A 144,179-nucleotide genomic window follows, 5' to 3' on the forward strand; every position below is an offset into this window, starting at 1 on the left:
TCATATGGCTTTTGCCATTGAATGAAAAATTATTTCTCCCATCCTTACGTGCAATGGATCTGAATTTTAACCACATAGCTCCACTGCCTTTCCCTATTTCTGGACTCTCTCACTCCCTAATTCTATACTTTTCTTATTTGCTGAACCCAGACCCTAAGGTTGATTCCTTCAGCACATTTTACCATCCTCTGTAGCTAACTCGTGCATGTGTTTGGTCAACTAACTGCATTGGACATTTTCCTTCTGGATCAGTCAAACAATTTGCCTTTTCACTCTTAGAGTGAAGCAGTTCAATGCCCCTAGGTTAGAGCACAAAACTCAAAGGATGAAGACATGAATTAATGATATCTAATTCTAGCTGACCACACAAGGCAAAATACCATGTTTTTAGTTTTTCCCTTAATAGTACTCTCTTTCCATTCACTGCTACAATTCTAAAATGACAACACTCACATCAAATCCTCAGCATGGTCTTCAGTTCAGTCCAGTCACTCAGTCATGTCCAGTGCTTTGCGACCCCATGGATTGCAGCACACCAGGCTTCCATGTCCATCACCAACTCCTGGAGCTTGCTCAAACACATGTCCATCAAGTCAGTGATGCCATTCTCTGTCATCCCCTTCTCCTCCTGCCTTCAGACTTTCCCAGCATCAGGTCTTCATCAGTGCAGTCTTCAGCTTCCTTAATCTTGGATGTTTATTTGCATGATAGTTCATCGAGAAGACTGAAGCCACACATATACATGTAGGCGGTACAGTGGTGAAGAGTCTGCCTGCCAATGCTGAAGACGCAGGAGGCATGGGTTCAAAGCCCGGGCTGGGAAGATGCCCTGAAGGAGGAAATGGCAACCCGCTCCAGTGTTCTTGCCTGGGAAACCCCACAGACAGAGGAGCCTTGGCAGGCTGCAATCTACGGGGTTGCAAAGAATTGGACACAACTTAGTGACTACGCACACCACATATATACACACAAAGACATTATATTTATATAGATAGATAGATGGATGGATATTACATATATATACACATGGGTTTCCGTGGCTCAGGTGGTAAAGAATCCGCTGCCAATTCAGGAGATGCAAGAGACAAGGGTTCAGTCCCTGGGTCAGGAAGATCTCCTGGAGAAGGAAATGGCAACCCAGTCCAGTATTCTTGCTTGGAGAATCCCATGGACAGAGGAGCCTGGTGGGCTACTGTCCATGGAGTTGCAAAGAGTCAGACAGGATTTAGAGACACTAACACTTTCACTATTCATATATACAAACTCCGTTAATCCAGCCATCCTCATTTTACCATTTTCCTCTTTACCTCCTTACTTGTCTGAGATGTTTTCCTTTCAGTACTCATCTGTACTATTTATTCTATCTTATTCTGATTACTTTGGACTCTTGTTTCATTAGATATGCCTTTATGTGCCTGCTCAGTCGCTTCAGTTGTGTCCAATGGACTTTGCAATTCCATGAACTGTAGACTGTAGCCCACGAGGCTCCTCTGTCTGGAGAATTATCCAGGCCAGAATACTAGAGTGGGTAGCCTTTCCCTTCTCCAGGGAATCTTCCCAACCCAGGAATCAAACCTGGGTCTCCTGCATTGCAGGCAGATTCTTTACCATCTGAGCTACCAGGGAAGCCCAGATATGCCTTATCGCTCCATAGTTTTTATAATTATTATCATTTTTAACATTTTAATAAACTTTTATTCTAGAATAGTTTTAGATTTTTAGGAAAATTATGAAGATGGTTCAGAGTTCCCATATGCTGCACACCAAGTTTCCTCTCTTATCATCATCTTACATTCAGTTCAGTTCAGTTCAGTCACTCAGTCGTGTCCAACTCTTTGCGACCCCATGAATCGCTGCACGCCAGGCCTCCCTGTCCATCACCAACTCCCGGAGTTCACTCAGATTCACGTTCATCGAGTCAGTGATGCCATCCAGCCATCTCATCCTCTGTCATCCCCTTCTTCTCCTGCCCCCAATCCCTCCCAGCATCAGAGTCTTTTCCAATGAGTCAACTCTTCGCATGAGGTGGCCAAAGTACTGGAGTTTCAGCTTTAACATCTTTCCCTCCAAGGAAATCCCAGGGCTGATCTCCTTCAGAATGGACTGGTTGGATCTCCTTGAGTCCAAGGGATTCTCAAGAGTCTTCTCCAACACCACAGTTCAAAAGCATCAATTATTCAGTGCTCAGCTTTCTTCACAGTCCAACTCTCACATCCATACATGACCACTGGAAAAAGCATAGCCTTGACTAGACGGACCTTAGTCGGCAAAGTAATGTCTCTGCTTTTGAATATGCTATCTAGGTTGGTCATAACTTTTCTTCCAAGGAGTAAGCATCTTTTAATTTCATGGCTGCAGCCACCATCTGCAGTGATTAGATTAGTGTGGTACATTTGTCACGTTTAATGAGATGATATTGATACATTGACATCAATTAAAACCCATAGCTTATTCAGATTTCCTTAGTTTTCATCTAACGGTCTTTTTCTATTCCACAGCTACATGCAAGAAACTACATAATATTTGATCATTATTTCTCCATAACCTCCTCTGGTTGTGACAGTTTCTTGAAATTTCTCATCACTGTGGGTTTTTTATTTTTTAACTTTTAACTTTTAAACTTCCTGGCACTGTAAGATGTTTTAGGTTCAAATGTGTATTTCATGCCCCAGTCCTGAAATCAGCCATTTTTCCAACAAGGCTTAGTTCTTTAGACTGAAAAACAGAATTAGATACCAAGATCTAGGCACGAGGTATGCTTGCTGCTGCTGGAATGTCATTGCTTATAGGATCTCTAAACTGTCAAAACCAGGAAATATATGTGTATGTGCTATCCAATGTATATACACATATCTCACATCTACATATACATTTTCCTTTATTGAATTATCTGTATCTACTTTAGGCTAAATATATATCCATACTGATGTCCTCAATTCTAATTCATGGATTATTCCATCACATGGATTATTCTAGACTTCTTCCCTTGCTAATTTGTAATCTCCTACTCCAAGAACAAGACACTTGGCTTAACACACTAACCTGTTACTTAATTTGTTCATTTACAGAATGTATATGTGGTTATTTCAGAATTATTAATCTATACCCCAATGGGAAAGAACATTACTACTGAAGTACAATGCTTATGAGCAGTTCCTTTTGCCTTTGATTTTACAGATTCTACCTACTCCCAAAGTTACTTAGGTCAGCACCTTCCCCTCTTCCCTTCAATGAGGCTTTTTCAAACATTTCTAAAAAAAATAAAAGGGTTTGTGAATTTTATCCTGGTGTTTCAGGAAGGGGGACCCCTTCCAGGGCCCAAAACTGGGCTCTTGTCTAACACTCAGAAATGAATTGTCCAAGGAGACATATATGCTGACAAAGCAAGATATTTTATTGGGAAAGGGCACCCAGGTGGAGAGCAATAGAGTAAGAGAACCCAGGAGAACAGCTCTGACGTGTGGCTCGCAATGTCAGGTTTTATGGTTATGGGATTAGTTTCCGGGTGGTCTTTGACCAATCATTCTAATTCAGAGTCTTTCCTGGTGGTGCAGGCATCACTCAGCCAAGATGGATGCTGGCGAGAGGGATTCTGGGAAGTGGACGGGCACGCGGTGTCTTCTTTCGACCTTTCCCGAACTCTTATGGTTGGTGGTGGCTTATTAGTTCTGTATTCTTTATCAGGGTCTCCTGTCATAAAACAACTCATGCAAACGGTTACTGCGGTGCCTGGCCAGGGTGGGCGGTTTCAATCAGCGTGCTTCCCCTAACAACTCCCCCCTGGGAGACTTCATACTCAGGATACTTCTTGGGAATTGGGGTGGAGGTGTCTTTCTTCTGTAACCTCTTCTTATCAGTGTGCTTCCCCTAACACTGGGATCTCCTGACCACCTCAGTGATTTCTTGAATTGGCATACATTAATGGTCTCTCTTTTTGTTGTAAAGTTTTATAATTTTTGACAAATATATATATTGCTGTGTATTAGCCATTATGAGCATGCTAAATCATTTCAGTCGTGTCTGACTCTTTGCAGCCCAGTGGACTGCAGCTTGCCACGCTCCTCAGTCCATGGGATTCTCCAGGCAAGAGTACTGGAGTGGGTTGCCATGTCTTCCTCCAGGGACTCTTCCTGACCCAGGAATCAAATCTGTGTCTCCCGTGGTTCCTGCATTGCAGGCAGATTCTTTACTGCTGAGCCACCAGCGAAGCCCATTAGTCATTACAGTATCACACAAAAATAACTTCATCATTCTTCAGATACCCCCAGTATATCACTTATTTAACCTAACTACCCTAGAGCCCCGTGAAACCACTGAACTGTACCAATGTCTGTAGTTCTGTCTTTTCCAGAATATCATGGAAATAGAATTATACAGCCTTTTAGACTTCTCTCATTCCTCGATATGCATTTAGATTCATCTGATGTAGGTAGAACAGTTTGCTTTTCTCACTGTATATGAAAGGGTATTTTGATTGCCTCCAGTTTTTGGCATTTATCAAAGAAGCTGTTATAAACAGTCACAGGCATGTTTTGGTGTGTACATAAGTTTTCTAATCAGTTGAGTAAATACCCAGGAACAGAATTGCTAGATAATATGGTAAGACTATGTTTATTTGCTAAAAACTGTCAGACTCTTCCAACGTGGTTTTACCCCTTTGCATTCCCACAAGAAATAAATGAACCTTTTTGTTTCTCTGCATTGTTGCCAGCATTTGGTGTTGACACTTGATTTGGGGAGGTGAATAAGGCAAGCCATTCTACCAGTTGCATACTGGTATCTCATTATTGTTATACTATGCATTTCTCTAAGGGCAAATGTTGAGTATTGTTTCTTATGCTTGTCTACCATCAGTATACCCTTTACGGTAAGGCATCTATCTGTTCAGATCTTGTGCTCATTTTAATTGGGTGTTTGTTTGCTAATTGTTGAGTTTTAAGAGTTCTTTGTTTATATTGGATACAAGTTTAACAAAAGTCTTTTTTACCTAAGGTCAGTGGGTCTTTTGTCATTATATCTGTATATATAACAAGCTTCTCAATAGCATATATACTTTTTATTATCAGTTAGTGTATTATTACATCATTACAATAACAGATCATGGATATCATTTAAGTTTCTGAGTGGACATCAAGGAAAAGAAAAGATTGGGGTACTTTTCCCATCAGAGATTTGGATTGGAAGCTGAGAGTGAGCATGACTAGTAATAATTCTTTACATTTGCCTCTTGTTTGTAATTTTGTGAATAGTTTCACACACATTATCTCATTAAGGTCCCATTTGCTTTCTCTCTTCCATAGCCTTATTAGTGAATATACTTCTTTTCCTCTGTGTTTCAGCCCCCGTGGTCACATGGGAAAAATATTGATAAACAAATTGAACCTGCACAGGAGTCTCATGATTTCATAGCAACTAGGAAATTCTTGTTACAACAGAAGAACATGAAAAGCCCTACATAAAGTATCACTCCAAACACTAGAATTGACTTGCATAATTACTGCTATAACTTAAAAATATTCAGATTTAAATTTAAAATTGAATTATAGAATTTTGATAAAAAGTTGTTATCTGTTTGGTGAGAGGATATTGCTTGGAATTTGATATTCCCTGTGGGCTTGTTGATCTCTTGGTTCTCCAAGAAATAAAATAACCCATGAGCAAATTTAATAATCCCTGATATTGATCAATGCCTACTAAGCAAGTATTAAGATTTGTACTAATTTCTAAATAATTACCTAGAAATAATAATTGCTCTTTGAGTTTCTCAAGAATATCACAGCCTCTTCAAAATAAGCAATTGCTATTGAAGTATCCACTTTTTTTTTTTTATTCAATTCAGTTCAGTTCAGTTGCTCCGTTGTGTCTGACTCCTTGTGACCCCCATGGACTGCGGCACGCCAGGCTTCCCTGTCCATCACCAACTCCAGGAGCCTCCTCAAACTCATGTCCATTGAGTCGGTGATGCCATCCAACCATCTCATCCTCTGTCATCCCCTTCTCCTTTGCCTTCAATCTTTCCCAGCAACAGGGTCTTTGCAAATGAGTCAGTTTTTCACATCAGGTGGCCAAAGTATTGGAGTTACAGCTTCAATATCAATCCTTCCAATGAATATTCAGGATTGATTTCCTTTAGGATGAACAGGTTGGATTCCCTGGCTGTCCAAGGGACTCTCAAGAGTGTTCTCCAATGCCACAGTTCAAAAGCATCAATTCTTCATTGCTCAGCTTGCTTTATAGTCCAACTCTCAGATCCATACATGACTGCTGGAAAAACCAAAGCTCTGACTAGGCAGACCTTTGTTGGCAAAGTAATGTCTCTGTTTTTTAATATGCTGTCTAGGTTGGTCATAACTTTTCTTCCAAGGAGCAAGTGTCTTTTAATTTCATGGCTGCAGTCACCATCTGCAGTGATTTTGGAGCCCCAAAATATAAAGTTTCTGACTGTTTCCATTGTTTCCCCATCTATTTGCCATGAAGTGATGGAACCAGATGCCATGATCTTAGTTTTCTGAATGTTGAGTTTTAAGCCAACTTTTTCACTCTCCTCTTTCATCAAGAGGTTCTTCGTTTTCTGCCTTATGTGTAGTGTCATCTGCATATCTGAAGTTATTGATATTTTTCCTGGAAATCTTGATGCCAGCTTGTGTTTCATCCAGCTTGGCATTTCACATGTAGTACTCTGCATATAAGTTAAATAAGCAGAATGACAAAATACAGTAATGACATACTCCTTTCCCAATTTGGAACCTGTCTATTGTTCCATGTCCAGTTCTAACTGTTGCTTCTTAACCTGCATACAGATTTCTCAGGAGGCAGTTCAGATGGTCTGGTATTCCCATCTCTTGAAGAATTTCCCACAGTTTGTTGTGATCCACACAGACAAAGGCTTTGGCATAGTCAATAAAGCAGAAGTCAATGTTTTTTCTGGAACTCTCTTGCTTTTTTTGATGATCCAATGGATGTTGGCAATTTGATCTCTGGTTCCTCTGCCTTTTCTAAATCCAGCTTGAACATCTAGAAGTTCATGGTTCACGTACTATTGAAGCTTGGCTTACTGCATGGCAAATAGAAGGGGAAGCGGTAGAGGTAGTGACAGATTTCCTCTTCTTGGACTCCAAAATCACCGCTGATGGTGACCACAGCCATGAAATCAGAAAACGATTGATTATTTTGATTGCTTCATGAAAGCTATGACAAATCTAGACAGTGTGTTGAAAAGCAGAGACATTACTCTACCAACAAAGTTCTGTATGGTCAAGGGAGATCAACCCTGAATATTTACCAGAAGGACTGATGCTGAAGCTGAAGCTCCAGTATTTTGGTCATCTGATGTGAACAGATGACTTATTGGAAAAGTCTCTGATGTTGGAAAAGACTGAAGGCAAAAGGAGACTTGGGCAGCAGAGGATGAGATGGCTAGATGGCAATGAACATAAACTTGGGCAAAGTCCAGGAGATGGTGAGGGACAGGGAGGCCTGGCATGCTGCCTACCGTGGGGTCACAAAGAGGCAGACATGACTAGGTGACTAACCAACAGCAACAACTGAAGTATACTGTAATTAAAAAAAATCTAGTAACTCTACGGTCATTATAAGCCCACAGCTTCTTGACACTTGAAGACTGTGCTTCTCTGCATGGCAAGGTCATCTCTGGTGGTGATTCAGTCACACTTAGGCTGAATTAATCATCTTTCTGAAATACAAATAAGCAAGGAGTATCTTATTTTGTTATAGCCATGAAGCACATCACTGATGCTTCAGCATTTAAAATAGTGAATGCCAATGATAATAATCAAGAATTACCTCAAAATTAAAGAGAGATTTCAAAAGCTAACTAATCCTATGGTCAATATCCCTCTAATATGTTAACTTGAAGAAAAGGAAAAAAATAATTTGAATAAACCCTAGAGATGATTGCAAGTGAGGAGATTACATACTCAAGACTAGAACTTTAAAAGCAGAAAAATTGCAGATGGATCTTGAGTGTTTAAGATGTAAAAGAAAATCAAGTGAATAAGATTTAATTTAGATAGACAAAATGCATTTATAAGAAGAATAATGCCAAAGGGATTTATAAATCATGTGAATACCAATTAGAAACCAAAATAAAAGAGAAGAACCACAGAAAACTGGTTTTAATGTCAAAGGGTATAACTCAAGATTTATATTTTGGAAAAATTTCACTCTTCATAAGAGCAGATAATTTGAAACAGGTTTTTATTTTTGATATAAAAGGTGAAACTTTTACATTTGAAAGGGAGAATACACTAACCTAATATACTCACTCAGGACCTAGAATAATTCAGTTTTAGTTCAAAAAATGAATTAAGAGTTTACTGACTGTCAGGCATTGGGCCAGATACCAGGGGTTAAAATATTAGTGAAATATAATCACTAATTTTGATGAGTTTAGAGTCTAATTAGTGAAACTGACAGGCAATTAGACAGTCTCAATATATTGTTGTAAACATTAAGTAAATTATATACGCTAAATGACATTAGAGTTTAAATAGGGTTTCAGAGATGAAGCAACAGTATTTAGAAATGTTAGATTGCTTTACCTGAATCAAATACACCTCTTGCAGCATTTTCAGTCAGTTCAGTCTCTCAGTTGTGTCTGACTCTTTGCGACCCCATGAATCACAGCATGCCAGGCCTCCCTGTCCATCACCAATTCCCAGAGTTCACTCAAATTCATGTGCATCGAGTCGGTGACGCCATCCAGCCATCTCATCCTCTGTCATTCCCTTCTCCTCCTGCCCCCAATCCCTCCCAGCATCAGGGTCTTTTCCAGTGAGTCAACTCTTCACATGAGGTAGCCAAAGTATTAGAGTTTCAGCTTCAGCATCAGTCCTTCCAATGAACACCCAGGACTGGTCTCCTTTAGGATGGATTGGTTGGATTTCCTTGCCATCCAAGGGACTCACAAGAGTCTTCTCCAGCACCACAGTTCAAAAGCATTTTCAAGGGTTCCCTTAATCCCAGGCTTTATGGAACAAAGTTTGGCTGATGAAAGCTATAAATAAATAATAAACAAAAAACTGTAAGCAAAATGTAACCAATGGCTAATCACTGACATAAGTTTAACTAGGAACAAATAACAAATTTCACATATTGTTTTCCTTTGTGTTTTTGTACAAGGTCTTCTATAAATTGCTAAGCACATATGGTTATAAAGTAGTAACTTAAAAGAATTTCTAAATTACTCTCATTAAATGAAAATTTATGACTTCTTCATATGACCAAAATGGAATACCTAAGATCAGATTTACCCTCAAATGAAAACAAGTTAAAAATTGGACAAATATATGAAATGACAGCTTTCAAGGGACTGGATCTCAGGCAGTGAAGGACTGTGATCAAAGAGACTGGAAACAAACAAAATTGGCATATGGCTATTCCAGCTTACCACCTTGATATATGGAGAGGGAAAAAAAGTATTAGCCACTGGGAGAATGAAAATACAAAATGCAGTGATATATTTCTACAGACTTTTATAAATGTTAAAAATGAAAAGCTGTCTGATGTGGCAGGTTATGACGATCTTATGGAGGACAAGCGTTCTCTTACACTGTGGTAGGAAAATAAAAATGGTTTAGCACTATGTAAAACAGTTTGACAGTTTCTTAAAAAGATAAACATATACCTGTCATATGATCCAGCCATTCCACTTTTAGGTATTTATCCTAGGAAATCAAAACATATGCCCACACAAAGACTAGTACACAAATGTTCATAATTGTTTTATTTGTAACAACTCCAAACCGGAAATCACTCACAAGTTCATCAAATAGTAAATGGATAAATAAACCGTGGTTCTTCCATATAGTGGAATACTACCAAGCAATAATACTACCAAAGAAAGGCAATGCCAAAGAATGCTCAAACTACCGAACAATTGCACTCATCTCACACGCTAGTAAAGTAATGCTCAAAATTCTCCAAGCCAGTCTTCAGTAATATGTGAACCGTGAAATTCCTGATGTTCAAGCTGGTTTTAGAAAAGGCAGAGGAACCAGAGATCAAATTGCCAGCATCTGCTAGATCATGGAAAAAGCAAGAGAGTTCCAGAAAAACATCTATTTCTGCTTTATTGACTATGCCAAAGCCTTTGACTGTGTGGATCACAATAAAGTGTGGAAAATTCTTCAAGAGATGGGAATACCAGACCACCTGATGTGCCTCTTGAGAAACCTATATGCAGATCAGGAAGCAACAGTTAGAACTGGACATGGAACAACAGACTGGTTCCAAATAGGAAAAGGAGTACAACAAGGTTGTATATTGTCACCCTGCTTATTTAACTTATATGCCAAGTACATCATGAGAAACGCTGGACTGGAAGAAACACAAGCTGGAATCAAGATTGCTGGGAGAAATATCAATAACCTCAGATATGCAGATGACACCACCCTTATGGCAGAAAGTGAAGAGGAACTAAAAACCTTCCTGATGAAAGTGAAAGAGGAGAGTGAAAAAGTTGGCTTAAAGCTCAACATTCAGAAAACAAAGATCATGGCATCCAGTCCCATCACTTCATGGGAAATAGATGGGGAAATAGTGGAAACAGTGTCAGATCTTATTTTGGGGGGGCTCCAAAATCACTGCAGATGGTGACTGCAGCCATGAAATTAAAAGACGCTTACTCCTGGAAGGAAAGTTATGACCAACCTAGATAGCATATTCAAAAGCAGAGACATTACTTTGCCGACTAAGGTCCGTCTAGTCAAGGCTATGGTTTTTCCTGTGGTCGTGTATGGATGTGAGAGTTGGACTGTGAAGAAGGCTGAGCACCGAAGAATTGATGCTTTTGAATTGTGGTGTTGGAGAAGACTCTTGAGAGTCCCTTGGACTGCAAGGAGATCCAACCAGTCCATTCTGAAGGAGATCAGCCCTGGGATTTCTTTGGAAGGAATGATGCTGAAGCTGAAACTCCAGTACTTTGGCCACCTCATGCAAAGAGTTGACTCATTGGAAAAGACTCTGATGCTGGGAGGGATTGAGGGCAGGAGGAGAAGGGGACGACAGAGGATGAGATGGCTGGATGGCATCACTGACTCGATGGACATGAATCTGAGTGAACTCCGGGAGATGGTGATGGACAGGGAGTCCTGGCGTGCTGGGATTCATGGGGTCGCAAAGAGTTGGACATGACTGAGCCACTGAACTGAACTGAACTGAACCAAGCAATAAAAAGGACAGACTACTGATACACACAACAAACAACATGGGTGAATTTCAGATTAATTATACTGAGCCAAAGAAGCCAGATTAAAGATCCTACAAACTGCATTACTCCATAATTAAACATTTCAGAAAATGCTACTAATGTATAGGGACTGAAATTATATCATCAGCTGTCAGGAGACAGGGAGAAAGTGGTGAGGTGAGATTATAAAAAGGCATGATAAATCTTTTGAGGGGTTATGTGTCTATTTACTCTCAACTCTTGTGATGGTTTCATGAAAAAAAAACTTACTGAATTGAAAAATTTTAATGCATAGCTTATTATTGCAAAATATCTTTAAGTCAACTACTAATTTTTAAAATATATTTGAAGCTAACAAATTATAAGACTTTAAAAAATAATTTATGTAAGCTTAACTTTGCACTGAGAATTGTTTGAGGCTGTTATAGATTTATCGGAAAAATTAGCCCCTGAGCCTAGTAGCATCTGGAAAACTTTCTTTTTTAATATTCTGTGAAGAGCTTGTTAATACCTTGTGTGTGGTTCCAATGGCGAAGGAAATGGCAACTCACTCCAGTATTCTTACCTGGAGAATCCCATGGACAGAGGAGCCTCGCAGGCTACAGTCTATGTGGTTCCAAGAGAAAAGAAGCAATCACTGGTTTCAAATTTCTCATAATTTGGAGAAAGGTTGTACATGTATGTCAACACAAACTCTATGGCATTGAAACATGTATAATATCATATAAGAAACTAATCGCCAGTCTAGGTTCAATGCAGGATACAGGATGCTTGCGGCTGGTGCACTGGGATGACCCAGAGAGATGGTATGGGGAGGGAGGTGGGAGGTGGGTTCGGGATTGGGAACACGTGGTGGATTCATGTTGATGTATGGCAAAACCAATACAGTTGTGTAAAGTAAAATAATAAAAAAAAATCAACACAAACTCTAATGCTAACAAGAACAGCTTAGAAAAAGATATTATCCATTAATCTAATTACCATTTGAAAACACTGTGTAATGTTATTTTGTTAAACATATTATAGTTGAGTTTTTAAATTTGAATGTTCTGCTTCTTTGACTGAACCTGAATGGACAGATATAGATGTAGATGCAGAATAGATGTAGAGTATATATCTAGAATTTCTCTGGTGGCTCAGAAAATAAAGAACCCAACTGCCAGTGCAGGAAACACAGTTTCCATCCCTGGGTCAGGAAGATCCCCCAGAGGAGGGAATGGTAGCCCACTCCACTATTTTTTACTGGAGAATACCATGGAAAGAGGAGCCTGGTGGGCTGCAGTCCATGGGGTCACAGAGTCAACCATGACTGAGCAACTAACTCTTCCATAGCTACATATGCGTCTGTGCTTAGTTGCTCAGTCATGGCTGACTCTTTTGTGACTCATGGGCTGGAGCCCACCAGACTCTTTTGTCTATGGGATTCTTCAGGCAAGACTCAGTACTGGAGTTAGTAGCCATTCCGTCCTCCAGGGGATCTTCCCAACCAAGGAATTGAACCTGTGTCTCCTGCATTGCAGGCAGATGCTTTACTGTCTGAGGCACTAAAGAAGCCTATAGCTCTATATAGAATACTGCAAAAGAAACTAATTCATCCTTGAGCACCCCACCTGGCAACACTCTTTCTAGGCAGAATCAATGGTTCCCTTTGCCTCTCCATGGTCCTTAGACATATTCTGTTACAGGAGTTATTGGCTAGCAAATCCCTCTTCCCCATTTGATTACGAGCCTTTCGAATTCATCCTTACTCCAAGATGGGCATAATAAAGGACAGAAATGGTATGGACCTAATAGAAGCAGAAGATATTAAGAAGAGGTAGCAAGAATAGACAGAAGAACTATACAAAAAAGATCTTCATGACCCAGATAATCAAGATAGTGTGATCACTCAACTACAGCCAGACATCCTGGAATACAAAGTCAAGTGGACCTTAGGAAGCATCACTACGAACAAAGCTAATGGAGGTGATGAAATCCCAGTTGAGCTATTTCAAATCCTAAAAGATGATGCTGTGAAAGTGCTTCAATCAGTATGTCAGCAAATTTGGAAAACTCAGCAGTGGCCACAGGCCTGGAAAAAGTCAGTTTTCATTCCAATCACAAGAAAGGCAATGTCAAAGAATGCTCAAACTACTGTACAGTTGCACTCATCTCACACACTAGCAAAATAATGCTCAAAATTTCCAAGCCAGTCTTCAACAGTACATGAACCATGAATTTCCAGATGTTCAAGCTGGTTTTAGCAAAGGCAGAGGAACCAGAGATCAAATTGCCAACATCCGCTGGATCATGGAAAAAGCAAGAGAGTTCCAGAAAAACATCTATTTCTGCTTTATTGACTATGTCATAGCCTTTGACGGTGTGGATCACAAGAAACTGTGGAAAATTCTGAAAGAGATGGGAATACCAGACCACATGACCTGCCTCCTGAGAAACCTGCATGTAGGTCAAGAAGCAACAGTTAGAACTGGACATGGAACAACAGACTGGATCCAAATAGGAAAAGGAGTACGTCAAGGCTGTATATTGTCACCCTACTTATTTAAATTATATGCAGAGTACCTCATGCAAAATGCCAGGCTGGATGAACCACAAGCTGGAATCAAGATTGCTGGGAGAAATATCAGTAACCTCAGATATGCAAATGTCACCACACTTATGGCAGAAAGTGAAGAAAAACTAAAGAGCCTCTTGATGAAAGTGAAAGAGGAGAGCAAAAAGTTGGCTTAAAACCCAACATTCAGAAAATTAAGGTAATGGCAGCTGGTCCCATCACTTCATGGCAAATAGATGGAGGAACAATGGAAACAGTGAGAGACTTTATTTTGGGGGGCTCCAAAATCACTGCAGTTGATGACGGCAGCCATGAAATTAAAAGATGCTTGCTCCTTGGAAGAAAAGTTATGACCAACCTAGACAGCCTATTAAAAAACAGAGACATTACTTTGCCAACAAAGGCCCGTCTAGTCAAAACTTTGGTTTTTCCCAGTAGTCATGTTTGAATGTGAGAGTTGGACTATAAAGAAAGCTGAGCATTGAAGAATTGATGCTTTTGAACTGTGGTGTTGGAGAAAATTCTTGAGTCCCTTGGACAGCAAGGAGATCCAACCAGTCCATCCTGAAGGAAATCAATCCTGAATATTGACTGGCGGGGACTGATGCCAAAGCTGAAACTCCAATACTTTGGCTACCTGATGCGAAGAACTGACTCATTTGCAAAGACCCTGATGCTGGAAAGAGTGAAGGTGAGAGGAGAAGGGGATGACAGAGGATGAGATGGTTGGATGGCATCAACAACTCACTGGACATGAGCATGAGTATACTCCAGGAGTTGGTGATGGACAGGGATGCCTGGCGTGCTGCAGTCCATGGGGTCGCAAAAATTCAGACATGACTAAGTGACTGAACTGAACTGAACTGAACTGAACTGAACTGAGAGTAAGTTCACTTACTCTCCCAGAAACTAAGAAATTCGTATCGAGAATTAATTAATTAATGCAAATCTATGTATAAAAATAAGTGACTCAGCACATCACTATCATCTCTCTCACAGGGTATTTGACTTTCATTTTTTGCAAAGACAACTATGTTTGAATACAAGCTCCAAAAAAAATCATTTGTTTCTGTGTGACAATCAAAATCTACATTTTAAAAGATCACTCAAAATTCAAATTAGCTCTGCTACTTGGTTACAGTTACTTAATAATTCTGAGCTGAAGTACACAGTGTGCTCAAAACACCTGTGCTAGCATTCACTCCAAAAATACATACAGCACCACACATTGCCAAGGACTTGCTACAACATAAATTTTAGAACATTCCTGTACTGATTCCAGGTCACTATGTAATTCTTACTTTGCTAATGGTAAACTTTGCCTTTGAACTTTGCCACAACAACACAACCCGAAGTCTTCAAAAACATTTAGACAGTAGTTGTGAAAACTGGGAATGGCCCAGAGGCATTTTGTACCACCAAATAAACATGCTTCTTATCAGAGTCTGTATTTATCCTTTGGGGGATGGTAAGTAAGACAGCAAGAGAGACACAACGTTTGAGCCTAACGGCACCTTCAGCGGCCGGAGCTGTGACTGCCTGTAGGCAAATGCTTGTGCTCTCAAGTCTCAACCACATTTGAGATATTCCAGCATGTTTATTGATTTAAACTAGAAAACCTTTGACTCAGGGCAGAGGTGATTTTACTAGTCAAGTTAATGTCTAGAGAATACTAGGAGGAAAATTTTATTTGTAATGAACTTGCTTTTCTATGCCTTTTTAAGAGCTATTATAATAATGAGGAAAATTTTAGTTTTTATTACATGACATTGAAAAACAAAACAGTGCCAATGTGAATCTTTTATACTTTATTTCTATCACTCTTTCACTCAATCCAGTTCTTCCCGTGTGTGTGTGTGGGTGGGTGTGTGTGTGTGTGTGTGTGTGTGTGTGTGACTATTGTGCTTATTTGCTGAACTGAGACACTTTTTACAAATTTTCTAAGCAGATAGCCACATGGAAATCAATAGGAATTTTCTGTATTATATTTCAAAAAGTAAAAAGTCCAACAGAGTATATTTCTTACAGAGCTGATCTAAGAAAAGTTGGCCAGATCTCTTTTGTCATCAATGTCACATCTGAAAATCTTTACAATCTTTACATTATTGTAACTGCCGTACCAGGTCTTAGCAAATATATATATATATGTGTATATATATATATATGTGTGTGTATGTATATATATATATATGTAAATATATATGTGTGTGTAAATATATGTAAATATATATGTATATATATATATGAAGGGTAGTGAGTATATATATATGTAAATATATATATATATATCCGAAGGGTAGTGAGTACTGAGTGTCACAAAAGGACATCCACATAGATTGCTACATCCTATAATTAAATTTTGTCTTTCAAAACAATTTACAAGTTTATTTATTTAAACTTGTCCTAACACATTATTTAAAAATGCTGTCATTTTCACTTAATTTTTCCTGTCAGGGAAATGACAGTTGTCCCACTGAGACCCACCTGGTTTCTATGCTTTATTTCTCATCTAAGAAAATCTGCAAATAACTCAGGTTAATGGATTGTGTGTGTGTGTGTGTGTGTGTGTAACAGTGAGGGTTTATTTTTGTGAACCTCAGGAAGTGACTCATTAAGATCTACAGTGGAAAGGCGGTGATGTTATAAATGACTAAGTCCCTATTTTCCCAAGTGATATGTAATTCTTATAATTTCCAGGAAGGATAATTGTGTATCATGTATTCATCCTGATTTATGAGGCAGAAATATAAACTCATTGCTTTTACTTGAAAGGGTGTGCATTGACGGCTTGACTGTGTTTGAACTGAGAAAACTTAAAACTGTCCAGGGGCAAGAGCAGCTAACCCACCGAGAATTCAGGATAAATGGGCATCATCATAACGAGTACTAATTATCGGTGGACAGGATCATTACATTCATTAGTGAATTAAAGAAAGACAATGGTAAGATCTCTGGCCTCTGGTTTTATCAGTTTGAGTCAGAAAGCCATACATCAAAAGTCGAGGGTGCTTTCAAATATTTCACTATCAAAGAGCAACTTTGGAGCACAGAGTAAATTGACTTGATACCAAATTCCTATCTGTACCCTTCTATTTAAATAGGTCTCACTGCGATAGCAATGACAACAAATATCAACAATTTGCTGTTTCCGATATCATTCCTTTTTTCTTTTATATTTCTCTTCTTTGGTCTTTCTCCCCTTTGCCCAAGCAATTCTGCAGTGCACAGGCACTTTTTCTTAGCTCTTTATCACACAGTCATTGTGATAAACACACAGCAAATATCTCCTGTGGACATAACACTTTACAGAACACTACAGACACATAATTCAAAATAGAGAGGATTTCACCCTTGACTCCTAGGAACTCAGCTTATAACTAAAGATTCCAGATAAAAATCATTAATAAGAGCTGAAGCAACAGGATATATTCCAAACACAGATCGGTTCCTTCCATGCTAAGAGGAGCCTGGTGGTCAAATGACGGGCGAGTAGCTGTAAGAAGTGCCCTATGATTTGATAAGTTGTTATGCTTCTGCGCTCATTTTATAAGAAGCATTGAACTTTTTTCTATAAAATACGCACCAAGAAAAGCTCTCCGCAAGCTTACCGACCAATTGTTTCACCTCTGTTAGTCCTAAATTTCTAACTGCTTGATAAATCCTTGATCACTTGGTCACAGGTATTTCTATGGATCAGTGATTAAGTGTCCTGAACACATAGAAGATATTCAATAAAGTGTGCTGAATGAAAACTGAATAACCTTGTTCTGCTCCAGACATTTCACTTGCCTTAGTCATCTTGAAGGGAAAATGTGCACACACATATATGCACACATATGCACACTCACACACACATGCATACAAACATACATAGCCAATGTCCACAGATGTATTTAAAATAAATTGCATACATTTAAAGAAGGTAAAGGAATCGGGTGTTTATAATGTGGATCATATATAATTCAGTTGGAGAAGATCCTATTGAAAATGTGAGTTGTGAGCAACAGTTTAAAATGATGAATTGACCACAGTCTTCCAGAGAGGATGAGGGAAACGGCTCCAGGTACTACTTCTTCATTTCCTTCTTTATCAGTGGAGTTTTTCAATCAACCTAATCTAGCAGAACATTTCTCTGAGGCTACTGAGATATATTTGCAGGAAACAACTTTCCCCTCACTTAAAGAAATAGGTTTAACTCCTTCACTCCTAGAACTCTATAATTCAGGGGGAAAAGTGAGTTTTCCATAGAGCACGTAAAGGAGCAAAGAGAGATGAAACTGTGTGGAAAATTAGATGAAGGAGTGGAAAATTGCATCTGCCATATAAGTCCAACTACATATAGACATATTCCTCCATGAAAAACTGGAAATTTCATTTAAAAATGGTACTTGCAAAGTCAGCAACAATTCTTAACAGTGTCTTTCCTGCTGCTGACATCATATTTTTTTTTCCCCGTAATAATGGATAATTTGGAGACATTCTCCTTTTCATTACAAGCTGTCCCTTTCCTTATTGCATTTCTTCCACTACTTTTCCCATGTAAGAGGTAACTGTGTTACTTGCGGAATATGATGAATCACTTCAACAAGAAATACGTGGCATCTGGCAAAGGCTCTTTCTAGCATATAAATTAAGCTTGAATGGCAACTTGGTCAAAAATGTCCTTTGAATCTGGTCCCTGTGTGGAAGATAGAATCAAGCATTATCATTTTGTTGGCAGGAGGTTTTTCCCAGCTAACTGATATCTCTAACCTTTATTAGAGAGAAGTGGGTCACCCCCATCTCTGAAAAGAATCAATGAGATGAAAAGAGAGATCCGGGTGAGGAAACTGGAGAGATGTATTTAATAACTAGGATGGGATGAGAATTGCTAAAAGAAAAGAAGCACTGATAACACTAAATGATTTTGCATAAAGGATAACTCTGACTACAAAATAATATCCCAAGGAAGTGGTAAAATAAAGTGTAACCATTCGATCAGTTGAGGCAGACTTGTAAATATTTTCCCAATTAAAAACAAAGTCCCCAGGGGAATAAAGAGGGACTATACAAAAGATATTATGCATCTCTAGTTTGTGGTTTTTTCCCTTAGTTGGAAGATTTCTTTTCCACTTAAATCTGTATTAAATCTGGGAAAGGTAGAACCAAAATTATCAATTTTAATCTTTTTGAAATCCCTTCACTTTGCTTTCCTCAAGATTTTTAAGCATTTTATTTGTGGTAATACTAATAAAAATCACTCTTCTGTCAGGAAATTCAATGTATTTCATGGAAAAGCCAGTAAAAGAACAAAACATCAGAAAAGGGAAGATTCTCCGACATTCCACACGATGGCAGAAGATCTTTTCCTTATTAAGTAGTCAAAGCTTGCAGCTTCGTATTATTCTATTAAATATAGTAAGATAAACAATCTCCCTTATTCTCTAAGCCATTTTAGAGTAATTTGTTCTCAGGACAAACCAGAAGGGAGGATGTGTTTTCTCATGTGAAAAACAAACAGCCTCAGGAAAAAAGAATTTCCAAAGCCATCTTCCTCAAGTTTTCCTAAATAACGTTGATATTACAAAAAGTGCCTTCAAAAGCACGCTTCCACTGTGTCTTTTAGACCACATTCTCCCAGTGTCAATGATCATTTCTATATTGTTTATATTGTTAATCACAGTAGACAAATCCTGTAAATGCACTTACGGAACACGCTGCTTTGCACAATCCTCTTTGCTGGTGGAGAGCTTCTTAGAGGCTGAACCTCTTTTTGTAGAAAATCTTTCTCTGATTTGCAGCATGGCTCTTGTCCACTCGGAACCTCAGAAAAGCGGTGGGTATCTTGCCCCACAACTCGATTTCTAGGCTGAACTAATCCAACAATTCGGTCAGCCCTAGAAAGATGGTGATAATTCCTGTCTCATGGTGAGCATTTAGAAAACATGGGCTATAAAGCTAAATTTCTCTACAGTTTATAAGTAGAGTGCCTCCTCTTTTTTTACATGTCTTTTGGCTATCTAGTTTATTGTCTCCTCACTTTGTTTCTTGTTTGTTTTTCGTTAACAGTGATGGTAAGATAAGGAAACTCCGGTTTCACTAGTCCTCTATCTTTCTCAGCTTCCTAAATTCAAATTATAGCCTGTTCCCATAGTTTGTGCTCATGGAGGCAAGTGATGTCTCCTGTACAAAGAGAAGATTATTATGAACGTAATGTGCACAATGTAACTTATCGACCTAAGTGTGACATTCACAAAATAGTAAATGAGCAAAGCTTAGCAGGGCAATGGTTTACACTGATGCCTTCATTTAAACATGAGAAGAAACCAGCCAGGGAAAATAATAATACCTTTCATTTTTAAAAATTGCCCCTAGAGCACTTACAACGGAGTCATACATCAATTATAGCATCTTATTTTCAAATACACCTTATGCCACAGCAGCAATTGTCAATTTACATGTTTTGTAACTGAGAAGCTGACTTCTTCCTAAGATCATGGAGCTAGTATTTGAAAGGAGAGGGACTGAAAACTGAAATTCTAGCTACTATTTCCACTATGGCCATTGAAGAGAATAAAAAATCACATTATAGATAGTGGTATATTAAGTCATGATTTCAGTTTTGTGTTAACAATAATATTTGGCCAAGTTTATTGTCAGGGGACCTTATGGTGGAAATCAAGTATCCTACAGTCAATTTGCTTCCTTGTGGCAATGTTACTTTCGGGTCATGTTTATACCTGGATTGTGGAGATAGTAACATACATATATGTGTATATATATATATATATATATATCTCCAAATATTAATTAGGAACAGATTTTGATGCTAATAGTAAAGAACCAATAGTAATTAAAAAACTAGGCTCTTTTGGTAAAGAATCCTCCTGCCAACGCAGGAGACATAAGAGACATGGGTTTGATCCCTGGGTCAGGAAGACCCCCTGGAGGAGGGCGTGGCAACCCACTCCAGGATTCTTGCCTGGGGAATCCCCTGGACAGAGGAGCCTGGCAGGCTACAGTCCATGGGGTCGCAAAGAGTTGGACACAACTGAAGCGACTTAAGAGGCACACAATTCCTCAATATAAGGTGAAAGAAAAAGTCTTTGAAATTTTAAATTATTTTCAAATAATTTCATTGAAATGATAAATAGAAAAATTTGAAAATAGAGATGAATTAAGACATCAAAATTAAAAAGGTCACACTGTTTACGATGTGAACACAGTCACGATGCATAACTATTCACAGTTGCTCTCTGCTGGAATGTTTGACATGATAGCTGTGTCAGTCTCACAAAATATCAATCTTAGGTTGATCTTAGTGTCAATCTTATTGAAACAACAGGAAGCCAATCTTAGTGGGCCCACCAGTAACGGCTCAGGGGCCATTTCCAACAGTTCACTATGAAAAAGAATTTATGGCATGATCTTACCCTCAATGCGTGTGACAGATAAAAAGTCTGGGGGAAGAAAAAACTCACTACTCAGTGATGACATGAGAACAAATCTATGAATACTTATTGAGTGGCTCTTTCTTAGTAGGCAGCATCAAGTTATTTGGCTAAGCTGCTATGAGATATCAGATACTATGCTGATCGACTTTAACATTGTCTTAATAAAGTGCTAACATAACAAGTTCAGAGAAGGCAATGGCACCCCACTCCAATACTCTTGCCTGGAAAAGCCCATGGACGGAGGAGCCTGGTAGGCTGCAGTCCATGGGGTCGCGAAGAGTCGGACACGACTGAGCGACTTCACTTTCCCTTTTCACTTTCATGCATTGGAGAAGGAAATGGCAACCCACTCCAGTGTTCTTGACTGAAGAGTCCCGGGGACGGAGGAGCCTGGTGGGCTGCCGTCTATGGGGTCGCCCAGAGTCGGACACGACTGAAGTGACTTAGCAGCAGCAGCAGCAGCAACATAACAAATTACACAAGGCAGCACAATTAACATTAGTATTAATGTCAACAGAGCTGAGTGATATTGAAATTTTGAAAAGTATACCTTCCCCATGTGTTCCTAAAAGCAGTATAAATGCCAGAGGAGGATAACCAACTTACTATTTATGCTTGTGTTAGTCACTCAGTTGTGTCAGACTCTTTGCAACCCCATGCTCTGTAGCTTGCCAGGATCATCTGTCTGTGGAATTCTCCAGGCAAGAATACTGGAGTAGGTTTCCATTCCCTTCTCCAGGAGATCTTTCCAACCCAGAGATCAAACCCCGGGTCTCCTGCATTGCAAGCAGATTCATCTGAGCCGCCTGGGAAACTCACTATTTATGTATTTACACATAAAAAAGAAAATTCAGGATTCATACAGGTAGATGGGCCAAACCATACCTGCCCAAATAGTATGGTGTTTCTTATTTACTCCTAGACTTCTAAAGCTAAAGATTCTTTAAGACCAGTCCAACAGTCAGTCCAACTAAGATTTTCTATTGAGAAGAATATAACCAGAATCACAGACTTGCTCAGGCGAAACTGAGGCTAGAATCCCACTCTTCTGACAACTAGCAAATTGTTTTATCACTAGGTTATTTCACACACATTTTCAAATTTATAGCCTAGGAATAACCCAAGTATCATAGTGACATATTAGAATAAAGCTCAGAAAATTTTATCATCAGTCATGAAATTGTTGCCCAAACCAAGCCAAATTAATCAAAACACAATGATAACACTGGTTTCTGTCTGCAGTTGTGATACTTGAATAAATCCTTCCAGACCTGGGGGTGGGGAGTGAAGTAGGAGGGCTTCCCTGGTAGTTCAGCTGGTAAAGAATATGCCTGCAATGCAGGAAACATGAGTTTGATTCCTGAATCAGGAAGATCCCCTGGAGAAGGGGTAGGCTACCCACTCCAGTATTCTTGGGCTTCCCTGGTGGTTCAGATGGTAAAGAATCCACCTGCAATGCAGGAAACCTGGGTTCGATCCCTGGGTTGGGAAGATCCCCTGGAGGAGGGCATGGGAACCCACTCCAGTATTCTTGCCCAGAAAATCCCTGTGGACATAGGAGCCTGGCGGGCTACAGTCCATGGGGTCCCAAAGAGTTGGACATGACTGAATGACTAAGGAAGCACAGCACAGCGGAGTAGGAAAATAGAAAGCAAGTTAGAAGATGGGAAACAGCATATTGAAGGTTTTCTTCAGTCAACTGGTTGATGAGAAAAAGTATTTGCATGGAAATATGGGAGATGGTTTCTCAGTCACTGTCTCTGAGATTATAGACTTTAGTGTAAGACTGGATGACTTTGCACTCAGAGTTTTTTAGTTGGCTGGTAAAGAGATCTCAAGGATTTCTTAAGGGTTATGTCTCAGAGCCATGAATCCTTCTGACAATCCTGTATAGATGTCCCATTTTACAGAGAGGAAAGTGAGTCAGAAAGTATCACGGTCACTTAGATAGCTAGGATGCAGTGATTAATTCCATGACATTTCATGTTCTGTTTGCCAAACCAGCATCAAAATAAGATTGTGCCTTTGATGGTATCCTTTGGGTTTTAAGTATAATGTCATAAATATTTTAAATAATTTTGAATTAATTATTATTTCCTTAATTAAAAACAGAGCTATACTAATACCTTGATCAGATATAAAATGTCCCTTGTACTTGTCTTTCTCTTTTTCTTCCACACCTATTAGATGTTGAATTTATCATTAGGATACAGAATAGAGATGGGGATGGCTACAGTTCTGTGATAATTTAAATTATGCAGTTTGGGATTTTTTTTCCAGCTCTGCTAATTTTCTTGAGGTCTGTTGACTAAAACTACACGTTCCAGACATTTTGTGGCTTTATATATGGTGGTTAATAACCAGTTTTAAAATTTTAAATTACTTCTCTAAATAAATTTGATAGTTTGAAATCCAAATTTTCCTTAAAATAAAGAACAGGACTTATTTATTTTTCCAGACACTAATAAATTTTAAACAACCTTTGATTCACAAAACTTCCATGCTTCATTTTGGGTGTCTGCAGAAATCAATGGGCAACTGTATCTTTCTTTACAATTGTCACTTAATTTTTTTCATCTTAGACTATGTTTCCCAATTTGCATTGATGTTCCATTGCACTCTGTTGGCAGGCAGGTCCTTTTAAGGGCTTCTCTGGTGACACAGTCTGTAAAGAATCCACCTGAAATGTAGGAAACTGCCTGCAATGCAGGAGATGCTGTTTGACCCTTGGGTCTAGACGATCCCCTGGATAAGGAAATGGCAACCCGCTCCAGTATTCTTGCCTGGGAAATCTCATGGACACTGGAGCCTGGCGGGCTACAATCCATGGGGTCACAAAGGATTGGACATGACTTACTGACTAAACCACAGATCATACCAATGTAATTTAAGATATATTGACTGATAGAGTACAACCTCAATGGGAGATGAGAGGAGGGCACAGGAATGAAAAGGAAAAGAGAAAATTTTATGACCTGGGATTTTTGTAACATACTTGATATGTTGCCCTTAAATGTATTATATGCCAAATTTGTTTCAAGAAATTTGCCAATATTTGGGGGTTTATTTCAAACTATGAGAAGCAGAGGCTATCATCAGCTTGGAGTAGTAGTGGAGTAGCACCCTTTTTAAACACCATTTTGGAATATATTTTTCCATGCCATACATCTAAACTCAACTGTTGTGTGTAATTATGAACTTAAGAATTCTCATGGATCCATGGGTTCTTGACCTGAAAAGGACCTTCAAAGCATGCAGAGCTCCTGTCTTTAGGCAAAAAAGGTGATAATTATATCCACATTTAAGATGACGCACTAAGGAATCACATGTGTAAGTGGGTCCCAGAATAACTCTACTGCCATCTGTGACACGGTTCTATAGGTGTTCATGTCAACAAACTATACTTTCAGTAGAACTCTATTGAAGTGTGTATCTTCAGCATGAAGCAGGTATCTGATTTAACTCTCTTGATTTGTGAGATTGACTTTTAATATGTTAAATATCATGGCCCAAATTACTCAGAATAAGAAGTAAAGTCAAGGTCTCCTGATTTCCACCGGGTGCTTTTTTCCCTTACTTCACGTATGAATTTGAAATGGGATTTATACACAAGAGAAAACAATAATGTGGTTAGGGGAGGATGGGTTTGATGTTTTTTGAATTCTGTCTCTGCATGTAGTTATTTGTTTCTGATTTCTCCAGCATATATTGTCTATTCCATTCCTGAACCACCCATTTTTTTTTTCTTGGTTATCTTTTTACGGCTTTTATGACATTGTCTTGTCTTTCAATGTGAGTTTTTTGGTCTGAGCACAAGGTATTAAATCAACTTGAATTACACCTAATAACTGATGCAATGCTTTGTGCATAAAAATACTTAAAATGGATTAGGAATTTGATAAAATGTCATTATATACAATACCGAACTTAGAATAAAATATTCAGTTCTCAAAATATTTAGATTGAGTACCCTTAAAAAATGCTATTGTGACAATAAAGAATTAAACAAAATCAAAAGTGATTTTGATTAACAAAGTCATTTGTAAAAAAAAAAATGTCTCCTGTGTCTGAAACTATTTCCCATATAATTGTAAGAATTTTGATTAACATTTATATTCACAAAAGAAAACAATGGATTACATGGGAAAATAAATGGAATAAAGTAAAACGGGCTTCCTCAATGGTTCAGCAGGTAAAGAATCTCCATGCAAGACAGCAGTGCAGGAGATGCAGGTTCAATGCCTGGTCTAGGAAGATCCCCTTCAGAAGGAAATGGCAAGCCATCCAGCATCAACAGAGGAGCCTGGTGGGCTACAGTCCACAGGGTCGCAAAGAGTTGACACAACTGAGGTGACTGAGCATAGCACACAGCACATAAAGTAAAATACTGGCTAGCTAAAACTCTTGGAGAATAACCTTTTGGCATAATAGCTTTCCCAAATAATAGTTTGCCCCTTATAAGCAACATTCAAGAAAATCATTTTGATTAAAATATTTTAAAAATACATCAAGCATTTCTTAATTTCTAAAATGGAAGACTTCTAAATGGAATTTAACTTTCTCACTAAAAGGCCCAGAAGACTTCATTCTTAGTGCCTACTTCTCATTTTTATGACTATTTCCCTTACTTTGAACTAAGATAAGCACTGATGACTCAGTTTAGTAAAGATAACCAGTCCCTGGGCTGCTGAGTTGTTGGCATTATTGCAAACAGTCAAGACCCATGAGAATATGCACCTACACTTGAGAAGGAGTCAATTCAGTTCAGTCTCTCAGTTGTGTCTGACTCTTTGCGACCCCATGGGCTGCAGCACGCCAGTCCTCCCTATCCATCACCAACTCCCGGAGCTTGCTCAAACTCATGTCCATCAGGTTGGTAATGCCCTCCAACCATCTCATCCTCTGTCACCCCCTTCTCCTCCCGCCCTCAATCTTTTCCAGCATCAGGGTATTTTCCAATGAGTTAGCTCTTTGCATCAGGTGGCCAAAGTATTGGAGCCACAGCCTCAATCCTTCCAATGAATATTCAAGGTTGATTATAGGACTGACTGGTTTGATCTCCTTAATAGAGACTTCTAATATTGATCCTTACTCCTTTTCAACCTAGACAGCATATTAAAAAGCAGAGACATGACTTTGCTGATGAAAGTCCATATAGTCAAAGCTATGGTTTTTCCTATAGTCATGTATGGATGTGAGAGTCAGACCATAAAGAAAGCTGAGCACCAAAGAATTGATGCTTTTGAACTGTGGTGTTGGAGAAGACTCTTGAGAGTCCCTTGGACTCCAAAGAGATCCAACCAGTCAATCCTAAAGGAAATCAGTACTGAATATTCATTGGAAGCACTGATGCTGAAGCTCAAGCTCCAATGCTTTGGTTACCTGAGTGAAGAACTGACTCATTGGAAAAGACTCTGATGCTGAGAAAGATTGAAGGCAAGAAGAGAAGGGGACAACAAAAGATGAAATCATTGGATGTCATCACTGACGGTGGTCATGAGTTTGAGCAAGCTCCGGGAGTTGGTGATAGACAAGGAGGCCTGGCGTGCTACAGCCCATGGGGTCACAAAGAGTCAGACACAACTGAGAGACTGAACTGAACTGACTCCTCAAGTGTAGGGTGCATATTCTCATAGGTCTTGGCTGATTGCAAGTAATGCCAACAACTCAGCAGCCCAGGTACACGTCACATTTACTAAACTGCCCCACTAGTGCTGATCAGTTTCTAACCATGTGCTTTTCCTCACCTCTCCCAAACTCTCCCACTTCTCAATTTTCATCATCCAATAAGCCCTCCCTCCTTATTTTGCTGCAAGTTTGTAGGATTGCTGCTGCTGCTGCTGCTAAATCACTTCAGTCGTGTCCAACTATGTGCGACACCATAGACGGCAGCCCACCGGGCTCCCCCATCCCTGGGATTCTCTAGGCAAGAACACTGGAGTGGGTTGCCATTTCCTTCTCCTGTAGGATTGCTACTGTCAGTTTAAACATTTCCTCTACTCTGCTCTTATAGGGTAGGTCAGGGAGGGCTGATAGAATGGGTTGTTTGTTTGTGTGGAGGAATTATAGATTCATAATCATGTTAGACATGGTGTAAGGGTGAAAGGTATGGATCAAAATTTACTATTTATTTGCACATGAATATCCAAGCTAAAGGCAAAGGAGAAAAGGAAAGATATACACATTTGAATGTAGAGTTCCAAAGAATAGCAAGGAGAGATAAGAAAGCCTTCCTCAGTGATCAGTGCAAAGAAATAGAGGGAAATAATAGAACGGGAAAGACTAGAGATCTCTTCAAAAAAAATTACAGATATCAAGGGACCATTTCATGCAAAGATGGGCACAATAAAGGACAGAAATGGTATGGACCTAACAGAAGCAGAAGATATTAAGAAGAGGTAGCAAGAATGCACAGAAGAACTATACGAAAAAGATCTTCATGACCCAGATGACCGTGATGGTGTGATCACTAACCTAGAGCCAGACATCCTGAAATGTGAAGTCAAGTGGACCTTAGAAGCATCACTATGAACAAAGCTAGAGGAGATGGTGAAATTCTAGTTGAGCTATTTCAAATCCTAAAAGATGATGCTCTGAAAGTGCTTCAATCAATATGCCAGCAAATTTGGAAAACTCAGCAGTGGCCACAGGACTGGAAAAGGTCAGTTTTCATTCCAATCACAGAAAAGGCAATGCCAAAGAATATTCAAACTACTGCACTATTGCACTCATCTCACATGCTAGCAAAGTAATACTTAAAATTCTCCAAGCCAGGCTTCAACAGTATGTGAACTTCCAGATGTTCAAGCTAGATTTAGAAAAGGTAGAGGAACCAGAGATCAAATTGCCAACACCCGTTGGATCATAATAAAAGCAAGAGAATTCCTGAAAAACATCTACTTCTGCTTCATTGACTCCACTAAAGCCTTTGACTGTGTGGATCACAACAAACTGTGGGAAATTCTTCAAGAGATGGGAATACTAAACCACACAACCTACCTCCTGAGAAATCTGTATGCAGGTCAAGAAGCAGCAGTGAGAACAAGACATGGAACAATGGACTGATTCCAAATAGGGAAAGGAGTACATCAAGGCTGTATATTGTCACCCTGCTTATTTAGCTTACATGCAGAGTACATCATGAGAAATGCTGGGCTGGAAGAAACACAAGCTGGAATCAAGATTGCCAGGAGAAATATCAATAACCTCAGATACACAGATGACACCACCCTTATGGCAGAAAGTGAAGAGGTGCTAAAGAGCCTCTTGATGAAAGTGAAAGAGGAGAGTGAAAAAGTTGGCTTAAAGCTCAACATTCAGAAAAGTAAAATCATGACATCTGGTCCCATCACTCATGGAAAATAGATGGGGAAACAATGGAAACAGTGAAAGACTTTATTTTGGGGGACTCCAAAATCACTGCAGATGGTGACTGCAGCCATGAAATTAAAAGACATTTGCTCCCTGGAAGAAAAGTTATGACCAACCTAAACAGCATATTAGAAAGCAGAGACATTACTTTGTCAATAAAGGTCCATCTAATCAAGGCTATGGTTTTTCCAGTGGTTATGTACGGATGTGAGAATTGGGCTATAAAGAGAGCTGAGCACCAAAGAATTGATGCTTTTAAACTGTGGTGTTGGGAAGGACTCTTAAGAGTCCCTTGGGCAGCAACAAAATCCAACCAGTGCATGCTAAAGGAGATCAGTCCTGGGTGTTCACTGGAAGGACTAATGCTGAAGCTGAAACTCTAATACTTTGGCCATCTAATGTAAAAAAAAAAAAAAAGATTCATTTGAAAAGATCCTAATGCTGGGATAGATTTAAGATGGGAGGAGAAGGGGACAACAGATGATGAGATGATTGGATGGCATCACCAACTGAATGGACATGAGTTTGAGTAAGCTCCAGAATTGGTAATGTACAGGGAAGCCTGGCATGCTGCAGTCCATGGGGTCACAAAGAGTCAGACATGACTGAGCAACAGAACTAAACTGAACTGATCCAATTTTTCCAGTACATTCGGTGGAAGATAATTCTTTCTTCACTGAACTGACCTTACATTGTTGTCAAAAATCCCTATATGGAGGAATTTATTTCCTGGCTATCTACTCTGTTCTATGATCTAGTAGTCTGTCAAAATATGAGAATGGTGGTTTCCAGTTTTTAATGAATATGACAAAGTCCCTCAAGCTCAAAGCTGTGATTCTCTTCCCACACAGGTAATATCAACAAACCTGTTTTGAAGTTCTGCCTTTAATTATTTGCCCCAGGTCTGGATTTTCTTAAAGTTGTTTATATATTAAGTGTTTAATACTGTTGACACTCAGGGCTCCCCTCAGAAAGCATCATAAACCTCTTTTCTATTCAATTCTTTAGAAGTAAGTATGGAAATATATGTTGAGAGAAGGAAATGTGGAAATTCTAGCTTCAGGTAAATGCTTCTGGGTTTCTTTAAACTTCCCTCAAAGTTCAGCAGGAGATAGAGATGGATATTCAAATGAAATTAAGGAGCTGGACAGAAATTTGAGATAACATCTTTTAACATGTAATAGACCATGGCTAAATGTTAGGATCCCAAATGTTTAAAGATGTGTTGAATTTGGAATATCATTTGCAATGAAACTCTGAACACCATATTTTCTAAAGAAAAGCCAATTAGAATCCATTCATAATATTTTGTGAATATTATTATGTGTGTATATTAAAATTTATTGCATATATGTTATTTCAGCATGTATTAGCATATATACTTAATTCAGTTCAGTTCAGTCACTCAATTGTGTCTGACTCTTTGCGACCCCATGAACCACAGCCTGCCAGGCCTCCCTGTCCATCACCAACTCCCAGAGTTCACTCAAACTCATGTCCATCTGCCAGTGATGCCATCCAGCCATCTCATCCTCTGTCATCCCCTTCTCCTGTCCCCAATCCCTTCCAGCATCAGGGTCTTTTCCAATGAGTCAACTCTTCACATGAAGCGGCCAAAGTACTGGAGTTTCAGCTTTAGATTCAGTCCTTCCAAAGAAATCCCAGGGCTGATCTCCTTCAGAATGGACTGGTTGGATCTCCTTGCAGTCCAAGGGACTCTCAAGAGTCTTCTCCAACACCACACTTCAAAAGCATCAATTCTTCGGTGCTCAGCTTTCTTCACAGTCTAACTCTCGCATCCATACATGACCACTGGAAAAACCATAGCCTTGACTAGACGGACCTTTGTTGGCAAAGTAATGTCTCTGCTTTTGAATATGCTATTTAGGTTGGTCATAACTTTTCTTCCAAGGAGTAAGCATCTTTTAATTTCATGACTGCAGTCACCATCTGCAGTGATTTTGGAGCCCCCCAAAATAAAGTCTGACACTGTTTCCACTGTCTCCCCAAATATTTCCCATGAAGTGATGGGGCCAGATGTCATGATCTTCGTTTTCTGAGTGTTGAGCTTTAAGCCAACTTTTTCACTCTCCTCTTTCACTCTCATCAAGAGGCTTTTTAGTTCCTCTTCACTTTCTACCATAAGGGTGGTGTCATCTGCATAGCTGAGGTTATTGATATTTCTCCTGGCAATCTTGATTCCAGCTTGTGCTTCTTCCAGTCCAGCATTTCTCTCAAATTTGGTTAATTCAGGAATTATTAAATACAAAGAAAAATAGAAAAATTACCTTCAATGTTTAATATAAATTCAAAATTTATGTAATAAATAATAAGCCAAAAATACATAGTTCTCTTCTGCCCAAATTATAGTTCTTTTCTTCTAGTTCTATTAAACTATTTTCCATTAAACTCTTCTATTTCATTTCTATTAAACAATAATCCATTCTGAAGGAGATCAACTCTGGGGTTTCTTTGGAAGGAATGATGCTAAAGCTGAAGCTCCAGTACTTTGACCACCTCATGTGAAGAGTTGACTCATTGGAAAAGACTCTGATGCTGGGAGGGATTGGGGGCAGGAGGAGAAGGGGACGACCAAGGATGAGATGTCTGGATGGCATCACAGACTCGATGGACGTGAGTCTGAGTGAACCCTGGGAGATGGTGATGGACAGGGAGGCCTGGCGTGCTGCGATTCATGGGGTCGCAAAGAGTCGGACACGACTGAGCGACTGAACTGAACTGAACTGAACTGATGAAAACTTTTAGGTGGCTTGGGGATAGCACTGTACTTTGAAAAGACCAAATAAAATAAGTATACAATATCAGATCATACAATATTAGTTACTTAAAGGTATGGGATAATTGGAGAAGGAAATGGCAACCCACTTCAGTATTCTTGCCTGGAGAATCCCGTGGACAGAGGAGCCTGGTGGGCTGCCCTCCGTGGGGTCGCACAGAGTCGGACACGACTGAAGCGACTTAGTCGGAGCAGCAGCATGGGATAATACTGTTTACAATGAAGGCACTAGGGACCAGGATCATCGATGACTTGCTGAAAGATATATTTTGCTAATGAATTGCTGGGATGAGTACACTTCCACCCCACTTTCCCTGTTCTTCCAAATGAAGACAATGAGTAATGGTTAAAAACCAATGTGTAAAAAGTCCCCTACTTACCACTTAGAACTGCAAAGATTGGAAGAATCTATCTCCACCCGCAAGAAGTTTAGCAGGAGCTAAAAAGTGATATATACATAAACATAGAGCATTCATGCTTGCTTGCTCAGTCATGTCTGACTCTTTGAAACCCCATGGACTGCAGCCCACCAGGCTCCTCTGTCCATGGGGATTCTCCAGGCCAGAATACTGGTGCGGGTAGCCCTTTCCTTCTCCAGGGGATCTTCCCAACCCAGAGTTTGAACCCAGGTCTCCCAAATTGCAGGAGGATTCTTTACTATCTGAGCCACTAGGGAAGCCCAATAACACTGGAGTGGGTAGCCGATCCCTTCTCCAGGGGATCTTCCTGGCCCAGGAATCAAACTGGGGGTCTCCTGCAATGCAAGTGGATTCTTTAGCAGCTGAGCTACTAGGGAAGCCCAAATATAGAGCATATATGTTTGCTATTTAGGGTCTGGGAAAGGGTCCAAATTGAACTGAGTTCAAGTCCTGATAGAAGAAGGAAAAGAAGAAGGACAGGAGAGGATGGGGAAGTAACAGAAGCAAACTCTCCTCAGGTTGAGCTGATCAGTAGAGGCCCTCAAGGTGGTCCTTGCAAGAGGGAATTTAAAAACTGAAGGTAGAGAAGGAAAAGGAGCAGGAAAAGCCTGTAAATATGAGGACACAAGGAAGTCAGATGGGAAGACATCACATTCTTCTTTGCCACAGCCCTCCATGCATAGACCTGCATTCCCTGAAATGCTCTGCCTTTGTGAAGACTATCTCTGCTTCAATCGCATGACTGCAGCTGGTACATGGCAGCAAGCATTTCCTCAAGCTGGTGTGTACCTTAAGAGAGGGCCATCCTTGTGTGCACTGTTCCACTGCAATCCACATGGGACAAGATGGAAAAAAACGTGATTGCTTTGTGATCAGCATGCATGAGAAACAAGCTTTGTGTCCCATTCCAACACTTTGATACTTTTCTTTAACTAAAGGTGGAGAAGGCTTTCAATAAAAGTAATCCACACCCCAAGCCTCATAACTTTCACGTTATGGCCTGGCTACTTTCCAACTCCTCCATGACAGGAAAAAAGCACCCTCCAATTTAATAACTAAATTAATTTTTTCCTCTCACAACAGCATGTGCAATTATTAAAGTCAGAAAGATCTTGGCAGCCTCTTGCACCAGTAAATAGAATGTTGCATTCTCATCATATGATTAATTAATATTCCTGATTCAAGGAGATATGGAATCGCTTTACGTTCCTTCTGTTATTGAATAACCCCATGTGTATTATTACCCAGGCACTATTTTACATCCATGTAATTAAATCCTTAGTAATTGGCCACAAAAGCTTAAGTTTCTTTGGAAGCTCTGTGTGAGTGACGAAAAACAGAAGCTGAGAGTGTGCCTGAATGTGAGAGAAAGGAAAGGAAAAGAAGGAAAGTCTGTATTAGCCAGTCGATCATGTCAGAGAATCCGTGTTATTCCTTTCTTGTCCATGGTTTGCAGTCTTATTTAGTGTTTTCTTACTAATGATATTTCCTTATTCACACATCAGAAATGCTTAAAAAAATATATATATATATATATATACACATACCAGCAGACAGTCAAGAAACCTGCCTATGTGATCCTTGAAAGTTATAACTGATTGGTCCCTTTATCAATGGTTTCAAACCATAAAAGCTATTCTCCAGGGTCAAGGGAGTATGAACAGGCTGTTTGGGGAATCCAACGAGGAGATGTTATGGAACCAACTGTATTCTGCTCTCATTCCTTCATATTCGGGATCCAATTAGAAAGAGACACATTGCATCTTCTAACAAGCTGTCTCAAATACTGCAAAACACAAACCAAAAGGACAAACTTATGCCATACCTGCCACTTGGCTTTTCTTCTTAAAGGAGCCAATGTCTTTCTCACAGTTAATTGATGTAATGAGCTATTCAGGTGAAATGACTGCATCTTTTGAGAAACGTCTGCATCATTAACAAGTCAGGATTTTATCCCTTCAAGCTACCTTTGGGATTTCTAGGGCATCAGAACACTCCAGAGAAGGCTGGGTCCCCAGTGAAGAGCTCATCAAACATAGGAAATAACTTTGTCATGTTGAACAATTTCCCCCAGTGAAAGGTTAGTGGAGAAAGTAAAGGAGAAAAAAAAAAATTGTGCCACAAACATAGACTGAAAAAAAAAAAAGTCAGAAAATTGTTAGGAAGTAGTAACCAACGTATTTAATGTAAGAATAAGAAGATGCATTTATCTATTTAAAAAATACTTTCCCAGTCTGCCTTCAAGAAAATACACATCATAGAATCAATCTGTTTGCTCTTCTACTGAATTGAGATGCTTTCAAAAGGAAGAAAATACCCATATATAGGTGATAGGGAAGAAATATCTACTGACACTCTTGAATAATTCAGGAATCTGCTGAAAAGATTTTGAGAATTCTACTTTCACAAAACCCCAACATTTAGATCCTTAATCTTGCTTTCCAGTTAAACTCCTGGAGTACTGATGAGAATTATTGAATTGAGCTAAGGTAATTGGCAACAGTCATGGAAGGAAAAATGATTCTGGGTAAAAGAAAATGACAGTCTCAGTGTTTCTCCTTCATTTCTTAGTTAGGTTATACCTAGCAAAAGCACAGACTCTTATAACCACATGGGCTTTACTGAAATATTATGTTTCTCAATCCTCAAATATACTTTGCTTTTTATTTCTATTTTCTTCTAATCCCTATATATTTTGTTTGCCTTTCTCTCTAGAGCTTATTTTATTTCTGAACCTTCTCAAATCACTAATGCATTTATCACTCAGTAAATTTTAATTAAACATGGAAGTAAAAATAAAATCCACAAATTAATATTTATTTTCTACTATTTTTTAAAATTTACATGGCTTTTCAAGTGTCAGTCAAAACCAAAAATTCTAGGGAATACAGGTTCTCTAAATTTGAACCCAGAATCGCTGTGTGGTTGGACAGGACTTAAATTGTTCTGGACTCACATTCTCCCTATTAAAGAAAGTCATTCTTCACAGGAAAGTCAGAAAAGTAACATTATCCTAGAAAAGGTTTGTTTTTTTAAATAAAGTGTTCTCAGAATTCAAAGTATTGTGCTCCTGAAAGCTATTATGAGAACAGAAGATATTATGTTTAAATTTTTCTTAGATTTTCCTCAAAAAGGCATTTAAACTATAGCTGTAGCTACAAGTTATAGCTTGTCAAATAATTATTATTTTTAAAAAAGACAAAAACAAGAAAATAAAAGAATTAAGACCAAAAAAGCAAGACATAAATAGTCAGTTAAATATGTATTTGTAATATCACTCTTTATTTTTATTCTCTAGAAAATGCCTTCAATTTTAAATATACAGTATCAGTATTAGCAAAGTATGTTAGATTATTGTGTAGCTTATTATGGATCCAAAGTGGTTCTGAAAACAAAATTTCATTAAACAGAATCAATCATACCTATAGTATGAAAATTTGGGTTTGGATATAGTTCCCAGTTCACCAAAAAGTTCGGTGTTCACTGAGAAAATAATAAAAAATAAAACCACACAGGGGAAAATTCTGTTCCCTTTAGTATGCAGAGAGCACATAGGCTGGAAGTAGCTTCACCTGCCAGTTGTGATTAATTTGCTATTTCTTACAACGTCTCACTTTGATTATTAATGATAATGATTTGATTTATGAGTTCTGTTCACTGAATATTCTCAATTTCCAAAGATGTTCTCTTTTGGGGAAAGAAAAGGAGGGGGGAGAAAAAGCTATTGGGGAGATAGTGACTCAGGTAATGCAATGTGGCATCATTTACCTCTAGATGCTGGTTCAATCCATCTCCCCACATTTTCCTGAGGTGTACAGGGAAATCTAAAGGCCAAGGCAGAGATACTGTATATAATGAATGAGCGAGGAATATCGTGATCCACCTCTGTTCTGAGGTTTTGTCTCCTCATGTGTTATGAGAATAGAGAACATTTGGGACCAGGGCTTCTGTATTTTAAGGCTTTTTTTCGGTGCAGAATTATCACATGTAAACCCTGCAACATGAATTGCATATTAACATTTTGTCATTCATGCATATATTAAGAAGCTGAGATGTTTAAAGCTGTATAAAAAGATGCCATTTCTCAGAATAGAATTATAGAGAATTAAGGCAATTAGAACTCTGAGGGGCTGTACATAGCACTAGTTTAGAATATCATAGCTTCTACTGGCTGACCTCTTCGTTGATCACAGAAAAGAAAATTCAGTAGAAATTAATTTGGAGCTTTTCACATATGCAGAATAACTCAGAAATAATTGATTTTTAAAGGTTGAAAATACAAAGGCTCTCATCTGCCTTGAGAAATATCTTCTAGGAAAATAACTGTAAGACAGAAAAATAATGTAATCATCTTTGCCCAGATCACACCCTCCACTGGGGATCTGAGGACCTGAAAAATTTCAGAGTCCTCAGCACTGCCTCAGTGAAATACTCACTGAAAGTTGATGAGCCTCTGGCCTCACTAAGTTTCCACAGAAAAAAAAAGCATTGATAATAGCTTATCTTATTATTCGTAGAGCTTTCCAGAGGCTAGAGCCTTAGATACATAATCTCATTTAGTCCTCACAAGAAGACAATAAAACAATTATGGTTACCCCTTTTACAGATGTGGAAAGTAAGGCTCAGAGAGATTGACTGTCCCAGGTCATACAGCCGGGATGTGGTGCTGACTGAGGCAGTGTGATCCCATTAGATCATCATGGCACCCTCCCTCTTCTTTATCCTTCCCTTTGTTGTTGTTCAGTCATGTCTGACACTTAGTAACCCCGTGGACTACAGCCTGCCAAGCTTCCCTGCCCTTCACTAATCTCCCAGAGATTGCTCAAACTCATGTCCATTGAGTCGATGATGCTATCCAGCGGTCTCATCCTCTGTTGCCCTCTTCTCCTCCTGCCTTCAATCAAGGTATTGGAGCTTCTGCTTTAGCATCAATCCTCCCAATGCATGTTCAGGGTTCATTTCCTTTAGTATTGACTGGCTTGATCTTCCCTGAGTTAGGCTGAAATGAAGCAGAGACCCTAGAAGATTATGTGGGACATCCCCTAAACCTCTCTGGCCAGTTGTCTTTTACTTCTTTGAGTCTGACATAATGGTTCCAAAGTTTCATTATTCTGTACTCGCAAAAAACCAATCTCTTCACCCTCTTAGTCTCAACTGTCCATGGATACACTGGTGATTTCCAAGTTTATCTTTCCATTATAGACCCCTGGCTCAGTTTCAGACTCATATGCAATTGCTAAATGGTCAATTTCTCTTGGGAAACCAAGTGAATACTCAACTTCACTTGGATATCACTGGAATCTCATGACCATGTTTTCAAAATCCACACTGTTCTTCCTAAAATTCTTCTTACTCCTATACTATGCTTTACTGCACCTTGATAACCCTTTTCTATCTAGATATCTGAATATCTTACTGTCTTTTCCCTTGCCACCTACAGCAAATTAGTCACATTTATGCTAGTATGAGAGAGATACCCCATGTCCAAGGTGAGAGAAAACCAAGTAAGATGGTAGGCACTGAGAGAGGGCATCAGAGGGCAGACAGACTAAAACCACAATCACAGACAACGTGCCAATCTGATCACACAGACCACAGCCTTGGCTAACTCAATGAAACCAAGCCATGCCGTGTGGGGCCACCCAAGATGGACAGGTCATGGTGGAAAGGTCTGACAGATTGTGGTCCACTGGAGAAGGGAATGGCAAACCACTTCAGTATTCTTGCCTTGAGAACCCCATGAACAGTATGAAAAAGCAAAAAGATAGGATACTGAAAGAGGAACTCCCCAGGTCAGTAGGTGCCCAACACGCTACTGGAGATCAGTGGAGAAGTAACTCCAGAAAGAATGAAGGGATGGAGCCAAAGCAACAACAACACCCAGTTGTGGATGTGACTGGTGATAGACACAAGGTTCAATGCTGTAAAGAGCAATATTGCATAGGAACCTGGAATGTCAGGTCCATGAATCAAGGTAAATTGGAAGTGGTCAAACAGGAGGTGGCAAGAGTGAACATAGACATTCTAGGGATCAGCAAACTAAAATGGACTGGAATGGGTGAATTTAACTCAGATGACCATTATATCTACTACTGCGGGCAGGAATCCCTCAGAAGAAATGTAGTAGCCATCATGGTCAACAAAAGAGTCTCAAATGCAGTACCTGGATGCAATCTCAAAAACAACAGAATGATCTCTGTTCATTTCCAAGGCAAACCATTCAATATCATGGTAATCCAAGTCTATGCCCCAACCAGTAACACTGAAGAAGCTGAAGTTGAACAGTTCTATGAAGACCTCCAAGGCCTTCTAGAATTAACACCCCAAAAAGATGTCCTTTTCATTATGGGGGACTGGAATGCAAAAGTAGAAAGTCAAGAAACACCTGGACTAACAGGCAAATTTGGCCTTGCAGTACAGAATGAAGCAGGGCAAAGGCTAATAGAGTTCTGCCAAGAGAACGCACTGGTCATAGCAAAAACCCTCTTCCAACAACACAAGAGAAGACTCTACACATGGACATCACCAGATGGTCAACATCAAAATCAGATTGATTATGTTCTTTGCAGCCAAAGATGGAGAAGCTCTATACAGTCAGCAAAAACAAGACCTGGAGCTGACTGTGGCTCAGATCATGAACTCCTTATTGCCAAATTCAGACTGAAATTGAAGACAGTGGAGACAACCACTAGATCATTCAGGTATGACCTAAATCAAATCCCTTATGACTGACTATACAGTGGAAGTGAGAAATATATTTAAGGGACTAGATCTGATAGCCACAGTGTCTGATGAACTATGAATGGAGATTCATGACATTGTACAAGAGACAGGAATCAAGACAATCCCCAAGAAAAAGAAATGAAAAAAACCAAAATGATTGCCTGAGGAGGGCTTACAAATAGCTGTGAAAAGAAGGGAAGCAAAAAGCAAAGGGGAAAAGGAAAGATATATCGTTTGAATGCAGAGTTCCAAAGAATAGCAAGGAGAGATAAGAAAACTTTGCACTCAGTGATCAGTGCAAAGAAATAGAGGAAAACAGTAGAATGGGAAAGACTAGAGATCTCTTCAAGAAAGTTAGAGATACCAAGCGAATATTTTATGCAAAGATGGACTCAATAAAGGACAGAAATGGTAGGGACCTAACAGAAGCAGAAGATATTAAGAAGAGGTGGCAAGAATACACAAAAGAACTGTACAAGAAAGATCTTCACGATCCAGATAATCACGATGGTGTGATCACTCACCTAGAGCCAGACATCCTGGAATGTGAAGTCAAGTGGGCCTTAGAAAGCATCACTATGAACAAAGCTAGTGGAGGTGATGGAATTCCAGTTGAGCTATTTCAAATCCTGAACGATGTTGCTGTGAATGTGCTACACTCAATATGCCAGCAAGTTTGGAAAACTCAGCAGTGGCCACAGGACTGGAAAAGGTCAGTTTTCATTCCAATCCCAAAGAAAGATAATGCCAAAGAATACTCAGACTACCACACAATTGCACTCATCTCACACGCTAGTAAAGTAATGCTCAAAATTCTCCAAGCCAGGCTTCAGCAATACATGAACTGTGAATTTCCAGATGTTTAAGCTGGTTTTAGAAAAGGCAGAGGAACCAGAGATCAAATTGCCAACATCTGCTGGATCATGGAAAAAGCAAGAGAGTTCCAGAAAAACATCTATTTCTGCTTTATTGACTATGCCAAAGCCTTTGACTATGTGGATCACAATAAACAGTGGAAAAGTCTTGGAGAGATGGGAATACCAGACCACCTGACCTGCCTCCTGAGAAATCTGTATGCAGGTCAGGAAGCAACAGCTAGAACTAGACATGGAACAGCAGGCTGATTCCAAATAGGAAAAGGATTATGTCAAGGCTATAGATTGTCACGCCACTTATTTAACTTACATGCAGAGTACATCATGAGAATTGCTGGGCTGGAAGAAGCACAAGCTGGAATCAAGATTGCCAGGAGAAATATCAATAACCTCAGATATGGAGATGACACCGCCCCGTGGCAGAAAGTGAAGAGGAACTAAACAGCCTCTTGATGAGAGTGAAAGAGGAGAGTGAAAAAGTTGGCTTAAAGCTCAACATTCAGAAAATGAAGATCATGGCATCCGGTCCCATCACTTCATGGGAAATAGATGGGGAAACAGTGGAAACAGTGTCAGACTTTATTTTGGGGGCTCCAAAATCACTGCAGATGGTGACTGAAGCCATGAAATTAAAAGACGCTTACTCCTTGGAAGAAAAGTTATGACCAACCTAGATAGTATATTGAAGAGCAGAGATATTACTTTGTCAACAAAGGTCCGTCTAGTCAAGGCTTGGTTTTTCCTGTGGTCACGTATGGACTGTGAAGAAAGCTAAGCGTAGAAGAATTGATGCTTTTGAACTGTGGTGTTGGAGAAGACTCTTAAGAATCCTTTGGACTGCAAGGAGATCCAACCAGTCCATCCTAAAGGAGATCAGTCCTGGGAGTTCATTGGATGGACTGATGTTGAAGCTGAAGCTCCAATACTCTGGCCACCTGATGTAAAGGGCTTACTCATTGGAAAAGACCCTGATGCTGGGAAAGATTGAGGGCAGGAGGAGAAGGGGATGACAGAGGATGAGCGATTGGATGGCATCACTGACTCAATGGGCATGGGTTTGGGTGGACTCCAGGAGTTGTTAATTGACAGGGAGGCTGGCGTGCTGCGGTTCACGGGGTGGCAAAGAGATGGACACTACTGAGCGACTGAACTGAACTGAACTGATGCCAATGTTTGGGCTTCCCAGGTAGCTCAGTGGTAAAGAATCTACCTGCTAAGGCAGGAGACACTTGTTCAACCCTGGATTAGTACAATCCCCTGAAGGAGGATGTGGCAACCCACTCCAGTATTCTTGCAAGAATAATCCCATGGACAGAGGGCTGTAGTAGAGTCATGAGTCACTGTGGAGAAGTCATATGTTCAAACAAAACAAATAAAATAATCTCTAATATATTCATATAATATTCATAAAAAATACATTTATTTATTTAAAGTAACTTAAAACCAAAAATAGACTTACTCTGTTCTTAACATCAAAGGCAAGATTAAATAGTCAAGCACTGGTGTTTCTTCTGCAGTCTTTGGTGCATGAGAGTTCCTGTTGGGTTGTTCTTTTTACTCCTGGCAGCATTGTGAATGGTTAGAACAGAGACCTCCAGAGAGTACTGTGAAGGACTCCAGGGACACTTTGATTTAGGTGTGCTCTCTGAATCTACAGCACAGACACACTTAGGCAGATTACCCTGGGTTGTCTGATGTCCTTCAGACCCTGCAGTCCTGACAGCCTCAGGAGAGTCAGGAGGCCAGGAAGTGCAGGAGGCCTGCAGAAAAATTTCCCCAGCCAGGCTCCCTGGAGATCTGGAATGACAATCAGGACACAGCAGTGGTTTCAGCCATCTGACTTCACGGCTCCATCCTTCATTACACCTCCTCTCTACCTGCTTCAGAAACCCAACTGCCCCCTGTCATATATAGGAGAACATGATTTAATCAGCGTTCTCATGCCAGGCACCTCAGGGCTGATGGCCAGGTTAAGGAAGACAACTTTGGGGACAGAGGCCAACTCCTGGATAGATGGGGCTCCATGTCACCTGATCACATCCAGTCATTCCGGTCACTTTGTTCTATTCTTAAGAGGGCCATGTGGGTGATAAGTGCTGGGAGCTTCCAAGGCTGTTCTCCAGTTGGAATTAGTTTTGGTTACATAGCACAGAAAACCCAGGAAAAAATGCCTTAAAGCCCTGAATTTCCCACTGTAGACTCCTTTGGTTCCTGACAGTACGATCAAGGAAAGAGTGTTGTTCAAACACATAATCTTAGGGAGACTGTTCTTAGTGTTCTTCAAACACACACTCCCTACCCCTCTTTTAGGGAGACATTTCTGGGTGCCCTGCATGCTTCTGCTTATGTCTTATTAGTGACATGTAGTCCTCATGTTGCAAGGGAGGCTGAGAAACAAGTTTTTACCAGGACAGACTCAGGACCTTCTGAAAAAGAATCACAGATACTTCTGCAGAGAACTAGCCAACTCTCATAGGCCAGTATAGCCCCTACAGCCCCGTCCCTCCAATTCATTTCCAGTCAGCTATTCAATACTCATATCACTCAGAGTAGAATATGGAAGAAAACAACTTTAAAAACTCAAAACATTGCCTTTCAGAGGTAATGAGCTAAATGAAATTCAAGCCCAAGAACCTTAACTAAATTTATTATATCTGATTAACTGGTTATTCCATTCACTATCTTCTGAAAAAAAATCAGCCACAAGATAGATTAAAAAGTAAAGGGCCTCCAACTGTTGACTTTCAAGTGGAGACTCAGACAAGCAGGTTGAAACATCAGGGTGTCCAGTGCAAGCAGCCCACAACTGATCCCTGAACCCTAAAATAAGGATTTTTTGCATCATTGTTTCTTTGTGTGTGTGAAGATCAAAGTTGACAATACCCAGCATAATGGTGAGCACAAAACACATTCTTATATCTGAAACAATTCCTAGGACCAACTCTAGACAAAAGTGTGGATGAAGCCAATTTCATCACCAGGATACTAATCTCTCACACAACAGCCTCTAGATAGTTCTCTTCTTTTATCTCTTTTTCAGGTGACAAATTACAATGCCTCTGGCCAACCAGAAGTCCCTCCTAGACCTGCTCTGCCAAAGCAGCCCCATAACTGGGCTCCAAAGCTTCCATTTCCTCTTTTAGTTCTATTAGCTTTTGATCTCATGGCTTTAGGACACTGTCAAAATACAGAAGAAGGGGTGGATAAACTCCCTTATGGCAAAATTGTTATTGCATATAAGAATTTTTTCCTATAGCATTTATATTTATATTTTAATTTAAAACAAGCCCTTTGAGCCAAAAAATGTATATTGGAAGGTATATTTTAAACATCAACATAGATGGGGAATATTTTCAATCTGGAACCTTTCTAGCATGCTTTAAGTTTTCCCACACAGGAATACATTCTTCTTTCAACTTTTCTAGAGTATAGTTAATATACAAAGTTGCTTGATGAGTTTGGACATTTACATGCACACATGATACCAACACCACAGACAAGATAATTAACATATTCATAACCTGCAAAAGATCTCTTGTGTCCCCTTGCTTTTAAAAAACATTTAAATATTACTATTTGATGTCATTTTCTTGAGCTTTCAACTGGCCAGTTATTCTTTCCTCAAGAGAAACATTAGCTTTCAAATAAAAAGAAAAACATAAATTTGATGAGCAAGGATATCAAGGGAAGGAAAAGATAAACACTTTGGCTCCTTTTCCTTGTTAAGGATGTACCTAATAGTTTTTACATCTCCAGATACACATAGCAATTTTGGCAAATTCCCAAACCACGCCAGTCAAAGAAGACTATCATGCTTTGCAATTAAAATATTGCCTATATTCGAAGCTCCAGGACCTCAGTTATATCATACCCCTAATCCTGAGATCACTTAGTTTTATTTAAGAACTCAAGCAGGTAAAATTAAAACTCTTAAATTCTCAGAGAGGTAGGATGTTGTGGGGTACAGCTCAACATAAGAGAACAAAGGAAGGACACTCCCCTACTTTCTCCTTTGGATAAAGTCTATCCTAGATTTCATTACTATCAGTGATGTTTCCCACAGCCATTTTAAGATGATGGCTCAGCTGGTAAAGGATCTGCCCGCAACTCAGGAGACCTGGGTTTGATCCCTGGGTTGGAAAGATCCCCTGGAGAAGGGAAAGCTACCCACTCCAATATTCTGGCCTGGAGAATTCCATGGACTGTATAGTCTATGGGGCTGCAAAGAGTTGGACAGGACTGAGCAACTTTCACTTTCACTTTGCAAAATTAGATGAATATATACATACTAGAAGAATAAACTTCATAGGCATTTAGGTCTGTTGCAAAACTGCTAAGAATGAGGCTGACAGAAGAGTGTTCCAGTCTAAATGAACATAGCACTTTGGTAGAAAACCAGCAATTCCCTTGATGTTCTCTTCCCCATTCCATCACTGCATGCCGTTAACTCCATAAAGGGGAATTAACACAACCTAGTCATGTGGCAGGATGCCCTGAGAACCCAAGAGCCTCCTTCATAAGTTGCCAAAAAGAAGCATTTGTCACTTTTTTGTTTAATTCATGGAATATCTATATACATTAATGGGTTTTACTGTATTGGAACACAAATTGGGAGAAAACATTATGGTGTAAGGACAAAATAATTCACTAATACTAGTTACCTTATGGGACATGGACTTTATTCCTTGTCCAATCAAAAACTGAAGACTAAAACACAAAACAGAGATGTTTTTCCATCTGTTGAAGTGAAATCAAAGGGAATTTTTGAAAGGCAAGCTCTCATTGCTGTGTACTGGGAATCAAGCCCTTGTTACACTTAATGGATGTTCCATGCCAAGTTCCCCAACCCCTGGGGGTGAAAATTTCCCCTAAAAAGACCTGGAAGGAATTCAAGGCTGCTAAAGGCTTGAATAAAACTTTACTTAATGTGTACTGTACATTTTTATTACCCTGAGATGCTATGTTATAATTACATTCTTAAATCATGTGAGAAAAACTTAAAACTCATTATTAACAAATGATAATATTCCCAAACCAAACCAGTTTGGTGCCAGTCTCTCTAGAGAAAAGGACAGTAGATAGCAAGCAGGCGAACAAAGTGGTAAACATGTCAGGAGCAGGAGCAAATACGAGGCATCCTAGTTCTATCAAAGGCACAAGACTTAAGAGGAACAAATGGGCCTCTGCGGTAAAAAGGATGGATGGTAAAAATGGAAATCCTTTTGAACCATGCTGTAAATTGTAACACGTGCTTTTTGGTGGTCCCTAAGTAATTAGCCAAAACAGAAATATATGTTTCCCAGAATAAAATGAAATAGAGAAAAATCTCTTGGGAAACGTACTTATTTTAGCTTCTTAGAAAATAAATTGAACCTTTAACATAGTTGAAATGGGTAGAATCAATTTCTGATGGCGACTGGAAATAAAAGAAATGAAAGTTCATTTGAATCTTTTTCTTCGCCCTGCCTGAGTTCATCCAAACTTAAATATTGAAAGTCACTCCAAGAAGGAACTGCCTTAAGAATTCTTACATTCAAATACATATTATGAATCTTTTAAGTGAAGCTACGTTTGAAAATCATAGAGCAGGTAATAAAGCTAGTAGACAAATTATGCTGCTGCTGTTGTCTGGATAGCTCTGAACTTCTTCTGGAAGGGAGGTCCCCTGCCGCCTTTTCTGGCATTCTCCAGGCTGGAGGGACCAGGGTGCACAAGCAGGCTGAGGCAAGTTCTCCCCAGAAGCCTCCACGGGGAGTCTGGAAAGGGCTGGCGTCCACCTGGAGTGAGGATCTGTAGGTGGAGGCTGGCTCCCCCCATTGCTTGGTTGAAGATCAAAACAGATTTCTTTCTGGCAAATGTCTTTTAAAAATCAAAACCTCAGAGCATTTAAAAATTATCCTTTAGCAATGTATTAAGTGAAGTGGACTGAAAGTCATTTTGCAAGAACTTGCAACGTTAAATGTTGGCGGAAAGAAACCGACACAGTTGATAATGCTAATTGGTTACCCAGCAACCTCAAGTGTAAGGGGATATGCAAAACGGTGCAGGAGAGGAAATACTTTTGCATTTCTGCCCTCCTGAAGGCTACATTGGCTCTGTATCTGTGTATGTGTACTCAGTCATGTCCTACTCTGTGACCCCACGGACTGTAGCCCACAAGGCTATCCTGTTCATGGAACTTTCCAGGCGAGAATACTGGAGTGGGTTGCCATTTCCTCCTCCAGGTAGTTTTCCTGACCCAGGGATCAAATCTGCATCTCTTGCGCCTCCTGCATTGGCAGGCGGATTCTTTACCGCTAAGCTACCTGGGAAGCCCTTGACTCTGTATACACAAATCTAATGTTATGCAAATATTAGAAGTATGAACCAAATATACCAGCTATTTCCACTTGCTTTGAGTACCCTGTTTCTCCCAGACTTCTAAAATCCTGTGTACACTGGACCCATGAACAATGACTATTGACTGATGATACCATAGCCCACAATAGTAAGCATACTTTTTACTGGGAATATAATATAAATATTGCAAGTTTCACAGTAGTTCACACTATAAAGAGAGGTTGATATTCAATTTATGAACCCCTTTAAAAACATATACATGCAAAAATTCTCTTCATAAATATTCCTGCACTATTTTAGGAGGTAATAGTAAATATTCCTTTTTTCTAATCTTTTCTTTATTCCTTGAAACTTGTGATCAATTCAGGTTGGTCAGAACTGGCCCCTAAGGTCATCAAAAGAGATAGTATCTGATACATATCTATGCAGTAAAAGTCAGTACTTTAATCTCTCAGAAATAGGCAATAAAATATGGTACTATCAAAAACTCACATCTAAACTGTCAATAATTCAAAGGCTTGAGCAATCATCTGGACAGCCCAGAAAGTCAATTTAGACAATTCTACAACCACATTTTGTACTGAATTTATTAGATAACTCTGCTTTGCCGATGTAGACATGATCTAAGTTTATCTGAAAACTCTTGAGGAAGAATTAAAACACCTAAAACCAGCCTCAAACTGTGACCACTAGGAACTTGCATAAATTCACTGAAAACAAATTTTACCAATCTCATTTTTAGATGATATTACTAGAACGGTTTATCAGGGGAATTCCCTGATCTTCTCAAACTTCAGTTTAGCAAAATTTTGGTCAGTGTCTTTCAAAGTCATGAGGAAACAGGATAAAGTAGAAGTAGAGATGAATGAACAGTGTTCTAGTTTGAGTTCTTTACCAGACAAGCATGTAACTTGAAAAGTTATGTCAGGAGACTGCTTGCAGTGCAGACCTGGGTTCAATCCCTGGGTCAATAAGATCCCCTGAAGAAGGAAATGGCAACGCACTCTGTATCCTTGTCCGGGAAATCCCAATGACAGAGGAGCCAAGCAAGCCCCGAGTCCACGGGATCGCAGAGTCAGACACGACTGAGTATGCACACACACACACAGACACACACACACACACCAGTTATTAAACAAAGTGATAAATCAAGCTCATGTATAATGCTTCCCTCTGTTCCAAACACATGCACAAGACAGTTTTATGAAAAGTGTTAATCAAAACAAATATGAATGTATACATATATATTTTAAAACTAATTTGGTTTGAGAGCAAGAAAGGAAATTTCCAGTAGTCAGAACTGAAAAGGAAATATCTCAGTAAATGGGAGCTCAAGGTTTATGTCCTATAGTGTTGCTGAGATAATGGGGCAGGCTTTGGAACTGTAGCCGTCAGTTCTAAGTGAGATAGGATATGGAATTCCACTCATAAGTCTAGGGCCCGAGAGCTCACCGTTGTTTGTTGTTGTTTTGTTCAGTTGCTAAGTCATGTCCAACTCTTTGCAACCCCATAGACTTCAGCACACCAGGCTCCTTTGTCCTTCACTATCACCTGGAGTTTGCTCAGATACATGCCCATTGAGTCAGTGATGCAATCTAACTGTTTCATCCTCTGCAGCTCCCTTCTCCTTTTGCCTTCATTCTTTCCCAACATCAGGGTCTTTTACGATGAGTGGGCTCTTTGCATCAAGGTGCCAAAGTATTCAGCTTCAGTATCAGTCCTTCCAATGAATAGTCAGAGTTGATTTCCTTTAGGATTGACTGGTTTCATCTCCTTGCAGTCCAAGAGTCTCTCAAGAGTCTCCTCACCACAGTTCGAATGCATCAGATCTTTGGCGCTCAGCCTTCTTTATGGTCCAGTTCTCAAATCCATACATGACTACTGGCAAAACCACAGCTTTGGTCATATGGATCTTTGTCAGCAAAGTGATGGCTCTGCTTTTTAATATATGGTCTAGGTTTGTCATAGCTTTGCTTTCAAGGACAAAGTGTCTTTTAATTTCCTGGCTCACTCTATACGTTTTGTTTTTCACAGGTGGGAATTCAGAACATCCCAAGCAAGTTACCTAGATCACAGCTAAAGCAAAAGGCCTGCTATGGACCACAAGGAGAAATAGTGCCTCAAACCACAACACAGCTGAGAATATGTGCCCTTTCACGGTGAGAGATTGGGGAAACATCCATTCTAGTCAATCTATCAAATTCTACTGGTTATAGTGTAATAACTGTTTGTTGAAATATGACATTAAAACCTAGTTTGAAGCCTGTGAAATTTGCTTGTCATTAGCAGAGATAACACAACTCCTATAAACTCTATGCATAAATGTGATATGCTTTTCTGTATTATGCTACATTTATTTAAATTTTAAAAATATGTTATTCAAGTAAGATGGTCAAAATACCAAACTACTTAAACAAAGCAAGCTGGGGATATTTCCACAATCCCAAATGATTGGACAGCTTCAAAGGATGACAAGTCACACAAAATCAGGTTACTCCACATACTTCAACTTCATTCTTACATCTTGAGTTATGCCACCTTTGTTTTGTTTAAATATCATCCAACTTCTTTTTTAGTGACCAGAAATATTGTTAATGCACTCATATGAAATATGGAAAGTTTCAGTTTGGTGACTAAAATCAAAAACATGAGTACATGTTCTTCCTTTTGATTTAATGGCATATAATACAAAGAAAAATTCAACTTGGGAAAATAAAGCAATTAATATTTATAGCTTATATGTTGAAATCAGCCTATAGTTATAGGTGGAATTAAGTAATTACAGGTTAGAAAGACAGGTGCAAAGATGTTTTAAATCTGTCATAATTCATGAATACTTATATTGTAATTGACTGCTTGGTATAATAATTATGTTTATGTCTAGGTAATGAAAATGCCATAAAAACTTTAATTAGCAAAAATGCAATGGATAAGAAGATAATTGAAACAAACTTTGGGAGAATATAATCAGGTCTTCTGGACGTATACTTAAGACACCATCAAGAGTAGTAATTAAGCTAAGCAAAATCAGAGAACATTGTTATAAGAATATATTCATATAATAATTTCTTTTAAATTATTTTTAAACATTATATCTAAGGATCTTGATGCATTTTCTATTGCCAATTAGCTCTGTAATAAAGGGAATATTTCCTTTTGTTTCTATTATGATCTTACATAAAGGAGTCAAAGAGGAGAAAATTGTCTACCTATCACAGAGTAGAGTAGTGGTTAAACCAGGACAACTTCTGTGATCATACTAGACCAGTGGCATGAAGTACACACTCAGAGAGCTTCAATGAGTCCCTGAAGTACCAAAAGTGGTAAAGCATTAGAAACAGAAGGTTGTATTCAGGTGCTGATATCGAACATCTCTCACTGCAAATTTAATTAAGCATCTGAGTGACTCACTTTTGCATTATCACAGAACTAGTACTTTCCACTTCAGAGCTGTGCAAAATTATAGATCACAACAAGCCACACTCACTCATCAAAAATTAAAAATTTATAATTTCAGATACCAAGAGTTTACTGCATTTTTCTCAGTTACAAATTTTGAGTTTGAAACTGTTCCCAAGCTAGTCCAGGCGTGCTGCTGCTTCCGAATACCCCTCAGGAGTGCATGTTATTTCAAAGTCAATTATGAATCCTTAAGGCAATGGCACCCCACTCCAGTACTCTTGCCTGGAAAATCCCATGGATGGAGGAGCCTGGTAGGCTGCAGCCCATGGGGTCGCTAAGAGTCGGACACGACTGAAGCGAGTCGCAGCAGCAGCAGCACTGAGTGTTGACTATAGTCAGGAACTCTACTTAGGGCCTCGTGTGTGTGTGTTACCTTTGTTTAACCTGCAACATAAATCAGTAGGAGGGGTATCCTCTCTGTTATCAGAAGGTTACAATTCTTAGTAGCTATCCAAGTTTACATGGTGGTAAGTGATAGATCAAGAAGCCAGTGGCTCAAGATTTTTTTTTTTAAGGACATTTTTGTTGGTGCTCCTTTCTCCATTTGTTCCACTCTCTCCCTCCCCACATTGCGTCCAGAAGCCCATTCTCCGTATCTGCATCCATTCCTTTCCTACGAATAGATTCTTCAGTACCACTTGTCTAGATTCCATACATATGCTTTAATTTACTATATTTGTTTTTCTCTTTCTGACTTACTTCCACTGTGTATAACAGGCTCTAGGTTCAGCCACTCCACCAGAACTGACTCGAACTCATTCCTTTTCATGGCTGAGTAACATTCCATTGTATATATGCAGCACATCTTTATCCATTCCTCTGTCAGTGGGTATCTAGTTTGTTTCCATGTCCTGGGTATTGAAAATATTGCTGCTGTGAACACTGGGGTACTTATATACACTATCAGGTGTAAGATAGGTAGCTGGTGAGAAGCTGGGTGCAGCACACAGAGCCGTCTGACACTCTGTGATGACGTGGAGGGCTGGGACGGGGAAGGAGTGGGAGGCTCAGGTGAGAGTGGAAGTACGTATAATTATGGCTGATTGGCACTGTTGTACAGCAGAAACCAACACAACATTGCAAAAATTTCAAAGCAAAAATGTTTTTTAATTAAAAAAAAGATATTTTTGAATTCCAAAAGCTTACTTTATCATTTGAAATATGAAATTCTGGCAGACTCTGTTTATAATAAGCCAAAATGTAAAGGAAATACATGATGAAGTCATGTATTTCTTCTCCTACACAGAGAGGACATAAGATTGTCTGGACTATGGGAAGGAGACAAGAGAAATCTCCAGCTGGAGAAGAGGGAGTTAAAGGCTAGAACAGGAAAAGTTTCTCTTCCACTTCAAGGAGACATCTGAAATTTCCCTATGCATGTCCAAGCAGAGACCAAGAGCATCATCCAATAGAAAGAGGCCTCAAGATTACAACAGAGGATTCAAAATAGCCTCCACAGCACAATTCACACAGCACGGAGAACTTATTGCAACTGGAGCCACCCAGAGGCGGGTGTGCCATGAGTTTGTGAGACCAGATGTGTCCAATCCTTGTTTAATTCAGACATCAGACAGAGCCATCACCCAAACCCTCGTGCCAGGAAAATACCTTCCTCTCTCCCCTTCCAGAAATAACAAAGAAGAGCCAGAAATTAGGAGAGATGGGAGGGGAAGAATTCTCATTTGACTCACTACTCCTGAGGATAAATATGTAAATAAGAAGTGACTGGATTACTACAATTGAGATTGCATTTTTCTTAACGGAAATGAAGTTCTATAATAGAGAGCATCTTTGGACTGAAACCATGTTATTGACATTAAAAGAAAAACCCTCTAAGTTTTTCTCCTTTTTATCAAAATGCTTACTGTTTTTCTCTCATGTTTTCCTTTGTGTAACTGTATTTGCAACAACAGATCTCCCGACTAATTAATTTTTAATTATTTAATAACTTAATTTTAAATTAATTTTTAAAGTCTCCTGTTTAAAAAAGAAAGTCAGAAAATGCCAGACACTATTTATGGAACAGATATGGTATCTATAAAAGCAGTGATCTCTAAAACCATAGACAGTGATCACTATAAACAGTAGATCTGTCTCTTCATGTTGGGAATAGGGTCTGGTATCAAACGAAGCTTAATAAAAGAGTCTAATGCTTAGGACTCACATAGATACTGCAACTGATCATCTCTAGGTGGGCACAGGATTGAGTGGTATTAAATCATGCAAACTCTGCCTTACTTGATTAGGATGATTTAAACCAAAAACACTAAAAAAAAAAAAACAAAGAAAAGGTGAAACCCAGACACTATCAAGGTTATCAAGTGTGTTGTAGAAAAGATGAGCCACGTGAGAGAAATAAACTAGTAATCCAAAGGAGAAATGCCTGGAAGGGAAAAGAGAAATAATGCCTGGTCCAATGCCTCAGAACTCTGGATACTGACACAAAGACAATGGATATAAAAGTGGATGTGACTTTTACCCCATGAGCCACACAGAACAGAAGTCATGGCATTACACAGTGGCACTGTTAGCAGGAGGTCAGTGGGGAGGAAGTTGGTAGAAAGGCAGTAAAAATGATGGAAAGGTCATGAAAAGAACCAGACCTGGATCCCAGGCTGAACACACTTTGGGAAGAGAGAGAAGAATTCAGGAAGATCACCTGTGAGCTTCGGAAGAGAAGAAGAATAAAAATACCAAGTAAACAGTCTAAAGAATGAAGCTGAAAGTAGGTAGGACAGGATCCCAGACCAGATATACAGCAAGAAGAAGCCAAGAATACCTAACGCCAGTCTCCATTTACTATTTATCCCCAAAACTTGTAGACATCATTTTCCAAATGTAAAACTGAGATCATCCACACTTGGAAATATAATGAAGTTTTTAGGAAGGAGATGCCATGAAAAATTTAAAAGGATAACAAGAAATCAAAAGTTTCAAAATATTACCTGATAATTTTCCCTGATAATCCTAAATCTAACTTTTAGAAAATACCTTAATTCCATAATGAGATATAAAAAATGCAAATGTATTTAAATCTGTAAGGATGAGATGATATTACTTTATGCATATCTCTAGCTTTTACTAACTGACTTTATAATATCGTCTCACTTTTACTGAAGATCCACAAATTAAATGCTGTGCTGTGCTGTGTTGTGTGTGCTCAGTTGTGTCTGACTCCTTGCGACTCCATGAACTGTAGCCCACCAGCCTCCACTGTTCATGGAATTTTCCAGGCAAGGATACTGTAGCAGGTTGCCATTTCCCACTCCTGGGGATCTACCCTACCCAGGGATGGAACCCGTGCCTTTTGTGTCTCCTGCCTTGGCAGGAGTATTCTTTACCACTCTGCCATTAAGATGATATTAATCACTATTTCAGAATGTTTAGATTTCAAGCTATTTAAATAATTATCCCAAGACGACACAGCTAGTAGTTGACAGAGCTGAGACCAAACACCTGTGCCACAGACTGTAAATCCAGCACTTTTGTACTACCTCTCACTGACTTCCTGGAAGGAGATACATCCTTTGAAGGCAGAGAGGTATCTAGGCAGACTTTGTACTTCAGAAAAGAGAAACCTTTTGAAGGCAAACTCAAGGAATTCAATGGATGACACCAATACCCATGTTGATCCGACTGTGGATCTGAAGATCTCTTTGGACTTTGGGATTACTATTTCAGAAAATACAGATTCACATCTGCAGAACATAAGTCTAAGGAGACTTCAGGGATGGAGACAAAGCTCTAACCTATGTGCATTTATCACTTGAAAATTAAAGGGCCTACCTTGAGAGGGTCAGGCTTTCCAGATGGTGCTAGTGGTAAAGAACCCACCTGCCCAGTGCAGGAGGCATAAAAGATGTCGGTTCAATCCCTGGGTCAGGAAGATCCCCTGGAGAAGGAAATGGCAACCCCCTCCAGTATTCTTGCCTGGAGAATCCTGTGGACAGAGGGGGCCTGGTGGGCCCCAGTCCATAGTGTTGCAAAGGGTTGGACATGACTGAAACGACTTAACACACTGACAGGTATTAGATCTTGTAGGTTAAGACTGACTTCAGAAAAAACAAATAAATAAATAGTGTTACTTTCTTTTGGCCAAAGCCACTAGCTTGTTTTGGAGCTATCCAAGGTGCTCATCTCAGGCCGTAGCTGTCAGTTACTACAACTATGTAGCAAATTTCCTGGTCCTACCTGTTATATTGAAGCAAATGACTTTTGATTTTTGAGGGGTGGGGAGATGATAATAACATTTTATTTCACACTTGACTGAATTATTAAAGGTCAAACTTTCATAATGAATATAGTATCACTGATTTCAGAATCAGTCGGTGGAAGCATTAATAGAATCACTTAGAAACACTTAAACGAATATTAGTCAGTGATTGACTGTGGTTTATACAAGCTGAATATTTAAAAGCTTCAAGAAGTCATATTTCAACCAAAATGTTGTTTTGTATTTCTGTATTTTTAAGACCTGGTATTGCCAAGAGTAGTGAACCTGAGAAGGTTCTCTGTAGTTTTCTTTTCTTTCTTTTTTTTTTTAACAAGCACTTAGAGTAAATGAAACACACACATAACTAGAGCAAAAAATTAATCCTATAATATGTTCTATTCTGCTTAACTTTGTTGGAAAGAACAATTTCTGACAATAAGCCACTAAATTGCTTTCATGTCAATTCGGGACCCACTAGCGGATCTTGATCCACAGTATGGAAAAAAGGAAACACTGGTCTATTGACCGAGCTCATAGGATAATCTCCATGACATGTCTTTTGTACCCGCCCCCCTCATCCTACCCTGGACATGTGTTCAGTTCTGCCTCTCTTACCACCTCTTTTAAAAATTATGTCACAGCCAAGTCCCCTTTTGAAACCACACTCGATTTGATTTGACCTCGAATAAACATCCTCCACTAACCCCAGACACCTTCCTCTTATCCAAAGACAAACACTGATATTATAGACAGTACAGGCTGGGGAGCTGAATGAGGGGTACCTCTCTAAAGAGAAAACCTGGTAAGGACCAAAGCTAACAACGAACTGCTTGCATCATTTTTCTCTCTTTCCCCTCCATGTTCGCCTCTTTCATCTCCTTTAGCAACATAACCGCAAACTTCTATTGTTGCCTGTATCTATCTTCTGTCAAGTGAGAATTTTATAAATGCCCCCTACTGAAATTAAGCTTCACAGTAACTTTCAGGTCTGTGTTATTAACTTCTTTTTTATAGATGTGGAAATTTGGGTTCCAGGAGAATAAATAACTCTCTGGTGATGAAATAGACAGGATGTCATGGAGGCTGTTAATGTAGGATTTTAATGGACATATAGAAATTATTTAGAAGTCCGTTAAATAATGCACTGCTCAAGAACAAGAACAGTTTAGATAGAACATTATAAACTAGCATGTATTCAGAAAGTAAACCATAATGATGCATCCATCATTACCTAGAAAAGCTATTAGATACTTAATCCTTGTGCTATTGCACAATTTAATCACTGAGTGACATTATTTTAACAACTCTGCATACAAGATAAACCATCTTAAATAATCTCCTAATGAGAAACTACGCGTGTCTACTTTAACTATAGTACAACCATCATTTATTCTGAGCATAGCAGGGATCAACTTAAACTTAACTTTAGCCATTCTTAATAAGAGGAACTGAAGAGGGGAAAATTGCCCAGCTTTATTCCTCCCTTTTGTTCTTCCTATGAACTTTTAGAAGTACTGATGGATAGTTAAATCATTGAAAACACAGACAACGAAAACATTAAGAGCTAGAAATGACTCCTCTGAGGTGAGTTAAGAACTATTCAAGAATTTAGGGAATATTAAAGCAAGAGCAGAGGGATCTAAATGTTTCTGACTCTGTAAATGAGATAATTGTTTTTTAAATAGTCAAGTCATGAAATATAAAAGTAAACAATAATTATGAGAGTTGCTGTGCCGAGATAATGCATTCAGCCCTTTTTCATGGGGAAGCAGTTTCTTGATGTAGTGAAATTTGAGAAGATCTAAAGGGTCACTGAAGTGAAAAATGAAGGGTTAGAAATAGGGATGATGAGGAGAGGGTAATAGTTAGAGCTATTCTGGCAAATGAAAAGAAAGCAAGTGACTGAGAAAATCTTCAAATCAATTCATGTGCATTGTAAGGAGGAGGCAGGCAGCTTTTGATCCCTACTTTTAGAAATGCCTTAATTGGCTTAAAATCATCTACACTGGACATACGTAAAGACCAGTGTGTGTTAGCACTGACAACAGACAAGAGAAGATTCTTCATCCCCCAACTTCTCAATTAGGATACAAACGTTAAGTTGAACAGAAGGAAAATAGGTGATTCAACCTTTCCAAGGTGAAGGTTTATTCGGCTGACAAGGGCAAAAACAGTGAAAATTCCTTTACTTTCTAGCATATGAGTTTTCTAGAATTATTTTTCTACATAATTGAAATTTCTCTTGTCAAATAGATTGTATTTTTAGCAACAATATATTTCATACCTGATAACGATTTAAGATGAATAAAAATATCCTCAAGAAAACAAAAGTTCATCTGCACTTCAGAAGCATATTGTTTTAAGGGCCCCAAACTACTGAAGGCTGTGCCTTGATGCTTTTCGCATAGCAAAACTCTATTACCTATTTTGGTATATATGTTTTACTAAAAAATACTCTGAAATCAATCCAAAGCAGTATATGGGGCTGAAGAAAGAAAATATGTTGAGACTATAAATAAACCTACCAACTGAAGTAAAGATAAAAGAAATTAAATAAATGATTCACTTTTCAAGCTGTTTAATGTTATTTCCCCCCCAAAATGAAAATGATACCAAATTACTTGTATGATTCATGTCATCTAATAAGCTTGCTAGCTCAGGTATCGTCTAACTCTGCTTTAAAGGAATATGTGTGTTTTATCCATTGAACTGAGACAATCTGCCGAAAGTGACAGCACCTCCCAATTATTGTTTAAAAAATAATCTATACAATTTTCAAACTTTCAGATGTTTGTTCTCAAAAGTTTTCTTTCAGCCTTTGGGAATTCACTTAACACAAGCTATGCATTTAGTTATTTTAAATTAGTTGTGTCACTATTTCATTCTTCTCTCTGAAAAGCACCAGGTCTAGGTGAGAAGGATCTACATGAAATGCAAAGCAGGCATTGGAACCCAGGCACTCACTCCCTTCCTAGCATTTTGCCTTTTGAGTCTACATGGCTTAGTAAAAATTTTAAGATACTAGAAGGAAAATATATCATAAAATTTCTGAAATTCTTGATGAAAAAATCACGTAGATCAAAGCAAAAGTTAAGTTAAACAAAACTTCCATTTTACCATCCTAAATATTGAAAATCTCAGGTTGCAGTTCCTTTTTAAGATTTTGAAGTCATCTCACACAATTAATATGAAAAGAAATGAGTGAAGCAATGAACAGAGATTTACCCAAATAAAGGTATTCATTTCAGTCCTTATTTCTATTATGTTTAGTAAAAGGTGAATATTAAGACAGAAAACTGGAGGCTCATGCAGTAAGGGAAATCAGGACACACAGGCATTCATAATAAACTCATCTCTACAGATGAATAATTCTCAAGTAGTGATTATTTATCTATCTATTTTCTACCTCATCTTTTAATGTGCAATTTTATCTTCTGGAGTTCCTTAGCCAATCATTTCCAGTCACTCTCATACAAAAACAAAAATTTACAAATCACTCTATTTAGGGTACATTATAAGACAGCTTGTAGGAAACCTGTGGTCATCCAGGCTCGTCCTAATCTAAGTGCAGAAGAAGCTGAGCAGATCAATATCATGGCACACCTGCAGGTTAATCCTGACACATTTTTGGAAAGCCCACCTCAACTCCCTAAGTCTGTGCCAAAGAATAAAGTCATTCTTTCATTGATACTATTAATTGCTGCCAATAATTGTGTTTAATACCTGTCAGGTACCTTACGTGTATGATCTCAATTCATCCTTACACCAAATTTATGAGATTAGTAGTGTTAAACCAATTGTTTAGCTGGTAAAATTATAGTAGTACAATTCAACCACAGATCTCTTAACTATGTAGCTTCTAAAACACTATTTTCTACTACATCTTTTTTTAACAGAAATCTAAATGAATATTTTAAAATAATATAAACCATGCAATAAGCAATCTGATAAACCAACATTTAAATCCTGGGAATTAGATTAATTAAAATCCACGGGTTAAAACTTTTTTTAAGTCCAGGGGAAATCTGATTACTTTTTCAGGGGAGTAAAGCATTTCTCATCTCAAATTCTCTGATATTAGAATCTTTATTTAAATATCTTTCTGGAAAAAATCTTTTACATGGCAGACATTTTTTATCAGTACAGTTATCTGATTAGTTTTCTAAGAATGTCAATCTAAATAGAATGGAATATGTGCACCTTAGCCCTTAACAAAACCCCCCAAAATTAAATTAAACTAAATGCATATAAATACACATACATATATTTTTAAAGCCTGGCTTACATATGATTTTAATAAGAAACTCTATGTCATCAGCATTTCTAAATGTATTACCAAATAAGTAAGAGATTTTAGATAATTTTCAGTTCACAGTACAATTCTTTGAAATTAACCCACAAATTGGTTTTGCCTCATATTTATATTTTATCAAACCCATCTTTCTGACGTAGGCATTTCTTTTCTTGGGATTCTTACAAAGATAGTTATCGTGCAGAGTACACTCTAGCCTTTGGTGGTTTTAATCTCACTTTAACATCTTTGTGTTTGTAAGTACATTTCTTTTCTTTCATCTGATCATGTACATGTTAAGATGTCAAAGCTGCAGTCTTCTGACATATCCATCACAGGTTCTAGCAATGGTTCTAATCTTTCAAAGTTTAAAATTCAGTTTAAACAAGAAAAAAATTTAATTTATCATAATACAATAGAATTTTGAATCTTAATATATGAAACTTGTAGTTGGATCTACAATAAAATGTATATTTAAAAAAATTATAGTTGGAATTGAATGTATCATCTACCCAGGGGCAGGAAATAGACAGTCATTTTATCACAGATTGTCTTGTCAGTTCATAGTGCAATTCCTACCTCGACTTTCCTGCAGTTCAAGTACAGTATTTCTTGATCACTGAGCTTTCTAAAGAAGGATTTTGAACTGATATATCTATCAGCAATAAAATTTACTTAGAACAGCTTTCTGGAAAACAGTCTGATTCATGTGTTTGTGAATGAAGCTAATTCTTGTATTATGTTTGTTCTCTGCACAATGCATTTGCCCTAAGGAACTAGCAGAGTTTTTCCATATTGATGTGAGGTTGAAATTTCACTTAACTGAACAATAAGAAAGGCAGTAACTGCATTTACAGTCAGTTAAACTTCAGAAGAGTTTAAAAGACAGAAACTAGGAAATTCACCTCTTTGAAGAGACTCATAACAAATCTCCAGACCTTCTTAACAGACAGCTCATTACTACAGACTGTCTATGCAAATTGGGCACTGACTATGGGCCCTCAGGGGAGGGTTTTTTGTTTTGTTTTCTCTCTCTGGTGCTAACCTAGTATAATTTGCCATATAACTGCCCTCTTGCCAGTAATGTTAATGATGGTGATTATTAGTAATAACTCTGAGTAATGAGATTTTCTTCCTTGTACTCAAAATAATTGCTCCACGTAAATCCACAGCGATTTTTATGGTGCACTAAAGATTAGTAACATTAAAAACTTGGCAAATCTTACTTCTAGAGGCATTTTACCTAATGATCTAATCCATCAGCTCCCAGGCTCAACAGTCTTGAAGCTCACTTAGTTCTTGAAAGGATCTCCCCTCTTCATAGAAGCAAGAAACAACTTAGTCAGTAAACTATATATTTAAGAGCTTTATTAAAAGGACCTTGAAAGTATAGTCTCTACTTTAAGCCAGGAAGCCTCTGAATGCAGAAATATATAAAATTTACTGGATGTACATTAGTCCCATGGACTGAGCAAGACCTTAATTAATCACTAAACATTATTTATTTTCAGAAAGAAGTTTAATATTTTGAATTCTAAAGCAATTCAAGATTAATTTCCACTCATGTGACACTTCTAATTTATTAATTATGTGGGCTAAAGTATGAGAGTGTCAACCAGCAATTAAGAGATATTAGCTATACCTTTGGTTTTCCCCATCTCATTACTGCTTAATGCCCCAGAATCCCCCATGGATAGAGAAAGAACAGAGTAGGAACCCACTGCTGTTGGTCTTTCTACTAGTTTTTCTCACGTGACAAGCAGTGCGTTCTTAGAAATATGCAGGACCATTGATTTCAGTAAAGAGGAAAAGGAAGACTAAGGTTATGTATTTTGACTCATTTGCCTTACCTTGACATTGTCCTGCTTACAAACAGAGCTAGAAGAAATTCTACATCTGTTGAATATGGATTTTTCCACATATACTTAGATTTATTTCTGTTTCTGTTCCAACGTTATCTCATTTTATTCATTACAGTGTTAGAACAAATCTTCATATTCAGAAGGATAAGTTATACTTATTTTTTTTCTTTTCCTTTCAGGATGTCTTAACCATTCACCATTTGAATATTAGACACCTTATTAAATGTCATGAAACTTACTGTTAATATTTCTATTAGAATTGCAGATTAATTTGATTGAAATATCCATCTTTGTGATTTTTGTTTTCTCATTGTGAACACAGTATAATACTTATTTCCTCCCAATATATATTTAATTCAAAAAAACAATTTGATTTGCTTGATGCACTCTGATATTACTTTGTTTTCTACTTCCTTCCACTCTACTCTTATTTTTTATTCCTTATAGTCCATGTATATTATATTCAATTTGGTGAATTTTTCTAGCTGGACAAATTTACTTTCAGTTTTTAAAATCAGTTAAAGTTGTATATTTATCTCTAAGGATAACTTCAACTACATCTAAGAAGTTTTGTTAAGTAGTACTTTCTTAGTCATTTAGTAAAATCATTTTTATAAACCCCACTGAGATATCCTTTAAACACATAGGTGGCATAGTTATGTATTGCTTAGCTCCCTAATATATAGGAATTTTTTCTCTTTTCATTGTTATTTTCAAATTTATTTTCATTATAATCAAATAATTAAATTTGGTTTCTTGTTGGAGAAATATGTTTGTGCTAGTCTATCTTCCTTGACCTATAACCCATGTTATCTACATATGCCACCAGCAGCATTTTTCAGCTTCCTTTAAGTGAGTAACAGCCTTCAACATCAAACTTTAAACCCAGAAGCTAGTTCCTGCCCTCTTTCTCTAACTGAGTTCTGTTACTTCTCACCATCCTATGAGAGTGGTACCTAAAAGTAGTACAGCACACCAGAACAGTGAAAACCAGTTTGGTAAACCTTAACTTCAGCCCCACTCATTACTTTGTATTTCAGTTCCACTTCTAGTCCAGGGAAATACTTACCACTTACCATTTCAATCACCTCGTTGTGACATTTATTATTTCTTTTAAAAAATGTTTTACATCTGCTTCTCCATTCCTTCCCTGCAAATAGGTTCATCAATATCATTTTTCTAGAGTCCAGATATGTACATTAATATACATTTGGTTTTCTCTTTCTCACTTTCTTCACTCTGTATGACAGATTCCAGGCTCATCCACTTCACTAGAATTGATTCAAATTTGTTCTTTTTTATGGCTGAGTAATAGTCCATTGCACATATATATCTGAACTTCTTCATCCATTCATCAATCGATGGGCTGATTTTCATTGTTGTATGGCAGAAACAAACACATTGCAAAAAAAGTTTTTCATTTAAATAAAAGAGGAAAAAAGAAAAATATTTTAAAAACAATCACTAGGTATTTAGAATATAAACAGGCACATCAGCTTATGAATTTCCTGTCACTTGGTGACTAGAAATCCTAGATAATATTACTAATTTCTACATCAAGCATCTGAGTTCAATGTTATTCCATTTAACAGATGGAGAAACAGTTCTACGAAAGTTAGGAAACCTGTGGTCAGACTCAATTAAGCCCTTAAAAATAAGATGCAGTCTCTCAAAGACAAAAATCTTTCACACCAATATTTCAAAGACAACTTAAAATTTTGACAATTTAAAAAAATTCTCCTTTACAAAAATTACTTCTCAAAATGCTGAAACTCTAACTTGGCACAGCCAGTAAAATACCAAGATTGAAAGTCTGTTTCTATCCTCCCAAACCTTTTCCTTGGCTTGATTAAACATATACTGTTGTTTAGTCACCAAAGCATGTCTAGTTCTTCTACGACTCCATAGACTATAGCCCACCAGGCTCCTTTGTCCATGGGATTTTTTTAGGCAAGAATACTAGAGTGGGTTGCCATTTCCTCCTCTGGGGGATCTTCTCAACACAGGGATCCAACCTTTCTCTCCCGCATCTCCGGCATTGGCAGACGGGTTCCTTACCACTGTGCCACCCGGGAAGCTAAGTAAACATATTCACACATACCTATCTAGAGTTTATTTTATTAATGAGTCATGATTCATGCAGTGTATCACAACTCTTTTTTCTTAATTCATCATGAATATTATGTAATGCACACTGATCTTACACTTCTTTTTCATAGCTTCAATGGGAGTCCATAGAATGAAGGTATAAAATTTTGTTATCTATTTTATTCATGGATATGTAGGATTTTAGAAGGTTTGCAAAAATTATATTTAGTATTGTGAAATTCTTCCAGTAAAATCTAAATAGCCAACTCATTACCTATCACTTGACTCTCGATTGCTTCCTCTCTAGATTTCATGCCGTTTCTACTCTTCCTTAGAGCGTGTATCTCACCTCACATACCTGCACTTGAGTTAGCTGCACTCCTACGTGAAAGTGTAGGAATGAAAGTCGCTTGTGGGAACTTATGCTACGTGAAAGTCCCCACAAGTGACTGGGGAAAGAGAATGAAACGGCACACCTGAAAACAAATTAGAAATTTGCCTCAAAATATTTCTACTACAACTGAAGAAGCTCTCTGAATTCTAGTTTCTGAAAGAATCATTTCTCCGTTGTATTATGAATTATGGGTTAAGACATGGGAGTTCTAGGAATGACTGTTTTTCATGGCTTGTCAAATTTGACTGTCCTAAATTTATAGGAAAATGCTGTGGGAGCTCTTTGGATCGTCATGCAGTTCAACTTTCCCAATTCATTTCACAAAGTCTAGCAAATGCTAGAGGCAGGGTCAGGAGAAGATTTCAACTACTGATCTAAAGAAAGGGGGCATGCTCTTAATTGAGCAGACAATAAAGACATCCTTAAGAAGGCTAAATGTCATTAAACACTGATTAAGGGAAAAACACAGTGCTTTAAATATGAGTTCCTTGAGCCCTTGACCTTCATCATTTTGCATTACTATTTTCTTGAGTCCTTTTGGAGGATTCACCTAAAATATACCTTCCAGAAGCATCCTCAAAGAATGATCTCAAATCTTTAAATAATCTTTATTCAGCAATATTTCATAAATGGTTGCCCTAGGTTTTATATTAGTTAACAAACACAATGTGAGCCAGGAAACAGGAGGGTGTCAGAATGAGACAATAAATGCTAAGTACCTAACTTCACCTATGCAAGCAATAAGATATATCATTAATACTGAAGTGAAAAAGCAGTGGTGTAAAATCAGACGGTATCAATATTCCTTAATTTCGTTGAGCTATAATTATGTAATGAGAACATTGGCTCTTTTGAAACAATTTGAAAACGGTGCTGGGCTCTCTGTCACTTGGACCAATGGATCTATTCATCCCAAGACTTGATTTCCTGTTCAGGTTAGCATACCATTAGCTGAAGGTAATTGTTGAGAGAAGACTGTTACAAAAGCTACAGAACTCTCAATCATTTCAGGGAAGGGTAAGTGCCCTGGATGAAGGATCCTATTTCCAGGGTGTCCTTCATTATGTTTGTCCCTTCACACAATTGTGTGATTGTATACTGCTAAATAGTTATTTGGTGGTAATGGTGCATTTCAAATTGGTGACTCAAATAACAAGAATGGAGGAAAAAAGGGGAATCAGTATGAGTTCTGCCCAGCTATACACTTGCATGTTTCAACTGAGTCAATCTGGGAATGGAATTCCCTGGTAAAGAACTTCAAGACCTTTTGCAATGACTGAGAGAAACTGTACTGTGAAGAAAATATTTGAAACATATTTAGATATTACAAGACTTAAACTCCATTTACCTAGACATCGCAGGTGCTGTCTTTCTAGACATGCAACTTTCTTCTCACTCCTTCTCTACACAGTCAGGTCTTTGAATTGTGGAAACAAGCAAGGGCCTCATCAAGCTTTTTTCTTTTTAATCAATATGAGAATGTGGCATTCTGGATTGGAATCCCTTTAAATTGTGTCTTCCAGTTTAAAGAAAAAGGAAGGGACATTTTCCCACAATCATGTTCAATGAATACAGAAATATGGCCCCATTCAGGACATTGGCTTCGATACATGACAGAGATACCACAGGAAGAAAAGTGTGTGTCTCATGCTTGCTCGTCTTTCTAAATGACCTTGCACTTCATTATGTAGAGTGATTGATAATTAGCTGACATCATGTAATTTTGGTAAACTGCATGAATTAAATATTACCTCAAACAGGTGAGCCTTGAGTATTGAAATAATTTTCATACCCTTTGGTGAAATTTTATCTAACTACATATGAATTAATAGCTACGATGGAAGCAACTAAAGTTAAAAGTACTAAGCACATGTACTTTACATTCTATGGATTTGTCTAGCAAACTAAATGGAGGATAGAGCATGTTTTGTTTAGCCCCTCAGTGTTTTAAAAATACTGATAAATGAGCCTTCCTGGTGGTCCAGTGGTTGGGACTTTGCCTTTCAATGCAGGGGATGTGGGTTTGATCCCTGATTGGGGAGCTAGGATCCCACATGCCTCTCAGCTAAAAAAACAAACCAGAAATGGAAACAATATTGTAACAAATGAAATAAAGACCTGAAAAAATAAAATACTGATAGGACTATGCAGCCCCTCCCCCCTAAAACTTCAAAAGTTTCAGACTAAGTCTACAAACAACATGAATAAACATCCCTGTGTAAGAATTAAAGGATAACCACAAAGAAATCACTCCTTCATTTGCACAAGAAGCAAAATGTGGTTGTGATTCCATCACACAGAGCGGATAGGATCCATTCATTAGCTTTAATCACATCATGATAAACGTGTCTGTCAGTCAAATCTTAAGCCTTCTAAGCCTCAGTTTATGCTCTAGTCACTTCAACTTAACAGCACTTACCTGTCTGACAGGCCAGTAGCTCTGGCTTCACCAGCTTAAAATGTTAGGAACTATTTTGTAAAGTATCAAAGAGTCTATACCCACTAATATGTGAACATGGGACTCCAATTATTCATTTGATTTCACCTATTCCCATTTAAATCGAAATTTGAAATGCCTTTCTGTGTATTAACAAGTTGTTCTGCAAGAAAAGAATTACCAAAATGCAGAGTTTTTATTTCCTCTGCTCGGTCTGTCTGCAAAGATATGGCAGTGAGTCATGCATGGGAAGCTTATTTACACTCACGTTATACAGAGTTTCCCAAAATGTACTCATCTGCAAATGTTTTCCCCAGCTTTTCAAACAATTCCTTGGCCAGAACAATGGTGCATCTGTGTTCTAAAGTTTAGTCACCTGAAGAAGCAATAATGTTATAAATTGCCCCATGATGAATTTATTGACTGAAAATTAAGAAACTTAATCAAAAATATCATTGTGCTTCAAGAGCAGCTGGAAAAGAGAAAATTTATATAAAATCCAGACAGAAGTCAGATTTTTCTACTCGAATGTACTTTTCCCCCAACAAACTTAATAATGCTAATAGTAAAGGGCTAGAGAAGATTATCCAAAATATGGCAGAGCATTGGCCTGCCATGCCTAAAGTCAGCTGTTTTACATCCTAATTTTTCAGGGCTGGGCAATTGAGAATAAGTTGCATTCAACTAACTAAACGGTGAACCTCTGTTTAATTAAAGTAATTGAAGAACAAAGGGCAAAGGATCTATTTTCTTATGACATACTCTGTGTTGATTTTTAATACAACAAAGCCACAGAATTCTTTACATAGAAGAATCAGCAGACCAATAGCACACCCAGAAGCTGGAAATGGGTTGCCAGGAGTAATAGGCCTCTGCATCAGCTCTATTTTTAAGTTCTCAGGTCATGCTGGGGAAACTCTGGGGTCTTTCTGCTCAATAAAATTAAGGCATTAGGACATGGATGGACCTAAAGAGGGGACTTCCTTGGTGGCAAGGGCATGGCAACCCACTTTTTGTCTGGAAAATCCCGTGGACAAAGGAGCCTGGTGGACTATAGTCCACGGGGTCACAAAAAGTCGGAAATGCCTGAAGCAACTGAGCACTCACACCTTCACAGACCTAGAGAAGGTCGTACCGAGTGAAGTAAGTCAGACAGAGAAGGGGAAATATTGCATGACATTGCTTGGATGTGGAATCTAAAAAGAAGCAATACAAATGAACTTACTTACAACACAGAAAAAGACACAAGACTTCGAGAACGAGCTTATGGTTGCCAAAGGGAAGGATGGGAAGCGCTAGTTAGAGAGTTCGGGATAAATATGTACACACTGCTATATTAAAATGGATAACCAACAAGGGTCTACTGTGTGGCACATGGAACTCTGCTCAATGTTATGTAGCAGCCTGGATGGAGGGGTGTGTGGGGGAGAAGGGATACATATATGGGGCTTCCAAGGTAGCTCAGTGGGTAAAGAATCTGCCTACAGTACAGGAGATGCAGGCAGATGCAAGTTCAATCCCCAGGTTGAGAAGATCCCCTGGAGGAGGCCATGGTAACCCACTCCAGTATTCCCGCACAATTCCATGGGTAGAGGAGCCTGGCTGCCTATAGTCCCTAGGGTCTCAAAGAGTCAGACATGACTGAAGCAACTGAACACAGCACAGAACATGCATGTATACATGTGACTGAATCTCTTTGCTGCTCACCTTGAGCTTTCACAACATTGTTTGTTAATCGGCTATACCCCAGTACTAAATAAAAAGTTTTCTTTTTTTTTTTAATTAAGGCAGTAGGCTAAATGTTCTCTAATTCCATTAAATCATTAAGATACTCTGTATATTACTGGAGCAGGATAATAAACAATACTAAATTCTATGAAGACTAAACTTACCTTTTAAATATTGCAGAATAAAATAAATTATTATTTATTAAATATTTTTGTTCATCTTTTACAAAGAATGCAGTCAATATTCTCTCCTTTAAAAAAAACTGCTAGTAATCTGATCTATTTTAAACTTGGTCTTAATTTTATTTATAACTTTTAGTCTTTAAAATGAGAAAGAAAGAAAGAGAGAGGGACAGAAACAAGGATAAAGAAACAGAGACAAAGAGACAAACACAAAGAGCTTTAGGGGAGAGAAATCCAGGGCATTGACCCTCCTTAAGTATTACTATTTTACATAAATTCTGGATGAATTTATGACATAGACTATGAGAAACACATACAAAGACTTACCTCTTTAGAAAAGTCAATTTTTATGACCCATCTTCCTTAAAACATTTTTTTTAACTTCAAGTACTAACTAAGACCATAGGGTTAAAAAGAGTAAAAATGACTTCAATGCAATTTTTCAGATTGCTTAAAGGAGATAGCAGTATTTCTTCATTTGAAAGCAATATTTCTTTTTTTATTTTTTGCTGAATTAGGTGATGACAGAAATATATTTTTGCTGTAAAAATGCTACATGCTATTTATATTCTTGGAAAATGTACAGGGTCTCCATTAATCAGCATTATGAGTCAGGTCCTAGTGAAAGAGCTTCTTAGGTGGTCTATGTGCTTCTACCAACAGGTAAACTAACCCAGGAGCCCATTTTAAAGGGAATGTTTAGACAAAAGGGTCTTAAGGTAATTGTTTTTAAATAGGAGTCAAATTCATTCCTGAGAACATGGTATATCTTTGTCATAATTCGAGGGAAAGCCAACTGTGGGCCAGGAATGAAATGCAGGATTAGAGAACCTGTCATTTAATTCTCTGATTTGACAGTTCCTAGGTCTGACTTTTTCATTCCTATTTCTACAATTGTTCAAGGAGACCTGAACTTGCACATAAACATCATCCCTGCCTCCACCCAACATGCCATGACAAGATCATTAATGGAATTCACTTAAAGTGACAAAAGGCCTTTTCCACCCTAAGCAGACATCACTAAATGAGATCCAGCCCCCCCAACCAGCAATGCAACCTACATGTACAATAGAACATGATATATTTGGTCACTAACCAAAGCAATCATTTTATCCATTTTTAATGGACCATTTAGAATTAATCCAAACAAACCCTGGAAAAAGTTATGGAAAAATAAAAATTGCATGTCTGATATTTCTGAAATCTTAAAGTTCAAGAAGACCTTCATATTTAAGAATATGATGTACATACCCCAGAATAACAAATCAGGGTTTTTTTTCCCCCAAACTCTGGGCAGAAACTAAATTGCAATTTTGAATACCTTTATTGAAAACAAATGGTAGCAACCAGTACCTTTCAGAAATGTTTACAATTGACTTTCATTTTGGACTCTTCAGTGATGGATTTGAGATTCAGCCATAGGTAAACATTGTGCTATTAGCTGCCTGGTCTGCATTCAGACATACACCAGCCTCTGCACGGCTCAGGGAGTATAGCATCTTTAAAAGTTAACTGGGCACTTCATAAGATGAAGAAATAGCTAACTCAAAAGCATTTGGTGTTAAGAGCCAGGGTCCACAAATTAGGGTCTTCCAAAGAGACGCATGAACAGGGTTGATAAACAAGAAGAAGATTTGCAGTTCCTTGAGACACCCACACACTTGTAATAAGTTGGCAGTCAACAAGTTGCTAAATACTAAAGTTCATACCAGAAAAGAATACATACAGAAATTGTTTTCCAGTAGAACATTATGATCATAAAGAACATAAGATGAATTAAGTCTCTGCAATTTGACTTAAACTAATTGGAATGCACTCTCCCGCCTCCCCCTCCAACCCCAATCCTGCTGCAAAATACCATCATCATAGTCATCTTCTGGAGAAGGGCATGGCAACCCACTCCAGTATTCATGCCTGGGAAATCCCATGGACAGAGGAGCCTGGCAGGCTATAGTCTACGGGGTCACAAATGGTGGGACGTGACTGAGTACACACAGATACACACACAGGGTCATTTTCATAGTAATACATACACATACCATATTCCTGTAGCATTTTGGAGTTTTCTTTAATCCTCATGATGCTGCTGGGAGAACAAGCAAGGTATAGTAGAAAAAGAAACAAGGTCGTGTTAAAATCTTTAAGAACTAGGTTTGAAGCCAGGTATCATCTTTGTAAACTTGTAGAAACTAACCTCTGTAAATGGCCATATGTTAATATTAAAACTGTGAATAATAGTCACCTTGTAGAGTTGCTGTGGACATTGGTACCAGGAAATAAAAATGTAACTGTTCACATTTAATGGAAACAGGTGTAAATATGGAAAGTTGCAATTTGTATAAAATCACACAAGTAAACGTAAGACAAAGACAAGCAGGCAAGAATTCATGAATCTGAAAATTCCATACTTTATGTTGACTTCAGTTCTCATGATAGCTCTCAGATACAAGCTCAAAGAACACCTCTGCTCTGAAAATTATGAGAATAACTTATTCTTCCAGCCCATGATGCTCATTTTTTCTTAATTCTTGTAAACTATTTATGTACATTTTAAGGGACCTATTATATATATTAGAAGTGATATATTAGAAGTGATAGCAGAATTGATATGTAGGCAGATAGGTAGGTGAATGAATAAATAAATAGACAGACAACAGCAAAGAGATTTTCTCTACTTAAATTCCCCAATACCATAGATCAAAGAATCATATTTGTGTTCATCATGCATATGCTTGATATATGTATGATGCTTTGCCAAAATTTTTATACCAAATTAATTGGATTTTGACATACGTTTTTAAAAAATTTTAAGATGAGAATGATATAGTCAACAAATGGTATAAAATGCCTGTTAAATATTGTCAAAGAAATAACAATTATAGTGAATTTCACCATAAATTGTAGTGACTCCGACTCTCCAGTATTCAGTTTTCCCCTCAATAGCTGATGAGTCTTTCCATAATAATCCATACCACACAGGATGAATAATTGCCTCTGAAAAGAAAAACGCTCACACTCATGAGGAACCTTTTACTGTCATGTCCTTGGAAGAATGATTTAAGTTCCCGAAGGCCAGAAACTGTTCTTAACCCAAAGCATGATGTTAGGCTGCACAGCCTATTAAGTTCGCCTTAACATTTTGGGTTGGATTACAACAATGGCAGTAGCTCCTGGTTCCCAAGCAGTTCAATACCCCGCCTCGACCTAAGTTATTTTTTTTACATTAATGAATATTGAAAAGAGATGACTAAGCAGTTGATCCGTATGTAAATCATTCCATGGCAACTTTTGAGATGATTTCTGTGATGTCTTCTCATGGTTGTTCTTAAATCCTCGTGCTGCTTTGTCACTGAAGCCAAGTAGTTGTTGTACCTTGGGCCTCATCAAGATTAGGTTTTATTTTATATTCATCCCATTCTAAGTTCTGCCTGAATATCCAAAACAACTAATTAACCTTCCCCCATAATAATTACTAAAAAAAAAAGATAATTATTAAAATAACCTTAAGGGAGTGTGTTTTTGACAAGTCAAATGCTGTTTTGCATCTAATATACATAATTTTTGCCAATTTTTTATTGAGTTGTGACAAATCTGCCACAATATGTTCATATACCTTGTAATCATTTCTGAGCCAAAAAGAACTTTCTTAAAGCTAAACTGTGCCAGATTCAATATACGGACCCAGGTTAGATCAGAAGGAACAGAATTCTTCCTGTTTACCAGTTTTTTCTTCTTGTGTTTGTCTTGCTATAAATTCTACCTTCCTAGTATACTAATCAAATTTCCATTCTGAAAAAAAAAAAATCCCTCCATTTCTAATGACTCTCTTTTCCAGAGATAAATGGAATATATGTTATCACATTAACACAAATGTTTTTAGTTTATTCCTCCAAAGTTAATAGAATGGAAAATACCTAATACTTACATCAAAGTGCACTTATTATGTGATGTGTGTAAGAGAGATTCATCTGCAATGAAAATCCCGTTTACTTCACAGGGAACTTTTCAAATGACAGAAGAGCAGGCCACCCTCAACTGTGCTTTGCTGTTTTAATTCCAACCCAAACCAAAGCATTTAACTAGTTTACCAGAATTCAGCTAATCTATGTGTATCCTCAGTGTCCAGCACAATGATTACAAGCAAATAGATAGTTGGCAAAAGAGTGAGTGGAGGGATAGATGAATTGGGGAACGATAGGCAAAATATACAGGAAGTTGTGTGATTATTATTTTACACTGTTAAGGACCTTAGCATTGACAGAGACTAGCCATAAGTGTGAAACACAAATCCAGATCTCACTCTTATTCAGGCAAAGCAAAAGGTGTTACAAATTGTGATGATATTAAACAGTCTGGAATTTAATGCTATTTTTCAGTCTCTAATTTCTTTAATAAAAATTCAAAACCAATTTACAAAATTCACACCCTTTAGATAAAACTGAACATTTCTTCAAGTATCCAGTTTTTAACTTATCATATGATTAGTAATGCCAGGGTAAATCTACCCTGATATGTGAAAGAATCTTAGTTTCCAAAAAAAACAAAAAGATGTTTATTTACTCCATTTTCTTCTCTTTTGTTCTGTTACTTGCAAAGTAAGTGAATTTGTAAGTGTCACTTGCTAAATAACTCTCTTTTTCACCAAGTATGCAGTTTTTTGCCTTGTACTTAATTCACAGCTCATTTATGCCAGTATTTAGGTCAGATTCAGGGGTCTCATTATTATTCCCCCAATATGATTGCCTGACGCTCATTTCTGTGTCTTTGCTCCTGTCAAGTTTCTTGATACAGAGTACATTCTCCTGTTCACAAGGCTCCAGTGTAATTGCCCTCCATCATCCCTCACCACACTATATGATTTATCATTCTATTCTTTCACTGGCTTTGTGATGGTTTCCTGTGTTTTCCTATCTGTCCAACTATATCATGCGAATTTGAAAATAAGCACCCTGCATCTTGCTTCCTCTATATATCACTCAGATGGTCTACCGCAAGCTAAATATATAATATATGCCAAATAAACAGAGCATTTATTGCCTTAGGAGGGAATTCCACAAGAACAATAGCATGTTTATTACTTAATTTTAAGGGTAGCAAGCACAACATCCTGTTTTACTTAGAAACAATGCTAAAGAAAACTATGTAAATATGCCTGATTTTGTATCTTGTGTTTTAAATTACATTTGGAAAAAGAGGGAAGACATACCGGAGCTTACTTATTGGAAAAATTAAAAAGCGGCAACAGCACCTTTGCTTAAAATTTTCCAGACTACTTGCTTGTGCTGAAGGCCATTTCTACCTAGCTTTTTAAAATAAGGCAGTTTATTTCTGTTAGTGACAAGTCTAAACACAACAAGTAGGAGAAAAAAAAAACTGTGTAATTCATATTAATGAATCAATTAATATGTGTATGATGGATGCAGGCTCCACTTAACAAGCAGCTGCTTGTCCCCTTCAGAACTCTCTCAATCTGTAACCATCCATCATAAGTCAACAGGAAAAACAGCCGAAGGGATGTTCCAGACTGTAAGTCAATTCTGACTGCAGTGACTATGTGTGGTTTACTTATTTTATATTAGTTGATGCCTGTGTACTTTTTATGACTGTGTTATATTAGAGATGGTCTTGCTGAAAGAGAAGCATACCAACATCCCAGCAAAGCTCAGCCGCAAACATGTGGCTTGGTCTGATCCAAAGCCAAGGCTGATGATGGTGCCTAACCTCGGTAAACAATTAGTAGGTGAACTGATTTACTCACCATCCTTCATATTTGTTGAACATTTATTCTGTTTTTCAATGAACATGCATGGATATGTGAGGCATAATTTCCCAGGGGCAGTGATAGTGATCTATGAAGTGGCAAAGTATATCAAGAGCCTCCTTCATTTTTTAAGTCTTTAAAGATTTGTTTTTAATGTGGACTGTTTTTCTTAAGTCTTTATTGAATTTGTTACAATATCGCTTCTGTTTTATGTCTTGGTTTTTCGGCCACAAAGCTCTTGCGATATTAGCTCCTTGACCAGGGATCAAACCTACACCCCCTTTGCACTGGAAGGTGAAGTCTTAACCATTGGAGCACCAGGGAAGTGCCCCTCCTTCATTTTCGATAGACTTTCTAACCACAAGGAGAAGGCTTACATGAAAAAGATGACTACATTTTGAAGATCTTCCAAAGCTCTTGTGAAGTCCTGCAACAAATATCCTTTATGTCACAGCTGAATTATCCTCTTCTCACACTCTTCCTTCAAATGACCTCCCGCCTCACCCCAACATAATCACCTTTCAGGTCTCCCAAATACAATGACCTTTCTCTTTGTGAAACATTTCCTCCTACGAGTGCCAAAATCTAGACATGTTTATAAAAATTCCAAAAGCTCAATAGCTGTGACCTTTCCTCTGAATCCTGCAAATCCTCTGGGATAATTAAAAGTCTGAGTTTCACCCTCTCTTCCCCATGTCATAATCGCTCCAGCCAATGTGTACACAGTGCAAATTTCTTGATGTGGTAAAGCTGAGTCTCCTGCCTAGCTTCACTGAACTCAAAAGGCAGTATGAATGTCTCTGTGTGACCCAGGCTCTCTCATCCCCACTATCCTGACAGCATTCGCTCTCCTCCAGCTCATCCTACCTTGGGTACTTTTGGAGAGCAACATGTCTGCAGAAGGCACTAGCATATCTATTATAATGAGAAACAATACTTCAGACTGTAAAACACAGTGTTGCCAGCACGTTATCCAGAAGAAAGCAGGATGAAATGAATATGAAAGGAAAAGAAGTCTCTCAACAACAGTATACAGCCTGAACACAGGAAAGAGGGTGTTCTTTTACCACCATTTGATTCATTTGATTTGCACATGATGGAAAAAAAATGTTAATAGCACCCAGAATAGTGCCTGCCACAAGTGTGCAGTAGGCACTTTTGGACCAAAGGAACAGTCTGGCATCAGGTATATAGTGCTGATGCCTGCCTGAGCCTGGCATGTGCTTTGCTGGGAGCCCGCATGGGGTGATGGGGGGTAGATGCAATCTAGAGTTTAGACCACATGAGTCTGAGCTCTTTTGATTGATAAATATGAGTTCTTAGCAAATTTACTTATTGATGCTGTTCAAATTTAGTTTCCTCAACTACAAAATGGGAATAAAAGAATGTTTCTACTACACAGTGTATGTGAGGATCAGATGAGTTGATAAATACAAAAATTACCTTGCACAATGCCCAATTAGATATTGCTTTGGTTCCTTCGCTACTTTCTCTTCCTATGATTGCCCTCCAAACAAGTGGTCCTGTCCTGGATAATGGACTTTCAGATGAGTCTAACCTGCCTGCCTTCCTGGGTATATCAGTAATCTCTTACCATGAAACCTTATTTTTGTTTGTATCATCTTTCAGTCAATCTAAGTCCGTTGTTGCTAGTTTAGTCGCTAAGTCATGTCCAACTCTTGCGACCCCATGGGCTGTAGGCTGCCAGGCTCCTCTGCCCAGGGGATTCTCCAGGCAAGAATACTGGAGTAGGTTGCCATTTCCTTCTCCAGGGGATCTTCCCAGCCCAGGAATCGAACACAGGTCTCCTGCATTGCAGACAGATTCTTTACTGACTGATTTATGAGGGAAGAATAAAACTGGATGTGATTACTAGCAAGTTAGACACTATTGAAGGAATTAGTCAGCTTGTAGACATAGCAAAATACATTACACAAAATGTACCATAGGAACAAATGACTGAAAAATAAAGTCTGAAAAAGAACTCACCTGTGAATGTAACAACCATTAGAAACTCCTCTCTTGCAAACCTCTGATAGGATGTGTATCTTCAGTGTGCATTTAATCCAATGCATTAACTTTGAAAAATGTATTTTCCATCTCCACTGTAACTATGCAGTACTTTTCAGAAAACCCAAGAATTTCAGCCAAAATTTGAGGGAGCTAGTATTGAGAGCTGGCTTACAAGAGTGGAATAGACAAAGGGAAAGAGTTGAAAAACAGAAAAACTCCACTAAAAACTCTGAAAATCCCACCTATTTTATCCTGAACAATCAAATCAAAAGAACAATGAGTCAGTGCTCAACACTGTAACATGAGTACTGCTATAACTCATTTTTTTTTTTTTCAGAAGATCATCACAGTTCCCCAGCTAACTGGAGGATCTGATCAACTCTGAAGAACAAAAATATACATGTGTGTTTACTCATTTTACACATTTTACTTGTGTTTTTACTCATTTACACATTTGCAGTTATTCATAATTTAACATTCAACTCAGACAGGTACTTTCAAGAACATGTCAAAATGATGGTGTGAAAACTGTATCTTGAAAAAGCTGTCGTTTAAAAAAAAAATCACCAGGAAGAGGGTAATAATTGTTCATAAGTCGCTTTAAAATCTGATCTAATATTTTAATCTCTATCTCACTTACATGAAGTAACTAAGCCACAAATGAAAATATAGGGGAATGTTATCTAGATGACTGTGTCCGTCTATGAATTACAGCAGCAGCAACAAAGTCAGAGGCAGAGGCACCTTGCGCCTTAGAGGAGTCATCAAGTCCCTCCGAGTTCTGGAGGACTGAAAAGACACCCAGCAAAACCATCTGACAAACATACCTAGAATAGTAGATTTCATCAGTCAAATTCTGTGAACTGGAAAGGTATTTTACCCCTCAGAAATTTTGAGGGGGGGATTTGGAGGGAACAATAGTAACTGTCCAGTTTCCCCACCACCCAACCCAGGAAAATGAAAATCTGATGCTTTGCATACTTCAACCTGAAAGGGCAAATTCATGAGAGAAACACAGCCCTCAAGTAAGAATACCTGAAGGAACTCATCATCCAACAGATGAGTGAGCCATAACCACGGATTTCTCACTATGAGAACCTATTTGTCCAGCATATGCTCTACATCCCATTGCTTCCACGTGAAGGTTGTGGGGTGCAGATAGCAGAATCATTCATTTCAATAGCTCAATGCAAATTATTTTTTAAAACCACTCCATGAGAATGAAAACCTGAGCCTTCTCAGACGTGAAGCAAATGTAATTGTATACCAACTGCCATTATTTTAATCTAGCCAAGCCTTCCCTAGCGCTCATCTTGGGAAAAGTTAAGAGTACTTGGTGTGATTTAAGAGCAATCAAATAGCACCAACCACTCTTAACAAATTCTTAACAAGCTATTCATATCATTTCCTACAATGTACCTATAGCAAAACCATGTTCATTACCTAGTAATATGATGTGTATTTTAAGAGTGAAGTATTTACTGAAAGCGCTAAGGCCTGGAGAATGATTCAGGGCTCACCACAAATTATGTTAATTAATTCAGAGATATATCCATTTCCCTCAATTATTCAAAAACGAAGCCCTGTTGATCCCCTTCTCGAACTTTTTATTTTGCTCCATTCCCATTGCAAATGCTCTAGTGTAGGGCTTCATCATTTCTCATCTGAATTAGTACAACAATTTCTTAAGTTCTTACTTTGTCCCCAGCATGAGCTTCTCTGGTGGCTCAGAGGTTAAAGCATCTGCCTGCAATGTGGGAGACCAGGGTTCGATCTCTGGGTTGGGAAGATTCCCCTGGAGAAGGAAATGGCAACCCACTCCAGTATTCTTGCCTGGAGAATCCCATGCATGGAGAAGCCTGGTGGGCTACAGTCCACAGGGTCGCAAAGAGTCGAACACGACTGAGCGACTTCTCTTTCACTTTCACTTTACTTTGTCCCCAGTCTTGTTTAGTCCTGGTAAAGTATTTTCACATGATGTTTCTCTGCTTAAAATCTTTTAACGACTGTTTAATAGAAAAATTTGGCTTAAAACTCAACATTCAGAAAACTAAGATCATGGCATCTGGTCCCATCACTTCATGGCAAATAGATGGAGAAACAGTGGAAACAGTGACAGACATTTTCGGTGGTGGAGGGCTCCATAATCACTGCAGATGGTGACTGCAGCCATGAAAAAAAAAAAAAAAAAAGACGCTTACTCCTTGGAAGAAAAGTTATGTCCAACCTAGATAGCATATTAAAAAGCAGAAACATTACTTTGCCAAAAAAGGTCCATCTAGTCAAGGCTATGGTTTTTCCAATAGTCATGTATGGATGTGAGAGTTGGACTATAAAGAAAGCTGAGAGCCAAAGAATTGATGCCTTTGAACTGTGATGTTGGAGAACACTCTTGAGAGTCCCTTGGACTGCAAGGAGATCTAACCAGTCCATAAAGGAAATCAGTCCTGAATGTTCACTGGAAGGACTGATGCTGAAGCTGAAACTCCAATACTTTGGCCAGCTGACGCGAAGAGTTGACTCATTTGAAAAGACCCTGATGCTGGGAAAGATTGAAGGCAAGAGTCAGTCAGTTCACTTCAGTCACTCAGTCGTGTCTGACTCTTTGTGACGCCATGAAATGCAGCACGCCAGGCCTCCCTGTCCATCACCAACTCCCGGAGTTCACTCAGACTCACGTCCATTGAGTCAGTGATGCCATCCAGCCATCTCATCCTCTGTCGTCCCCTTCTCCTCCTGCCCCCAATCCCTCCCAGCATCAGAGTCTTTTCCAATGAGTCAACTCTTCGCATGAGGTGGCCAAAGTACTGGAGTTTCAGCTTTAGCATCATTCCTTCCAAAGAAATCCCAGGGTTGATCACCTTCAGAATGGACTGGTTGGATCTCCTTGCAGTCCAAGGGACTCTCAAGAGTCTTCTCCAACACCACACTTCAAAAGCATCAGTTCTTCAGCGCTCAGCCTTCTTCACAGTCCAATTCTCACATCCATACATGACCACAGGAAAAACCATAGCCTTGACGAGACGGACCTTAGTCGGCAAAGTCTCTGCTTTTGAATATGCTATCTAGGTTGATCATAACTTTTCTTCCAAGGAGTAAGCGTCTTTTAATTTCATGGCTGCAGTCACCATCTGCAGTGATTTCGGAGCCCAAAATAATAAAGTCTGACACTGTTTTCACTGTTTCCCCATCTGTCTCCCATGAAGTGATGGGACTGGATGCCATGATCTTTGTTTTCTGAATGTTGAGCTTTAAGCCAACTTTTTGACTCTCCTCTTTCACTTTCATCAACAGGCATTTTAGTTCCTCTTCACTTTCTGCCATAAGGGTGGTATCATCTGCATATCTGAGGTTATTGATATTTCTCCTGGCAATCTTGATTCCAGCTTGTGTTTCTTCCAGCCCAGCGTTTCTTATGATGTACTCTGCAGATAAGTTAACTAAGCAGAGTGACAATATACAGCCTTGATGTACTCCTTTTAAGGCGAGAGTAGAAGGGGACAAAAGAGGATGACATAGATGGATGGCATCACCGACTCAATGGACATGAGTTTGAGTGAACTCTGGGAGTTGATGATGGACAAGGAGGCCTGGCGGGCTGCAGTCCATGGGGTAGCAAAGAGTTGGACACAACTGAGCGGCTGAACTGAACTGAACTGAATAATAGAAACAGGTAAAGTGCAGATATTTAATCAAGACTATAAGGTCCTTAATAATCAGGCGACGAGCTTTCCTTTTAAAACATATGATTATTTTATTTTGGCTGCATCGAGTCTTTGTTGTGGCATGCAGGATCTTCATTGCATCGTATGGGATATTTTGTCACAGGGAATGGACTCTCTAGTTGTGGTGCACGGGCTCAGTAGGGTGATTACTGCTCTTAATCCATGCCCCACAACTCTGGCCAAATACTCTAGTCAAAACCCAACTGATGAGACTCTCCAGAACAGTTTGTCATTTCCCCTCTTCTCTTCTGCACACGCTGTTTTCTCAGCAAAGATTTCTCTGGCTGGCTCCACTCCCAGCTCCTGGCACTCTGGCCGTGTATTCCTTTAACAAAGTTTCTAACTCTTACTTATCATTCAGGACTTTACCATTGATCTCACCTCTTTGAACCCTTCCTGATAATGCCCACAGCACCCTTGAGGCTCTGGGGATTTTCTTCCTCTGTACCCAAAGCCTTGGCACATCATGTCTCACAAGACCCTTGAGTAGTGGAAGCCACTTGAGGGTAGGACTTTACATTTATCTTTAACTTTCCCAGTGATTTACATTGTGCTTGATTAATTTTTGGAGTGGATGAATGACACCATTGGGAGAAGTTATTTTGACAATACCAAAATCAAACCATTTGAGAGGCTGCAAGTAATCTGGCAGATTATATTTGTTTTATCCTTACCACAAACTTTTCTACAGATTCAATCATTAATTTCTTTACTCATTCACGCATTCATGCAATAGTTAGTGAGAATCTTTAATGTACCAGGGTTTTGCTGTGGGTTCATCAAAGCCTGGCAGGAAGCAGGAGGAAAACTTAAATTGTGTAATTTGGGGAGAACTTAATATACATGGTCACTTACCAAGGTGTAAGGACAGTGAAGGCACATCGAAGATGCAGTGCTCATAAACTGTAAATAATCTCCTTATTAACAGATCCTCCTTGAATTACCCAGCTTTGGGATCAGCATCTCTTAGTCACTGAGACTCTAATTGGTGCAAACATACATCCAGCATTCAGTCATTTCACCTTCTTCAAGACTGACCTTCCTCGTCCAAAACACTATCATCCCTCACTCACCTGTGGATGCTCTCTGATCTCCCTGCTTCCTGCCAACCACAATCAGTTTTCCACAGAGCCACAGAGAGGTTTTTTTATATGCTGATCAGATCAGTCACTTTTTCAGGTTAAAGCTGTCTGATGGATGACCATCACATTCAGAATAAATATCAAACGCCTCTCCTCACTCCATCCTATCCTCACCTTCTTGATATTGATTTAAAAGTGCTCAGCTCCTTGCCACTCCCAGGCTCTTCATGGAATTATGTCCCCAGATCTTTACATAGTTTATCACCTCTATGCTTTTGGGTCTCCACTCTGGTGTCACCTCCTCTGAGAAGCTTTTCCCCAAATACTCCCTCAAGATTAGCTGCTCTGACCATCAGTCACTTTTTTCTTTTCCTGTTCCGTTACTTATTTTATTAGTTATTATCATTTGTAACACTTAAAACTACCTTTGTTATGCATTACTTATTTGGTTTGTATTGCTTATTTTAATCTATCTGGTCAGAATTCAATCTGTATACGTATGACTTAGCCTCTTTGCCGCTCACCTGAAACTACCACAGCATTGTTAATTGGCTATACCCCATTACAAAATAAAAGTTTGAAGTTTGAAAAAAAAAATCTTCAAAAAAGGAATACAATCTGTAACTAAATTAACACTGTTGTGATCAAAATAGAACAGATCTTGACACAGAGTAGGCACCCTGTTTGAAATACTCTTAGAGATGAGCATAATGTGAGTATTATTAATAAAGTATATAGAATGCCAAGTATAGTGCTTGGCATACAGACGCTTTACCATCTGAGCCACCAGGGAAGTCCTTCTATAAATGATAACTGTTACTATTGTATATAAAACTGTAAAAGAAAAATAATATTTTAGAATAGCCTTGTAGTTTAGTTCTCACTATTTTATGAGTAGAAGTTAATGTTACTCTCAAATTCTTATTTTTTAATTCATGCCTAAGATTGAAACTAAATTTGACCAAGTATAAATGAAAATCAACAGCATTTTCATTGATATGTGTGTATGAACATGTACACACACAGATACACACACACGTGCACATGCGTGTATATGTATTCTTGAGGCATTTGCAATTTAATAGGTGCTCAATAAATAGTTCTTATTACTATAATTTCTTTAAATGAACTTAGGGAATATTAGCAGTAAGTATAAATATTACCACTGCAAATTTTATAGGTTAATGAATAGAGCTACCATTAATTGAATATTTACCACTTTTTTACTCCCAGGGACGATGAGATTTTAGTCATTTTAATCTGCTGATGATAGTAGACTTACTTGTCATTTTTTAGGACAAAGAATAATGGTTTGTCATTTCTATCTAATTCTTATGGATTCAATAAGAGTTTTAAGTTTCAAACCACATATTTGAATTTTTTAACAGGTCCCATTTGCTAAATCTTGAGTACTTTAACCTGTTTGTGATAAACACAGTATCTTATTTATAGAAACAAAATACATGGGTTGTGCTTAAAAGCTATAGTTGTCTTTAAATACTATTAAATTTTAAAAATATCTAATCATAAATTTAAATAAGTCCACATTTTAAAATCTCTGTACAGCAATACCCATGACTTACTTGTTTTACCATTCTGTGTGTGCAATCTTTCCTGACTTTGATTTTTTTTTATTTAATTTTATCTTATAAGATATGTTTTCTCTCAAGTGGTCAAATTAAATACAACCATTCATTCATTCACTTATAACCACAAAGACGTCCAGTGATAAATTTACCCCCTTCCTTTCTTTATTTTTACCATTTTCTTGCCTACAATTTTGAAATATAAAACATCAACTTTTTCTTTGTTTCCAGGCAATTTAAGCAAGGCAATAAATTAAGAATTCAATATAAGTCAAGTTGTAGCATATGCCCTTAGAAGAGTTAGGTAGGAATATAAATCAAGTAAATTTAAGTCAGTTAAATTCAATATTATTAAAAGGGTAATACAAATATAGCTGCTATACCCCTCTGCTAAAGAAATCTATCTAAGTACAGTGGATACTTTTATAGCCAATAAAAATCCATTTTACCAAATAGAGAAAGGGGTCCTTCCATCACAGTGTAAACTCTTAAAATTGCACGTCTATATTTTCCTCAATGATCATTTAATTTTATACTATTGTTATTGAGAAATCACGTAAGGCACACTGAAAATTCTACCATCTGCTTTTAGAAATTCACCAGAATATCTTTCAAAGATTTATAAATTATTCATTTCCTGAGGTTGTGTATCAGAACTGTGCAGTTCATAAATAGTATATAATAAACTATGCAGGGTATGCCTTACAAACATGGGTTTATAAGGAGACCTTGCATGTGCTATATTCCTCATACAGGAAAAGTGGTTTCATTTATGGGTATGTTTTGACATCCTTCCAGGTGGTAATAAAACTACATAATCTAGCAATTTAATTTCAATCCAAATAGATAGGCTTTTGATTGGACCAAATTTAGTTATATCAGAAAACTGTGTTCCTGCAGCATCTCATCTTCATTTTGGAAAAGACCCACATATAGAAATCCTTTCACTTTGTATTCTTTCCTGATCAGGCCCTAGACTTCATCACATATTTATATATTGAATGGCAGGAATTTACCCTTAGCATTTCATTTTTCTCATGTAAATTGAAATTCTTTTTTCTGATATGAAATGAGGGGTTGTAGTTTAGATTTTTTTACTAAATCAGTATCATGATTCTTTTGGAACATTTAGACAAAACTGAGCTTTTTGAGATCCAAAAGCTAGAAAGGCTTTTCCAATTAGAGACCCCTTGATATTTGGTGGAGCTTAACTTTCAACAGTGAACGTATATAATAATAGCAATGGAGATTTCAACTCCCAGATATAAAATTTAGGCACATGAAAAAGCTATCTTCCAGCAGCATTTAATTTTGCTTTATGGCAGAGTACTCAGTAACTTCAGAAAAGCAACCAGTTTTTAGAACTGTATGAGAAACACTGGGATATGATGGTGAGCACAACGTCATGCTCCTCAGCTTGGCACAAGCAGAAAGTATAAACTCACAAATCAGCCATAAAGCAAAACCTGATCTTTGCTTTATAGCCTGTGTTTGAGTCTATGCAAGGTGTATCTTTTATTGTTTGGGCACGGTATATGAATATATTCACCAAAAGACAGGTACAAGAAAGTTTGGTGCTCAGATGGTAAAGAAACCACCTGCAATGCAAGAGACCCAGGTTCAATCCCTGGATCAGGAAGATCCCATGGAAAAGGGAATGGCTACCTACTCCAGTATTCTTGCCTGGAGAATTCCATGGACAGGGGAGCCTGGCAGACTACAGTCCAGGTCACAAAGAGTAGAACACGACTGAGTGACTAACACTATTAGCAATAATCAATAATTAGAAACAAACCATGGATGCTCAAGTGCCTTATATAAAATGGCACAGTATTTGAATTTATTCTCTGCACATCCTCCCAAATACTTCAAGTCATGTCTAGGTTACTTATAATAACTGATACAATGTTAATTCTATGTACACAGTAGTGCATATAACATAAGTGTTATGTAATTAGTTGCTGGTTTGTAGTGAATTCAAGTTTTACTTTTAGAACTTTCTGGAATTTTTGCTTTCAAATGTTTTTTGATCCATGTTTGGTTGAATCTGCACACAGAGTTACAGGTACTGAGGGCTGACTGTAAGGCCAGGTGATGGAATATTATATGGCAGTGAAGATGAATGCGACAATAAAGATTAATCACACCAAAAATACATACTACATAGCTCATTACATTAAGTTCAAACACTAAGATACAGCATCAAAAATTACATAATGATTATTTCCATTGATGGGAATAGTTACTCAGAAGGAACAGGAGGAGCATTGGTGCCTTCCTTCCAGAATTCTTATAATGTTCTATTTCTCCATCTCAGTAAAGTCACAGAGGCACTTTCACTCTCTGAAAATTAATTGAGCTATACCTTTATAATTTGCTCATTTTTCTGTGTGCCTGTCGCATTCCAATAACAAGTTTTAGAAACAAAACATTTTTTTCAAAAAAAAGTTCCAAGAGCAAGCAAATTATATCAGCTAGAAGAATGAATGTTTCCCCATATTAACAGCGCACTTTCAATTCAGGAACTAAAACTCAATGAATTACCAGAAAAAAAAAAAAGCATGCCTACTTTTTATGTCATCAGTTTGAAATTGCCCTAAAAGATTGATTTTATCAGAGGTTTCAGAATTCTGATTGAGCTCTATTGTTTCCTACACTGCTTTGAAAATAGGCTTCAGACTCTGACTAAGTGTACAGATCATCACTTAGAGATGGACCAAGATCAGGTGGGGGAAAACTTTACTTTTATGTGCTGTGGCTGTTGTGACTGCCATGTGCGAGGCAAACGAAATGTGGACTCATCATCTCATAAGTTTTGCTGCATGAGTTTTGGATCCCCTAGAATGGTTTTGAAGCAGCAGATTCAGTGATGTCTCCTTCTGATTAAACTGGTAGCCCAATAGAAGTCTGATTCTTTAATCTTCCTTCTACTGTCTACTATCCAGACACACACATGAGGATTTCAATTTAGAGGTGATCAGGAAAGCAACAACTATTTTAAAGGAATAATTGTCTCTTTTGATGTGATCTGTTCTACATAAAAATGAATGAAGATGCACATTTAAGGAGAAGTTCTTGCCATTTGAAAGCATTTTTGTAGTAAGCTAGCAATTTGGTATAAAAGACCCTAAATCCAAATAATGTAGACAAAACTTGACCAGCAAGTGGCTGACAGAGTTAAGTCTAAGACCAGGGGCTATTTTCCCTGAGTTCTTCAAATTGAAGACATTTTTGTCTTTTGATCTTACTTAAAAAAACAACAGAAACAACACGGTTTGATAATATATAAACTGCATTTTTTGCATCCCTCTCTCTGTTTCCTTTAACATATTGTCTATTTGTATAAATCTGTAACATTTTCATTGCAATCATTGTGGGCACAAATAGAAGATTTTATATAAAATTTAGTACATCTTGGTGCATCAGGCTGTATATGCTGACAAATCTTACCAGCAGAAACATGTTTATCACCTTTTCAACTCTCATGCCACTTTCCAATACCAAAGAAATTAGAGAAAGGAAAAAGCTTAGTGTATCAGATAGAAAAATGTACTAAATATTTAAAGTGTTCAGCTTTAAATGCTATACTTTATCAAATGCAAAATCTACACATTGCAAATAGAGTAAGATCTATTTTGAAAGTTTGTTGCATTTAATGAGCAACCTTGATCTTCTAATGTTGATATTTCTCATTTCATTCATTATCCGTGGACTTTTTTTTACAAAATATTAAAGTTGAGTTATTGAGAGTCCCTTGGACTGCAAGGAGATCCAACCAGTCCATTCTAAAGGAGATCAGCCCTGGGTGTTCTTTGGAAGGAATGATGCTAAAGCTGAAACTCCAGTACTTTGGCCACCTCATGTGAAGAGTTGACTCATTGGAAAAGACTCTGATGCTGGGAGGGATTTGGGGGCAGGAGGAGAAGGGGACGACAGAGGATGAGATGGCTGGATGGCATCACCGACTCGATGGACATGAGTCTGAGTGAATTCTGGGAGTTGGTGATGGACAGGGAGGCCTGGCATGCTGCAATTCATGGGGTCGCAAAGAGTCGGACACAACTGAGCGACTAAACTGAACTGAACTGAAAGTTGAGTTCATCAATAGTGAATTTTTATTAATCAAGGCAAGAAATGTAGTAATAAACATGTTAGACACTCCCAGTTTCAAGTTCAAAACTTGAAAATATATGATAGCAATTGGAGAAAGAAGGACTGCTTACAACTTTTTAGCACTTTGCTATTAGAGTCATAATTGGTATTGAGAATAATATACCAGGAGAAAATCTCCATGTCATGTCTCCTATTTCTACAACTAGGTTATGCCTTTTATTTCAGATCTATCTTCCAATCCTTGAATGTTAGAACTTAAAAACTTTAAGAATAAAATTGAAAATGGCAAGATGCACAGAAGTAAAAATGTATGACATGTCACACAAGCAGAAAATATGAATTGAGAGAGTAGGCCTTTACATTTACATCCCTTAAACATTAGAGATTTTTCTACTAATTTAAATCATTTTATAATCAGATAACTATTTTATCCATTTATCTGCTGTGTCTTGGTAAGCATGCTGCTCAGAATGCTGAAGTCAAAAGACACTTCTTAACAAATAATTTCTGTGTTCAAGTAAAAAGTAGTAAAAGTGCTTAAGGTTAGCCTTAAGACCACTCCCCTCCTCTCTGTCAGTTCAGTCAATACAATAGTTCTGTACCATGAGGCAAGCCTTGAATACAGCAGCTTTGCAGGTGGATGGGGGCTGACTTAATTGGGAGCAGAATGTGGAAAAATCCAATGCCTTTGTTATTGATGGGCACAGTAACAATCTTAGTGGCAAATGAATGAGGAAGGTTGATGTCTCAGCAACTCCGAGACTGAGATCTCATTGGGGGAAAAATCAGATTGACAAGAGATCCAGGAAGTTAACAGTACAACATGAATAATCAAACAACTGTAAAGGGCCTTGGTCAGCTCCTGAATCTTCCTGGTGATCTGGAGCCCGTAAACACACATAAGGATGCACACCCACTCAAGAGGGACTGGAGAGGAACCCAGAGAGCCACACAAAGTAGAGAGAAGGAAACGAAGATTAAAGTGAAAACCGGTGAAAAAGGAAAAAAAAAAAAACAACTGAGAAAATCAATGAAACCATAGTTGATTTTATTTGACAAAACTGATAAAGTTTCAGCCAGGTTGAATAGGAACAAAAGAGAGAAGACTCAAATGACCAAAATCAGGCATGAAAGAAAAGGCATCGTGAGGTCATTATAGAAATTAAAATGTCTATATTATAATACTATGAAAAACTGTTTTCCAATAAAGATATTAATTTAAGTGAAATAAGTGAATCCTCGAAAGAAAAATGAATAAAACTGACTCAAGAAGAAATAAATAATCTGAGTAGACCTGTAAGAAGTAAAAGAAGTAAATTAGAAATTAAAAACTTATCCACAAGGCTTCCCTGGTGGCTTGGTGGTAAAGAAGCTGCCTGCCAATGCAGGAGGTATGAGTTTGAGCCCTGATCTGGGAAGATCCCACATGCCACAGAGCAACTAAGTTCATGAGCTGCGACTACTGAGTCTGTGCTCTAGAGCCTGGGAGCTGCAGCTATGGAACCCACATGCCACAGCTACTGAAGGCTGGTTGCCCCAGAGCCCATGCTCTGCAACAAGAGAAGCCCACACACTGCATCTAGAGAAAAGCCCACTCAGCAATGAAGAAAGACCAAGCACAGTCAAAAATAAATAAAATAAAATAAACCTACCCACAAAGAAAACCCCAGGTCCAGATGACTTTATCAGTGAATACTACCAATTTAAAGAATACCAAAACTTCAGAAGCTCAGAAAAATCGAATATGATGGAACACTTCCCAACTCATTTCATATGGCAAGTGCTACCCTGATAACCTCTTCTTAATATCTTCTGCTTCTGTTAGGTCCAGACCATTTCTGTCCCTTATCAAGCCCATCTTTGCATGAAATGTTCCCTTGGTATCTCTAATTTTCTTGAAGAGATCTCTAGTCTTTCCCATTCGGTTCTTTTCCTCTATTTCTTTGCATTGATTGCTGAAGAAGGCTTTCTTATGTCTTCTTGCTATTCTTTGGAACTCTGCATTCAGATGCTTATATCTTTCCTTTTCTCCTTTGCTTTTTGCCTCTCGTCTTCTCACAGCTATTTGTAAGGCCTCCCCAGACAGCCATTTTGCTTTTTTGCATTTCTTTTCCATGGGGATGGTCTTGATCCCTGTCTCCTGTACAATGTCACGAACATTCCATAGTTCATCAGGCACTCTATCTATCAGATCTAGGCCCTTAAATCTATGGCAAGAATACACAGAAGAACTGTACAAAAAAAGATCTTCATGACCTGGATAATCACGATGGTGTGATCACTCATCTAGAGCCAGACATCTTGGAATGTGAAGTCAAGTGGGCCTTAGAAAGCATCACTATGAACAAAGCTAGTGAAGGTGATAGAATTCCAGTGGAGCTATTTCAAATCCTGAAAGATGATGCTGTGAAAGTGCTACACTCAATATGCCAGCAATTTTGGAAAACTCAGCAGTGGCCACAGGACTAGAAAAGGTCAGTTTTCATTCCAATCCCAAAGAAAGGCAATGCCAAAGAATGCTCAAACTACCACACAATTGCACTCATCTCACACGCTAGTAAAGTAATGCTCAAAATTCTCCAAGCGAGGCTTCAGCAATACATGAACTGTGAACTTCCTGTTGTTCAAGCTGGTTTTAGAAAAGGCAGAGGAACCAGAGATCAAATTGCCAACATCCGCTGGATCATGGAAAAAGCAAGAGAGTTCCAGAAAAACATCTATTTCTGCTTTCTTGACTATGCCAAAGCCTTTGACTGTGTGGATCACAATAAACTGTGGAAAATTCTGAGAGAGGTGGGAATACCAGACCACCTGACCTGCCTCTTGAGAAATCTGTATGCAGGTCAGGAAGCAACAGTTCTAACTGGACATGGAACAACAGACTGGTTCCAAATAGGAAAAGGAGTACATCAAGGCTGTATATTGTCACCCTGCTTATTTAACTTCTATGCAGAGTACATCATGAGAAATGCTGGACTGGAAGATACATAATCTGGAATCAAGATTGCTGGGAGAAATATTAATAACCTCAGATATGCAGATGACACCACCCTTATGGCAGAAAGTGAAGAGGAACTAAAAAGCCTCTTGATGAAAGTGGAAGAGGAGAGTGAAAAAGTTGGCTTAAATCTCAACATTCAGAAAATGAAGATCATGGCATCCAGTCCCATCACTTCATGGGAAATAGATGGGGAAACAGTGGAAAGAGGGTCAGACTTTATTTTGGGGGCTCCAAAATCACTGCAGATGGTGACTGCAGCCATGAAATTAAAAGACGCTTACTCCTTGGAAGGAAAGTTATGACCAACCTAGATAGCATATTCAAAAGCAGAGACATTACTTTGCCAACAAAGGTCCATCTAGTCAGGGCTATGGTTTTTCCAGCGGTCATGTATGGATGTGAGAGTTGTACTATGAAGAAGGCTGAGTGCTGAAGAATTGATGCTTTTGAACTGTGGTGTTGGAAAAGACTCTTGAGAGTCCCTTGGACTGCAAGGAGATCCAACCAGTCCATTCTGAAGGAGATCAACCCTGGGATTTCTTTGGAGGGAATGATACTAAAGCTGAAACTCCAGTACTTTGGCCACCTCATGTGAAGAGTTGAGTCATTGGAAAAGACTCTGATGCTGGGAGAGATTGGGGGCAGGAGGAGAAGGGGACGACAGAGGATGAGATGGCTGGATGGCATCACTGACTCGATGGATATGAGTCTGAGTGAACTCCGGGAGATGGTGATGAACAGGGAGGCCTGGTGTGCTGCGATTCATGGGGTCACAAAGAGTCAGACATGACTGAGTGACTGAACTGAACTGACCCTGATAACCAAAGACAAAGTCAATATCCAAAGAAAGAAAACTACAGAACAATAATCCTTCATAATTATAGATAAAATGTTGTTACTGTTAAGTCACCTAGTTGTGTCCGACTTTGCAACTCCATGGACTGCAGCATGCCAGACCTCCCTGTTGCTCACTATTTCCTGAAGTTTGTGCGAGTTCATGTGCACTGCATCGGTGAAGCCATCCAAGCATCTCATCTTCTGACTCCCTCTTCTCCTTCTGCCCTCAATCTTTCCCAACATCAGAGACTTTTCCAATGAATTGGCTCTTCCCATCAGGTGGTCAAAGTATTGGAGCTTCAGCTTCAGCATCAGTCCTTCCAATGAGTATTTAGGGTTGATTTCCTTTAATACTGACTGGTTTGATCTCCTTGCTGTCCAAGGGACTCAGGAGTTTTCTCCAGCACCACAGTTCAAAGGCATCAATATCAAAGAACTGATGGCCATCTCTAACCTGCCACTCAGGCAGTCACTCTGGAATGAAGAAGTAGCCTTTGCTGAAAGAATAGTTAAACCTAATTTTACAATAGCATATCTAGAGCACAAGCTGTTCAGTGAGGCTTTCAGACTTTCAGATAATAATCTGATCCACGGCCAGAGTCGTCAACTATGGTTAATATCCTTTCATATATATATTCATCCCTTCTTTTCTTCAAACAGCAACCCTCTTGAATCTTTAAATACTCTTATCAAGCTTTATTAACCATGATGAACTGTTTGGAGAAGTACTAGGATGAAAAGATGATCAGGAGAAACCAAAGTAAAAGGGAAAAGCATCTAAATTATCTTCTCAAAATTGGTGATGCACAAGATTCAATTAAATATGTGAGTTTCTCAAGAGGAAAGCCCTTCAGTTTGAGCAATGAGGATATTTCATAATGGAAAATTTCCATGTGGGAAAGAAAGGTGTGGTATTGCAAGGGTGTAAGGGTGTGGGCAGGCTTTGTGGGAGTGAGACTGGGCCTCAAAAGTGTTGAGCTTCAAAGCTATACTGCTGCCGCTGATTCACACCCTTCTCTTCAACTGATCATAAAACATTCCTTCAGATGCTGGGAGGAACTAAAGCAATCATTAAGAGATTCCTAAATACTGTTTTCAACATTAACTGATGTTTCACAGTCTTGGTTTAGATGGAAATTATTCTTGTGCTCAATGGAGCTCATCACATGACCAGATAGTGTTTCTCTATGGCTTACTGTTAAATATCTTATGAATGAGAAAGGACAGAGAAAAAGAAGTCATTTTGTAATGGATCAGGTACCTCCATTAAAATGGGCTCATAATGACACATTTGCATGAAAAGATGAATGAAAAGCCAATGATCTGATGCTTTATATGTACCAGGCATCTTGCTATTTGCTACCTACGTTAAGCTCTTGAATGTCTGCAGAAGCTCTAGTAGGTAAATATTTTACCATTCCCAATTTATGGATTAGTAGAGACCAAAGAAAATCAAACTGTGAAGCCAGATAACATGTATATAGGAAAACTGAGATCTGAATACAGTATGTTGCATTTTAGAATATAACTCTTCCCTGGAAAGTTATACTGTTACTCCATCACCAGCTGAGAATCCTCAAAAGTTCCTACATTGTTTTCTTACCCTACCCATCTGTTTCCTCATTCCTTTCCCTAATCCCTGAAAGACTTGATAAAAATGAGACCTAGACTCTAAACATGAGTAGAAAGGAATCACTGATGTGTAAGAGTAGCTTCCTTGCGTCACACTGGCTGTCTTCAAGCTCTATGTATGTTTAAAGACAAAGATCATCTGCAGTGGAACTTTTTTAAGGTACTAAGGTTAGAGTGATCATCCTCTTCTCTGATTACTTTTATGCTAGATTCCATTTTATTAGGCCTCCTATAACAACAGTCACTTTGGCATCTTCAACTGTATAAATTGAATAAGGAACATATATCTCACATAATCTGTGTACCTCTCCAGACTAGCCTTAAACTCAATGTGGTTTTTCAAAGAACTTGTCTCCCTATCCCCTTGTGTACCAGTGTTTGTCACTGTTTAGTTGCTAAGTCATGCCCTACCCTTTTGTGACCCCATGGACTGTAGCCTTCCAGGTTCCTCTGTCCATGGGATTTCCCAGGCAAGAACACTGGAGTGGGTTGCCATTTTCTTCTCCAGGAGATCAGCCCAACCCAGGAATGGAACCAATGCCTCCTGCATTATATGCGGATTCTTCACCCACTGAGCCACCAAGGAGGCCCATGAACCAATACAGTATTGATTAAATCAAAATGAGTCTAATTACAATACAAAGCTTCAACCACATGAGGCCAAGTACCTCTTCTCTGGAAGACAGATTGACAGGGGTTGCATTTTAAGAGAGGTTTACCTTCTCAGGACACCTAAGCTTCAAGCGATGGTGTGTAAAGTGGGCTTTTCCCCAGAATAGTGAAGGTCAAACAGCTCCTGCTTTTTCATCTGGCACTTTATAGGTGTGCCATAATGTTGTCCACACCACTCTGCAGCATTCTTTGCGGGTGTCATCATTCCGGCAAAGGAACTGTGTTTAACTCACTCCCAAGCTCATATACTGCTGAAGATTTACTGTCAACTTGATTTATGAACTGCCTTCTCTACACTCTGATATCACTGGAATGCATGACCCTATTTTCTCTCTATTCAGAGTTTTCCTGAACATAAAAATAAGCTGTGTCAGATAAAAACGGATGTGATGTTCTCTTGGAGTTGGAAGATGGGTCAACAGTGTAGGGTAGAGAAGGTCATCCAACGAAAAACACGGCACTGCTGACAGCGAATGGATCCCTATTCTGAACCACATCAGTAGTTAGTTGTGCTAACCTTGGATAAGTCATCTAACTTTGGAGTCCTCAGATTCCTAATGGTAACTTAAGGAAAAATACTTCCTGCCTGACTATCTTTAAATACAGTTAAAGTATAAATTAAAAAATTATACAAAAACAAGCAGCTCATACAGCTCAATGCCAGAGAAACAAACAACCCAATCAAAAAATGGGAAGAATACTTAAACAGACATCTCTCCAAAGAAGACTTACAGATGGCTAACAAATACATGAAAAGATGCTCAACATTGCTCATTATTAGAGAAATGCAAATCAAAACTACAATGAGATATCCCCTCACACCGGTCAGAATGGCCATCATCAAAAAGTCTACAAACAATAAATGCTGGAGAGGGTGTGGAGAAAAGGGAATGTCTGCACTGTTGGTGGGAATGTAAATTGATACAGCCACTGTGGAAGACGGTATGGAGATTTCTTAAAAAACTAGGAATAAAACCACCACATAACCCAGCAATCCCACTCCTAGGCATATACCCTGAGGAAATGAAAATTGAAAAAGAGACATATATCCTATTGTTCATTGCAGCACTATTTACAATAGCTAGAACATGGAAGCAACCTAGATGTCCATCAACAGATGAATGGATAAAGAAGTGTTGTACATACACACAATGGAATATTCAGTTCAGTTCAGTTCATTCGCTCAGTTGTGTCTGACTCTTTGCGACCCCATGAATCACAGCACACTAGGCCACCCTGTCCATCACCAACTCCCAGAATTCACTGAAACTCATGTCCATCAAGTCGGTGATGCCATCCAGCCATCTCATCCTCTGTCCTCCCCTTATCCTCCTGCCCCCAATCTCTCCCAGCATCAGAGTCTTTTCCAATGAGTCAACTCTTCGCACGAGGTAGCCAAAGTATTGGAGTTTCACCTTCATCATCAGTCCTTCCAATGAACACCTAGGACTGATCTCCTTTAGGATGGACTGGTTGGATCTCCTTCCGGGCCAAGGAACTCTCAAGAGTCTTCTCCAACACCACAGTTCAAAAGCATCAATTCTTTGGTGTTCAGCTTTCTTCACAGTCCAACTCTAGCATCCATATATGACCACTGGAAAAACCATAACCTTGACTAGACGGACCTTTGTTGGCAAAGTAATATCTCTGCTTTTCAATATGCTATCTAGGTTGGTCATAACTTTTCTTCCAAGGAGTAAGCGTCTTTTAATATCATGGCTGCAATCACCATCTGCAGTGATTTTGGAGCACCCAAAAATAGAGTCTGACACTGTTTCCACTGTTTTCCCATCTATTTCCCATGAAGTGATGGGACCAGATGCCATGATCTTCGTTTTCTGAATGCTGAGCTTTAAGCCAACTTTTTCACTCTCTTCTTTCACTTTCATCAAGAGGCTCTTTAGTTCCTCTTCACTTTCTGCCATAAGGGTGGTGTCATCTGCATATCTGAGGTTACAGATATTTCTCCCGCAATCTTGATTCCAGCTTGTGTTTCTTCCAGCCCAGCGTTTCTCATGATGTACTCTGCATAGAAGTTAAATAAGCAGGGTAACAATATACAGTCTTGACGTACTCCTTTCCCTATTTGGAACCAGTCTGTTGTTCCATGTCCAGTTTTAATTGCTGCTTCCTGACCTGCATACAGGTTTCTCAAGAGGCAGGTCAGGTGGTCTGGTATTCCCATCTCTTTCAGAATTTTCCACAGTTTATTGTGATCCACACAGTCAAAGGCTTATATTACTCAGCCATAAAAAAAAGTCACCTTTGGGTCAGTTCTGATGAGGCAGATGAACCTAGAACTATTATACAGAGTGAAATGACTCAGAAAGAGAAAGATAAATATCATATTCTAACACATAACACAGAATCTGGAAAAATGGTACTGAAGAATTTATTTACAGGGTAGCATAGAGAAACACATAGAGAATAGACTTATGGACATGGGGAGAGGGGAGGAGAGGGTAAGATGTATGGAAAGAGTAACATGGAAACTTATATTACCATATGTAAAATAGATGTGTGTGTGTGTGTGTGTGTGTTAGTTGCTTAGCTGTGTCCAACTCTGCAACCCCATAGACTGTAGCCCATCAGTCCCCTCTGTCCATGAGATTCTCCAGGCAAGAACACTGGAGTGGCTGCCAGTTCCTTCTCCAAAAGGAACTATAGAAAGAAAGAAAGTGAAGTCGCTCAGTCATGTCCAGCTCTTTGTGACCCCATGGACTGTAGCCTACTAGGCTCCTCCGTCCATGGAATTTTCCAAGCAGAAGTACTGGAGTGGTTTGCCATTTCCTTCTCCAAAATAGATAGCCAACAGGAATTTGCTCTATGGCTCAGGAAACTCAAACAGGACTTTGTATCAATCTATCAGGGTGGGATGGGGAGGGAGATGGGAGGGAAGTTTAAAAGGGAGGGGATATATGTATACCTATGGCTGATTCATGTCAAGGTTTAACAGAAAACAACAAAATTCTGTAAAGCAATTATCCTTCAATAAAAAAACAAATTAAAAAAAGAAAAAGAAAAAATATATACAAAAATATAGTAAGATTTAGAGTATGTATTTTTGCTTCCTTTTCTAGAATATCTCCCACATCCTATAAACACTACTTCCCATCTCTTCATTTATCTATTTCCTCTCAATGCTTCTGCCTCTGAGCTTATAGCCACTCCAGTTTAAAGATCACTGACATCAAAACAAAAATTCTGTGTAAACTGAGAGTGTAATTTGAGGTCTCTGAGATGGATTTTCAAAGAATGACCCATTATTATAAAGTTGGTGTGTATCCCTTTATACATTTAATTCATACCTATCTATAAGTAGAACTGTTTATATATTTTAAAAATCGCTTAATTGATATCACATTCTCCATATCATGAAATGTTTGACTACTTAAATTTTATGTCCCCAGGTTTATCTGTATTAAGGTATTACCTCAGCTTAATAAATTTAACTATGAAACACAGTTGTATGACTGTCAATTTTAAAAATAATTTCCTTTCTAATTGGCATTTTAGTTTTATAAACCATGCTGCAATAAACACCATTACACATGTCTTCTTTTGCACTAGAGTGATTGTCTGCTGAATTTTAGAATCAATGTCAATTCTCAGGGTCAATTGTACTAAATATTAGCAACTTGATCTGAAATGTGATGATCCTTACTCCCACTCTGACCAGAACTTCCCATGTCCACCCCAAACATGGTAGTTTCATACTTACTTTTATTGTTTTCCTTTATGATATATACAATCAGATATGTAAAACATATATATATATTAAAATAACTTTTAATTTGCCGATAAGTGACACGCAACTGGAAAGAATAATATAGTGATTCTAATACCCTTTACCCTGTCCCTCCCCATGATAACATCTTGCAGCATTGTAATACAATATTGCAACCAAAATATTGACATGGACATGATAAAGATGCAACACATTTCTATCACCACAAAAATATCCCATGTTGTGATTTTATAGATACCTTATGGCTCTCCTGTCCTCCTTCTCCTACCCATGGTTATCCTCTGATAACTACTAATCTGTTTTCCATTTCTAGTTTTATCATTTCAATAATGTTATATAAATGAAACCATGTACTATGTAACCTTTGGGGACTGGCATTTTTTAGTGTTACATAATTCTTTGGAAATCCATCCAAATAGTTGTGCATGGCAATAGATTGCTCCTTGGTGTTGTGGACTTGTATTCCATAATATGAATATACCACACTGTGTTTAACCATTCAACCATTTAAGAACATCTGGGTTCCCTCCTCCTAGTTTATAATACATAAAAGCTACTATGAACATTTGTGTGACTAAAATAAAATACTAGTGAAAACCAAAGCAGCAAAGAATATGGAAAAGCTGGATTGATCATACATTGCTGGTGGAATTTTAAAACAATATAGCTATTCTGGAAAACGGTTTATTAGTTTCTTAAAAACCAAGTATTCAACTACCATACAGCACAGCAGTTATACTCTCCTGCACATTTACCCTAAAGAAATGAACTCTTGAGTTCACACAAAAACCCCAAAGAAATGAACTCTAGATTTCTATATGCAATTTAGAGTAATAATGATATGAGATTAATATTAACATGCCTACAACACAGTTCATTTCAGTTCAGTTCAGTCGCTCAGTTGTGTCTGACTCTTTGCAACCCCATGAATAGCAGCACGCCAGGCCTTCCTGTCCATCACCATCTCCAAGAGTTCACTCAGACTCACATCCATCGAGTCGGTGGTGCCATCCAGCCATCTCATCCTCTGTCGTCCCCTTCTCCTGCCCCCAATCCCTCCCAGCATCAGGGTCTTTTCCAATGAGTCAACTCTTCTCATGAGGTGGCCAAAGTACTGGAGTTTCAGCTTTAGCATCATTCCTTCCAAAGAAATCCCAGGGTTGATCTCCTTCAGAATGCACTGGCTGGATCTCCTTGCAGTCCGAGGGACTCTCAAGAGTCTTCTTCAACACCACAGTTTAAAAGCATCAATTCTTCAGCACTCAGCCTTCTTCATAGTACAACTCTCACATCCATACATGACCGCTGGAATAAACCATAGCCTTGACTAGACGGACCTTTGTTGGCAAAGTAATGTCTCTGCTTTTGAATATCCTATCTAGGTTGGTCATAACCAAGGAGTAAGAATCTTTTAATTTCATGGCTGCAGTCACTATCTGCAATGATTTTGGAGCCCAAAAAATAAAGTCTGACACTGTTCCCACTGTTTCCCCATCTATTTCCCATGAAGTGATGGGACCGGATGCTATGATCTTCGTTTTCTGAATGTTGAGCTTTAAGCCAACTTTTTCACTCTCCTCTTTCACTTTCATCAAGAGGCTCTTTAGTTCCTCTTACTTTCTGCCATAAGGGTGGTGTCATCTGCATATCTGAGGTTACAGATATTTCTCCCGGCAATCTTGATTCCAGCTTGTGTTTCTTCCAGCCCAGCGTTTCTCATGCAATTTAGAGTAATAATGATATGAGATTAACATTAACATGCCTACAACACAAAGTAAGGAATACAGATTTACCTCTCTCTCTGTCTTTTTCTCAATCTCCCTCTCCTGCACCTCTTGCACTATTCTAAATTTGATTCAGTCATTTCTCTTGCATTCTTTATAGTTTTAGCATTTTTATAAACAAACAATATATTATTTAATTAGGTTGTTTCTGAACTGTGTGTAAATGACAGATAACAGTATGAATCCTTTAATATCTGTCTTCTTTTGCTCAACACTGTATTTTAAATGTATTCATGTTGTCAAGTATAGCTTTAGTATATTTTCTTTTACTACTCTATGGTATTTCACTTATAGAATATAAACAATACTTAGCCACTCTACTTTAACTGGTGTTTGATTCAGGTCTAGTTTGTAAATATATTTTGGGGCTCATCTTTTTCTTGTGTTATTTATCAATGTCATAATGATCCTGAAGAGTTCTTTGTATTGTGAATGATACTCTCTGAAGATGGCTACAACCAATGCATCCTTATCTGGTTTCAAATACTGCTGAAGTCATCAAGAGGTAGCTATTTTCCCTTTGTTAGTATCTGGACTGGCCTTGTGATGAGTTTTGGTCAACAGCATCCAGTGGAAATAAGACTGTGTCTGTCCCATATCTAGGTTTCAAGATGTCTGGGTGCATCTACGTTCCCTCTCACCTTTATTTTGCTATTATTCTTGAAAGATAGTTTAGCTGGGTATAGAAATCTAAGCTAAATTTATTTTCTTTCAGGACTTTGAGGATACAATTCCACTATCTTCTGGCGTTATCATTGCTTTGAGAAGTAAGCTACCCTTCAACTGTCATTCTTTGAAGGTGTTCCCTTTCTTACGAACGCTCCTGGACACAGTTTCACGATGCTGTGACTTGGTGAGAATTTCTTTTAATACTTAATGTAATGTTTTTAACATGTATGTATTTTTATTTATGTAATTATTTATGCATGTGTGCATATAGGTATGCATGTGTGTACTGGGATTTGTTTGAGTTCTTTAAACTGTGACTTGTTCCTTTCATTTTTTGTAGAAAATTATTAGCTAATTATTAGCTAATTATCATCTAAGAAAACAAGTATTCTTCCTTGATCTCTTACAGATTCCAGCTTAATATGTCAAGAACCTCTTACTTGGTCTCGGTTTTAACTTACTCATTCATCATCTATAAGTTTTATATGAAATGAAGTTCATCTTCTCCAAGATGATCAAATAATTTAAGAAGTGAGGTTGCTTGAGTGCTCTGTTTATCTCTAGATTACTCTAATATTTTCACCTGATAATTTACTACTACATGGATTTTAATATTTTAAGAATATTTTTATCTGACACTTGAAATTATTTTCAGTGATACAGTTTGTCCAAACAACTTAGTCTGCTGTGTTGTAGAAAACAGAAGGACACTCATCCACTTTAAAATTTTTATTTACTATATTTTTCATGTCCATATGTTCAATTTCACACTTTTCAAATGTGTTTGGAAAAAATATTTAGGTCTCATTTATGATATTTTCTTTTCAAATCATTCTTCTGTTTCTTTAATAAACTAAACAAAATATTTACATGCCTGTCATCATATCAGTATATGAAATACTTACAGATCTGATAGCTAGGATTGTTCCTATGGGCACTCATAAAGCTTATTCTCATAATTTTTCAGTGGGAGCTAATTTCCTGGGAACTTTATCATTAGAAGTAATTGGAAGCCTAGTTTAAGATAGATTTCATTGGAAAGCCTTTGTGTTTACTTCTCCAAGGTCTTTTGGGATGTTTTCAACCCAGCATGACTAAATTAAAATTTCCCCTTGCTTTTTTGTGAGTCATGCAAATATTATGAATTCCATCCACAGCTATAAATAAAAACCTTATACTTAGCACATTTTAAGGAGGAGTTTTTTCTTCTCATGTTAGGACAGTAATTGACATATGTAGCTCTTCTCTAACATGTACATTTTCTCTGGAAAAATGAGTTTCTCTTCCTAAGAGCTAATCACATGTTGCAGCTTCTTTCTTAATAGAGGGGTCTCTGATTTGAACTCTCATGTTGCTGGAGCACAAGCTTTCTCTCCTTTCTCTACACACATGACCCATCAAAACTCAGCCTCAAGCCTACCAGAAATGAGCATATTTTTGAAAGCCAAACCCAACCGCCATACTCCCTTACCTCTGCAGAATTTCTTTCTCTTCTTATCTCTTATCATTCCTCTTACTTGCTCTTTCTTCAACATGTTATGAAAAGAGACGTTTCATGTATTTTATCTTCACTTTTACATCTGCTATGCTGGAAGGTATTTCTCTACACATCAGTGAGATATATTTTGGAAAATGAAACTCCTCCTTAAAAAAATCTCCCTACTTACCTTCCTTCACATTGCCTGATCTTTCTCAATACTTGTTTTTATATTACATTCATCATACTTACTCTAATCTCAGTGAATGTTTGGTGAAGTAAATTACTGCTGAAAGGTAAAAGTGTCAATTCTTTTTCCAAATGGGTAATGTTTTATCAGCAAAAGATTATTATATAAAAAATTCTCCTTTGGACAGTTTTTAAGTTTCAACTTTATATCTATATACATATAAAGGTATGTTACTCATTTACAAAACTAACAAGTAAATCATTTTATGAGTTGTATTTCTTCTGTTATTTTGTCTGTGTTAATGTGAAGCCACATATACCTTTAATTTACAAAAATATAAATATACATTTAGCTTCCTTCATTGATTATAATCTTAGTACTCTTCTCCTTATCAGCATAGTTATTAGATTGCATTACGGATTTAAGCAAGAGCTGCTTCCAAAATCTAAATGGGTTTGGGGAAGAATGAACAGTTGAAAATTCAGTGTGATCCATTGACTTCACATTGTTAATCTCAGGTCAAAACCAACATTTGCTAACTGAAGAAGCTTCAGATATAAATAAACATGTGATTTATGCTCAGTCAAGTCCACACATGGCCATTTTTATTCTGCTAAGACCTAACTGTGTGTGGAGATTTTCCAGTAAGGTGTCTTCCCAACTACATCAGACAAAATTCTGAGTGGATGGTGGGTTTCTGAAATGTAAGAGTAGATGTTTAATGACATATCCTTTTCACTCAGACACATAAAGAACCTGAGCCTGCCTCTACTTCTAGGAGTCAGTGAGGAGCAAGAGAATGTCCCTCTTAGAAAGTTGTGTAAGCTGTGTAACACAGAAAACATTGAGTCTTCACAGAGGTTATTGAGGACATTAGTCCCAGAAAATGATGAGGATCCTAAGAAGAGACTTGGGGATTACTGCCATATATGTGCTTTCCATGGTTGTCAAAGTGCCCAGTCTCAGCATATTTTAATTCAATATTTACAGTCCATAATTTAACTCAAACTAGAGTACATTTTTTGGAGTAATTAGAATTAAAGAATCAAATGTCTCAATATATTCATCTGAAAAGGAAGACTTAGGTGGAATTATCCTATAATAGAAGTTTTCAAATGAGAGTTCAATGAGCCAGGGTGACTTCAGCTGATTATTACATTTTCCCACTCATAGCTGGTTTGTAGGTGCTTGGCTAGCCATTTTCTAAAATAAGAAACACATGATTCTTCTTGGGTCTGAGCAATCATGAGTATGAATTCAGTGCTGAACAGAATATTTCAAATTCTTACAATTTGCATTAGCAAGGACACTTTTTGATGACAATCTAATGGGAATTAGTTCAAAATCTGGTTTCTTATTTCACTAAATCTAAATCTTTCAGACAGATGTGTTTGCCTCTCTTTAATACAAAAAAAAAAAAAAAAAAGCTTCTCTATGCCAACATCTCTCCTTCAGAAGCAAAAAAAAAAAAAAGCAGGCTTATAAAAACAAGGGTATTTTAAGACAGCCGTACTTGACTTTTCCTGCCTAAGTGAGAATTTCCTGTCGAGAGAGTTGACAAAGTGGGTTTGAGACAGCTTTCCTGTAATTAATTTTCTTTGTGTGTGAATTTAATACTGATGCAAAGGTGTTACTTATTTGACAACCCTGAGGTTTAATGTCTAACCATCCAACAGGAAAGGAAGAACATGACTTCCCAGAATTCCTTATTAATTAGCTTCCATCCCCACTCCATGGTACTCATCCACTCATCGAAAACTGCTAATTGTTATCAATTGAATGATTTTCAGAATGCAACCAATACCTAGGAATAATATAACTCGTTTGACATTGCTTGTTGAACATCTAAGTGACAAGAAATATTCATATTTATGACTCCAGGCCAGATCTGAACTTCTTATTAAACAGGAAGGTAGTATTAGGTGGTGCAAAGAGCATTGAACTTGAAATAACAATGACTGGATTCTTATTTTACCTGATTGTGGATAAATTAAATTACCTGAGGGCTGTATGTCAGAATTTCTTCAATGGCAAAATGCAGATGAAGTCAAAGTCTTTTCTAATGCTAAAAAAAAAAAATAGGAAAAGAAATTATGGATTCCATGGCACTAGTCAAATGCTATGGCTCTGTGTGATAGAATGAAATTGAAAGCTATGTATTTTGGAGGATCAAGACTATTGTGTTAAATATTTCTCCATGTTCATCTTTAAGAATTGAGGGGGGAAATATAAGCATTAGACTATCAACATCTATTTTTTTTATTTTCTCCTTCTACTCAGTGCTTGGTTTTTATGGTAAAACTGAGATAATTGATAATATGAAGGGTTTGAATGAATGAGCATTAAGTGACTGAAACTCTCAGAAAAGAATTTAAAAGCACTCAAAGGTGTACCACCATGTTATATAAATATATGTTGAATTATACCACCTTATTCACAGTACTGGTGCCACAATATTGTTAAGTGAAATTTTGTCTAATAACTAGGAAAGCATCCTAAGTTTCTTTGTCTGCTCATCTGTTCTTCCTCAAAGACCTTCAGTGAAAATCCAGGTACTGTAGACAAACGTGTCTAGTGTTGAGGGCCCTCACCAGACCAAGAACCTTGTCATTTCAGCCAACTTCATCCAAACAGCCACTCTAGCTTCAAAATGATTCCAGGAAAATATCAGAATTACATCAATTTTTCTAGATGCTTGTCCCTTTGAACCATGGAAATTTATTCTTCCTTCATTTTCCACCTTCTTTTTTAAAGGAAGACAGTAGGTAAAAGGAAAGGGGCATAGTTACATCTCTTTCTAACTTCTGAAACCCACAGGACTGTTTCTATGCTAGCTTATTATAGTTGTCATGAAAATGCATTTACTTATCTTTTATGCATGCCTTCCCTGCCCCACCAACTAAAATAAAGTTTGTATTTATTTTTCTGGAAATATCCAAAGTGGCCCTGGCTAAGCTTCAAATCTATTTTTCTATATGCTGTGGCTTTAAATTTTGCCGTCTGTACTTGGCAAAAGGAGATAACTGGAGTGAGCTCAACAATAACTGAACTTGAAAAAATGCAAGGGCAACTGACTTCCTAAAAGTCAAATTATGATTTTCATTCGATGAATTGTAAAACCCTTTGATGATGCTAGTAAGGCTTCTTGGACTTATATTGCTTGTATTTTGAAATAATTGCTATGAATTATTTGTTTTACTCAACGTTTAAACAAACAAAAAAAAGTGCATCACTTCTGTTTGCATGCTGTATACGGCACAGAATTTAATTCACCTTTTCATTATAAATATTTCTGAAAAATTATTGTTTCACATTTATGTCAATGACAAAACAGTCCTTGGGTGAAGAAGTAGACAAGGAGGCTGTCACCTATGTTTCAGTGAAATGATTTGATATAAATATTCACGATTAAATTTATCTGCCCAGAAAAGGCCCTGAAAAGTCATCTTCTCATTTGTCACCTTTACCATGCTTAACATCTTTAATCATTTAAAGTAACTCAGGAAGACATTTTAAAACCATCTTTTCTTTAAAGAATTCAACCAATTCTCTAAGCAGTTGTCCAGTTTCTCCTCAAATAATCTTCTTATGTCTAACTTGAATTCTTCCTGGCATTTTTGGACTCATTTCTTTTTATGTAAAAGAGAGTAATCCAAGTTTTAAATCTATTCTTATGCTTTTGAAAATATATACACATATATCTGTCTCCACTCTTTTTAAGAGTTCCAATTATATAAAAACGCATATCTACATATCTCAGAAAGAATTGTTTAGAAATAACAAAGAGTGATGTGTAATCACAATATTTGACCTTTGTTTTCAACACTACCTTACATCAGGAGTGTTACTTAGGCAGGTTGCCCCATCCCTCTGGTCCTCAATTCATTTCTCCCCAGCATAAAGAGCTTGTTTCTCTGTGTGTTTGTCTACTGTCACAAGAGAAAACACCTTGTTGGGCTCATTCACTGCCACAGCCACCTTGTCTAGAAGAGAACCAGGCAGTAAGTACTGCTGTGGGGGTTATCTAATAAGAACCACACTTTTTATTTTGAGATCTGATAGTTCTGTTACATTATTTTTCTTCAGGATCCAGCAAATATATACTGTGAGTTTGCAGTTGATCACATTTTGCAGCTGAATCTTTGTGAGGAAGTTAATATAATTTGTCTTTAGGCAATAATGGTAGACTCTCAAAAGGAAATAAACATTCTTCAGGAAATTTAGCAATATCCCCTACAATGGAAATTTGCTGTACATTCCATTCTGTAACTTTTTAAAAACATAGTCACCACCACCAACCCTGAGTATTTGTGGGGAATTGATTCCTGGAACTCCCAAGGTGAAAGTGAAAGTGTTAGTTGCTCAGTCGTGTCCAACTCTTTACGACCCCATGGACTATAGCCCACCAAGCTCCACTGTCCATGGGATTTTCCAGACAAGAATACTGGAGTAGGTTGCTATTCCCTTCTCCAGAGGATCTTCCTGACCCAGGGACCAAACCCAGGTCTCCTGCATTGCAGGCAGATTACTTACCCTCTGAGCTACCAGGGAAGCCCCTGGTGCCCCCAAGTGTACCAAAATCCATGGGTCGTTAAGTCCCATAGTCAGCCCACTGCATCTGTATTTCCACATTTGAGAATTCAACTAAATGTGGGAGGAAATTCCCACAGTTGACTGAATCCTCAGATCCTTAATGAGTGAATATGGAAGACCAACTGTATACTTATTGAAAAAAGTATGAGTGTATAAGTGGACCCTCTCAGTTCCAACTTGTGCTGTTCAAGGGTCAACTGGGTAGCTTTATACTTTGGGTTTTTTTTTTTCCATGTAAAATAAAATAATATAAAATTATGTCTTACTTTCCTGGAAAGGACTACACATTTCTAAATTGCCCAGGCTTCTGATCTTTATTTGTTTACTATCTAATAGTAGTGGAAGATAGACAAACGAATAAAGACAAATCCAGGGTTTATGTGGTAAATTGTAGAAGGAGTCATCAAGTTAATGCATTGGAGGGTATGAGAGTTGAGACTGGATGTTCAGCTGACTCTGCCAAGTCACGTCTCAGGAGAGATGATGGAAAAGTAGCTATGGGAATGGCATGGGGTTACTCAGAAAGTCACTGTGGTGAAGCTTATATCTGGGCAAAGAACAAGAAGGGACTATGAAAAAGAGAAAATTGTTTGGGGTGGGGGGAGAAAATAATTTGTGTATTGGAGTCGTGAAAGAGTAATAATTTATATTTCTTCTGTGTGTGTGTGTGTTCAGTCATTTGATCCTACCCAACTCTTTGCAACCCCATGGACTGTAGCCAGCAGGCTCCTCCATCCATGGGATTCTTCAGGCAAGAATACTGGAGTGGGTTGCCATTTCCTTCTCCAGGGGATCTTCCCGACCCAGGGATCAAACCTCCAACTCCTGCATCGGCAGGCGGATTCTTTGCCACTAGCACCATATTTCTTCTGTACTTTTCCTTTATTGCTAAATGTGTACAATAAATCAACAGAAAGAGAAATCTTTTTAATTTACTTAAAGATTTTTTCTGATGATACAAAAGTTTGCTTATTATTTCCTCTTTTTACTCTTAAAATTGTGAGCTATTATTAGCTCTATTTAATAAATACAGAAATTAAATCTAAAGGAAATTTTCAGAAGCACATAGACATGAATATATAAAATGTTGCCCCACGCTACAGGGCAGCTGGCCATTTTTTTCTCTCAGGCTTCACAGGTATAAAACACTGTTTGAGAAATAAACTTTCTAAAATTAAAACATTCATTTTTTTTTTAACCAACTGTACTGTAATACTGTTTCAATTCTTCAACACTGGTCCTGTAACATTGTTTTTCACTATTTAGTTTATTAAGATGCTGTTTCCAACCTTGAAGCTCCCTTCTTATTGCCACTGTGACAAGGTTTGAGACTTTACAGAAATTGTTAAATAGAAAAAAAAAATAGAAATTAATGGTCTGCAGCAGTGAGAAAGCACTAGCAAATTGCTTCAGCTCTAGCAGAAGTGATCGGTGTGTGTGAAAAGCCATGTCAAGGTCTGAGTTAGTCACCAGGCTGATAAAGGAAAGGCCTCCGATCATTGACAGCATCGCTAAGCTAGGTGCTGACTTCAGTGTAGACACCTCAGTCTCCTTGGAAGAACCAAACTTAAATGCTGGCAGGGACTCTGGCTTGAACACTGTCAGAAAGTCTACTTACATATGCCTCTGTGACAGGCATCTGAGCAAACTGATTAAGCTGATCAGCCTTCCTCAGTCTGAAGGAAGAGGGGCCTGAAAGTCTGGTATTTAAAGCATGTGTCTTGAAACGCAAAAAGCAGAGTTGGCATGCCGCTCCAAATGTATCTGTCACGTCCTCCGCTCCAAAATGAACCTTTGGTTTGAGAGGAGAGCCAAACAGCTGTGTTGTCATATAAGGACAGGGACCCACCCCAGACTGGTGTTATAGTGTCGGGCAGGGTTCCCTGTGTATAATGCAGGGTGTTCATGACCTTTGTGACAAGGAGACTCAGACAAAAGTCCTGGACAGTCTCACCAGCATCACTACCCTCAAAATGTCATCTTTGTCAATATTTTCATTCAAGGTATATGCCAACCCAAATAAGCTGAAAAAGTTGCTTGTTGTCCTAATCTGTACTGCCTTACTCTGCAGACAGGTCTGTTAGTAAATAGGAGTAGATCCACACTGACCTCTTCCCCATCCCCACTTAAAACTGGACTGGATTTCTGATATCTCTGCAATGTGTGCCCTGCCTCAGTTTATCATTGCATTTGACCTGTGCTTACTGTGGAGGTTGTCTGCTGGCAGCTGAACCTGATTTCAGAAGTCAAACTCAACATTTTCCACTGTATCCCAGTTCCAATCTCATTTGATGCCTGGATCCACCTTCCCACAACTCTCCTGATAATTGATTGCTTCATTATTAACAAGCTTCTTTGGAATGCCTGTGGACTGACCATGGTTTCCAGTGTAGCCTGTTTGCACCTTTGCACTGGAAACCATTGACTGACTTATACTTTCCTTTGCTACCAAAAACACTGCATAGTAAAACTTTAGGGTGCTTATCTCTGCTATTCTCAGGCTTTGGTTCTCAAAGCCTAAGGAGAGTTTCATAGACGAGGGTTTTTTGGAAAACCCACAGACTAGAGACAAAGTTCAACTATAAGTTTGACACCGGTCTGAGGATGAAAATGTAAGGGCACCTTCATTATTTGTTTGCAGGAAGAAGAGTTTTAATCCAGCCAGTGTGAAGCAACTAGTGTTCTGGAAAATGAACCTGGGGAACTTTTCTTGGCATCTCGAGCTGAGCTAACCTGATACGCTGTGGGAAAGGATAGCATATTACTCTGGGTAAATGAGAACCACAGAGAAAATAAAATTTTTAGGTTTTGCTTGGAATTGAAAATTGTTGAAGGTTGAAGACTTTAATGTAGGGAGTTTATCAACAGCAGCAGAATCAGTGGTTTTATCAGACTAGCAGTAAGGTCTGCAAAAAGGCACTTCCTGCTGATGAAATTATATAGCGAGAGATTTGGGTCCAGATTTCATACTCAGGAAGCCCTTGAAAACTTGTTTGCTGCTGTCATGCTAGGGGGAATTAATAGATTACAAATTAGCCACTAAAATTTTTTGAGGTATCCCCCCCAAAATACAGCATTTACCAACAGAACAGAGAGTCCCTCCATTTCCTAATAAAATATGAAACACTTCATTTCAGAGGAAGGCCGTTTGCAGCAGCTTCTGAAGCAATGTTTTATGTGGAGAAGCTACCTCATAAGTGAGTGGACTCTGCCTTTAAATTAAACCTGAATTATTACCAGTAAAAGAGAAAGAGAATGAGTGGCAATAGGTAAAACAGATTGCATGCAATTACTTCTGTTACATATTTTGGGGTTTTGTTAATGAAATATAAAATCATGTAGGCTTCCATATTGATACACTGTTCAAATGATTTTTCTCATGTTAAAAATGTTTTAAAAGGAACAAATAATTTAGAGATTTAAATTATATACCTTTCGGGGGTTAATTTGATTTCTATACTCTTGTCTCTTCCTACAAAAAAACCTTTATTACCCAGTCATCAGATATTATTGAGCAAATGCTATATATTTAAGTTGAGGGAAAATGGGAAGAGATTGGTAAAAGGGTACAAACTTTTGATCATAAGGTCAATAAGGTCTGAAGACTTAAAATATGACATGGTGGCTGTAGTTAATAATGCAGAAAAAAGAGAAATAAAATTTTATAAGGCAGGCAAAAAGTAAAATGATCAGAATTACTTTAAAGGATGCATTAAATTCAGCAAAGTCCATTTTAAAGCTATTGAATATATATATATATATAAAACAAAACAATGAAGTCAGACATGGTTTTCAAAAGTCAGTTAATATGACAACAGAGCCCCAGCCCTCAAAAATATCAGAATATTCTAGAGGAGACACAGAAGCTAGATAATAATCTTAATATTTTATAATATATTTCTATTACAAATAAGTTCCAAATAGTAAGGGAATCAGAGGAAGTATTCCAAAAAAAACACTTAACTCCGATGAAGAACTTCCAAAAGGAGGTAACTTTTGAAATAGTGAACAGAGCAAACATAGCATTCAAAACGATAAATAGGATTGGACTAGATCGTCTACAATAATATCACGAGATACCTGATTTGAAAAGTGTGCTGACCACAGAATATTAAGGACTCTTTGTAAGTTAAAACTTTTTGCAAAAATCAATTAAGAACAAATAAATAATTGAAAGTAAAGGTGTATAACAGAAAGTTTGGCTGAAAAACAGTGTGGAGAATTAATTGAAGGGAAGCTACATTGGGACAAGGAGACCAAATATTGATAGAATGAGAAGAATTTTACAACTTGTAGCCATTTATTTGTAATGGTGTGTAGTATTGAACTAGAGTTTCCCTAGAGACTGATAGAGTGCTTCTCAGGTGGCTCAGTGGTGAAGAATCTGCCTGCAATGCAGGAGACCTGAGTTTGATCCCTGGGTCAGGAAGATCCCCTGGAAGAAGGAATAGCAACCCACTCCAGTATTCTTGCCTCGAGAATCTCATAGACAGAGGAGCCTGGCAGGCTACACAGCACATGGGATCGCAAAGGGTCAAATACAGCTGAGCTCGCACACAGTTCCCCAGCCAGTTCCAGAGTTTACTTAAGCTGTTTACTAGCTTAAGTCATGTGCTGGCTTGAGTAAATTGATATGAATTGACTATGCCTGCAACGATCCCAGAGACTTGACTATCCTCAAGTCTCTACTATGAACTACAAATTATACAGTTGATCTTGAACAAAGCAAGGGTTGGGGCATCAAGCCCCCACCCCATACCCCAAATCCACATATAACTTTATAGTCATCCCTCTGTATACCCACTTCCTCTGTATCACAGTTCTGTATCAGCAGATTCTGCAGATGCTGTAGTACCGCTGACTCTTGAACACAACAGGTTTCAATTGTACAGATCCGCTTCTACAAGAATTTTTTCAGCAGTAAATACTACAGTTCTACATGGATATGGAGGAACTGCATATCATATACAGAGGGCCAACTATAAGTTATATGCAGATCCCAGTCTGTGCAGAGGGCTGAGGCTAATGATACTGTTCAATTTACAGTTGAAAAAACAACATATTAATATAAATGAACAGTTCAAACACATGTTTTTCAAAGGCCAACCATATTCATTTCAAATACATCTTGGGAAATGTCAATAATCGTGCTTATTTCTAAGAACTAATAACTGGAAGATGTTCAATAAAATATTCATTTTGGCCAGATTAGTTCGCACATTTTTCTTCCTTTCAAAGGGATATCCATTGTATTACTTTCAGAGGTTCTACAAACATCAAATTGTTTTATTTCAAAAGTATTTCTATGATTACTTAAGGTAGAGTAATCCTTTATAGAACTGTCAGGGACATCTCCAATGTCTCTACCCTGAACTGTTCATTTAACTTTTTACTGGAGAGTCAGATAAACAGGTTAACATCTTTTTCTATCTGTGCAATTTTAGGCAAATGGGCATTCCAGGTGACTCAGTGGTAAAGAATCTGCCTGCCAGTGCATGAGTTGTAGGAGACACAGGTTCGATCCCTGGGTTGGGACAATTCCTTGGAGGAGGAAATGGCAACCCACTCCAGTATTCTTGCCTGGGAAATCCCATGAGCAGAGGAGCCTGGTGGGCTACAGTCCACGGGGTAACAAAGAGTCAGACACAATCGAGCAAACAACTTTGGGCAATGATTTAAACTTTTAATACCTCAGTTTTCTCATCACTAAAATAAATATAACAAATGCCTGGTTGAGTTTTGTAAGAAATCAATGAGATGGCCTATGTAAGTTTGCTTAGAATAGTAGCTGTTACTCAGTAAGGACCCCATAAGTAAATCTGAGGTTTTCTTGGCTTTAGAGGATAAAACTTTTCTTGATAAAAAGATCTTTAAAAGTTGGGGTGGGGGAGCTGTATTTCCACAGCAAGGAAAGAAACAAGCATTGTACCCATTGAAAAATATTGGCTTAGAGAAAAATTAAAAATCTTACTTGAGACTAGCTTCACATGTTTTACAAGAAGAAATTATATCATTGTAGAAAGAAAAAAACAATCAAACTAGAAAGATATAGTTATTGGGTTCATGCTATTCATGAAATATAAGATCAGAACTTTTAATCAAAAAATACAAACATCTTCAAATATATAATAAGTCGTAAGAACAATGCAATTCCATCTAAGAAAGACAAAAATAAACAAAAAGAAATAATTCTCCAGTTTTAAGGTCATCAACCATTTAAAAAATTTAAATCTACTCTCAATTATTTTCCTAAACATTAGTACATATTAAATCTACATCTTGATTGCTTACTTAATATTTAATGAAAAAATATATAAACCTTGAATTCATAACACAGTTAATACAAAATAGCTTTCCCTTATATTTGCACCATTTAAATATGAGGAATCTCTAAACATTTACAACTTATACAGAAATAGATTTACTTTCTTTTTTCTTTTAATTGGAGAACAATTGCTGTACAATACTGTGTTGGCCTCTGCCACATTTTTATTTACTTTCTGTTCAATTATAAAATTTCTTAGACAAAGACTGTAGAACAAATCTAATAAGCGTAACTTCTTTATAGGAAAAAAGATTAACAGCTTTTTAGTTTTCTTGTTTTTGACTTCTAAATTATAATTATAACATCACATATAGTATGTAGAATTGATTTTCACATCTGTGATGTTTTTCATAAGCAAGATATGCAAATCCATGAGTTGCCATCTCAGAAGCAGAGGGCAGCAGGTATTACAAAGTTGCAGAGTTAGAAAAACTTCCCAACAAGAAATTTAATATATAGGAGTTTTACATTAATAAATATGTAGAGAAGTTGTCTGTGTACCTGTGTAGGATTGCTTATTTATAATCGTTTACAGCATGTTTGCCAAAACCTACATCATAGTAATGCAATTCTACTTCATACTTACATACCAGTTTTCAAAGATATTCAAACAAGGTTATTATCCATAGTCCACATATACACTAAATGATGCCTACACACAAACATGAACAAAACTTACTTTCCCTGGGCTGCTTACTTCACCAGGCGACCCAGAGAGCACAGAAATGCTAGCTGCTCTTTTGCCCAATAGTGAGAACACAGATAGAGGAAAACCTATGTCTAAAACCATCTAGGAATCAAACTAATATGACTTTTTTATAGGCACAGATTCAAAATAATTCAAAAGTTGCCATTCTCCACTTTTTCACCCTCAACTTCAATTTCAGTGGCTGTCATATGGCTTCTCTGAGTGTTCACTAAATATTGAGGCTGTCTTTTGTCACCTCTAAGCTGTTTGCTTGTTGCAGAAAGCACGTCATCTCAGAAATAAAAATTCACTTGAGCAAAGAAGTTCTCCACAATCTCTTCTGACAGGAGTGAGGTGGAGCGCAGGAACCTGCTACCCAGTGACTGCAGAGGCATAAATGGGCCTGGAATAGTTTTCAAGCCTTAATACCTGGGAAATTAGCCTGCTTCCATTGCTCAGAACGACTGACATTTTGAGGCTAGCAGAAGGGTTAGGAACGTTATTTCCACTTCAAGATGTAGCAATCAACTCCTCGTTTACTTATTGCTAGTAAAGAAGGAGACTTTCATATTAATGCTTTGTTTAGTCTTCACTATATGTTGGTGAAGACAGGTTACTCAGAAATTTGTAACAGCTTCAACAGTGCAGCCCCAGACTGATCAGTGTGCGAAAGTATTAAAAATCCTTCTGTGGTTTCATTAGCTAAAAAGTTAGCAAGACAGAATTTAATTTTATTTTACCTTAAAATTTAAAGTAAAGCAAATTTCATAAGCAAGCAAGTAATGCTACATTTATGACGTCAGATATTCAGTTAACATTTTAAAGAGAATTTCTGCTAAGCGATTATTTTAGAAGGCGAGCGACTGGGGAACATTTCTAGTTACAGAAAAATCCGTGGTGCTTTTTGTTCCTGCTGCCACTCCTTCTATCTTGTCTGTTTGTACATCATAGGTTTCTGTTCCCTCTTATTCATTCACTGTAATGTGACCAACTAGCAGATAATGCATATATGCAAAAAAATCACAAATTCTCTTTCTTTGAACAGATAGAGTCTATTTTTACTCAGATTATGAGAAGTTCTGAATATGTTCAGACTGACGTAAAGAATTTCATAGATAGAAGATGACCTACTTTCTGTGGTGTGTACCTTTTGGTTGCAACATAAAAACTGGGAAAGGTGAAGACAATTCTTACTCATAAAATTAATCATTATGTTTTCCTGTGACTTATACTTTCTTGTGAAATAAACATGCTACTAACTACAGAAATCTCATAGCCTTTTCAGGCTTCTGATTTTCAAAAAGTATAAGCAAGATATACAAGAAAAGAAATTACTATGCAAACTGAAAAGTATTTTTTTTCTCCTGGCTGTCCAGTGTCCCCTGCTGGAGTTGATGAGGGCACCATCACCCTCACCGTAAAGGAAACTAAATTCCTTCAATGGGTTTGTTGCTCTGGGTGTTATTTCACAGAGACAGAAGAACATTACATTTGATTCCTTACAGATAAGCAAAAGAGAGGGAACTTTGTAAACACTCTGACTTTGAAGCACATTTATTTACAGATATATACTGTCAGTTATTTAGGGTCAAAATATATGCTTATTTATTTAGCACATTTGGTATAAGAAGGATAATTACTGTGTACACCTTGCAGTTTCTATGGATAAACCAAATTGTACCCTCTTTTGTGATACATTTGTCATTTTACAAGATCTAATTTCTTGCTTCTAATAAATAAGAGATTTATTTTACCATTCTTGGGTTAAGTTCTGAACATAGAGTTGAGCCTCTCTAATAAAATAAAGTCAACATTTTTTTCTTAAAATACATGTTTTTCTTTCAACTAAAAAAAAAAAACAAGTCTAATGAATTTGTGGCCACTGGAAACAACAGCACTGAAAATGTTTCTCAGTTTAGAAATGTGGCAGGATATGAAATATACGGATGTGAAGCAGAAAATTCTAACAACCTGAATTATTTTGCTAATGTTCGTCAACATTTATATTTGAAATAATTGAATTACATGTTTTATGTGTAATAATTTTGCAGCAAAGTACACCCAGGTTAGAAGAGAATACCATTTAGTACTTGTCCACAACATAATTTCGTTGTGATTTATGAGAAATTATTTCAATTCTGAAACTGTGAGACTGTACTCATTTGCAAAGTTAAAGAAGTTTTAAGAATATGAACATCAGCTATTGCATTATATGTGCAAGATATTGAGGAAATCAGGTCAAAATACTCTCTAATAAAAATGCTATGAAAATAGACCTATATAAGGAAAAAAGCATTTCCAGAATTGTGACCTTCACTGCCAGCCCTCCCTGTACCTCTCTTTTGTATCATCCACAATCATCAGAAATTAGACAATACTGCAGCAGTATTCACTGTTGAATAATGAGACATGGTTAGATGCTAGGCACCATGCTAACAGCTTTAAAATTTAAAGTTTAAGTTATCTTCTGGTTCAAAGTTAAAGCACTGCCTCACACACACATAATGTGGTCTAAAAGTTTTAGGAGTTAACGAGAAACAGCCACAAGGTTATCCAAGCTTATTCACATCACTAAGAAAAATCTACCTTGGAATGTGTGGAAAAGTAAAACACTAGTTGATAGTAGCATTTGGCTGGTAATATTTTTTACTATAATAGCTCTGTGAATGTGTTGATGTCCAGTTTCTTAGAGATTTGTCTTCAATTCAAGGCCCTCCCATGTACATGTTGATATATGGGCTCCTGTAAATCAACTTTATGCTGACAGGCTTCCTTTATGGGTTGACTTTTTGTTTGTCTGTTTTTGAGTCAATCTATGTGACAACATAAAAGATAGGTACACCCAGTTCAAGTTCCATTTGACATTTGCATACTGCGTTCTCTACCTGAGTTTTGCAACATGCATTCTAGAAACCATGAATTTTTGATTTAATTTAATTATGAAATTGTGAATAATTCACATTGTGACCTGTGCAAGTGTGTGAATGACAGAGTCAGTCTACAGTATGGTCTTCTTCCTCTTATGCTAGGCATGCACATTTCATGACTTATCAGAGCTTTGGATCAATTACAGCAAAATCTCACCTGTGGTCTTAATCCTGGAGATTTGCTTACAGGCAAACTGAGGTAAGGAAACCAATCTTTCAGGTTCATAAAGTTTCATCAAAGTGACTGTTTTAAGTCATTTCTTGCCAGGTGATCACAGCTTTATATTTTAACCTCTGTAGAACGTTAACAGTTGTGACATTTTTTTAGATATTTTATTTTCCTAAATTAAGAATTTGGTTGATTTTTTAAAAAGCAAAACAGTGATCCCAATTAAATAATTTATATGAATGTGTATATAGAGAGTACATTTCATAACATAAAATTATATATAAACACTATTTCCTTAAGACCAGATTTTAGCTCAGTCCCTGAGGCATGGCCTGTGTAAGACCTAATAATTCCAGTAACATAAGGTGTGACTTTCAGTGAAATAACTTAAAATCAATAGATGTTTTAATACATACTTTACATTTGTTTCTGAGCTTCTAAACATACATGCAATTTTTGTGCTGGAAGTAGTATATTATTTCAGAGATCCTAAATGTTACCTATATAACATATCACATCTGATTTATATGAGAAAATAGCCTCATTCTCTCTAAAACCATTCTGGAAACATTTTGCATTTTAATAATTGATTATCACTTTTATTTAAATGGGCAATAGGCTTATATTTATGACTATATTTGAAAATGAGGAAACGAAGAATACATCTCTATCCCTCACACCCAATCCCACTAAACCTTCAAGACCACTTTACCCATTGACTCAATGCATTCTACCTAATTTCTTTTAAAGTTTAGCTAATTAGAGAGTCCATCTCCTCCAGCACCCATAGGGCATTACGGGAATTAATGAACATGCAGTGAGTACATATGAAAAGAGACCTCAGTACCTTACCCTGCCTTACAAAGGTCAATTATGAGCAGGAAGACACGTCTGAGGTTAGCACTCAGTAACAGTATGATGTTGGATTTGTCGATTTTCTCCTCTGGCCTAAATTTCCCCACATTATGAATGATCGGGTTGGTGGGCCTCCCAAGTGTCAGTTTGGTGGCTGGTGGGCTGAACTAGCCAACAAAGATGCTCTATTTGGTTGAATTGGAAGAGTCCGCACTGCATCTGAATTCCCAGAGAACTTCCTGAGGTCTTATCTCCAGTCATCCCACACACATACAGATGCCTAACCCAACATTGGGGTTTACCACTTCTGTACCAGATGATGTTTAAGGACCTCACCAGTCTTAATACTCACCCTGCTAATTTCCAAGCTAAAATCTTATCCTGAGTAAGTATGTCAGAAAAAGTTTCCATATAGACTGAGATTGTGTACTCAGGAGACTTTAAAACTTCATTCCCAATATTAGGAAAGCAAAGAACTCTATACCTAATTTGAATTAAAGAAACTATATAAATGAGGAAATTGTTGCTAACACATCATTGCTGAAAAGTTAGACTTTCTGTGGGTGGTGAATCTGTTCATTAATCTGAGAAATAGAAAGCATTCACATCTGATTTTAAAGGAAAACCAATGTGCACAGTAAGCTTAGTCCAAAAAAGAATGCTGCCAATGACAGGAAAAATCATACTGATGATTAATTTCAACCTCTAAAGGGGAGATGAACAAGTTATTCTATAGTAATTTACAATACACCGAATCTCATTTCAGAATAACTGCCTTTCAATGAGTAATATCATGAAGAGAAATTTGAATGAGACAATTATATAATGGAAAAAAGCAAAATAAAGTTATTCATATTAATTTTATAACAAATGAGGAAGGTGAGTAGTAGGATGTCCTCGTTTTAAAAGTGATATAATTCATCTTCACTGAATGTTGACAAAATAGCTTCAAAACTGCATCAAACAAAGGCATGTTGTGCAGGCATTTAGTTAGGAATTTCCTGACTTTGGCCCCTACATGACCTCACAGTTAAATGGTTAAAACAAACTAAAAGGAACTTAAATCTTGCATGTTTATGGTGCCATTCCGCTTTATTTATTTTTTTTCTTTAGCTTGGATTAATAAAAACCAGTTATTATATTCAGGGGCAGTTGCAATACTTTGAAATATTACACTGGAAAAAAATCAGATACTCTTTTCAGTTTTCATCTTTTTTTGATGCTATTTTTGTCAATTTAAACTGTAACAGCATTAACTTATGAAGATAGAGCCACAGTTTAAAAGAATATCATAAAGTGACTTATTTCCTGAATTCAAATGAAAGTTGACAGTTTAACCTCATACTATAAGAGAATTCTTCATTCTTTTCTATGTTAAAGAATTATTTAAAATAGATTAAAAATTAATAAAAATAGAAAATAGATATGTTATTCATTTGCTTTTTAATAATGATCATGATCATGCAATTCTTAACCATCTACACTTTGTCAGAGTATGGCTAACACAAAAGTGAGCGCTATTTGATGTATTTGGTATATAGAGAAGGAAAAAATGCCTGCTGTATAATAATATCTATTGCATCTTGAGGTTCATAAATTTCTTAGCAACATGCTCACACATTTAGACTGACAGTACAAACAATATTAGAATTCAACAGAAAAAATTCAACATTCTATTTACTAATCTTTAATGAAATATTCATTGAATCTCACATTTAAAAAAAAATAATAATATAATTTTTCAACAACTTCATCTGAAACCATTTGAAAATCAAAGTTCCCATCTGAGAGGCAATTTTCTTTAAAGAATATTTACATAGTTCTAAATTCCCTTGGGCCTTATTTAAGAAAAGATCAGATTCATCTTACCTAAAGAAGAGCTATTCCAAGACTTAGGAAAGTAAGTTTCTTACCATTTCCACCAGTAACATTGCCTTAATCTTTTTTATTTGCATTTCAAAACTTAGTCTCAAATGGAAAAAAAGGCAAATGTATCTTGTTTATACCTTCCTGCTGTTTTCAATTTCAATGTATCTAGTTGCCAAAAAAAGTCATCATTTTTAGCATTAACATGTATACTGAAGGACCCAAGGCCATCTGTGCTCATTCGTTGACATTCCAAAAGCCCAGAGTCAGTGTTTAATACCTGAACGGTCACATCGGGACCAGGTCTAAAGTACTAAACAGATGAAGCCCAAGATACTGGTTGCCCTAGTTTCAGAGCAGCCACATTTAGTTTATAAATCATTTTCAGAGAAGCCTGCTAGTTTCCACCAGCTAAAGAGAGACCCCAGGCGTGTCACGATACTGCAGGTAATGCCACAGCTAAAACAAAAAAGAGCTCAACACAAACCTGGGCTACTGTCACAGCAAAATATACTTAGCTCTCTGCTTTCCCCTTCAGTTGGTGCTCTGTATTGAAAAGAGGAGTTCATAAGTGTTAAAGACTTTACAACTCTAACCTTTCATTTTTAATATATAGTCAAGAAGAAGAGACTCAGCACTGCCTTCCTTAAGAGTTTCTAGAGGGGATAAAATGAGGTTTGCACAAAATCTATCCTACTGCGTACTCTCTGGCACAGTAACTTACAAATGGCTCTCAGATGTGTGTGTATATATATATATCATCTCATGTAATTTTCTAGATCTTCCCTGCTGGCCCAGATAGTAAAGAATCTTTCTGCAATGCAGGAGACCCAGATTTCATCCCTGGGTTGGGAAGATCCCCTGAAGAAGGGAGTGGCTACCCACTCCATTGCCTGGAGAATTCCATGGACAGAGGAACCTGTCAGGCGAAACTGTTCTCAAACCTTATGCAAATATTCATTTCTCCCAAGGTTTCACTTCCCCTCTGTCTGTGTTTTAAGAGTGGGTACCATAGGACTCTACATGTTTTTCAAAGGTACTTAAGGAACCACAACTGTGTAAGATCAGGTGTGGGGAACTGACCAGGAGAGATTTTGGATACTTCAAGTTTCATATATTGAGGTTTATATAATCTAAATCATTTTATAAGAGGATTTCATGAGAAGGAAGGCAGGGAGGGAGGAAGGAAGGAAAGAAATCTAATAGACACTGTTCTAAACAATGAGGGTGTGAATGTTAACAAGAAATTTGAATTTGGAATCGCGAAGCACCAGTATTGAGGTCTTCATGATAAGAAGTGTAAAAAATAAGGTAGAACTTATTGCCAGGAAGAGGGATGGGGGGAAGGGATAGTTAGGGAGTTTGGGATAGACATGTGCACATTGCTATATTTATAATGGATAACCAACAAGGACCTACTGTATAGTATATGTATGGTAACTCTCCTCAATATTATGTGGCAAACTGGATGAGAGGAGAGTTTGGGGGAGAATGGATACAAATATATGTATGGCTGAGCTCCTTTGCTGTTTGCCTGAAACTGTCTTAACACTGTTAATCAGCCATACCCCAATACAAAATAACTTACAAAAAAAAAACACATAGGATAAAGTTCATAATACTAAATCTTATTCCATTCAGTTTTGGTGGCCCGTCTTACATCTTAGGAATACAGATACAGAGCACCGAATGTCTTGGGCTTCCTTGGTGGCTCAGATGGTAAGCAATCTGCCTATAATCCTGGAAACCCAGGTTTGATCCCTGGGTCAGGAAGATCCCCTGGAGAAGGGAATGGATACACACCCCAGTATTCCTGCCTGGAATATTCCATGAACAGAGGAGCCTGATGGGCTACAGTCCATGGGGTCCAAAAGAGTTGGACCTGACTGAGCAACTAACACTTTCACTTTTTGTTTTTTCTGAATGTCTCAAAGGAAAGACATCAAAGAAGTTTTTCCTCGCAGACAACAGGCTTTTCTTTACCAAAGGTGATGTCTATGCAGTACTTCAAAGAGTGTCCAGTTGTTTAGACGCCTCCAGGGCCTGCTGCTGCTGCTGCTGCTGCGTTACCCCAGTCGTGTCCGACTCTGTGAGACCCCATAGACGGCAGCCCACCAGGCTCCCCCGTCTGGGGTTCTCCAGCCACGAACACTGGAGTGGGTTGCCATTTCCTTCTCCAATGCATGAAGGTGAAAAGTGAAAGTGAAGTCATAACACGTGTAGGTAGACCAAAAATAAGGGAACCTGCAAAAGTTATATCTTTGCTCATACAGGTATCTCTCACATCTTTGTTTCTGGCACCAAATGTGCTTATAAAAGCTCTGAAAACTGTTCTTTTTTTCCTATAATATTCCACCAGGAGTTAGTAGTGAGAGGTGTCACCGAGAACAGTGGTTCTCAGTCGTGGGCAATTCTGCTTCTCCCACCTGCCAGGGGACATTTAACAATGTCAGGAGACTAATATTTTGGGAAGAGATTAATATCTAAAGCATTTAGAAAAACTGTCAAATATACTTTCTGCTTGTTTTTGGTGCACAGAAATGCAATTGACTTTTGTATATTAATTTTGTATCTATGTCACCATGAAGGCTTTTATAAATTGCAATGATCTAGCCACTAATTTTTTTACAGTTTGGAAACAATGCAATTTCTATTTCATCCTTTTTAGACTTTATGTCAATTAATTCCTTTTCTTTTGTTACTGTGCTCTCTAGGTTAATGTTATCATGAAGTATGATTTCTTTTTTTTTTACCAGTTTTAGGTGGGACTAAGGGAGAGGGTATATATACCATTTATAAAAGTAAGAAAATGGCTCACCTTTTTTGTTTCATTTTATCATATTGTATGTTGGACTTTGTAAAATTTTGTCTATGCATTTTATTTTTTTCCCCTTTAATCTGCAAATGTGATAAATTATACTACTGTTGTTGCTGTTTAGTGGCTAAGTCCTATCCTACTCTTTGGGACTATAGCTCTGCCAGGCTCCCCTGTCCATGGGACTTCAGTGGGTTGCCATTTCCTTCTCCAGGGGATCTTCCCAATCCAAAGATCAAACCTGTGTCTCCTGAGTTGGCAGGCAGGTTCTTTACCTCTGAGACACCAAGACAGCCCAAATTGTACAGTATTAATTTCTAATTAGCCAAACATATAATAATGCAAACAAAATAGAAGTTCCAGTCAGTGCTGGTAATTAGGTTATAAGATCCTTTTCGTATAGTGACCCTTTAATCTTCAGTATATGGCTTCTGAGGTCATTCAGGTGCCACGAATCATGACTGCAAACCACAGGAAGACAGAAGGAACTTGGAGAAGTATATGTGGGGCTGGACAGGAGGGTATAGGCCAGACTTGGAATTTGCACTTGGCAGCTCCTCTCAGATTCTCTCAGATAAAACTCAACCATGTAGGATATAATCTTTAGTTTAGTATTCAAAGATATAAGCCTAAGTTCAGTGAGAAACCACCCAGCTATATGAGCTAGATCATTGATTTTCTAATATTCAGCCAATCTTTTATTGATAAATGGACTCAACTAGATGTATTATGTTTTAAATTCTAAACTTGATCCAATTAGCTAATAATTTTGTAGAATTTTTGCCCTTTTTACAAGACAGAGATTCATCAAAAATTTCCTGAACTCAAGACTTTACAATCAATGTCTTGTGCAGTCGATATTCAATTTTCTTTCTTCATATATTTACTCTGATCCTCCTCAGTTTTCATGTTTCAGTTTGGAATCTTTCTTTTCTGAAGAAATTGAGTTAGAAATATAATGCAGGCTTACTGGAAATGACGTTTTTGATTACCTTTCTTCGTTTTTGCAAAAATATTTACCCTGGTGTAGAACCCTAGACTACTGTTAAGTATTCATTACATTTTCTTTTGCCTTCAGTCACTTAAGTTGAAACGTCAGCTATCAGTATAAATATCCTCCCCTCTGAAGGTAATGTTTTTTTTTCCTTTTTATGCTTTTAAGATGTTTCCCTTTGTGTTTGGTTTTCAGCATGCATTTTGAAACTCAGTTATCAAACATATACATACTTAGCATTATTATGTCTTCTTGACTCATGAAAAGGTATATTACTGAGCATAAAGATGAGTATTTCATAGTAAATACTACATTGTCTTCTATTAACATAGTGATTTCAGATTTTCTTTGATTTCTTTTTGAGTACTATATCTTTCTTCCATCCTTTTAGTCTTTTTTTTAGTAGCTTTATTGAGATGTAATTGACACAAAATAAAAAGTCTTATTGTATTATTACCTTTTATTTAAAGTTTGTTTCCTATAACCTTTACACAATTAATTCTTGCTTTTTTAAAAAGCCAATCTAATGCTCTCTGTTCTTTATTTTACTCTGATAGAGTAAATCCCACTGGCACACACAGAGGAGGACCACATGGTTTTTGAGGCTGTATATCAGTAGACACACCGTGAGTATGCACTGAAAGGGAGCGAAGACAAAATTTTTAAAAGACCGTCAGATTCCTAAAGTTCTACATGCAGGAAACAGGCTTATGAAATGCCTCAGCTTAAAGCATGTCCTACCTTTCATGAGAAAGGAAGGAGGACTCCAAGTGAGAGGCTGGGGGCCCAGAAGACAGAACATCAGACTTCAGAATATTATTCCCAAGCCTTGAAATCTAATGTGATTTGGATCTAATATGGCTTTCCCCTTTGGGTTTCAAAATTGCTTTGGACTAGTGACTTCTTTTTTCCTTTAATTTTCTCCCTTTTTGAATGGGGATAGCCATAACAAGATTGAAGAAAGAAACTAGAATTGATGATTATTTGCCATGCTATGTATTTCTTTGTCTATCTGTATGTTTAGTTTTTCTGTTGTGTACAACTTTTTTGTGACCCCATCAGCTGTAGCCCACCAGGCTCCCTGACTATGGGAAATTCCAACAAGCATACTGGACTGGGTTGCCATTTTCTTCTCCAGGAGATCTTCCCAACCCAGGAATTGAACCCACGTCTCCTGGATTTCAGGAAGATTCTTTACCACTGGGCCACTAGTGAAGCCCCATTTCTTTGTTTACCTCCATGTTATTACCTATTTTTCTTTGGCCTGAAGAACTTACTTAATATTTCTTAAAGTTATTTAGCATCTATTAACGTTAAAGCTGCTAGGGTCAAAGCCTCTCAACTGAATTTTTCTGAAAATGTTTTCATTGCATCTATAAATACTATTAATTAAATATGAATTCATTATAATTATTTTTAAATGATTTTATAAATAATTTTTGGCTGACTGTTTCTTTCATGTCAGCATTTCAGGAGTTATTCTACTGCTTTCTTGCTAATGGATTTCAGACAAGAAAGCTGTAGTCATTTATACCTGGAGCCCTCTGTTCATAATGTGTCCAAGTAGAAATTTAAACTACACCTTCTTTCCAAGATATTGAATGCCCACACTCTTTCCAATTTCCTGTGTTCATTGTGCATATATGGTAGAGCTGTTGTATATGTCAGTGCTGTGTTATGCCTTATTTTTATTCCTGACGTCAATAGTATTGTTTTACGAAGTCAATATTATTTTCTAGATTTACCTGTATGTTTCTCAATTTATTTGCTACTGGCTGTCTTGCCTTGCAACGTCCTGTGAATCGAGGGAACATGGGGAAGAATGCAGGTGAGATGCATCACCATTCCGGCCTCAGTTCACACGATGTTGCAAGGCAAGACAGCAAGGAGCTGAGCTAGTGTGTCTGCTCAGCTACTCAGGACACCTCGGACTGGAGAGAGGGGAAATTTGCCTCAGAGCAGTACCTTGGAGGGGAAGAAGCATAACTGTACACATTGCTCCTGTTTCTGGTATCCAGTTGGTAAAGTTTGCCCTACTTACAATAAAAATCACTCAGCCTCTTTGACAAGAAGCTCAAAAAGCCAGATTACCAATCCTGCTGCAATGTAGTAGTTCATACAGGTCAAAAGCTGCAATTCACTTCAGTTGCTCAGTGGCGTCCAATTCTTTGCGACCTCATGGACTGCAGCACGCCAGGCTTTCCTGTCCATCACCAACTCCTGGAGTCTAGTCAAACTCATGTCCATAACGTTGATGATGCCATCCAACCATCTCATCCTCTGTCGTCCCCTTCTCCTCCCGCCTTCAGTCTTTTCCAGCATCAAAGTCTTTTCCAATGAGTCGGTTCTTTGCAGCAGATGGAAGTATTGGAGTTTCAGAATCAGTCCTTCCAATGAACACCCAGGACTGATTGCCTTTAGGATGGACTGATTGGATCTCCTTGCTGTCCAAGGGACTCTCAAGAGTCTTCTCCAGCACCACAGTTCAAAAGCATCAATTCTTCTGCACTCAGCTTTCTTTATAGTCCAGCTCTCACATCCATACATGACTACTGGAAAAGCCATAGCTTTACCTGGACAGACTTTTGTTGGTAAAGTATTGTCGCTGCTTTTTAATATGCTGGCTAGGTTGGTCACAACTTTTCTTCTAAGGAGCAAGTGTCTTTTAATTTCTTAGCTGCAATCACCATCTGCAGTGACTTTGGAGCCCAAAAAATACTCTGTCACTGTTTCCACTGTTTCCTCATCTATTTGCCATGAAATGACTGGACCAGATGACATGATCTTAGTTTTGAGAATGTTGAGTTTTAAGCCAACATTTTCACTCCCCTCTTTCACTTTCATCAAGATTCTCTTTAGTTCTTTGCTTTCTGCCATAAGGGTGGTGTCATCTGCATATCTGAGGTTATTGATATTTCTCCTGGCAATCTTGATTCCAGCTTGTGCTTCATCCAGTCCAGCATTTCTCAGGATGTACTCTGCATATAAGTTAAATAAGCAGGGTGACAATATACAGCCTTGATGTATTCCTTTTCCTATTTGGAACCAGTCTGTTGTTCCATGTCCAGTTCTAACTGTTGTTTCTAAGAGGCAGGTCAGGTGGTCTGGTATTCCCATCCCTTGGATTTTCCACAGTTTGTTCTGATCCACACAGACAAAGGCTTTGGCGTAGTCAATAAAGCAATGTTAGATGTTTTTCTGAAACTCTCTTGCTTTTCTGATGATCCAGCGGATGTTGGCAATTTGATCTCTGGTTCCTCTGCCTTTTCTAAAACCAGCTTGAACATCTGGAAGTTCGCAGTTCTTTGGGATTGGAATGGAAACTGACATTTTCCAGTCCATGGCCACTGCTGAATTTTCCAGATTTTCTGGCATATTGATTGCAGCACTTTCACAGCATCATCTTTTAGGATTTGAAATAGCTCAACTGGAATTCCATCACCTCCATTACCTTTGTTCATAGCAATTCTTCCTAAGGCCCACTTGACTTCGCATTCCAGGATGTCTGGCTCTAGGTGAGTGATCACACCATCATGGTTATCAGAGTCATGAAGATCTTTTTTGTATAGCTCTTCTGTGTATTCTGGGCTTCCCTGGTGGCTCAGAGGTTAAAGCATCTGCCTCTAATGCAGGAGACCTGGGTTTGATCCCTGGGTTGGGAAGATCCCCTGGAGACAGAAATGGCAACACATTCCAGGATTCTTGCCTGGAGAATCCCATGGACAGAGGAGCCTGGTGGGCTACAGTCCATGGGGATGCAAAGAGTCGAATACGACTGAGCAACTTAACTTCTTCTGTGTATTCTTGCCACCTCTTCTTAAAATCTTCTGCTAGGTCCACACCATTTCTGTCCTTTATTGTGCTCATCTTTGCGTGAAATGGTCCCTTGGTATCTCTAATTTTCTTGAAGAAATCTCTGGTCTTTCCCATTTTATTATTTTCCACTATTTTTTGCATTGATCTCTGAGGAAGACTTTCTTATCTCTCCTTGCTATTCTTTGGAACTCTGCATTCAAATGTGTATATCTTTCCTTTTCTCCTTTGCCTTTAGCTTCTCTTCTTTTCTCAGCTATTTGCAAGGTCTCCTCTGACAACCGTTTTGCCTTTTTGCATTTCTTTTTCTTGGGGATGATCTTGATCACTACCTCCTGTACAATGTCATGAACCTTCACCCATAGTTCTTCAGGTACTCTATCTATCAGATCTAATCTCTTGAATCTATTTGTCACTTCCATTGTATAATAGTAAGGGATTTGATTTAGGTCATACATGAATGGTCTAGTGGTTTTGACTACTTTCTTCAATTTAAGTCTGAATTTGGCAATAAGGAGTTCATGATCTGAGCCACAGTCAGCTCCTGGTATTGTTTTTGCCGACTGCATAGAGCTTCTCTGTCTTTGGCTGCAAAGAATATAATCAATCTGATTTTGGTGTTGACCATCTGGTGATGTCCATGTGTAGAGTCATCCCTTGTGTTGTTGGAAGAGGGTGTTTGCTAGTGCATTCTCTTGGCAAAACTCTGTTAGCCTTTGATCTGCTTCATTTTGTACTCCAAAGCCAAATTTGCCTGTTACTCCAGGTAGCTTTTGACCTCCTGTTTTGCATTCCAGTCCCCTATAATGAAGAGGACATCTTTTTTGAGTGTTATTTCTAGAAGGTCCTGTAGGTCTTCATGGAACTGTTCAACTTCAGCTTCTTCAGCATTACTGGTTGGGGCACAGACCTGGATTACCGTGATGTTGAATGGTTTGCCTTGGAAATGAACGGAGATCATTCTGTTGTTTTTGAGACTGAATCCAAGTACTGCATTTTTTACTCTTTTGTTGACTATGATGGCTATTCTGTTTCTTCTAAGGGGTTTTTGCCCACAGTGTAGTAAAGCTACAGAGACAGCCAGAAGTTTCAAGATTGCTCTGGCTGTCCAGTATCAGCCAAAAGACAGCAGCTGGTATTTCCAACAAGTAACTGTCCAAGCAACAGACCTACTTCAGTCCACCCAATGTCTGTTAGCTGTGCCAGTGGTTGAAGTAGAGCCAGGGGCTAGGCATCAAGGAGACAGACAAGGCTGAGAGGGCCCGGGGAAATACATTAAGATGTTCTTGACACACTGGGGTTCTTTGATACATGGTACAATTCTGGAAAATTCTCAACTATTACTACTTCAAATGTTCCCTCTGCCAAGTTTTCTTGTCCTCTCGCTCTCATTCTCTCTCGTCCCCTTCTAGGATACCAACTGAATCTGTGTTAGCATATCTCTCTCAGATTCTCCACCTTTTCTCAGTGTTGCCTTCTACATAATTTCCTCAACTCTAACTCCCTCTCTTTGGTAAATTCATTTTCTGTCACATATTTTTATTTAGTTTTTTATATCAATTATTGCATTTTTAGTCCTTGAAGTTCTATTTAGATCTCCATAAAATCTGCTTCATCATTTTTCATATACCTAAATCGTTACTATTGCTAATTGGCACCAAGAAAATGAATCCTTTTTGAATTCTTGAGTTACATTATATATGTTTAGTATATAAGACCACAATGCTGGGAAAGATTGAAAGTGAAAGGGGAAGGGGGCAACAGAGGATAAGATGTTTAGATAGCATCACCAACTCAATGGACATAAATTTGAGCAAACTCCAGGAGATAGGGAAGGACAGGGAAACATTATATGCTGCAGTCCATGGGGTCGCAAAGAGCTGGACAGGACTTAGCCACTGAACAAGAGCAATAACAAAATACTTAGTTTATATTATGGAAGTATGAACTCATTAGTACAATTTCTGGCATATTTATGTATGTAATTCTTCTCATTGTTTTGCTGTTGTTTCTCATGTTTCCTTGTTTTTTTGGGTTTTCAACATTTTTAAATAATTTTTATAAATACAGCTCATGTTTCTTGGAATTGATCTGTGAAATTCTTTGAGGACTGACATGAAGTTGTGTTCTTCTGAAAAGAAGATTTGTACTTATTTCTTCAAGGAACCTGGGACAGTGTAAGCCCAGGACCATTTAAGATGTGTTTTCTTTTGTTGAACCAACTGGCTAGTTTGAGTTTCTGTTGCACACTGTGGTATGAGTGATGGCTGTAGCGATGAATTCTGAAGCAAGCTTTTTGTTGTTGTTCCTAGTCCAAGGCTGGATACATCACTTTTCATTTCAGACCCATGGTAGGAGGAGTGTTAAATTTAGGTATAATTCATTAAATTGAGAGTATGTACTTTGAGTGCCAATTTTAGGAGCACTCATTTTAAGTTTTCTCCATCGAAAGGGACCTGGGTTTTGTCTGATGTCCCTCAAACCCATAAACAACTGTGAAAACTAAAGTTTAAGTTCACTTATGCCCTCAAAGCATGTGCCATCTTCCACATTCATCTTTTGCCTGCAGCGTCCTACACTCCCTTGACAAATTATTGAGACACTTAAGAACTTTCTTTTAATATTTCTTCAGCACGTTTAGCTGTTTTCAGTCAGAAAGGAAGCAAGTCAGGGCTCCTAAGATGCTTCATCCCAGAAATTGGAAATTGACGTAACTTTTACAGTATATTCATTGTCATAGATGAAACAAACTAATCAATAAATGCTGTGCTACCATCTATGTTTTGGTGAGTTTATTCCATGTTAAGTGTTGGAATAAGGATATCTTTCCCATTTTACAAGAAACATTTCTAGTCTAATGTTTCTACCACTTAGGTCGTTCTGATACTTAAAATTTTCTTTTTTTCTTAACTCAAGATATAACAACTGAGTTTGAAAAGGGAAAGTCATGTTTTTAAAGTGACTAAAAAGAGCATATCGGAAAAAGCCAAAGTAGTAAAATGGAAAAGTCCAGTCAACCTCCGGACACTCATATCCACCCAATGAGAAACAATTGTTCACTTGCAAATAACATCATCTCAACTTGCATAATGAGTTCCCATGAATGAACTACCACAACCTAATTTTGCAAGGGCACAGTTAATTCCTGCATTGCACCCAGGTGAGTCATCTCTTATAAGGAAGGAAAAAAGTTTGAAGTTAAAGCACCATGCCCAACAACAGCTCAAAAGGGATTTAACGGCAAGAATCTATTTATCCTAGAGATCCTGTCTCAATGTCTTTAAAGGAAATGAAGGTTTACTTTCTGTCACTGTTTCCATACCTCTGAAAGTTAACAACTTATGTGAGCTGGCACTCCATTACCAATGTTTAACAAGAAGATATTGCTGTATTACCCAAATATAACCTATGAAGTCCTAATGAGCTCTCCTTTTTGTGTGTAACGCCTTTATGGAAATGTGAATCCTATAAAAGATAATATGCAAAACATCATTTTAATAATTTTACTGTCATGTCTTTTCTAATGTGACTTAAGTATAAAATTTACGGCACCTCATTGAGTATTCTAGTTTCCCGAGTCATCAGGTTGTTTGTTATAAGGTACACACCTTTAGAAAGAAATTTCATGGACACAACAAAAAATCATCTCACCAACATAAGAATCAAGTACTTCCCATGAAACATTAACGCTAATATCTTGGTTGTTGCTGACTAGAGTGTAAATTCTACACCAAGTTCATTTTGCCTGCATAATTTGTACCTCAGGGAAAACTACTGCAAACCCTTCAGAATATTGCCTCACTTTTGTCACGTTTGTGACTGAATGTTTTTATTGGGTGCTCACAGAATACTAGATATTTGGATCTGATTTTTAAATTTCAGATGGCAACACAGAAATATTGCCAAGCTGACAACCTGAATTAAAATGGAGCACAGCTCTTATAACATTTAAGAGACTTAAAGGTCAGTTAATTCCTGTCCCTCATTTTACAGCTAAATAAATAAAAGTCCAAGTTCGCAGTGTTAGTAATGGCTCAGTTAGAACCTAAGATGTGTACTTGTCACTGTTGAAGGTAAAAGGAGATGAGGGCTTCAGACAATCAGATGGTTGGATGGCATCACTGGCTCAATAGACATGAATTTGAGCAAGCTCCAGGAGACGGCGGAGGACAGGGAAGCCTGGCGTGCTGCAGTCCGTGGGGCTGCAGAGAGTCAGACATGACTTAGGGACTGAACAACAGCAACAACATTGTGTCATAACCTATTCAAAATTACATCATTTAAAATCCACTAAGAGTCAGTCTCACCTGTGCTTCTGATTGAAGACTTTCCCACAGAGACACCGAGGAAATAGAAGCCTAAAAGTGAGGCATGAAAATCAGAGCTTTTTTACATTAAACTTACCAAGAATTCTGTATCACCTGAGGAACTTCAGCATTCACTTTAATATCTACACTATATTTGTGCTGAAACAAAGCACTTCAGGCTTTGTGACTTTACAGGTAGCAAGTGGCATGAGGGGAAATTGAACTCAATCTACCTTCATTGATTTGAATGGGCCTGGAAACCTCCTTGGCTGCCTTTTTACATAGATTAAATCGAAAGAGTGCACTAACCCCTATCCAGAAAACATCCTTGTAAAATTACTTATTTTTGTGAAAATTTATAGAAATTTTCCTAAATTTCCACATTGAAAGAACCATGAAATAATCTTATGAATCTACTCGGTTCATTTTATAAGTGAGAAGACAAAAGAGCAGAGTGGTTGCCTGGGAAGACAGGTGCTTCAATGACAGTTGCTAGACTGCAAAAAGCAGCAGAGAAAAAGAGGCAATGTTGCCAGTGCTGGCAGTAAAACATTCTCATAAAATGCTCCCCTAAGTTTGAAATGGGAAAAACCCAATGCTCCATTTTTTACTCAGGCAGTGTTCCCCGATTCCACATTTGAAAGACTTTCAGAATATAAAATATGCCATCCCTAAATCACATGATATATTCTGAGTATCCATGCCACCTAATATTTGGTTAAACAGACAAGCTCACTATCCCTACCCACTATTTAGAACGCAAGACGACTTTTTGGTTGTTAAATCGCTATGGCCGTACCTGACTCTGAAATCCCAGGGTCGATAGCCTGCCAGGCTCCTCTGTCCGTGGGATTTCCCAGGCAAGAATATTGGAGTGGGTTGTCATTTCCTTCCCCAGACTTTCTGGTTATGTTTTCATTTTTTTCTTTCAGAACTTTTAGATTGGATTTATTTTTGTTTTTGCTTTCCTAAATGTGTTAGCAGAATGACTAAACAAAGTGATTTGGTTTCAACCACATGTGCAGATCCACAGATTTATACTCACACAGAGAATATCCTTCTCTGGAATTCCCAACTAAGACCAGAAACAGAAGCCTGGACCCAGAAAATGATCAGAAACCACTGGCCAGTGCTATAGTCCGGGCACTGGTTTGGGATAGCCTCTAAGCCTGTATTCACCTTTCATTCCTGAACAGGCATCAGAAGACAAGAGAATGTGAGACAAAGGCAGTGAGCTGGATGATGTTTTGCTGGTTGAAAACTGTAAGTTAAAAGAGAGAAAAGTGACATTACGGAGTTATTTATCTCTACTGATATTCACGAAACCTCTGGTGTCGTTGTGTGTGTGTGTGTGTGTGTGTGTGTGTGTCTGGTGTGTATGTGTGGGAAGAGAGAGCGAGAGAATGTTCTGGCTTCAGAGTGACTCTATTAGGGGTGGGTAGGAAGATGTTGATAAATATCACCCTGTCTAGGCCTCTCTTAGAGACTTTCCTCTGTACAAAGTGACAACAGTGGCAGGAGGTGGGGGACACAGAGCATCGAGATACATGAGAAATTAAGCTATGAAGTATAATGTTGTCTAATAGGAAACACATGTCCACAACTCTCAACTTCTTGAAGACGGGGGATAATAACAATTAAAAAAAATAGCGCTATTCTTCCACGAAGAGACTGCAATTTGATAAAGAGAGCTTTCCCAAACTTATGGAAGAGACTGAACCTATTCAAAAGACAAATTTGTTTGCATATGATCAATGCAAACTACTTTCTTTGGCTTCCCTGGAGGCTCAGAGGTTAAAGCGTCTGCCTGCAATGAAGGAGACCTGGGTTCGATCCCTGGGTCGGAAAGATCCCCTGGAGAAGGAAATGGCAACCCATGCCAGTATTCTTCCCTGGAGAATGGACGGAGTAGCCTGATGGGCTACAGTCCACGGGGTCACAAAGAGTCGGACACGACTGATCTCTACTGATATTCTCTCTAATTTATTACTAAGTAAGAAAATAATTTGCATACAAATACAATATGCAAACCCACACAATACATTTTTTTAAGATACTAGAATCATTCTACCTCTATTTGGTATTCTTGTTAAATTCACCTGAAAATAAAAAATAAAAAACAAGCTCACTGAGACGAAATACATTCTTGCAGCTTTATGTTCAAAGTTAGTGATCAGCAATTGCTTTTGTTTTTACTTAAGACCAAACAGCCAGTTGATGACAGAAGTAGGAACGAGCTTAGAAATATCAATATTCTTTGGGATTTTACAGCTCTTTTCATCTTCAAAGTGCTTTACAGAATTTTTTAATTAGGCTCACATGTCCCAACTCCTAGTTGTGCTTGGTAATCTTAAGACGGCATACCTGTTCTTCCTTCCTCAGCTCTAAGCAACATGCCATTTGTAATCATTCCTAAATTAAAGAAAAAAGTGTTTGTAATAATGTAAACTTAATTAATGACAAATCTGGACATTACTTTAAATACAGGTCCAATTGCCTGGGCCCTAATCTATATTAGAAAGTTTGGTCATTATTTATTCAGAGCAGAGATAATTTTTAATTATAAAATTATCTGTAATTAAATGCAGTAGTTAGAGCAGTTCTACTTCTGACCAGCTTAAAATATTATTCGAAAGGTTTTCATTTTATTTCCCAGAAAAATATTTTAGCTTTATAGATCCTTACTATTTTAAAAACCATTTTTTAGTGAGCTGTGCTTTTTTATAGTAAATTTACATGTGAGGCTGATTAGTCTTTAAAATGAGAACGAAACATGAAGTTAAAGGAAATATGAATTTTATTTGTATTTCTGTCACTCACTGGCTTAATGACTTCAGACAGGTCAATTATCATTTCTGGATCTCAATTTCCTCCTTTGTGAATCAAAGGGTTATTTTTTTTTTCCAGCTCTGTTACCTTAAGAGTAGTGTGCATCTCAGCACATTCTGCACACATGGGCAGCTGACTGTCTGAAGCTTCTCTAGTACCTTCTATCACTATCAGGTGTTAAGAGGTTGAGTATCAGAAGTACCAACCTGGTCACCTGGCACTTCATCCTGGCACTTCATCCCTCGGCCGTGATATGGCCGATTAAATAGCAATAGATCAGGTCAAAAATAGGAGCATCTAAATGTCGGTCTCCACTCAGGTATCTTTCTCATTTAACCCAGTGCTGTATAGACAGTGATTACAGACTCTCCTACCATTCTTCCTGACCCTGAACCTCTAACAGACCTTCTTCTGAATTAGTTTATTTCCCTTGTTAGATCTGTTAGGGAAACATGTGAGCATACACTGCCGTTTTAAGCTTTATCAAGTCACACCACTGAGTGAAAGGGCTGTCATATCTTTTTCTGAAAGCGCGTTTTGAGTTGGGGGGAAGGTGAAGCTTCAGTTTAGGTGAGGGTGGGTATCAAGGGAAGGAATACGATCTTTATCACACCAAAGAAAGAAGGAGAATGTGGACAGAAGAGTGAAGTTTGCAGAAAAACAAATTTTACGTGTCATTATCTAGGAAGGGGGAATCCATGTCTGCCCACATGATACCAACAGAGAAAATGGATTGTAAGGCCTTGTGCATGTAAATAAAATTCCCTCCATCTGCAACCTCTTTGTAAAAAAATTTTTTTTAAATAATTTATTTTATTTTTGACTGTGATAAGTTTTGGTTTTGACTGAGCTGGGTTGTCATTGCCAGGCGGGCCTTTCTCTAACTGCAGACACCGGGGTCTACTCTCCAGTTGAGGTCCATGGGCTTCTCACCGCAGTGACTTCTCCTATTGCCAAGCCTGAACTCTAAGGCACAGCTTCAGTAGCTGTGGCGTGTGGGTTTAGTTGCTCTGAGGCATGTGGGGTCTTCCTGGACCAGGATTGCACCTGTCTCCTGCATAGGCAGGTGGATTCTTATCCACTGTACCACCCGGGAAGTCCAGTTGCCACCTCTTGGGGGCATATTCCTTTTAGGTGTAATGTATATCAAAAATAAATAAATAACTGTATCCCTGCAAGTCAAATTTCCCAGCCCTAAGTGTATATGTGTGGGTGTGGCTGTGCATGTTGGGGGGTGTGTTGGTGAGGAGAGTCAAGGAAGAGAAAGCAGAACGCAAACTCCTAGAACAACCTTACCTTAAAACAACATGCTACTGAGTGGAAAGGCAGGTGAACAGAAGGAATGAATCTTCCTCTTAATAAATGATGGTGGCTTGAGTTGTAGCACAGCATAGTATCTGCATATATCATTGTGTTTGCTGTTATTGGTGCTGTGAATTCCCCCTTTGATAGAATCTGTTTCCTTGGTGTTTCATATTGGCCATGGTCTAAACAAATCCTGGTGATAATTTCAGAAACAAACCAGCAAATATTTCAATTCAATGTTTCTTTTGAAAAGGAAAATCACCAGGAGGGTCCCTCTACTAGTGAGATGATTAAAGTGTTGCACTTTTCTTTCAGGAAAGTAATCAGTTAGATATCAGTACTGGTGCTTAGGTCAAATGCTTCACAACAGATCTGTATTCATGAAACCCAGTCTGTGAGCAACGACAACTTTAAAATAATCATATTTAGCAAATAAAGACAAAAATATGCCTATTTGAATTTGAATCTAAAATAAAGAATAAATATATAGTTTATTATAAGTGTGTCCCACGAAATATACGGTGCATACTTACCCAAAGTAATTATTTTATTTATCGGAAATTCAAATTTAATCTGACAACCATCAGTGGTTTTCAGTAGAAACCATTCTCCTGAAATCATGAACCATTTTATCTTATTCTCAGTGATGACTTGGATTGCAGTATAGAGAGAAACTCTGCTCCTAGGATACCTTTTCACATTGTCTTGTTTCCCAAAGGAACAGGTGGCTGACACGTCCCCATAGATTTCCAGTGAAAGTACTGAGAATGTGACCATGTGTGGACATGACCTCTGTCCAAATTCATCCTTCTAAATAATTATTTCCAAACAAGGGGATGGTGTTTGAAAATCATAGAAAAGCTGCACAATTCCTATAATACAATATTTAAGTTTAAATGAGTGGCATTGAACGATCTACTGATGCTTTGTTAATCACTGGAATTGTAGAATTGTATATTCTTTCCATCTCTGTTTTTTCCGCTCTGTCCGTCTCTAGGAGACACTGTACATTGTGTTTTCTGTGTGACGTGATCCCTGTTGCAAGGGATCACAGTCCAGCAAGAGCTGCTCGCAGAGGCACCAGGACCCAACGCCGAATCCTGAAAGCGGCCAGGATGTCCTAACATGAACAAATTCATTCTGGGTTTACATCATCGGGAGAGCCTTTGAAAATATTAAATTGATTCATTTAATCTCATTTCAGCAGCTTCAAATTTCTACCTCCTAAGCAAAATCTATCAATAAGAAAAAAAAAAAACCCTCAATTAGGAAATTTATTTATTTATTTATGTTTTTTATTTTTTATTTTTTATATTTTTATTTTTTTTAAATTTTACTTTACAATTCTGTATTGGTTTTGCTGAATCTTCCCTAACATGTCTTTCCCAGTCTCCCAAGGCCCCTAACTCCCCTCCCCTGACCTTAGACTCAGTAGATTAGTTGCCTTTCAGTGACAAAGATTCTTTATGTGGGAATTACCCTCCACCTCACTCTCCACCCATCTCCTATGGCTCTTGGACAGATGATAAAGTGTTTGTATACAAAGACTTACATTCACTATAACCTTTCACATTTTGTCTTTTTTTTTTTTTTTTGGTTTAAATTCATAAATGGCCAGTCCAGTGTAGTAAAGATGCAGTGACAGACCCAATCATTTACTTTATCAAACAACCAAGTAGCCATCATAGAAACAGGATTTATTGACTGTTTACTAGGTACGAAGTTCTCAGTTTGATGGTTTTCGCAAATTATCACATTGAATCCCAATAGTAACTCTCTGAGGTAGGTGATATTATTTTTCAGCCTTTTATAGATGAGGAAATGGGATTTAGCAAGTTTAAGGAACTTTCCTGAGGTCACACAGCTTGTAAGCAAAATGCAAACTTGCTTCAGTTATACCAGGGACTGAGCAGGATCAGAGGAACAATTGTGTTATCACTAAGAGAACCTGCGATTCCTGAGGCCATATCAGCATTAGTGTTGTTAAACAACGCTGGATTATCTCAAGCTTTTTCTCACATTTTCAATTCTGTTCAACACCTGTTTTGGCCATCTCCTCTTTGCAGGGCCTGGTACTAGGGCAACTGTGAGCAGGAGTTAGAGAAGTGAACTGGGTGGCCATTCTCAAGGCCCTTCTTAGCTCATGACTAAAAGCTAGAGAAGGAAGACGGTTATGGTGGGTTCTCCATCACAGAGCTGGTTACCCTTATGGCAGGAGAGATCATCTAAAGCAGCACTGTTCGTTAGACTCCATGTGTATGTAACCCATAGATATCTTGGCTGAATGCTGTTTGATGTTATTACAGAAGGAAGAGCCGAATGAAGTTTGTGGCCAGATCCAAAAGCAATAGTATTGCATTTCAAAAGGAAGTTCTCCAACTGATTCACCAATCAACCAAAAGCATTGTGGTGTGTTTTGTTTTTTTTTTTATAATAAGGCTTGGTCCATATATATATAATATATTCCCCTTTGGGCACTAGGAAAATTTCAACTAAATTTAGCTTTCAGTTGTAATAATAATTTCAACCTTACATTCCTCAACAGTTTTTCACCCCCTTTATTTAGATGGTGGCCAAACTCCATTTTTAATTAAAATCTGCCTTTTTTTTCCATATCCTTTCATGTTGAACAGCCCCACCAACTCATTTTTAAGTTCAGTTCAGTAGCTCAGTCATGTCCAACTCTTTGCGACCCCATGAACGGCAGCATGCCAGGCCTCCCTGTCCATCACCAACTCCTTGAGTCTACCCAAACCCATGGCCATCGAGTCAGTGATGCCATCCAACCATCTCATGCCCTGTCATCCCCTTCTCCTCCTGCCCCCAATCTTTCCCAGCATCAAGGTCTTTTCAAGTGAGTCACCTCTTCGCATCGGGTGGCCAAAGTACTGGAGTTTCAGCTTTAACATCAGTCCTTCCAATGAATACCCAGGACTGATCTCCTTTAGGATGGACTGGTTGGAGCTCCTTGCAGTTCAAGGGACTCTCAAGAGTTTTCTCCAACACCACAGTTCAAAAGCATCAATTCTTCTGCGTTCAGCTTTCTTTACAGTCCAAGTCTCACATCCATACATGACCACAGGAAAAACCATAGCCTTGACTAGACGGACTTTTGTTGGCAAAGTAATGTCTCTGCTTTTTAATATGCTGTCTAGGTTGGTCATAACTTTCCTTCCAAGGAGTAAGAGTCTTTTAATTTCATGGCTGCAATCACCATCTGCAGTGATTTTGGAGCCCAGAAAAATAAACTCAGCCTCTGTTTCCACTGTTTCCCCATCTATTTGCCATGAAGTGATGGGACCGGATGCCATGATCTTCGTTTTCTGAATGTTGAGCTTTAAGCCAACTTTTTCACTCTCCTCTTTCACTTTCATCAAGAGGCTCTTTAGTTCTTCATCACTTTCTGCCATAAGGGTGGTGTCATCTGCATATCTGAGGTTATTGATATTTCTGCTGACAATCTTGATTCCAGCTTGTGCTTCATCTAGCCCAGCATTTCTCTTGATGTACTCTGCATATAAGTTAAATAAGCAGGGTGACAATATACAGCCTTGACGTATTCCTTTTCCTAATTGGAACCAGTCTGTTTTTCCATGTTCAGTTCTAACTGTTGCTGCTTGACCTGCATACAGGTTTCTCAAGAGGCAGGTCAAGTGGTCTGGTATTCCCATCTCTTTCAGAATTTTCCACAGTTTATTGTGATCCACACAGTCAAAGGCTTTGGCATAATCAATAAAGGAGAAATAGATGTTTTTCTGGAACTCTCTTGCTTTTTTGATGATCCAACTGATGTTGGCAATTTGATCTCTGGTTCGTCTGCCTTTTCTAAAACCAGCTTGAACATCTGGAAGTTCACAGTTCACGTATTCCTGAAGCCTGGCTTGGAGAATTTTGAGCATTGCTTTACTAGCGTGTGAGATGAGTTAATCACACACAATTTCTAGATGAACAAGCATGGAACACCATCAGCAGACAAAATTTACTTCTCTATAAAGTGTTTCTTTTTCATCATTTAAAAATTATACTTTTCTTAAAAAAAAAAAGAAAAGAATGCCACATGTACACACATCTAATCAACAATCACATAGTGTCTCTCCCCTTATCACCTCTTTTCCAGTCTTTGTTCAAATCACAGCTCCTGCACTGAACCACCTTGATCTCATCCCACATGGGCCCCTCCCTCTCCCAGTCCTATACTGTTAAGTCACTTCCCTACTAAAAGTACTTCTGGAATTTTCCAAATAAAATTCTGAGTCTTTGACTTAACACACAAAGCCCTGCCAGATCCAGTCTTCTTGCCCCAAAATCTCTTTTTATCCTCATGGTCCATACTTCAGCTATGTAACAATGTTTCATTTGTTATACTATTTTCACAAAGTATTTCAAAGAATGTGTAGGTCTTAGTAAGAGTTTTCTAAAGGTTATTCTTGTTGTTGTTATATATATAGAAATGGTTTTTAAATTATCATCTCATATGTATCCATTATCATTCTTCTCTTCAGTTAAAAATTATAGTTACTTTCTTTTATAAACAGACACCACAAATTCTTTCTGGATCAGAGTAAAGAGAGTCATTCATTTATACAAATGTTTAAATGTAAAAAACACTGTTAGAAGAGATGGGTAGAATACTGGAGTGGGTAGCCATTCCCTTCTCCAGGGAATCTTCCTGACCCAGGGATCAAACCCAGGCCTTCTATACTGCAGGCAGAATTTTTGCCATTTGAGCCACCAGGGAAGCCCATATAATAACATTCTTAAAAGAGATGGGTAGAATACTTGATAAAGACCAAAGATAAAATCATTTTGGTTTGTGTGTGTGTGTGTGTTTGCTTCAAATTTGAGATTGGAAAAGAATCATGGAGAAAGCTGAAAGTGAGACAAGAAAAGAGACTCCAACAAGGTTAGTTTGATTGATCTTTCACTTTGAAGCAATTGTATATATTATATTTTATATGTATGCTTACTGCCTATATAATCTAGTCAATATATTCTTTAGAAAGTTCCTTACTTTCTACAGAGTCTCACATGATAGAAATGCAAGCTTATTTCAATTAGAATTAATCTTTCAGGGCATCCACCAATGTTTTGCCAATTAAGTTCTTAAAGCTAACAAAAAATGAATAAAGGTATTAAGAAGTGTTTTCAGTCATACAATACAAATTGTGTATGTCCTTGTGTCAAATTGTTTTTACTACTGACTAATACTTTAACTTTTAAGGCATGGATGTCACTGGTTAAATGTCTTATAATAAAATATCTCTGTGAAATCAAACTAGGTTTGCAATTAAAGCAAAATTTTCAAGTTTGTTAGATGCTGGTGATTATATCTGTGTCAAAGACTTGTGTTGCTGAGATGAAAGGACTCAGTGTTAAACTAGATTTTAAAAATCAGTGTAAATGAGTTACTTATTTTTAAGTGATAATAACCTAAAAACTAAGTCATTAACAATGGAGCTCTATGAACAGGAAAATATATCTGCAGGTACTTATCTCAGGATCCCAGGTCCTGGTTCTCCTTTCTTTGAGTTGAGAGGTTATTTACCCGTGGCTCATGGACCTCTCAAGGTTCATCGAAGAGGCTTTGGAGAAGGAAATGGCAACAAACTCCAGTATTCTTGCCTCAAAAATCCCATAGAGAAATGAGTTGTGAGCTATGATCTATGGGGTCCAAAATGGTTGGACATGACTTGGTGACTAAAGAATATCATGGACTTGTCAAAGTTCATATAAGAGCCTTTGGAGGTCAGACCAGGAAGCTCTATAATAAAATAATACTTGGTATATATTTGTTTTGATTTTCTTTCTCTTTTAGGAGGAAGACCTATCATTTTCACTATATTGTGACACAGGTGTGCCTAAGCTAAGAAGTCACAATACTTAAGACAACAACAACAACACAAAGAAATAAAGGTTTGATTTCACTGATCCTTGGAATTATCTAGAGTTGTCCATCTGGCCCCCAAGCTTAAGTCAGCAATATCCAAAAAAAAATTTTTAATGACTCTTTTCTACAGACTTGTGAAGTCGCAGCCCTGGGAAGCAGAGAGAGGGAGGGAATGAGCATATGTGTTTGTGTGTGCAAAGTGTGGCGTGCTTGTATGTGATGTTTATATGTGGGGTGTGTTGTGCCGAGTGTGTGTGTATGTGAGGTTTGCACGTACGGTGTGTGACACGTGACCCTTGGTGAGAAGCACACATATGGCGCATGCAGCATGCATGAGTGTGAAGTGCTTGCTTCACACTCTGATGGGCTCTAGTTTGTCTCAACATTCACCCTAGCGGTGAACGTGGACTTGAACTTGACGACTGTGGACAGCCCCACCTAAGACAGTGGGCATTTAGGGGCTGCCTCTAAGTCCCACGGGAGAAACTAAGAAGAGCCAGGGTTGGCTCAGCCTTTACCCTGGGCCACGGGTGGTGCTTTCTGCAGGGCCAGATTCATCCATTGTCATAACCACCTTGTCAAGATTTCTACACAAAGTACTTTTTTTTTAAACTTTTTATTTGATTTTAGAGAATAGTCAATAAACAATGTTTTGATAGTTTTGGGTCCACAGCAGAGGGACTCAGCCATACATATACAAGTATCCATTCTCCCCCCAAACTCCCCTCCCATCTAGGCTGCCATGTAACACTGAGTGCAGTTGCCTGTGCTATACGCTAGGTCCTTGGTTATCGGCTTTAAATATAGCAGTGTGTACATGTCGATCGCAAATTCCCTAACTCTTCCTTCCCTCCATCCTTCCCTCGCTGCTCTAAGTCTATGAATCTGTTCCTCATTCATACAAATGAATAAGTTCATTTGTATCATTTCTTTTAAGATTACCCCTATAAGGGATGGCATGGTCTATTTCTCCTCTGTCTGACTTAGTTCACTCAGTATGACACTCTAGGTCTATCTGTGTTGCTGCAAATGGCATTATCTCATTCTTTTTTAATGGCTGAGTAGTATTCCATTGTATATATGTACCACATCTTCTTTATCAGTCTTCTTTATCCTCAGTCAATGGACATTTAGGTTGCCTCCGTGTCTTGGCTGGGCTTTCCTGGTAGCTCAGCTGGTAAAGAATCTACCTTCAGGGTAGGAGACCTTGATCTGATTTCTGGGCTGGGATGATCCCCTGGTGAAGAGATAGACTGCCCACTCCAGTATTCTTGGGCTTCCCTGGTGGCTCAGTTGGTAAAGAATCTGCCTGCAATGCAGGAGACCTGGGTTCGATCCCTGGGTTGGGAAGATCTCCTGGAGGAGGGCATGGCAACCCACTCCAGTATTCTTGCCTGGAGAATCCCCATGGACAGAGGAGCCTGGTGGGCTACAGTCCATTGGGTCACAAAGAGTCGGACATGACTGAGCGACTAAGCACAGCACAGCACCTATCATTTTAATCCATTGCACAAACCGTGTTATAATTCATATAATTCACTCATAAACTTTGAGAGGAAAATAACAACTATAATTTGGGCAATTTATTTAATAAGGTTAGCCTATGAGTCAGTTATAAATTAGACCATTATTCGAATACTTATGTCAAAGGGTACAATGGCAGCCAGAGTTTAATCAAGCTGCTGCATGAGCTTGGCTTTGCTCCATTCACAGCATCTGCAGCTCAGCTGCGTGTGTATGGAGCCCAGCTCACAGCTGAAGACACAAGAGGGCTCACACTTAATACTGATGACAACAGATAGTGACAACAGATACAAGACTGTCTAAGACCAAGATTCTATCTACTTTTTCCTCCAATAGTTTGGGAGTGGAGGAGGTGTCAGAATAAAAAGGGTGTCAATAGAAGGAAAAATGTTGATGAGAAAGAGCAGGAACAGGCTGTTTTGGAAATATGTCACACGTTACAGGTGGTTTGTGGGAATTGATTTGTAGAATTAATTTCTTCTAAAATAAATACATTTTGTACTTAGTTACTCAGTCATGTCTGACTCTTTGTGATCCACCAACTATAGCCTGACAGAGTCCTTTGTCCATGGAATTTGCCAGGCAAGAATACTGGAGTGAGTTGCCATGCCCTCCTGCAGGGGCTCTTCCAGGCCCAGGAATCGAACCTGCATCTCTTGCTCCTCCTGCATTGGCAGGCACATTCTTAGTCACTGCGCACAACAACAATTTTTCCTTCACAGATTCATTTATAAATTAGATGAGTCTTATAAGATCCTTTGGAGAAGAAAATATTCATGACTCAGAGAAAACAATACCCTTTTTTTTATCCTCTAAAAAGTAAATTTTGTGAATTCTAACTTAAATTGATTGCATGTCCTGTGGTTTTCTTTTTCTTTTTGAGGTGAGGAGTAGCAAGAGAGGGCAAAAACACTTATACAGGGACTTTTCCTTTGTATTGTCAGTTGAGAAACATGATTTCTCTGTATTTTTGCTTCACTGATCGGAAAGGCTAGTAGTTAATGGCCTCTTATTACAAACTTCCTTTTGTACGTACCCCAGCAATTAGACTTGAGCATGCTCTGTGACCCCTCGCTGCCTCGCCACCCGCTTTGATCAGAATTTTGCTCGGTGACACACATCTAATGACCAGGAGTGGCACGAACTAAACCATCAAGACCCTGATTTATTCCTCAACCCACATCCTCGGCCAAATAGGGGTGTAATTAGCTATTATGCCAACTGCCAATATAATCAGGCCTTGTGTTCAGGTTGGGGCAAAAATGAAACAAAACAAAAAAACAAGAAAGGCATGCCTCTGTGCAAACAAAAGCATGAAGACAGCATACCAGGAATTCAGCCTCTGGCACTAGCCAGCTCGGTAGCCTGGAAGCAAACATATTCTGCAGTCAGTTATATTGTTTTGTTTCACTTAACTTTTTTACTGAGTACAATAGCACTAGGAAGAGAAAAGAAGTATAGGAAAGAAGACTTTAGATGACAAGCAAGATTCTCTAACATTCCAAGCTACAGAATCCAGTATTATGAACATGTGATTGGGAAGAGCTCTTAACGTAGAGTTGAGAAATGATCACCCACACTTTAAAAAAAAAAAAAATCTTCACTAACGGATAGTAAAAAACGAAATGGCCCTGACTCACGGTGCCTGCTCCAAGTATGCAACCCCGAGAGCAATATAAATAAAGCAGGCCAACTAAAGTCCTATAACCCAAAGTTCTACATCAGGGCCTCAGACTCACAAATTACCTAGAGATCTTGTTAAAATGCAGATTCTAATATAAGTCTAAGATGGGACCAGAGTTCAGCATGTCTAACAGGGTCCCAGGTGAAGTCAATGATGCTGGTCCCTGAACCACACTTTGACTAGATGCTCAGAGAGTAACCATTTTGGGCCTGGTTAATCCTTAGCATGGTCTCAATTTGTCACTTCATTTTGCATTTAAAGATAGTCTGGAATTTCCAGATTAGAAGTATCATGAATCATTCAGAATGAGTTCTGAAGAAAATAAGTACTTTTCCACAGAGAATTTAAGAATAAGACTTTGTAAGATAATTTATAAAGAATTGTTTTTCTTATTATCATGGAGAATTTGAAATATATTAAAATGGTAATTAGGGAAACAAAACCTCCCATAATACCATCTTTCGGAAATGGACTTTTAGCACATTGGTGTATATTTCTCATTAGAATCCCAAGATACTTACACATTTAGGACCTAATTCTTTTTACTTAATGTCTTATTAGTTTGATTATATACACGATTTAAAGTGGCTATAAATGCCATCATCAAAGGATTCTCAAAATGTTTGTGTGCTTGAAAAATCTCCTTTATAAATCAGCATAGGTATTGAACTTTTTGTAAATAAGTCATCTAGATTTTAGTTGCATTTTTTTTCAAAATCAGTTGGAAATCTAAATAGTGAAGTAATAATATATGTTCTGAATATTTTAGCACACTACAATCATCCATAACAGTATTGGTAAACTGGAGGGGACAACGGAGCATTGAGAACTAAGCTGTGTGCACGACTCGCCCTTGACGTTTTACTGGTGTGCTATGTACTGCCTCTTACCTAAACAGCTTAAAGGATATGGCCACAGGCCTTCCCTGGCAGTCCGGTGCTTAAGACTCTGTGCTTCCAAAGCAGGGGACCTGAGTTTAACCCCTGGTTGGGAAACTAAGATCCCACATGCCACGGAGTTTGGTCAAAAGAAGTTAAAAAAGGATATGTCTTCAGATGATTTTCCTTTTTGTAGTGAATAAAGAACAGAGCAGAATGAACCTGAGAAGTGGCAGAATTCTGTGGCCTCTAGTTTACGTGAACTGTCTGAAAGAATCATAAGTAGGGACAACTTGCATGATGAGTTTTGACTGATAAAAATGATTCTCTTTTATGTGTGTGGTGTGTGTGTGTGTTAGAGAAAGGAAGAGAGAAAGAGAAGGAAACCTTTATTACTCCAAAGAAACACAAACTGTATTAACCATGGCTGCTTCTAGGTAATGAGACAGAGGAGTCTGAAAGGTAGGGAACATAATTTTTATTTTCCATTTTACTATTTTTAATAGTTATCTTTAATATACATTGATTTTATAAGAGTAACATTATTTGTGACTCTAAAGACATAGATAAATAAAATATTTTGAAAATACTTTTCTACCACCCTTCATGGGTATTAGAGAGAAGTTTAGAAACCTTTAGAAATCCAGGTTAATCATTTTAATGGTGGGAACTTTTCAAACTGTGTGCCTAGACAGAGAAAGAGATGTTTAGACATCAGTCTAGGTTTTAGGTATTGTCGAGGTGACCATTCAAGTTAAAAAAGACAAACCCATCTTGCCCACCAGGCTGGGATTCTTGTTGATAATTTGTTTCCGTGTCAGAAACAGTAGGCCTTCCCGGGTGGCACAGTGGTAAAGAATCCATCCGCCTGCCAATGCAGGAGACTCAAGAGACATGGCTTTGATCCCTGGGTAGGGAAGATCCCCTGGAGTAGGAAATGGCAATCCACTCCATTATTCTTGCCTGGAGAACCCCATAGACAGAGGAGCCTGGTGGGCTACAGTCCATGGGGTCACAAAGAGTCAGACACAACTGAGCACTGTGCACACAGCCACGCACAATCACAGAATCCAAGTTGTTTTCCGTAGAAAAGGAAAAAAGCGTGTTAATCTTGAAAGAAAGTAACTGAGTATTTTAAGGCTGGAGAATTAATATATATTACCTTCATATATTTCACTCCCAGTGTAATCTCAAGGAAGGAATGAGCAGGGTAGCTCCATTTGTTGAACTTACCTTGGCAGCAAAGAACGTTTTCTCTGTCAGTGATCATGTACTTAACTGATAAAGGAAAAAATATGTTTGGGAGACCACATGTGAGCATTAGAAACCATTATTTTCCTCTAAATCTTCTTGGCCCCAAAGAAACTGCTAGTTGCCATCCAAACTGCAACCCAAATGATGCTTTGTCTATAAGATCTTTGACATCTGTAGGTAGATGCAGACAGAGATGTGGATGTAGATAAAGGTATCTTGCAACTATTTAGGCATTTGATGCTAGGTAAACTAAATATTCAACAAACAATTGATTCCCCCCCCCACACCATATGGTTTTGCATTGTGACACAACCATCAAGCTTTTCAGGATACAAACAGCTTTGTATCCACAGAGACATAACTCTAGATAAAGTGTTAGGTCTCAGAAGAAATTTAAAGTTAATCTCATCTATCCATGCACTCAATTCTAAGAGAATGTATTGTTTTCTCAGCTTTAAGAGGTATCAGGTCTCTTTGTGACACCATCCCAAACCGTTTTAGTCAGAAACAGGTGGAATGGAGAATGTTACAGAAAAACCATACTGGATGAATTTCATGAGCCATCGACAACCATGACACAATCCAAAACTATCTTACAAAATATTTACATTTCTCAGGAATTGGTTTCGTGACTTCAGAGGGTTTCTACGGGGAAACTTGCTGAGATTCGGTCATGAACTTTGAATAATGTCAGGAGTTTGACCTCTGAATGTGGTGACCAGGTTGACCTTCTGCCACCGATCTCATTTGCCTAGTCACTGTGCAACTGAAAATGAGCAAATACAGGTAAAATGTCATG

Source organism: Oryx dammah, unplaced genomic scaffold, assembly GCF_014754425.2.
Source record: "Oryx dammah isolate SB20612 unplaced genomic scaffold, SCBI_Odam_1.1 HiC_scaffold_10, whole genome shotgun sequence".
NCBI lineage: Eukaryota > Metazoa > Chordata > Mammalia > Artiodactyla > Bovidae > Oryx > Oryx dammah.